The sequence below is a fragment of the Dama dama genome, chromosome X (assembly GCF_033118175.1).
Source record: "Dama dama isolate Ldn47 chromosome X, ASM3311817v1, whole genome shotgun sequence".
Taxonomy (NCBI): Eukaryota; Metazoa; Chordata; class Mammalia; order Artiodactyla; family Cervidae; genus Dama; species Dama dama.
The window spans coordinates 55,305,363-55,449,541 of NC_083714.1; the positions used below are offsets into that span (position 1 = coordinate 55,305,363).

Below are 144,179 nucleotides of genomic sequence, written 5' to 3' on the forward strand. Positions count from 1 at the left end.
CTCTGGTGTTCTCAGGATTTGGACTTAAGCCTCCTGCCTCTGGTTTTCAGTCTTATTCTTACAGTAGCCTCAAGCCTTCTTCATCTATATAGCACTGATGATAAAACATCTAGGTTAATGATGAAGTTTCTCCACAGTGAGGGACACCCGGAGAGGTACACAGAATTACATGGAGAAGAGAAGAGGGAGGAGGGAGATCGAGATGACCAGGAGGAGAAGAGGGGGAAGCAAAAGGGGAGAGAACAAGCTAGCCAGTAATCACTTCTCTATGTGCTCTCCATAGTCTGGATCCCTCAGTGATGTTCATGGAGTTACACAGAGAAGAGGGTGGAAGGAGACAGAGGTGGCCAGGAGGATAAAAGGGGGAATCAAAAGGAGAGAGACAGATCTAGCCAGTAATCAGTTCCCTAAGTATTCTCCACAGCCTGAAACACACAGAGATTCACAGAGTTGGATAGAGTAGAGAAAGGGGAGGGAGGAGATAGAGGCAACCTGGTGGAGAAAAAGGAGAGTCCAAAGGAGGAGAGAGCAGTCAAGCCAGTAATCTCGGTCCCAAGTAAAAATAGGTACTGAAATTTGGGTTCTTAAAGTTACAAAATTGATAACGAATACCAAAAAGCAAAGATTAAAAGTCTATAGTAGAGGTTGGATTCTCAAAAATACAATATTAAAGAAAAAACAAAGTCACAAAAATTATAAAATACATATATATATGAAGTTTGCTTTAAAAATAGGGTCTTTTTGGGAGAAGGCGAGGGTGGGATGTTTCGAGAGAACAGAATGTGTATTATCTATGATGAAACAGACCACCGGCCCAGGTGGGATGCATGAGACAGGTGCTCGGGCCAGGTGCACTGGGAGGACCCAGGGGAATCGGGTGGGGGGGGGAGGTGGGAGGGGAGATTGGGATGGGGAATACATGTAACTCCATGGCTGATTCATGTCAATGTATGACAAAACCCACTGCAATGTTGTGAAGTAATTAGCCTCCAACTAATAAAAATAATTGGAAAAAAATAAAAAAAATAAAAAAATAAAAAAATAAAAATAGGGTCTTTTTTTCCTGCAAAGTAATAGTAGGTTATAAAAATGAAAATTAAAGGAATCATACAGGAGTTAAAATAAAAAAATTTAATTAAAAAAAGATAATAGTAAAAATATATCTAGGAATTTCTCTGGAGCTGTTGCAGACAGTGTGGGTCAGTTCATTTTCAGATAGTTCCTTGGTCTGGCTTGTACTTCTCAAGGTCCATAGGCCCCTTCCTATGTAGTTGGTGCTAACTACAGGGTTTTAATCTATTGCACCTGTCACTTCGAAAGCAGTTCCCTCTGTTTATTTTAGCTTCTGTTTGCTGGTCTCTTCAGTGTCTAATTTCCGCCCCGACATGAGGGGTGCAGTGGTGGTCACTTTTTTTTTTTTTTTTTAAGGCTCACTTGTTTAGTCGTGCTGTGGGGAGGCAGGAACACTGAACACTGCAAACAAATCTCACTGGCGTGTGTGGGGAGTGCTCGCAGTGATTCAGCCACACTGGGTTTGCCCCCCCCGCCCCGCTCACGGCATGTGTGCTTTCCCAGTCTACACTGCTCAGACTCTAGGTTGCTCTGCCGGGACCTGTCTGAGGCAGGCCCTGGGTTGCGTGCACTTCCGAGGTCTAAGCCGCTCAGGTTCAGGTTCTCGGGTACTCAACAAAGGCGCAGACTTGGTTGGGCCTGCGTTTTGTGCCCTTCCCAGGTCCCAGCAGCTCAGGTGACCAGGTGCTTGGTGCGCATAGTCACCCCTAGTTGGAGGCTGCGGCTTACCCCCTCTCCTGTCCAAGCCTCTAGGTTTTCTGGGTGTACAATGGGCGCGCCTTCTCAGATGTGCCGTGTATCTCTGGGGAGCTGATCTCTGGCTGCGACCCTCCCGGTGGATGTCGACCATCCAGAATCCCAAGAAGTCTTGGTTAGCAGAGAAGCCTGCTTGCAGTTTGGTATTGGATGCCTCTCTGTGGCTGTGATTGCCCCCTCCCGGCTCTGGCTGCCCTCGCCCGCCTGTCTCTGGCAGGGGATGGGCCAGTCCGCAGCCGGCTAGTTCTGCTCAGTCCTTGGTTCTGTGAGCAGGCCTGGCGGTGTCTTAGGTTAGGGCTTTTCGCAGGATCGCTATCCCACAGTCTGGGTCGCTGTTTCAAGTTAGTTCCTTCAGATTGCCCTCCGGGCATTCAGCAATGCAGCCCATGCCTCCCTGTCCAGCCCCTGCTTGCTAGTGGTGGATGGGAGCGTCTGGGCTGGTTCTCCACTGGGAGTTGCCTTTAGGCACGTAATCTGTGGCTTTTAATTATTTATTTATTTTTCTTCCTCTTTATGTTGCCTCTGAGCTTCCAAGGCTCACCACAGACTCGCCAGTGAGAGTGTTTCCTGGTGTTTGGAAACTTCTCTCTTTTTAAAGACTCCTTTCCTGGGACGAATCTCCGTCCTTACCTCTTTTGTCTCTCTTTTTATCTTATATATTTTTTCCTACCTCCTTTCGAAGACAATGGGCTGCCTTTCTGGGTGCCTGATGTTCTCTGCCAGCATTCAGAAGTTGTTTTGTGGAATTTACTCAGAGTTCAAATGTTCTTTCGATGAATTTGTGGGGGAGAAAGTGGTCTTCCCGTCCTATTCCTCCGCAATTTTAGGACCGCCTCCAGATCATAAATCTTAAGATGTAACAATCATTCTCATCCATTTCTTCCAAAGACGGAATTTTCCCAAGTATGCAACTGGTCAGTTCCATAAATATATTTACAAAATTTGCATGGGACTTTGATGTCTCTCATGCCAGGTTTCTCATTTTCTAAAAATATCTCAATAGATACACAAAGTCGTTCTTGTGCATCTTTGAAATTCCATACTGGGAATATTTCCTTAGTATAGGAATTCCAGTGTGGTGATACACCTGTTGAATAGATTTTGCCTTGTTTCTTACTTCTAAGTTATTTAGATATCAGACATTGAGGTCATATTAATTTATGGTTCATAGTATTTGCAAAAAGGAGAACCTTATATTACATAGATAATTCTGAGAGAGAAACATGTCATGCACAATCATTGCAATTGCTTTTTGTCATGTTGGAAGAAAGTATTTTTTTAAAAAAATTCAGCTTTATTTAAGCATAATCAACATGTAAAATATATGGAATGCTTCACAAATTTGCACATCGTCCTTGCAAAAGATAGCATTAAGTCATGTCCAACTCTTGTGATCCCATGAACTGTAGCCCACTAGGCTCCTCTGTCATGGGATCATCCAGGCGAGAATACTGGAGTGGGTTGCTGTTTCCTTCTCCGGGGGAACTTCCTGACCCAAGAATTGAACCGAGGTCTGCCACATTGTAGGCAGATGCTTTCCCAACTGAGCTAAATGTGCTAATCTTCTCTGTATCATTCCGATTTTAGAATATGTGCTGGCAAAGCAAATGCTCCTTGCGATGGTTATTCAAAAGAGAAGGTTAGGTGGGAGTCCTTTATCTATAGTACAGGCTGTGCTGTGCACCTTTTTGGGAACACCTGGGACTGAAATCAGTAAACTACTTAAAAGTGACTTATGTTGTTACCACATTCGACTTTCCCTGGACCCTTTTACAAAGTTTGAGGTGGGGGTGGGGAGGCGCTCCCAGACTGGTATTTTTATCCCAGAGCTCATTCAGTATTTATTGTTAGATTTTCAGATTTTCCTTTTGGTCATTCCTAAGTTAGAATGCCTTTGATTATCGAAGGGGATTGAGGATGGGAGATAAATCAAAACAAAGACACTTTCCCAGTGATCCTATACCTATGAAATGTTTTGTATACCCTATACCCTGAGATGTTTTGTAATCAAGAAATCTGCTTCACTATATTTAACTCAGCCTTTTCCAAATGTACCCAACCAAGGAATATTTGACTTTGAATTTTGCTGCAAACCTATTAACACCCTTTGGTGCTAGTGCTCTGTGGGAATAATGGACTCTAGGAAAGCCTGGGTGACTTGCACTGGGCTCTTTCACATATGTGGATGATGGCATTTGCCCTTGGTATTCCGGAACTCCTGATGAATAAGATTTGTCAGCCGTTTCTGAGCAAGAAGGATACCCGCAGCGAATTGCAACTCTTGGGACAACAGCCTATGAATGTTTGCATTGATTTAGGCTCTGGCAGGTTTGGAGGAAGCAGGAACTGCTGGGGTATCTCCAGTGGGTTCTGGAAACTGCTCTATTAGGCTTAGCACTTTCTCTGCTGCTGAGATGAGGGTGGAAAGCAACTCCAGCTCCCCAAACTGAGAATGAGATTTATTGACAGGGTCCCCCCTGCTTTTAGATACTGCTACTTAGGGATCTCTCCCCTCCCCCTCTCCACTCAGTGGTTTCCAGAGGATGGACTTTGGTAACTGGGTCCATGTCTTTGGACAGGAGAGGGCCAGCATCACACCTGTGGCAAGCAAAGAGACCTCCTCCTCTTCCAATGAAGCTGGGAAGGCGTGTTGCTTCAGAGAAGAGCTAAAGAAAAGAGTTTCAGAATACCAAGAGTTACTTGCTATTTTTTTTAAAAAAGAATCATTTGCTGAGCCACAGACCAAATCCCAATCCATGTTTCTGAGAACCTATCTTTTTCCACTGTAGAAAAGTGAGTTTGCCTATGGTTTGACAAATTAACTTTCTTTAAAAGGAAACAGTAAAAAATAATTTTCCATACTGCAGAATTTTGAAATGCTTGGCTTTAAGTTTCAGTGATTTTTCTTTTCAATGAATATGATTGGAATTCTATTTAATACAGAATTTTTAAAAGTCAGCATCTGTTTACATTGCATATAAAGTAGACATGACATGGACAGTTTCATACCACATGTTTATCTTATGAGCCAGTAAAACCTCGTAAATAAAAAACTTGAAAGTTAAACATAAGTCTTTATTTAGTTGTGGTATATCTCAGTCATTTTATGGATTCTTTGAATTAGGTGAGTGATTAATATAATCTTTAGTTTCTATAAATTTTAATATAATATTCAATAAACTTGCATCCCTACCCAAGTAACAATGGAAGCGTTTTAAAGTGTTACACAGATTTGTAATATCCAAGTCAAAGGATAAGTGATTACTCAACTTTGTAAGGGTCAGAGGAATGATTATGTAGAAAATCTAAAAGACCTGGACATTTTAGGGAAGGAGGCACACAGAAATTGACATGAAAGTAACATGGGGATAATCTTGATTCAACTAATTACTTATATAATCATTTGCAAATTTGTCCTTTAACCAATATTGAAGCATGATTACTTAATTTGTTCATTTATTCACTCATCCAAAACAATTTGGGGCAAAAGTGAGGAGGGGAGGTCAAAGGGAAGTGGGCAGTGAGAAAGAGCTTCTTTATTAGCAACTCACTTTAGGAGCAAGGTGGACCGTGGCAGCCTTGAGTCAGCCCCAGAAGTCCCTACCCGAGCCCGAGCCTATCCCTACAGGCTCCAGACCCCGGTGACCAATTCCCGGGAGCCTGAAAGTTGAGTCACACAGTGTACACCCACGTGGTTCAGACCCCTGCACACCAGTCTTCAGGCATTATGGACCTGTAAACCTGTCTGGACAGGGGTTGCTCATGGCCAGCAAGCCATCTTCTTGGGGCCAGGGGACCCCTACACAGAGAAAAAAAAAAAAAGAACTGCTCTTTTCCTGGAATTTTGGAGGCTGTACTTTCTGTCAGTTCACTTCAGTCACTCAGTCGTGTCTGAGCCTTTGTGACGCTATGGACTGCAGCACTCCTATGGACAGGCCTCCCTGTCCATCACCAACTCCTGGAGCTTACTCAAACTCATGTCCATTAAGTTGGTGATGCCTTCCAAACATCTCATCTGTTGTCCCCTTCTCTAACCTTCAATCTTCCCCAGCATAAGGGTCTTTTCAAATGAGTCAGTTCTTTGCATGAAGTGGCCAAAGTACTGGAGTTTCAGCCTCAACATTAGTCCTTCAAATGAAAATTCAGGACTAATTTCCTTTAGGATGGACTGGTTGGATATCCTTGCAGTCCAAGGGACTCTCAAGGGTCTTCTCCAACACCATAGTTCAAAAGCATCAATTCTTCGGCGCTCAGCTTTCGTTATAGTCCAACTCTCACATCCATACATGACTACTGGAAAAACCATAGCCTTGACTAGACGGACCTTTGCTGGCAAAGTAATGTCTCTGCTTTTTAATATGCTGTCTAGGTCAATCAGAACTTTTCTTCCAAGGAGTAAGCATCTTTTAATTTCATGGCTGCAGTCACCATCTGCAGTGATTTTGGAGCCCCAAAAATAAAGTCAGCCACTGTTTCCACTGTTTCCCCATCTATTTGCCATGAAGTGATGGGACCGGATGCCATGATCTTAGTTTTCTGAATGTTGAGCTTTAAGCCAACTTTTTCACTCTCCTTCTTCATCTTCATCAAGAGGCTCTTTAGTTCTTCAATTTCTGCCATAAGGGTGGTGTCATCTGCATATCTGAGGTTACTGATATTTCTCCTGGCAATCTTGATACCAGCTTGTGCTTCATCCAGCCCTGCGTTTCTCATGATGTGCTCTGCATAAAAGTTAAATAAACAGGGTGACAGTACACAGCCTTGATGTACTCCTTTTCCTATTTGGAACCAGTCTGTTGTTCCATGTCCAGTTCTAACTGTTGCTTCCTGACCTGCATACAGATTTCTTAAGGGGCAGATCAGGTGGTCTGAGATTCCCATTTCGTGAATAACTTTCCACAGTTTGTGGTGATCCACACAGTCAAAGGCTTTGGCATAGTCAAAAAAGCAGAAGTAAACGTTTTCTGGAACTCTCTTGCTTTTTTGATGATCCAGCAGATGTTGGCAATTTGATCTCTGGTTCCTCTGCTTTTCCCAAAACCAGCTTGAACATCTGGAAGTTCACGATTCATGTATTGCTGAAGCCTGGCTTGAAGAATTTTGAGCATTATTTTACTAGCGTGTGAGATGAGTGCCATTGTACGGTAGTCTGAGCATTCTTTGGCATTGCCTTTTTTGGGACTGCATTGAAAACTGACCTTTTCGAGTCCTTTGGCCACTGCTGAGTTTTCCAAATTTGCTGGCATATTGAGTGCAGCACTTTCACAGCATCATCTTTCAGGACTTGAAATAGCTCAACTGGAATTCCATTACCTCCACTAGCTTTGTTTGTAGTGATGCTTTCTAAGGCCCACTTGACTTCACATTCCAGGATGTCTGGCTCTAGGTGAGGGATCACACCATTGTGATTTTCTGGGTTGTGAAGATCTTTTTTGTATAGTTCTTCTGTGTATTCTTGCCCTTCTTCTTAATATCTTCTGCTTCTGTTAGGTCCCTATCATTTCTCTCCTTTATTGTGCCCATCTTTGCATGAAATGTTCCGTTGGTATCTCTAATTTTCTTGAAGAGATCTCTAGTCTTTCCCATTCTATTGTTTTCCTCTATTTCTTTGCATTGATCACTGAGGAAGGCTTTCTTATCTCTCCTGGCTATTCTTTGGAACTCTGCATTCAAATATTTCCTTTTCTCCTTTGCTTTTCACTTCTCCTCATTTCACAGCTATTTGTAAGGCCTCCTCAGACAACCATTTTGCCTTTTTGCATTTCTTTTTCTTGGGGATGGTCTTGATCCTGGTCTCTTGTACAATGTCATGAATCTCCGTCCATAGTTCATCAGGCACTCTATCTATCAGATCATGTCCCTTAAATCTATTTGTCACTTCCACTGTATATTCATAAGGGATTTGATTTAGGTCATGCCTGAATGGTCTAGTGCTTTTCCCTACTTTCTTCAATTTAAGTCTGATTTTGGCAATAAGGAGTTCATGATCTGAGCCATAGTCAGCTGCTGGTCTTGTTTTTGCTGATTGTATAGAGCTTCTCCCACTTTGGCTACAAAGCATATAATCAGTCTGATTTTGGTGTTGACCATCTGGTGATGTCCATGTGTAGAGTCTTCTCATGTTGTTGGAAGAGGGTGTTTGCTATGACCAGTGTGTTCTCTTGGTAAAACTCTGTTAGCCTTTGCCCTGCTTCATTCTGTACTCCAAGGCCAAATTTGCCTGTTACTCCATGTGTTTCCTGATTTCCTACTTTTGCATTCCAGTCCCCTATAATGAAAAGGACATCCTTTTTGGGTGTTAGTTCTAGAAGGTCTTGTAGGTCTTCATAGAACTGTTCAGCTTCAGCTTCTTCAGCATTACTCGTCAGGGCATAGACTTGGATTGCCGTGGTATTTAATGGTTTGCCTTGGAAACGAACAGAGATCATTCTGTCACTTTTGAGATTGCATCCAAGTACTGCATTTCAGACGCTTTTTGTTGACTATGATGGCTACTCCATTTCTCCTAAGGGATTCTTGCCCACAGTAGTAGATACAATGGTCATCTGAGTTAAATTCACCCATTCCAGTCCATTTTAGTTCACTGATTCCTAAAGTGTTGACGTTCACTCTTGCCATCTCCTGTTTGACCACTTCCAATTTGCCTTGATTCATGGACCTAACATTCCAGGTTTCTATGCAATATTGCTCTTTATAGCATTGGACCTTACTTCCATCACCAGTCACATCCACAACTGGGTGTTGTTTTTGCTTTGGCTCCGTCTCTTCGTTCTTTCTGTAGTTTTTTCTCCACTGATCTCCAGTAGCATATTGGGCACCTACCGACCAGGGGAGTTCATCGTTCAGTGTCCTATGTTTTTGCCTTTTCATACTCTTCATGAACAGTATGAAACGGCTATACTTTAATGTTTAACAATATTGTTTTGGTTAGACAACATTATGCATATTGGTTTTCCTCAGTGGACTGAGGTTGAAGTTCTATTGAAATACCACAGATCAAAATGGCTTTTCTTTGTTCATGATTTGCTCTCCTCTCCTCTGTCATAGTTTCAAGTCTGCTTTCTCTGTGGTTCTAAGAGTGGCAATCTGAGCTTTCCAATAGTCAGGGAATGCTAAGCTTCACAGTGGCAGAGTTCAGGGGGTTGCATTTAAGAAAATGAATAGTTACTTTCACCCAGGTGCTCCCTTGCCATTTGTGACATTCTATTCCAGTTTCTGTGTCTCTGTTTAGTCCTGTGTTCCCTTTGTATGCCTTGTCTCTACTCCCTCCTTTCAACTCCCAGAGCACTTTGTATGAATTTAAATTGCACGCTTTTGACCTTGTAGTTAGTCATCTATTTACAGTCAGATCTCTCAAGAGGTCATCCACATCAACTTCATCTCTTTATCCCCCAGTGTCTTCCATAGAGTCCACACTTAGAAACCATCTATCAAATGTCAAATGAATAAATGGGATTTGACTTATACACAACTCCTCAGGAAAGATGTGTTATCTGATGAGGGAACACTTACCTTTGCTTCCAAAATTGTGTCTACTTTTTTACATAAGAGTTATTAAAGAGAGCCAGAATATTAGGAAGTTGAATTTTCTCTTGTTGAGCTTTTTCATTTAACATGTTGTCTTTACACTGTTTCTTACGGATGCACTATCTATTACACTTTTTGCATTTCTCATTCTTAATTTTTGGTATGACAAACCAATATTGGAACATGGGGACTAAATGATGAAAAAAGGGAGTGGAAAATAATAGGGTAGAGAGGAAAAGTGTCCATTGATTAAACCTGAAAAGAGAGGCCAGCCAGCTCTGTTAGCTCAGTTTTGCACAGCATTAGTGAGCAGCTTAAATGGGCCAGAGCTGTGATGTGTCAAGGGTAGTGTGTGTGTTAGTCACTCAGTTGTGTCCAACTCTTTGTGACCCCATGGACCGTACCCTCCAGGCTCCTCTGTCCATGGGATTTCCAAGGCAAGATTACTGGAGTGGGTTTCCATTCCCTTCTCCAGGGAATCTTCTCGACCAGGGATCAAATCCGGGTCTCCTGCATTGCAGGAAGATTCTTTACCATCTGAGTCACTAGGACATTTTTCTGTTTAAATATCTGACTCTAGGAGACCTCAGAAACTGTTCTCAACAATGTGTCCTTGGACCTTGAATGAGTCTTAGAGGTTTAGAGACTTGGTTTGATGCCGTGGTCCACTTGGATAATGACAGCAGCAAACAGCCAGGATGGGCTCTAGGAGGTCTCTTGGGTAGAAGAGAGGTGTAGCAGGGGCTTGGGACCCATCATCTCCAACCACTGGAAGAAGGAGAGGTGGGAAGGAATGAATGAAGCACACTTCAATATTCTTACCACCTACAAAGCTCGGGTGCTGCTGTGCTTCATCCTTGATGCTGTCTAGAGTCTTGAAATACACTGGACTGTCAGTCTTTGCTATAGACCAGAGGTTCTCAAATACTCCAATCTTGTGTCTCACAAATCACTGTCAAAGGACTGGGCACTCACTAGGATAAAAACCAAACTCCTTTGTTTTTCAGCAAAGGACATTGATATGTTTAGACAGTCCGTCAGCATATTTATAATTTTTGATGAGTTTCGAGGACATGATCAATTGCAGAAATGTTATTGGACATAAATGTGTGATTGCTACAGAACTTCAAAGTAATTTGTTGTTGGGCAAGGGCACCAGGTTTGGGAGAAACATGAGATGTTCAGGCTTATTCCTAGTGAGTTGGAGGGTCACAGATAGAGAATGGAGGGGAGGCTGTGAGGAGGGTAGTTGGGAAATGACTGATGCATGACACTTGCATATGAGTGAAGTGTTGAAAGAGGGCTAGTGTTAAGTCATGGAGAGGCTGCCTGCCAGAGAGGGAATGCTCAGACACAGCCATGGACTCTCAGGGTGACCCTGGGCAAGTTAGCTAGCCTCTCTGGACCCCATTTTCCTCGTATATAAAATGGGAAAGATATTGTAATAATAGAGCCTGGGATGTAGTAAGTGCTTAATAAATGGCACCTAATGTTATGGAAGGGAGGCCTGGCGTGGTGCGATTCATGGGGTCGCAAAGAATCGGACACGACTGAGCGACTGAACTGAACTGAATGTTATTCTTATGTTTAACTTTTCTGAAAAAGTCTCCTATCTTCCTACAATTATAAAGCTTAATTCAGTAAATGTGGTTGAATCTGGGCCCAATCCCAGAGAAGGTTTACTGCTTAAGGAGAAGAATAAGATAATGAAGATGTTTTCATCTCCATGCAGGCAAGGGGCCTGAAGACAGATTCTTACCCTAGTTTCTTTGTGATTTCAAAGAGGAAGGACAGCGATATACTCTCGGTAGTTGAATTGAAAAGTTTGTAGTATTTTTCAGTTCTGTACTTTAAAAAATATTCTCAGGCAATTGTAACTTGATGAAATCCTTTTTTAATAGAGGGGTTATAATTAGTGTTTTAAATACCTCTCCTTATTGACTATGAACTTTTCTGGAGCAGAGACTATGTACGTCATCCTCATCTCTGGAGTCCCAAGTCTGGGGTGTGATGTCAGCAGTCTGTGAATGCATGTTGAATAAATGCAGTCCTTTAGCTTTTTAAGTTACGGTGCTTTCATATGTCTGAGTCCTAAAGGAATTTAGATGAAGTCTGGGGGAAATCAGAAGAAAATCTAAACGAGATACTACAAAAATCTTTGTATTTTTGCTTTATATTCGTTCTCAGCTAGATTTACATTCGTTCTAAACTAGATTTATATTCATTCTCAGCTAGATTTTTTAAATGTCAGTCAGAAGATTACAAATTTCATGGACTAATAGAAAACCAAGGTTGATATTCAGTGCCATGGTTTGAAGAATAGGGACCACAAAACATAGTTTTAAGAGTACAAACTTTCCAGAATAAGTTCTGGAGATCTAATAATGTACAGCAATGTGACGTTAGTTAATAATGCCATACTCGAAGTTTGCTACGAGAGTAGAGCTTCCGTTCTCACTACACAGACACACACATACACATACACCCAAGACAATTATGTGAAGTGATGAATGTGTTAATTAACTTGATGTGGTTATCATTTTATAGCTTATACATATATAAAATGTATACAATTTTATTTGTCAAATATACCACAATAAAGAAAAAAAAGAAATTTTTTTCAGGAAAAAAAACAGAACTCCCATCTGAACCCCACAGTAGATGACTCTCATTACAAAGTGAAGTCTAGCCTTAATAATAGAGGTTGAAGAATGGGTCTGACGGGCCATCCAGAAGGAAAACAGTAGTATTGTCCCCATGAATCTTCCATCATTAGAGCTCCTTTTCTGCCTCTCAGGGGTTAAGGCTTCTAAGTATTGATATCTAGGTTTAATTCTAGGACATGCTTTGGGAATAATGAAAAACATTAAGTTCTACAGGCTGAATGAACTCTAGTTAAAATCTTAAAAACCTAGTCTGCCACCTGGATACCTACAAGGCTCATTAGCTAGTTTTTTCGTTGTCCAGCTACAGCGACTAGCAAACAAATCGGGCACATCAGAGCAGCAGAGACTGTGGATCAGTTCTGCTTTTCCAAGAAATGAAGTCCTAGGAGATGTTTTGTCTTTTTAGTGGAAATCAAACTGAGGCTGCAGTTATTTTTGCCTGTCATGGAGTGGAAGTAGCCCTGGACAGTACAGTTATTGTGAACCAGCACTTTAAAAATGCCAGACACTTGGAATTCATTTATTTTGTAAGTGCTTTCATAGGCCATTACCCATTCTTTACCCCCTTGAAACCATTTAAGTTATGCTAGGATTGGTAAGCCTCACACAAAATTCACTTTGGACATTGAATAGGTTGGATTTTTTGAGCAGTATTTATTCTCTAAAATCCTAGGACTCCTGGGGACCACATCCCTTTGATTTTTGACACTCAGAATTTCCATTTCTTCCATTCTGTCATCTGGGTGTATGAGACTGTGAACCTTGCAAAGAAAAGGGAGAGTTGTTAACATTGTTTGTGCCAGCACTCCTACAATATACCTAAGTTCTCTATATTGTATTTTGTACTTTTGTACATTTAATTGAATTAAACAAGCTCCCAGTGCTTTGTGTGTCTGGAGAAGAGTTCTAGGTACTTTAACATACAGAAAGCAGGGTAAGAGTCCTATGGCCCAAGAAAGCTTACATTCTAATACACACAAGGCACAGTGTCTATCATGGTCTCGAAAGGAAAGACTTTGGGGAGATCTGGGAAGACTTCTTAGAAAGGATGACATAAGACTGGAAGGCAGTTGGGTGTAGTTTTTAACTCTAATACTAGTCTCTTTGGATTCAAATTGCTGGTGTAACACTTAATAGTTGGATGATCTCGGGCTACTTTCTTGCACCTGTTTCCTGAGGAACTCAGATGATAACATCAGATCAGACCTCATAGCAATGTTGTGAGAAGCAAATAAGTTGCTTACTGTAGAGATCAGGGCCTCTCCATTGGTCTGGGATAGCAGAGGACCCAGGGGGAGGGCTTAGGGGGAGGGACAGGATTGGGTTGGTGGATTGGATCATGCTGTCTGAGAGGTGAGGATGGAGTGGAGGGGGGCAAGAGTGTAGACAGATGAGGGGGATGTGGTTGCAGGGTTTGAGATAAAAAGGCCTGAACTTGAGGTCTGGCATGGATGATCAACAGAAGCAGGCAGGCATGAGCCCCAGTGCAGAGGCAGATGCTGATCATACTGGCCCAAATGGGAGCAGAGAAACAAGAGAGTTATGGAGGGTAGCTTGGCAACCTTTGTTTGCAGGACTAGACTGATGATGGTTATGCTTAGGAGTTTGGTCATACAACTGGGATTTTTCTCTGCTAATATCTTACAACCAAGGGAAGCAAATGTTTGGTTTGTTGATGAATGAGGACGGGGCAGGAACAAACCTTAGGTCACCTCCTTGCTGTTGATCAGCCAGATTGCTAGGTAACCTTGGGATTCAGGAGGACACGGTTGTGGAAGGAACACTCAGTTTGACCATAGACAAGGATGGAGATTACTTAGAGACTTCATGTACAATCCAGGCAAAGGCTGGGTGATAGGATGTAAAGAGCTGTGTCCGAGTGGTGGGTGGCCAGAAAACTCAGAAGTGTCCCATTTATTCAGATGCTGTCTTCTCCAACAGTTGGGCCTCCAAAATAGTTTAGAGAGCTTTCAGAGTAATCATCTCAGGATTTAATGAAAGAGAAATAAAGTGGGTGGTGTAGCAAGACATCTTCGCTGAGGTTTGAAAAGCAATGTAGAGGAGACGAAGCACATGTGCAAAGACTCATTTGAATCCCACTTCTGTCAGGTACTTACCTGTGTCCTGTGCCCTGTGTTGATATGCTCAGTCATGTCTGACTCTTTGTGGCCCCATGGACTGTAGCCCGCCAGGCTCCTCTGTCCATGAGATTTTCCAGGCAAGTATACTGGAGTGGGTTGCTATTTCCTTCTACAGGGTATCTTCCCAACCCAGTGATTGAACCTGCGTCTCTTGTGTCTCCTGTACTGGCAAGCGGATTCTTTACCACTAGCACCTCAGACAAATTATGTCAGTTGCAATCTTAAAACTTCTTTCCAGTTTTATTGAGATGTAATTGGCATATAACATTGTGTAAGTTTAGGGGGTACAATATATATACCTCACATAGTTAAAATTTTTCCCCTTGTGACGAGAACTTTTAAGATATACTCTCTGAGTAGCTTTCAAATATACAATGCAGTATCGTTGACTATAGTCACCATGCTGTAAGTCACCTCCCCAAAACTTATTTACTAAAATGGGAAGTTTGTATCTTTTGACCACTGTCATTAATTTCCCCCTACATCTCCCCTCCATGCCCCACCTCTGGCAGTGCCTAATCTTGTTTCTATGAGGTTTGTTTGCTTGTTTGTTTTTAGATTCCACATATGAGTGGCATCATGCAGTATGTCTTTTTCTCCGTCTGATGTATTTCACTTAGTGTAATGCCTCAAGATCCATCCTTGTCAAAAATGTCAGGGTTGCCTTTTGTGTTATGGCTGAATGATATTCCACGTGGTAAGTGAGAGTAATAGTATGTTACGCACTGGGCTGTTGTGAGGAATAAAGAGTGGTTCATGAAATACTGACACCGAGCTATGTGTGAGTAAACTCCATAAAACTGTGGCTCCACTCAGCTGGAGCCCTCAGCCTCTCCCAGCCCAACTCCTTGGGCTAGCCCAGTGCTTCCGCAAAGTCATTGTGCATAGGCACCACTTGGAGATCCAGCACCACAATTTATTTAGCAGGTCTGGTGCAGCCTGAGACTATGATTTCAGGTAGGACCCATTTTGCCAAGCTGGGAACCACATTTAATTTTAAAAAAAATTGTTTTTAGATTTTTTTGATGTGGACCATTTTTAAAGTCTTTATTGAACTTGTTACAGTATTGCTTCTGTTTTATGTTTTGGGTTTTTTTGGCTGCAAGGCATGTGGGATCTTAGCTCCCTGACCAGGGATTGAATTTGTACCCCTTGCATTGGAAAGTCTGGGCTTTGCAATTAATGGGACCTGGGTTTAAATTCCAGTTCTACCTCTTTATAATTGTGTGAGCTTTGTTGAGTTCCTTAACCTTTATAAGTCTTGAGTATCCCAACTGTAAAATCTGGATTATAATACTGACATGTCAAGGTTTTTTTGAGAATTAACATATAGAAAGTGGCACAGAGTAGCCACTCAATAAGTGGTAGCTTTCATTAGAGATATATTAACAAGAGTGTAAAGTCAAAAGGACTGTGAGGAAGGTACAATCTTCTCAAAGAGCGAAGCAATGGCAAAAAAAAGAACAACTGGCACTACAGAGCGGTTTCTTGATACCACTTGTTGGGGCAAGAAGGAGAGAACCCTGAGATCAAGCCCCATGCAGTCAGCCAGCCGTGGAAATCTAACATGCCAGGGACAAGTGGTATCTCAGGTCTGGATGTAGGGTTGGGCCGTGAGGATACCTAATGGATGTCCCCATCATCAGCAATGCCAGGGGAAAGAGCCTGGCTCTGTAGTGGTACTGAGCTACACAGAAGCCTCATCTTCTCTAGCAGAGCGTAGCTGCCCGTCTGTAGCAATGGAGGAGGGGGGTGATCAGATGATTTTTGGGCACCTTTCTGAGCACCAAGACAAGGATATTGGCCAGAAAACGTACTTAAAGTCTGGGACCATAATGTAAAGATGAACTAGTAAAGACGCTGTGGGACTGGATGGAGGCGGGGAGGTTGACAGAGAGGAAAGAATAGCAGTCAAGGGACTGGAATGAACTGGAGAAAGGCGAAGAGGAGGGTTCCTAAATATGTCACAGAAAGGGCAACGGTAGAGACTGGTCAGGGGGCATCGCTGGGGAGGAGGTGGAGGAAAACGTCCCCCGTGGTTTCCAGTAATACCAAATATGCCATCACAAAAAATACTCTGTTTCAGAGAGAGAGAGAGGGAGGGAGAGAGAGAGAGAGCGTGCACAGCTCTTCACTCTTCCACACCCCTGAAGGTCCTGAAGTTAACTAGTAAGCACTCAATCACCAAGGAAAAACTGCCTTCTCTGTGGGGCTGCCTGAATCCCAGACAGTTCCTGGGAGGCCTCATGAGCTGGTCAAGCGGATTTAGTCCTGTGTCAGCAGCAAGCCGAACTGCGCTGGGCTTTCCCCCACCTTCCTCCTGCCAGTCGGTCAGTTCAGCTCAACCAGGCTGACAGAGACAAGGAAGCCCCTGTGACCTCCACTGTGCAATAATGGCCAGAAAGTGTTTGGCTTGTGTAAACATCTTTTCAAATGTTTATGTGAAATTGGAAAGAAAACCAGAGAGTCTGAAGAAAAGCAGGATGTAGAGGTGAATGCATCTTTGGCTCTAACTGTGGTTTCCATACATTTGTTTCTTTTTCAAGTAAAAAGCTCCAAGTATTTAAAATGACATTCACGACATCATTGTGGAAGACAATCACTACGTGTATTTGAAGTTATAAAATTTGCTGCGCATCATCAGGGATCAACTCTGTCTTTCTACAGAGACACACACACATTTTTCTATAAACAATTGCTCAAAAAAGTGGTCTTTCAAATTTCAATAGAATGCTGTTTTTTTTTAAGTTTATAGGAAGAAATGCATGATGGCATGCTTCATCAATTTGAAGTCATCTTCTCTCATTCGTATAATGTTTATTAAATATATTTAATCAGTGAGGAAGAATGAAATTTTTACAATTCTCATGCAGACAATAATGTCATTAAATGTTTGGCATAAATATATCAGCCCAGTCAGTGGGATTTTCCAATTTATTTTCAATCAAAACTTTCTTCAAAAATTATAACTCACAAGATTATATGTCATCACTTGTTCATCCATCTGAAGGGAACATAATTTTCTAATAGTTAAAGTCAAGAATGGAAATTAACCTACAGTGGATTATGCAGTATGTGTACCACATACCATGCCAAGTAAGCCTGGAAGGGCAAGTGGCAAAGCCATGCTGCAAATGAGACCCAGAAACAGAATCAGGCTTCCTGATTCCTTTGGGGTGTCGCTAAACAGTGGCTTTTCTTTTCTTGAACATGAGTTCCTCCACAGGCTCTCCCTGTATCAACCTGAGTGCTTGCCTGGGTGAGGTGGTGGGCAAGCCAGGCAATGGAGATGATGAGCCCCATGGCACAGGTGCATACACAGCAACAGGTCAAAGGTCCACTCCTTCTGACAGCAAAGCTGAGGTCTATTCTCAGCATATCTTGTGTTGCCTTCTGAGGACAGTGTCAGGTCAACTGTGTCCATTGTTGTATTCCCAGCATCCCACACTGTTCTGGACAGAAAATGCATGCTGAATAAATGTTTGGTGAATCAAAAAAGTGAATGGAAAAAACACCAAGTCCTGTCTGCCAAAATGCTGGTGAACAATTCTCACCCAGTTAATCATGTTCCTAAAAGACAGACTGGCTAAAAAAAAAAAAAAAAAAGAAAAAAAAAGGCAAACTCAGATCTGCAGAGAAATCTAAAAGTCTCAAAGTGTATCTCTTACTGGTTTTGCACTTTAGGGGAATGCTCTCTCCAGGTCTCTTACCCTGAGGCAGTGAGGAATACTAAAAGGCAAAAGGTTCTTCCATCCTTCGCCATTCTGACAGAATAGTTCAAGTTTCTGTACGGTACAGTAAAAACTGGTGCTGAAAGAGATCTGCAATCCATTAAATTCCTAATCTTAGTCTTACTTCAATTGCGTCTGTGGATTGTCTATATACCCCTCTGAAATTTTGCAATTCATTTAATCCCTGTCCGCACTATTCCTTAGAAACACACAGATTTATGGCTGATATCTACATAAATCCACTGATTCAAGGCCAAGGAATAAGCACTGCAGGACTAGAAGCTTCACAGAAGGCAGTACCAAAGATTGTTGCATAATGGGCACAGACACCTTCAACCAGTGGGTGGAAAGAACATCACAGGCAGAAAACAGAGCCTGAGTAAGGGCACCAAGGTGAAAGGTCATGGTTACATCAAATGGTCCTTACTGCTTCCTAGTGTGTGATCTTGGGCGAGTTACTTGATCGTTTTGAGCCTCTGTGTCCTCATCTGTAAAATAAGAATAAAACTAGCACCATTTCACAGGGCTGTTGTGAAGATATCAAAGTGCCTACCCGAGTGCCAGATACAGAGTAAGACCACAGTAAATGCCTATAAACAAAGTGTGATAAGAGACAGAAAGCAGAATAGTGGTTAATAGGGACAGGGTTTTAGTTTGGGATGATGAAAAACTTCTGGACATGTAGAGTGGTAATAGTTGCATAGCAGTGTGAATGTATTTAATGCCACTCAACTGTGGGCTGACAAATGTTAACTGTTTAACACTGTTAAACACTGCTTAACACACTGTTTAACACTGGCTCTCATATTATTTTTTTTAGTTTTATTTATTTATTGGCTGCACTGGGTTTTCATTGCCACATGGGCTTTTCTCTAGTTGCACAGAGTGGGGGTTACTCTCTAGTTGCAGTGCTCAGGCTTCTCATTGCAGCAGCCTCTCTTGTTGCAGAGCACAGGCGCTAAAGCACAGATTCAATAGTTTCAGTGCACAGGCTCAGTTGCTCCATGGCATGTGGGGTCTTCTTGGACCAGGGGTTGAACCTGTGTCTCCTCCATTGGCAGGCAGATTCTTTACCACTGAACTACCAGGGAAGCCCTCTTGTATTATTTTTGAGAGGTGTTTCTTAATTTTTAATGCCACACATACTAATTAGAGCAAACTTTAAACATGCAAGAAAAAAAAATTTAACCTCCCAAAGTTTCATCATCTAAAGATACCTCTGAATGTTTCTTGCCCCCTATTCCTGTTTTCTGCACAATATTTTATTTGTTCATCTGTATATCATACATTTAAACCATATCATGGTTTAAATGATTGGACTGATATATATTATACAACACTGTTACCTTTTCCAGCTAGTTTAATAATAATAATAATTTTTTTTCATAATACAGATTCTTCACAAACATACTTTCCAGTGGCCTCTGCACTGGTTAAAAACCATATGAAAAAGTCACTGGAGAGTGTCACAAATGCTGAGACTTTCCATGAAATAAGAAACGCAGTCTTGGGAGGATGGATAAAGGGAGTTTGAGCTCCTAGTCCCAGGCAAATATTACCCTATTTCAAATTGAAGAATGCAACCAGTGTAGACATTCCACATGGAACTTTATTAAAATTCAACTGTATAACTCCTCAGGCAGAACAGGCCGAGGTGGCTGAGTCCTTGAATCTATCTGAATCGGTGGAGAGTTTATTTGAAAGGTCATCAACCCTGAGATGTATAAGTAAATTCCTTAGTGTTGTAGTCTTTATGCACAGGTTTTCTTCTCCCTTAGATGTGCATCCAGGAAAAGTCCTGCTCTCGCTGCTCTGTTGCTCATCAGCCCATTTTCTCTGCTTCCTCGATTGCAGAGTGTTAAAACGCTGAGACTCTTTAAAGATGTCCAGGGATGATGGGAGACTGAACACAGTGGGCCTAGCTGAGTTGTCCAGTAGTTCTCAGGATATGTTCACTTTGTCATTCAAGATTAAGACTTTAGTGTCGTTTAGTCCTAAACTGTTTGTGCACAGGTTATGTGTGTCACGTGGGCCCCAGACATGGCCCCTGCAACGAGCTGCAAGAGCATTAGCAGCAGAAGCCTAGACTGACATCCAGAGACTGGTGCTTCCCTGGAGCCTGAACTGTGACTGTGTTGACTTATTTGCTTTTGGCAGTTATGAGACTGCGAAACTGAGTGAAGATTCCTTTGACTGTGAATCTTATCCCAACTGAACATGAATAACCTATGCCATCCTAATCATTGCACTAGAAAGTATCTGCATCAGTGATTCTCAACCACAGAGAGTAATCATAATCCATCTACTCACTGTATTCTCTTGTGAACTAAAACAAAATGTGTGTGTATCTGTGTACACACACCAGAAAATTGGAAGTGGCTTTGCCTCCCCAAAAGAGGAAATCTTTGCAAGCATGACTCACTTGACTTTTTTGATCTTTGCTTCCTTGGTGGTTCAGATGGTAAAGAATCTGCCTGCCAATGCAGGAGACTCGAGTTCTATCCCTGGGTCGAAAAGATCCCCTGGAGAAGGGAATGGCAACCCACTCCAGTATTGTTGCCTGGAGAATCACATGGGCAGAGGAGCCTGCCGGGCTACAGTCCATGGGGTCACAAAGAGTCAGACATGACTGAGCAACTTTTACAAAATTTGATGAGGTTTTTCTAGGTGATTTCCCATTGATTTTGGAAAAAGCCACTCAACACACAACTCTGCTATTCTGAAAGAAAATAATTATTACATTGCATAGGAAAATACTTTGCTGGCTACTTTTGGCCTTCTTTTTTTTCACTCTCTGTGTATTCTTTTCCCTGTGTCAGTTTCTAAGTCTTTGTTTTAGAATGAATTACTGAGTGGAACAGATCAGTAATTAACAGGTGCCTGGAAGGCCCTTGTCCAGTGATTAAAGGAAGTCATTGGATATTTAGTGGTGTGGGTTTTTTAAAAAATAATAATTAACATTTATTTAGCATTCAGCATTTACCACAATGCCAAAGAGACATATTCATGTAACATGTAACAAGTTACATGTTCATTCAATCTTTACAACAAGCCTATGAAATGGTGGGTACTATTATTATCCCCCTTTTCCAGGCAAGGAAATTGAAACTTAGTTTAACTTGCCTAATCAATAGTGGAGACAGTATGAATTACTGCCCCTTATATTTATATAATCTGAGAATATATTTGGAGATTCTGCCAGGAAATTTTTTTTAATTTATTTTTTTATTGAAGGATAATTGCTTTACAGAATTTTGTTGTTTTCTGTCAAACCTCAAAATGAATCAGCCATAGGTATACATACATCCCTCGCTTTTGAAATTCCTTCCCATCTCCCTCCCTATCCCACCCCTCTAGGTTGATACAGAGTCCCTGTTTGATTTTCCTGAGCCATACACCAAATTCCCATTGGCTATCCATTTTGCATATGGTAATATAAGTTTCCATGTTACTCTTTCCATACATATCACCCTCTCCTTCCTTATCCCCATGTCCATAAGTCTGTTCTCTATGTCTGTTTCTCCATTGCTGCACTGTAAATAAATTCTTCAGTACCATTTTTCTAGATTCTGTATATATGAATTAGAATATGATATTCATCTTTCTCTTTCTGAAACATTTCACTCTGTATAATAGGTTCTAGGTTCATCCACCTCATCACAACGGACTCAAATGTATTCCTTTATATGGCTGAGTAATATTCCATTGTGTATATGTACCGCTACTTCTTTATCCATTCAAAAAATATGGAACACTTCACGAATTTGCATGTCATCCTTGCACAGGAGCCATGCCAATCTCTGTATCTTTCCAATTTTAGTATATGTGCTGCCGAAGAGAGCACTGGCAGGAAAATTTAATGGTGTGTTTTGAGTGTCTTCTCTGTGTGAAGCTGGGTGCTGTTGGAAATAACAAAGACATATAAAACATGACTGTTCTATGTATGTATTTATTTATTTTGGCAGAGCCTTAACCACTGGACTGCCAGCAAGTCACCCAACTCTTCTGTTATTGAAGTATTTTTATTTATTTATTTTATTTTTTTAGACTCATATATTTAAATAGGGAAATAGATTTAAGGGACTAGATCTGATAGACAGAGAGCCTGATGAACTATGGATGGAGGTTCGTGACACTGTACAGGAGACAGGGATCAAGACCATACCCATGGAAAAGAAATGCAAAAAGGCAAAATGGTTGTCTGAGGAGGCCTTACAAATAGCTGTGAAAAGAAGAGAAGCAAAAAGCAAAGGAGAAAAGGAAAGATATTCCCATTTGAATGCAGAGTTCCAAAGAATAGCAAGGAGAGATAAGAAAGCCTTCCTCAGCGATCAATGCAAAGAAATAGAGGAAAACATCAGAATGGAAAAGACTAGAGATCTCTTCAAGAAAATTAGAGTTATCAAGGGAACATTTCAGGCAAAGATGGGTTTGATAAAGGACAGAAATGGTAGGGACCTAACAGGAGCAGAAGATATTAAGAAGAGGTGGCAAGAATACACAGAAGAACTGTACAAAAAAGATCTTCACGAGCCAGATAATCACGATGGTGTGATCACTCACCTAGAGCCAGACATCCTGGAATGTGAAGTCAAGTGGGCCTTAGAAATCATCACTACAAACAAAGCTAGTGGATGTGATGGAATTCCAGTTGAGCTATTTCAAATCCTGAAAGAGGATGCTCTGAAAGTGCTGCACTCAATATGCCAGCAAATTTGGAAAACTCAGCAGTGGCCACAGGACTGGAAAAGGTCAATTTTCATTCCAATCCCTAAGAAAGGCAATCCCAAAGAATGCTCAAACTACCACACAATTGCACTCATCTCACACGCTAGTAAAGTAATGCTCAAAATTCTCCAAGCCAGGCTTCAGCAATACGTGAACCATGAACTTCCAGATGTTCAAGCTGGTTTTAGAAAAGGCAGAGGAACCAGAGATAAAATTGCCAATATCCGCTAGATCATTGAAAAAGCAAGAGAGTTCCAGAAAAACATCTATTTCTGCTTTATTGACTACGCCAAAGCCTTTGACTGTGTGGATCACAATAAACTGTGGAAAATTCTGAAAGAGATGGGAATCCCAGACCACCTGACCTGCCTCTTGAGAAACCTGTATTCAGGTCAGGAAGCAACAGTTAGAACTGGACATGGAAAAACAGACGGGTTCCAAATAGGAAAAGGAGTATGTCAAGGCTGTATATTGTCACCCTGCTTATTTAACTTATACACAGAGTACATCATGAGAAACGCTGGGCTGGAAGAAGCACAAGCTGGAATCAAGATTGCTGGGAGAAATACCAGTAACATCAGATATGCAGATGACAACACCCTTATGGCAGAGAGTGAAGAGGAACTGAAAAGCCTCTTGATGAAAGTGAAAGAGGAGAGTGAAAAAGTTGGCCTAAAGCTCAACATTCAGAAAACTAAGATCATGGCATCTGATCCCATCACCTCATGGGAAATAGATGGGGAGACAGTAGAAACAGTGTCAGACTTTATTTCTGGGAGCTCCAAAATCACTGCGGATGGTGCAGTCATGAAATTAAAAGATGCTTACTCCTTGGAAGGAAAATTATGACCAACCTAGATAGCATATTTAAAAGCAGAGACATTACTTTGCCAACAAAGGTCCATCCGTTCAAGGCTATGGTTTTTCCAGTGGTCATGTATGGATGTGAGAGTTGGACTGTGAAGAAAGCTGAGCACCGAAAAATTTATGCTTTTGAACTGTGGTGTTGGAGAAGACTGGTGAGAGTCCCTTGGAGTGCAAGGAGATCCATCCAGTCGATCCTAAAGGAGATCAGTCGATTCAGTCGATTCATGGGGTTGCAAAGAGTTGGACACAAGTGAGCGACTCAACTGAACGGAACTGATTTAAATAGCTTGCAAACAAATTTTGTTGCCCCAATATAGAAAGGGGTACATAAAAACACACATACACACATACTCTATGGTTCAATTCAGTTCAGTTCAGTTGCTCAGTCTTGTCCAACTCTTTGCGACCCCATGGACTGCAGCATGCCAGGCCTCCCTGTCCAGCACCAACTCCCGGAGTTTACTCAAACTCATGTCCATTAAGTCAGTGATGCCATCCAACTGTCTCATCCTCTGTCGTACCCTTCTCCTCCTGCCCCCAATCTTTGCCAGCATCAGGGTCTTTTCAGATGAGTCAGTTATTCACATCAGGTGGCCAAAGTACTGGAGTTTCAGCTTCAGCATCAGTCCTTCCAATGAATATTCAGGACTGATCTCCTTTAGGATCAACTGGTTGGATCTCCTTGCAGTCCAAGGGACTCTCAAGAGTCTTCTCCAACACCACAGTTCAAAGCATCAACTCTTCAGCACTCAGCTTTCTTTAGAATTCAACTGTCACATCCATATACATGACTACTGGAAAAACCATCACTTTGACTAGATGGACCTTTATTGGCAAAGTAATGTCTCTGCTTTTTAATATGCTGTCTAGGTTGATCATAACTTTTCTTCCAAGGAGCAGAGGTCTTTTAATTTCATGGCTCCAGTCACCATCTGCAGTGATTTTGGAGCCCCAAAAATAAAGTCTGTCATTGTTTCCACTGTTTTCCCATCTATTTGCCATGAAGTGATGGGACCAGATGCCATGATCTTAGTTTTCTGAGTGTTGAGTTTCAAGCAAAATTTTTCACTCTCCTCTTTCACTTTCATGAAGAGATTCTTTAGTTCTTCTTCGCTTTCTGCCATAAGGGTGATGTCATCTGCACATCTGAGGTTATTGATATTTCTCCCTGCAATCTTTATTCCAGCTTGTGCTTCATCCAGCCCAGCGTTTCTCATGATGTACTCTGCACATAATAAGTTAAATAAGCAGGGTGACAATATACAGCCTTGACATACTCTTTTCCCTATTTGGAACCAGTCTGTTGTTCATGTCCAGTTCTAACTGTTGCTTAATGACCTGCATACAGATTTCTCAAGTAAGGTGGTTTGGTATTCCCATCTCTTGAAGAACTTTCCACAGTTTGTGGTGATCCACACAGTCAAAGGCTTTGGCATAGTCAATAATGCAGAAGTAAATGTTTTTCTGGAACTCTCTTGCTTTTTTGATGATCCTTTGGATGTTGGCAGTTTGATCTCTGGTTCCTCCACCTTTTCTAAATCCAGCTTGAACATCTGGAAGTTCATGGTTCACGTATTGCTGAAGCCTGGCTTGGAGAATTTTGAGCATTACTTTACTAGCGTGTGAGATGAGTGCAATTGTGTGGTAGTTTGAGCATTCTTTGGGATTGCCTTTCTTAGGGATTGGAATGAAAACTGACCTTTTCCAGTCCTGTGGCCACTGCTGAGTTTTCCAAATTTGCTGGCATATTGAGTGCAGCACTTTCACAGCATTATCTTTCAGGATTTTCAATAGCTCAACTGGAATTCCATCACATCCACTAGCTTTGTTTGTAGTGATGATTTCTAAGGCCCACTTGACTTTGCATTCCAGGATGTCTGGCTCTAGGTGAATGATCACACCATTGTAACTATCTGGCTCGTGAAGATCTTTTTTGTACAGTTCTTCTGTGTATTCTTGCCACCTCTTCTTAATATCTTCTGCTCCTGTTAGGTCCCAACCATTTCTGTCCTTTATTGATCCCATCTTTGCCTGAAATGTTCCCTTGATAGCTCTAATTTTCTTGAAGAGATCTCTGGTCTTTCCCATTCTGATGTTTTCCTCTATTTCTTTGCACTGATCACTGAGGAAGGCTTTCTTATCTCTCCTTGCTATTCTTTGGAACTCTGCATTCAAATGGGTGTATCTTTCATTTTCTCCTTTGCCTTTCACTTCTCTTCTTTTCACACCTATTTTAAGGCCTTCTCAGACAACCATTTTGCCTTTTGCATTTCTCTTTCTTGTGCATGGTTTTGATCCCTGCCTCCTGTACAATGTCACAAACCTCTGTCCATAGTTCTTCAGGTACTGTGTCAGACTAACCCTTTGTATCTGTTTCTCACTTTCACTGTATAATTCTAAAGGATTTAGTAGAAATTCCAAAATTATAATGATTTTTTGTCACAAATCAAATTTCTATTTATGTATGGAACTGTTCCTAATGGGTCTTTTCTGTCCTATGCTTTGTACCCTTATCTATTTACTTCAAAGAAGTCTTGATGTCTAGCAGAACACATCTTTGTACATTTTTATTCTTCAAAATTATTGTAGATATTTCTGACTTGTTGATCTTGATGGGAATTCTGTAATTATAGAAGTTATATAGAAAACCAAACCCAAACAAAAATATACTGAGTTTTGATCAAAGTTAATTTGTAGATTAGTTGGGGAGATCTGATAAAACTATGAAAATTCCTGTCCAGGGATATGACGTTTTTTTTATTTATTCAGATATTTTTATATTAATCAATAAAGACATTATTTTCTGTGTAATAATTTTGCACATTTTGTTAAATTAGCTCCTAACACTGTATAATTTCTTTTACTGTTTATACAAAGAATCATGTGTTAAGAACACAAAAAAGTGATTTGAGTAATTATTGAGATTTGGCTTTTTTTGATGGGACTATATAACACCATAAATACATATAATGCAATTTTAATAAATTACAATTAGATTATTGAATATTTTGGAATTTATCATTAATATTAATTATAATTAATTAATATTAATATAATTATTATATATGTTATAAATAATAAAATCAATATAATTAATTATAACATTATATTTAATATTATTATAATTATATAATATAATTATAATTAATTATAAAATATTAATTATAATAAAATTATAATATAATGTCTGATTTTCTGTGTTTAAACCTTTTCCAAAGGTTTATTCTTTAATTCAGAAATGATTTACAGGGATGTTATTTAATTTCCAAATGTTTGGGGGTTTTCCAGGGATTTATCTGTTTATTATTGATTTCTAATTTAATTCTGTTTTCATCAGAGAACATGGTCTGTATGCCTTTAATGATTTAAATTCACTGAAACTGGTGTCATGGACCAGTACATTTTGAATCATCATGACAGTTGGAATGTTACGCCTGTGTTCTACTGTTGCTTAGCGCAGCCTCTCATCAAACCAGGCCAAGTCTGTTGGCAGGCTAGTAAGTCTCCAGTATCCTCACTTCTTTTCTCTTTATTTGGTCCATTAATTACTGATAGAGGAGAGTTTAAACTCATCAGATGTAATTGTGGGTTTGTTTATTCCTCCTTTTAGTTCTTACTTCATTTTCAAACTTTATAATTAGGAGTATACCTGTTTAGGATTGTTTTACCTTCTTGATTGACTCCTTTATCATAATGAAATGTCCCTCTTTTACTCTAAGACTATTCCTTAGCTAGAATCTTTAATATTAATTAGCCACTTAAGCTTTACATCATTAAGGTTATATAGTATATATATTTCTGTTATTTTACTTATAAGCTGTGACTTTATAATTCAAGTGAGTATCCTGTAGACAAGATAGTTTGGTCTTACTTTTGTCCCCAGTTTTGACACTCCTTGGCTTTGTATTTGTGCCTTTAGTCCACTGACAGTTAACATAATTATTAATACAGTGATGTTTAAGTCTACCATCTTTCTATATATTTTCTGTTTGTCCCATTTGATCTTTGTTTTCTTTGCCTTCCTTTTCTGCTTCTGGATGAAATGACTAATTAATATTCCATTTTATCTCTTTTGATTTGTAATCTGTAAGAATCCTGCGGCAAGACAAACAGAGTGCCAGAGTATTAAGAGGCTTTATTGGGCAATTGCTCCCGGGCAGAGTTCCCAGACCTGAGCAGGGGGAAAGTGGGTGTCTGCAACCTGCGGGAAGGGGGGTGACAGTTATATACCCTGGTGGATGCGGAAGTGGCGGGACCTTTCCATATATGGTTAGAATCGGGCTCTAGGGTGCTGATTGGACTTTTCAGTCTCGTGTCGTTTTTGATTGGCTGGGATCTTGGCGCCTTCGTGTCCATCAGTCTGCCTGGCAACGGGCTGTTGATTGGTGGATGTCTGTCCTGGGACTTATCCGGGGCTTCTCTGTCAGCATTTTCTGGCTGGCTCTAGGGTGCTGATTGGACTTTTCGGACTCGTGTCAGTTTTTGATTGGCCGGAATCTTGGCGCCTTCATGTCCATCAGTCTGCCTGGCAACGGGCTGTTGATTGGTGGATGTCTGTCCCTGGGACTTATCCGGGGCTTCTCTGTCAGCATTTTCTGGCTGGCGCTTTCCCGCCTGCAGTCAGCGTGACCTTTCATAATCTATATCTTATGTGTGTTTTATTTGTTGCTCTAGGCAGTTTATAGTATACATCTTTAATTTATTACTGTCTGATGTGAATTAACATTGTGCCACTTCATGTATAATGTAAGAATCTCATAACAGTAGGTTTTCGCTTTCCACTCTTCTATCTTTTGTATTATTATTGTAATAGATTTGATATCAATATGTATTAAAAACTTTACAGTTCCTTGCTTTTATTTCAGTTATCTTTTAAAGAAATTGAAGATGCAAATATTATATTTACTCATGTACATATTATTTCCAGTTCTTTTCATTTCATTATGTAGATATAACTTTGCATCTGGCATTCTTTTCCTTCCATTTGAAGTCCTTCCTTTAACATTTCTGATAGTGCTAGTATGCTGGCCTTGACTTCTTCCATTTTTTGTTCATCTGAAGGTGTCTTTATTTTACCTTCAGTTTCTTTGAAGGGTTCAGTCTTAATAGATATAGAATTCTAGGTTGATTTGTTTGCCCAGAACTTTAAAGATGTTTCATTTTCTCTTGGCTTGGGTTATTCTGATGAGAAGTCAGACAGAGGACATTCTTCCCCACTCTGTATTAAATGTATCTTTTATTTCTGTTTGCTTTTAAGATTTTCTCTTTGCAATTGCTTTTCAATTTGCAATTGCTTTTGCTTTGCAATTGCTTTTCAAGCCTTGGTAAGCTTTTCATGGTGTTTAGTTCTTGGATTCACTGAGCTTCAAGAATATATGAATTTATGTTTTTCATCCAGTATGGGAACAATTAGCCATTATCCAAATATTACATTTCCTCTCCCTTCTAGGAATCTAGTTACCTATATTTTAGATTGCCTGATGATATCCCATCTGAAAGCTCTATTCATTTTTTCAATCTTTTCCCAGCACTCTGCTAGATATGAGGGATGTAAGTTATGCTTAATCATCTCCCCAGCAGCACAGGTTGGTGAACTAACCAGCTTGTTTTCAGTATCTGCCCGGGGTTTGACACCTGAGCTTTCTCTTATTTTCTTGAGAGCATTTAGAAGATGTTTGCTATATTTTAACAGTTCCCTCTTATTTAATGCACATGTATTTCAATGTCATTGACTTCTGTATTGAGGTTTCAACCTTGAGGTGATGTGTGAGTCTAATTACACAATTCAAAGCAGAGACTTCTGCTGTTGTCAAGGTCATTCTTCTGTGCTGAAGATTTCTGTGATATCAATGATAAGTGCAGGCTTTTGTCTATTGTGGCATGATATAGTGGCTAGGTATGAAGTTTTCAATCCACATCTCTCTTTCTTTCACTGTCTTTGTTTCATGAAATCAGTGGAAGTTAAAGGAATCTAAGGGTACAAAAGTAAACCAACAAGTACCTGACTTTGGGATTAAGTTGTGTAACTTCACAGTGTTTTTGCACCTTTTTCCAAATACATTCATTTGTAGTATTATTGTGACAAATGTTCATTGAGGATCACACAATAAAGCAAGTCTTTACCATCTACAGATGCTTAATGAGATTCTCTTTAAAAGAAGTAGGCATTCCTCAAGGGAAATTGAGAATTTTGATTAATCTTATTGTTTTATGTGATTCATCATAGACTGATTTCTTAGTAAAATGTGGCTCCACTTTGATTTCAGGATTCTTTATTATATCACTGAAAAATGGATGAAGGTGACGGAAGAAAACGGATGCGGTATGAATTCCTAATTGACTGATATTTTCCTCAAAGACTTCTCCCCTGTCCTCCCTTCCTATTTCACATCTTGCAAAATTCTCCTTCCTCTGGGAAACTTGACTAACTCAGAGAAATTTGACCTCTCTGGTGGGTACTTCATATCCCTCAACCTAATTGTATTATAACACTTTGTAGGCTTCCTATGGGCTTCCCAGGTGGTGCTGGTGGTAAAGAACCTGCCTGCTAATGCAGGAGACTAAGAGACTCAGGTTCAATCCCTGGGTCGGGAAGATCCCCTGGAGGAGGAAACAGCAACGCACTCCAGCATTCTTGCCTGGAGAATCCCATGGACAGAGGAGCCTGGCGGGCTACAGTCCATGGAGTTGCAAGAGTTAGACACAACTGAGTGACTGAGCATGCATGCTCACTCTCTATGTCCTAACAGCCTCCCTCATCAAACTGTGCCCTCCCTGCCTTGCACAGTGGTTGCTCAGAGCTGACACTGAATAAACGCTTTATACTCCCTGATCAGTTGAAAAGTCTGCTTGGGGGCCTTGGCTTGCCTAGAATTGAAATTCATATACATTTGGGAAGGTTAATAATGTCATTTTTCCAGTTCGAGAATCTAAAGTAAATTTCATCCTACTGGTCAAAAAATTTTTGTCAGAATTTTTCAGAATGGTCTGTGTTTTTTTTAAGTTAAAAATTGAAATCTAAATTAGCATTTCGTTGCTCAACTTTCTCTGTGAGAGGGAGCATTGGCTTCAAGAAAGTCTCTTCAGTAATTAGAGTTGATTTAGAAACAGTTTTCTTTAATCAGAAGTACTCTGAAAAAGCAGGTAAGATTATATGGTAGAACAAAGAGCCACCATTATATTCAAATTCATTTGGACTTATTTGATATAATTCATAAGCCACTGTGCAAGACACTTTGTGGACTTTGCTATTGGAAACATGGAGACAGATATGGTCCCAACCTACCCTCAACAGCCTCAGAGTCTGAGGGACATGAGATTGGCTTTCATATTCTTATTTTAATGTTGACAGTTGTGTTATATGAGTTATCAAAGGGCCAGATTTTTTCCCGGATGTTGACAATAACATCTCCCTTTCTCTCTCCTTATTTCTTCCCATCCATTGTTCCATCATTTGAATTCTCAGTCCTACCCTTATTATGGGCTTCCCAGGTGGTGCTAATAATAAAGAACCTGCCTGCTAATGCAGGAGACATGGGTTCGATCCCTGGGGGGTGGGGGTGGGGGTGGGGGGGGGGGAAGATCCCCTGGAGGAGAGCAGGGCAACCCACTTCAGTATTCTTGCCTGGAGAATCCCATGGACAGAGGAGCCTGACAGGCTACAGTCCACAGGGCTGCAAAGAGTCAGACACAACTGAAGTGACTTAGCATGCATGTACCCTTATGAATAACCTTCTTTGTCTTTTATCAATTAGATATAGAGATCTGTCTGAAGATCAGAAAAAGAATCACATCAATACTGTCCTCAGAGGACTACATGGTTTTTTGTACAGACGGGACAGTCCTGTGGGGGAAAACAAAGAAAAATCACAAGGTATTTCTGCTCTTTCACAAAAGACAGGTTTCAACTGAGCTTAGCTATATTGAAAATGAGCTGTAGGTGGGACAACTGGAACTCTTCTTTACCTCATACATCACTGTGTGGGATTAATGACGAGATGGGGCTTCCCTGGTGACTCAGCGGTAAAGAATCTGCCTGCCAATGCTGGAGATGCGGGTTCGATCCCTGGGTTGGGAAGATCCCCTGGAGGAGGAAATGGTAACCCACTCCAGTATTTTTGCCTGGGAAATCCAATGGACAGAGGAGCCTGGCAGGCTATAGTGCATGGGGTCACAAAGAGTTGGACACGACTGAGTGACTAAATAGTAATAGCAGCAGCAGCAGCAATGACAAGATGACCTCCTGAAGCAACTTCTATTATGTGGATATTTAGTTTCTCTCCATTTATAATTTTCTTATGCTTGATGCTAAAAGCATTACTGAAGTTCGTGCAAAAGTGGAATAAGGAAATGAGAATTAGAAGAAGTATTCTGGGCAACAGTAGTGCAGATTTCTGTACCTTAGGCACTTGAAGGCACATATAAATGTTGCTAAGGGAAACAGGGTCCCAAGGGTGTCAAATAGTACCTATAATATTTAAGTATATTTAACTCAAAACATCTGAGCAGGTTATGCTCATAAGCATGTAATCATGCTATAGAAGATCTCTCTTACCTTAAAAATGTTTTTTCTTGGCCCCATGATACCTTCAGCTGTTGCCCTATTTCTGTGTCCCCTTCACAACAAAACTTCTCGAAATGATTGTATCGACCCTGTGTTCACTTCCTTGTGCCCCATCCTTTCTCAACCCACTTCACTGAGCCTGGAGCTCCCCCCACTCCAGGACAACTACTTCTGTCAGGAATAGCAGTGGTTTCCACATTGCTGAGGAATTCGGTCCCTTAACTATCCTCATCTTTCATGATATTTCAAAAACATTGGACAGGTGACCACTCCCTCCTTCTTGAAGCATTTTTCTCTCAGCTTCCAGGATACCTGGGTAACTGGATTCTGGTTCCTCTCCTAACTCATTGGCCACTCCTTCTCTCTCTCTTTTTCCCATCCCCTCTTTCCCTTTTCAACTTTGAAGCATGGATATGCCCTAGGGCTCAGTCCTAGGACCTTTTGTCTTCTCTGTCTACAGTCATTCCCCACGTAATCTCATCCAATCCCTTAATTTGAAGGGCTACTTGGATGTCAGTGCCTCCCACTTTTAAAATCTATCTGCAGCCCAAACCTCCTTCCTTACCTCCATACCTGAGAATCATACTCATTATTAAATCAGCATGAGAGTTTCCTCTGTGACTTCTTTGCTTGGATGTCTAACAGGAAAGGTAACATCGCCATTCAGGACCTCTCAATTCCTCTCACACTCCCAGGCTTGATTTTCGCAGTTTCAGTATAAGTACCACCATTCTTCTAATAGCTCAAAATAAACTCCAGCTGTCATTCTTGTGTCCTCCACCAATCCATCAGCAAACTTCTAAAGTATATCTCAAATCCATTCACTCTGCCACTTTCATAGCCTTGGTGAACCAACCTAGTCCAGGCCACCACCATCTATTCCATTTGAACATGCTTTCCAGCGAGGCTCCCTTGCTTCACTCTTGGTCCCCAGTTTGACCTATTTTTCATAAACAGCCATAGTGATCTTTTAAAAATATATATCAAGGGACTTCCCTGATGGTTCAGTGGTTGGGACCCTGTGCTCTCGATGCAGGGGCCCCTGGTCGGGGAACTCCTTCATGTTTGCCTCAATGAAATACAGAAAAATATATTTTCTAATAAAAATATTAGGGAAAAAAAAAAAACCCCGTATGTCACTCTTCTGATTGAAAGTACATGCTGTTCCACTCAAAACAATGCTGGCTCCCTCACATACACTACGTAATCTGGTCCTACCTGTCTCTCAGACTTCATTTCCCACTGCTCTATCCCTTGGTCACCCCACAGTAGTCCCTTTGACCTCCTGTTAGTTAAATTGGCCAAAATCTTTCCTGTCTCCCTTTGTACTTACTGCTTCCTCTGCCTGAGATGCTCTTCTTGCTCCTGGATTTTCTCATAGCTCTCTTCCTGCCATTTTTCACTTTGTCAGCAAGGCTTTCCCTGGGCACCCAGTTGAAGTTATTGTACTTCAAGGTATATGCAATGACCAATTCCCTGGTTTATGTGTTGGTTATCTGTCTACCTTCCCCACCGGTCTGTAAGATTCAAAAGAATGGTCAATTTATTTGTCTTGTCCATGCTCTATCATTAGCCCCTAAAACAGAGTAGGATACGTAGTAGGAGCCCAGTAGGTGGTAGTTAAATAAATGAATGAATGAGGTTCAGCTTAACAAGAATTGCCGAGTTCCTATTGTGAGTCAAGTACTATGCTGAACACTGGGGTTTTAGTGAAGAATTGTATATGGTGCCTACCCTAGAAACAGAACAAGGACAAGTTCATGGGTAATATACTAATGTAGAAAAGCCCTTTATGGTTGTTTTATAAAATACATAGGTTTTATTTTCTGGAAATATATGGACTGTCTTTTGTATTTCTTTGTAGGGAGTATAGGAGATGAAAGTCACTAGGTGGAGCTGAAAGTCAGTGGGGAAATGACCTCAGAAATCAGCCATGGGAGAGGGGCATGGTTTGTTTTCTGAGTTGGAGAAGTTGTGACCAGAATTCAGTTTCCAGGCTGGTACAGGGGTCAGGAACACTGATTGTGAGGCGGTTGTGCAACCGGCATGGTTTATGTTTCATATTATTCCTCCTTCCCACGTAGTTACATGCCCTCTTCTCATCCCCTCTTAAGTGAGGGTTCAGGAGCTCTTCTGCTCATGCCTGGGTCCCTTCTTATCTACTCATAGAGAAGGATCTGAGACTCCTTCCCACCAAGAGAGCAGGTGCTGCTGTCAGATTTGTCTTTGTCAAGGGATTTAACATTTTGAATAGGCATTGCAGTTTTATGGGTCTCCTCACCATTTCTGTGAGGAGAAGAAACAAACATTTGTGGACATACATTCAAATAACTAGAGACTGGGGGGCTGTGTTAGTGAAGTCCCTGGGTTAGTGAAGTCAGTGGAACAGGTGGGATTGGGGGAGGCAAAGTGGGGTGGATGTTGATAGCAGAGGCTCTGAGTTAGTTCAGGAGCTGAAACTGTTCATTGGGAAAACCAGAAAATCTTGACGCATGGAGGAGGGGGTATAGGAGACAGAAGAGTGTCAGCATCTTTGGAGAATTACAAGATACAGCTCAAGGATTTTCTAGTTGAGGTCCTTTGCTAAAAGCTTAATTTGATGGAACAGTCATGGAATTCTGTATTTTAGCCAGGGACTGAGGACATATTCAGTGTCTTAATACACCTGGAGCATTCAACAGCCTGTACCTTATCTGGTATATTGTGAATATTGGGTTTGGATAGAATTTGGAAGACTTAAAGAAGTCAAGAAAGGGAAAGAACTGGGAGTTGAAGATCATAACGTTGTTAGAAAGATCATCCTGCATACAGTAGAAATTGAGATGGATGATCTTCAAGGTCTTTTTCAATTCTGAACACTTCTTTGTTGATGATAGGTTATAAGAAGTTAGTTAGTCTACCTCAGATTCTTCATTAGCACTCAGCATTTTCTCATGAGAGTCTTTTCTATAAAATTAATTATAACTTTGAAAAATCAATACCCATAAGCTAGTCATTTTAATGTGACCATTTTTTATCCTTTCTTCCTTATAGAAATGTCTACAGAGACACTGAATTGGATTCCATCATTTCGAAGCTATGAAGATTTTATCCAGAAGACACTACAAGTAAGAGGGAGTTTGTTCTCTGATTGCTTTATATGCAGAATGCATGCAGTAAAAGATACAGAATACTGTTTTTCAAAGTGTGACTAGGGGACTCTACCTTCAGAATTATCTAGGGAACTTGGTAAAAACACAGATTCCTGAGACCCACCTTAAACTGTTTGAATTGGAATCTCTATCTTGGTAGGGCCAGGAGCCTTCATGTCTAGCAGGCTGCCTGGATGTTTCTTTCTTTCTTTTTTTAACTCACTAGGTTCATTTATTTGCATCTTTAAAATCATTTTGGAGAGAAGATAATCTAATCCAAAGTTGCCTGGATGTTTCTTATGCCAACTGAACCCACCGAACTCCAGCAACAGCAAAAATGAACAAGTGTTTGCATAGTTTAGTGGCAAGTTAATTAATTATCTGGTAGATTCATTCAACACAGGTTGTTAGAGTCTATAGATTAAGCCTTTTCATTCCTTACTTTTTTTTCCTCAAGGACATGAGATGTTTATGGTTTCTACTTCCAAAGGAACTGGTAGGTTTCACTGAGTTCAAAGGCCACAGACTAAAGCCCAAATGACCACGATCCTTTGAGTCAAATAGATAGGGATATGAACTATTCCTTTATCACTTACTTGTTATGCATCCTTGAGAGAATTGCCATCTCTCAACTCTGACTTCTTCCTCTGTACAATATCTCTGTTTCACAGAGTGGTTGTGAGAGTAAAGTGAACATGTGTAAAATGTCTAGTGCACTTTCCCGCTCTTCTCTGTGTTATTTCATTTCTCTTATCTTCCATTCTTTTGTCTCCTTGTGTTGCTTCTGAGTCTTTTATTCAGCTTTGTCTTCCAGTTCAGAAATTATCTTTCCACGTATGCTCTAACTTGCTATTTGACCTACATATTGAGTTTTTATTTTGATGATATCATTTCTAGACAATTTGATTAATTTTCACATCTGCCTAGTCAGTTAGGAGTCTCCTGTTCCTTCATTATATTTTCAATACCCTTTTAAGATTTATTTAAGCATATTAAGCATGTTTTTGGCATATTTATTTATTTATTTTTATTAATTTTTATTGCAGTATAGTTGCTTTTAAGCATACTTATTTTACATTCTATCTCTGATATTTCTCATATCTGCAGTTTTAAATCTCATTATGCATTTTATTGTTTACACTGCCTCTTGTTCATGTTTCATGTTTTTCCTGTTTTTGTTAATCATTTACGACAAACTTATGTTATTTGGAAATTTATCTACATTCTTTGAGCCCTGGTTTTAAAATCATTCTCAAGAGGTGATTTCAATTTCTTTTTCCTGGATATTTGGGGTCAGGACCATTTGAAAGTAAATTATAGGCTTGGGGTGTTGAGGGCTACACAGGTAGTTAGTGTGAGTGTGGGCTTTTGTTTGCAATTCCCAGAGGAGACCAGTTCTTCTTTTCCTTTTCTAGCCCAAGCTGAGGCTGAGGCAAGATAGGCAGGTTGTAAGTTCCCTGGCTCTCTTTGTTGGATAAGATCTTTCTATTTTGTCTGCTGAGAGTTTCCTTTCCTGGCTTGATACGGGAGTCTTTGGTTTCAGCCTTCACTTTGTGTGTGTCCAAGCTTTGTTTTCTGTCCCCCTGGCTCTATGCCATCAATGTTGCATAGATGCTCCCAAGGCATATGCAAGCTTCGATATCCTCTGACTTCTCATGTTCTAGTCATTTCTATATCAGATTGTTTCCCGTACTTTACCATAAGCTTCTCCCTGTTTTATATATTTTATCCACCATTTTAGGTGTTCTTTACCAGGAGGCATTTGTCTGGATATCTATTCTATTATATAGCAGGAAAGTGAAGGCAATAGCCATATTTATAAATAGATGACTAACTACAAATGAAAATGCCCTCCAAAATATTCTTACTGTTTTTGGAATTAATTTTGAATTAAGTGTGAAATAACCAACACATGGAAATGAATCTTCCTAGCTTGTGTTGGAGAGTTTTGTGTTAATTGGGTGTACACTGAAATGTGTTTGTCTAAGTGAGATATCATTTGATAAACATCTCATGCTTAAGGTTAAGTAGATTCTGTGTAGGAGGGAGAATAATGGAATTTTAATTAATTCTGGGCTTGCTTTATTGATATTTAAGGGCCACAATACATTTTCAGTGTGTGATTACAATTATTTATGCATTTAGAAATAAAGCTATCATTTTATTATTGTTCCACTATTTAATTACATCATTATTCTCTTTTCATTAGTCATTGGATGGATTTATGATAATAGTGAGCACAGATGGAATTATAATTTCTGTGACCCATAACATCACTTCACTTCTTGGCCATTTACCTGTAAGTTCTCTCAGTTTTGGGGAAAGGATCATTCGCTTTGTTGTGTAGGGGTTCATTATTTGTTTTTAGCAGCATACAACTCATCAGAGAAGACATTGTTAATGTTGTCAAAATGTGCACCTATTTTATTGTCCTCCCCATTGGTTTCAGTTTTAAAGCTATAAAAAACAAACTCTGATATAAGGTAATGAAACACCGGGTGTGCACTGATGTGTGGTTTATAAACTTCCCTTGAAGTTGATGGTCCCCAAGGTGACTGCTTTGCCGGGCAGCCCTCAACCAGATGGATGTGTGTGATTTTGTACATTTGAGTCTACCACATACTGATTAAACAATGAATGTCATGATTTGGTCATGCTAGCTCGTGACATCCATTTCCAGGTCTGATTTGCTTTTTGTTTCTTTATGTTGAAGAACAAGCCATAATCTAATTTGGGAAAATAAATAAATGATTGCTTAATTTAGCAATGTTAATTTAGCAAAATTGCTAAATCTCCAGCAATTGCTGGAGAGACACTCACATATGTTATAGTCAGAGTATCAGATGTTCAAAATAGTCCGTCCTTCCTGAGTCCTTTGGTGTCACTATATCCCTCTCAGGAGAGCTTTCTACAATCTTCCCAGCACCATTGACTTAGAATATATGATTTCCTAAATTTTTTCTGGATCTTCAAGCTGTACACCCACTGTGTATATCACTTAAACATGAAAGGACTGCAAACCTTCATACTGCATGCGTGCCTGTGTGTGAAAAGGAGCTGTGTAGCGTACATCCGCAACCACCACCACTCCCAAATCTCTGTTACTTGACTGATTGTGCTAATCATATCTGGATTGTTGCTTTCATTGCACATTCCTCACTCCACAGAATTGTCTGAAGAACTTGGCACACTCTAACCCACCGATCTGTAGCACTCAAGTTTGAACCACACACATTAATAGAATTTTTGTTAAATTATTCTTTAGTTAAGTTCAGTGCTTATTCCACTAGTTATACTGTTCCAGCCAGCATGTTCTATGGCCCACTTAGAAACTCAGAGAGCTTTTCTCCTCTTTTCTCTTTATTTAAAGATACCTGTATCCATTTTTAAACTCCTCATTCTCTTCCTTTCGTTTAGAAAGCAATTTACATTTCCAAATTCAGCTTATATTTATAGGATACCAAAACAGCTGAATAAAATGCAAATATTAGAATATTCCTGGAGAAGGAGATGGCAACCCACTCCAGTATTCCTGCCTGGAGAATTCTGTGGACAGAGGAGCCTGGTGAGCTGCTGTCCATGGGATCGCAAAGAGTCGGACACGACTGAAGCAACTTAGCATGCATAACATTAGAGATATTCATTACCCTGGACTTTAGAGGAGTCTTATCATAGGAGGAGAATGGTCTTATTAAATGTACATTAAAAGAATATGAATGTAATACATCATTCATTAAAGTTTGTTATAGTGAAGACCAGAAAACTACCCAAATTCTTGGAATATTTAATATTACTTAAAGCAAATTGGCCATTGACTGAGACCAGTGACTTTTCCTGAGGATCCTCCTATGAAGATTTTTATACTGTTATCCTTGATTCTTTATGCATTTTGGTTCAGAGCTTTCATTCTTAAGAGACTCTTTCACCATTCAACATTTGAGGTAACAGACACACATGCACAGAGTCACCCTAAGGTAGAGATGTCTGAGACATGGGTTTGAACTGCTCATCTTAAACCAGGCACGTGGTAATCTGAGTTTGGTGTACTTAAAGCTATAACTACTACTCTGTACATAAACATTAAATGGAAATTAATTGATATATTCTTTTCAGTGAAAGCGAAAGTCACTCAGTCGTGTCCAACTCTTTGTGACCCCATGGACTATACAGTCCATGGAATTCTCTAGGCCAGAATACTAGAGTGGGTAGCCTTCCCCTTCTTCAGGGAATCTTCCCAACCCAGGGATCAAACCCAGATCTCCTGCCTCCTTTCAGAAGAATTCTTTACCAGCTGAACCACAAAGGACGCCCATATTATTTTAAAACATGGTTGAAAAAGACCATACCTGGGACACAGTTTCACACTTCTGTTTAAATCTTAACTCTTAGTTTTTAACAGCATGTAATTTTTTCCCAAGCTTTGACTTAAAATTTCATGTTATAAATCACCCATCTCATATAAATATGGAGACCAAACCATTTCTGGAGCATCTGCCCAGCTCCAGGAATCTAAAATTTTTCATTAAAAATCAAAGGTCCATCTAGTCAAAAGCTGTGGTTTTTCCAGTAGTCATGTATGGATGTGAGAGTTGAACCATAAAGCTGAGCACCGAGGAATTGATGCTTTTGAAATGTGGTTTTGGAGAAAACACTTGAGAGTTCCTTGAACTGCAAGAGGTCAAACCAGTCAATCCTAAAGGAAATCAGTCCAGAATATTCGTTGAAAGAACTGATGTTGAAGCTGAAGCTTCAATACTTTGGCCACCTGATGTGAAGAACTGACACATTGAAAAAGACCCTGATGCTGGGAAAGATTGAAGGCAGGAGGAGAAGGGGTGAAAGAAGATGAGATGACTGGATGGCACACTGACTGGATGGACATGAGTTTGAGCAAGCTCCAGGAGTTGGTGATGGACAGGGAAGCCTGGCATGTTGCAGTCCACGAGGTCGCAGAGTCGGACACAACTGAGCATCTGAACTGAACCTCTGTCTATTGGGCAACTCCAAGCCGATAGGATGGTGAGGTGGAAAGAACTTGGTCTTTGGAGTCAAATAATCTAGAGATTAAAATTTAACTCTCAGTCACTAACTACATGACCTTTCATTTCTCATCTGTCAGTAGGGGACAGTATTACCCAGAGAGTGACTGGAGGTGGGATATTACACATGGTGTGGTTAGTGAAGGCCTGTGTAATCAGGTGACATTTAGACAGGTACTAGAACAGGATGAATGAGTCATGCAGAAAGTGCGTCCCAAACAGAAGCAAATGCAAATGAAAAGACACTAAGGCAGGAGTATACTTGGTGTGAAAAGCTATCATAAAGAGGCCACTGGGACTGGAGTGCTGTGAGCAAGAGGAAAAGTTGTAGGCGGTGATGAGGTCAGAGCAGTAACAGAGGTCACCTGGTTTAGGGCCATTGTAATGGCCCTTTGCCTTTTCCTCAGAGATGGGAGGAAGCCATTTGGAGCTGATGCAGGAAATTATCTGAATCTAAGTTTTATCGGAATCACTCTGGATCTCGTATTAAGAATAGTCTATAAGGGTAGGGCAGAAATGGCAAGGACCTAACAGAAGCAGAAGAGATTAAGAAGAGGTGTCAAGAATACAGAGAACTTTATAAGAAATACCACTGTAGCACAAGAGACGACTCTACACATGGACATTGCCAGATGGCTAATACTAAAATGGGATCGATTATATTCTTTGGAGCCAAAAATGGAGAAGCTGTACACAATCAGCAAAAACAAGACATGGAGCTGACTGTGGCTCAGATCATGAACTTCATATTGCAAAATTCAGACAAATTGAAGACAGTGGGGAAAACCACTAGACCATTCAGGTATGACCTAAATCAAATCCCTTATGATTGTACAGTGGAAGTGACAAATAGATTCAAGGGATTAGATCTGATAGAGTGCCAGAAGAACTATGGATGGAGGTTTGTAACTTTGTACAGGAGGCAGTGATCAAAACCATCCCCAAGAAAAAGAAATGTGAAAAGGCAAAAATGGTTGTCTGAGGAGGCCTTACAAATAGCTGAGAAAAGAAGAGAAGCAAAAGGCAAAGGAGAAAAAAAAAAGATACACCTGTCTGAATGCAGAGTTCCAAAGAATAGCAAGGAGAGATAAGAAAGCCTTCTTAAGTGAACAATGCAAAAAAAAAAAAAAAAATAGAGGAAAACAGTAGAATGGGAAAGACTAGAGATCTCTTCAAGAAAATGAGAGATACCAAGGGAACATTTCATGCAAAGATGGGCACAATAAAGGATAGAAATGGTATTGACCTTACAGAAGCAGAAGATTTTAAGAAGAGGTGGCAAGAATACACAGAAGAACTATACAAAAAAAAGGTCTTCATGACCCAGATAACCATGATGGTGTGATCACTCACCTAGAGCCAAACATCCTAGAGTGTAAAGTTAAGTGGGCCTTAGGAAGCATCACTATGAACAAAGCTAGTGGAGATGATGGAATTCCAGCTGAGCTATTTCAAATCCTAAAAGATGATGCTGTGAAAGTGCTGTACTCAATATGCCAGTAAATTTGGAAAGCTGAAATGGCCACAGGACTGGAAAAGGTCAGTTTTCATTCCTATCCCAAAGAAGGACAATGCCAAAGAATGTTCAAACTACCATACAACTGTACTCATTTCACATGCTAGCAAGGTAATTCTCAAAATCCTCCAAGCTATGCTTCAACAGTATGTGAACCAAGAACTTCCAGATGTTCAAACGATTTAGAAAAAGCAGAGGAACCATAGATCAAATTGACACCATCTGTTGAATCATAGAAAAAGAAAGGGAATTGCAGAAAAACATCTACTTCTGCTTCATTGACTGTATGGATGAAACCTTTGACTGTGTGGATCACAACAAACTGGAAAATTCTTAAAGAGATGATAATACCAGACCGCCTTATCTGCTTCTTGAAAAACTTGTATACAGGTCAAGAAGCAACAGTTAGAACTGGACATGGAACAACAGATTGGTTCCAAATTGGGAAAGGAATACATTAAGACTGTATATTGTTACCCTGCTTATTTAACTTCTGTGCAGAGTACATCATGTGAAATTCCAGGCTGGATGAAGCACAAGTTGGAATCAAGATTGACAGGAGAAATATCAATAACCTCAGATATGCAGATGACGCCACCCTAGATTAGGCAGAAAGCAAAGAGGGACTAAAGAGCCTCTTGATGAAGGTGAAAGAGGAGCGTGAAAAAGCTGGCTTGAAACTCAACTTTCAACAAACGAAGATCATGGCCTCTGGTCCCATCACTTCATGGCAAATAGATGGGGAAAAAGTGGATGCAGTGACCGATTTCATTTTCTTGAGCTCCAAAATCACTGCAGATGGTGACTGCAGCCATGAACTGGCGCTTGCTCCTTGGAAGAAAAGCTACGACAAACTTTTTTTTGCTTTACCAAGTCGCTTCAGTCATGTCAGACTCTTTGCAACCCCATGGACTGTAGCCCGCCAGGCTCCTCTGACCATGGGATTTCCCAGGCAAGAATACTGGAGTGGGTTGACTCTGTCAACCCCTTTTCCAGGGGATCGAACCCGTGTCTCCTGCATTAGCAGGTGGGTTCTTCACCACTAGTGCCACTTGGGAAACCATGACAAACCTAGTCAGCATATTCAAAAGCAGAGACATCACTTTGCTGACAAAAGTCCATTTAGTCAAAGCTATGGATTTCCCAGTAGTCATGTATGGATATGAGAGTTGGATCATAAAGAAGGCTGAGTGCCAAAGAATTGACACTTTCAAACTGTGGTGCTGGAGAAGACTCTTGAGAGTCCCTTGGACAGCAAGGAGATCAAACCAGTCAATCCTGAAGGAAATCAACCCTGATATTCATTGGAGGATCTGATGCTGAAGCTGAAGCTCCAATCCTTTGGCCACCTGATTGATGCAAAGAACTGAGTCATTGGAAAAGACCCTAATGCTGGCAATAATAAAGACCCTAATGAAGGCAAAAGAAGAAGGGGATGACAGAGGATGAGATGGTTGGATGGCATCACCAACTCAATGGACATGAGTTTGAACAAGCTCCAGGAGACAGTGGAGGACAGAGGACTCATGTGCTGCAGTCCAGGGGGTTGCAAAGAGTTGGACACAGCGACTGAACATGCTCAAGCATGCATTGTCACTGTCACCTTCCTTAAAGAATGTAGTTAATTAATAAGTAACTTATGGCTGCTATTTCCATCCAAGAGAATGTGCATGATCAAAAAAACTGCTCACTTTTTTTCCATTTATTTTTATTAGTTGGAGGCTAATTACTTTACAATATTGTAGTGGTTTTTGCCATACATTGACATGAATCAGCCATGGATTTACATGTGTTCCCCATCCCGATCCCCCCTCCCACCTCCCTCTCCATCCCATCCCTCTGAGTCTTCCCAGTGCACCAGCCCTGAGCACTTGTCTCATGCATCCAACTGCTCACTTTTGATAGGATCCACAAGGGGTCTCACTCACCTGGGTGCCTCTGGAATTCAGCAGCATGTCTCTTTGGCATGCTGCTGCCCTGCCACCCTCAGGGGGCCACAGGTGGGAGCTGAGGGGAAATACAGCACCAAAAGCAAACAGCAGGAGTACATCAGCAACTGACACTTGGGGCATACACCCAATAACCTCACAGATCACATGCTTCCTCCCCAAACAATACGTAACGCCCTGCAGAGCGGAGGAAACCCCTCGATGATTCAGACACGTGTGCAAAGATCCTGTACACTGGGAACAAGGGGTACAAGCAGACAATGTTATGCCATCATGCCCTGCACAGTAAGAAGTTAGCACCTGAAAGCTGGAACCAAATCTCTACTTTGGCTCTTCCCTGCCTCTAAATGGTGTCATCCAACCTGTTTCCACCTGTTCTGGGCGTTAGTTCAGGATAAGATGGCAGAGAGGAAGGGGAGATTAGGAGAGGAGCTGACAACCTATAAAACAAGATAACAATACAAAAATGCACAAACCAGACTGAGCACTAAAATATTTTATAACACTTGATATAGGGAATGGTAGGGTAGATATAAGGGACTTTCTATCGGTAGTAATGTATCTTTTTGTTGGTGTTGAAAGGACTCCGAGATAGTTGACTCTAGGAAGAGAAAGCTGAACCTTGGTGGGAGATACTGGATTGCCTCTATCAGCTAGAAAATTAAGGAGTTATGTAGTGTGGTGTTGAGAGTGTGTAAGCCAAGGACTATAAAGGAAAAGATCATCCACATATTGGAGGACAGGGATTTCCTTTGCTCTGCAGGGCGTTGTGATTGTTTGGAGAGGAAGCATGTGATCTGTGAGGTTGTTGGGTGTATGCCCCAAGTGTCATTGCTGGCATACCCCTGCTGTTTGCTTTTGGTAATTTATTTCCCCTCACCTCCCACCTTTGCCCCCTGAGGGTGGTGGGGCAGCAGCACACCAAAGAGACATGCTGCTGAATTCCAGAGGTGCCCAGGTGAGTGAGACCCCATGTGGACCCTATCAACTTTGAATTCTTTTAGGTGACAATGCTATACTTTCTTCTACCAATGAAAGAACTGGTGAGCCTTATCACTTTGTACCTCTTGTTGGGGTATTATTGTACTATTTATTATTTCAGGGGCTGAAATGATATCAACCTATTATTTTATACTATGCACTGTAATTGTGCATGTGTTGTCTTCCCTACTGAACTTTGTGTTCATTGAAATTTAGAATAAACATGTCAGGTTCATCTTTTTAAACTATCAGAGGTTTCAGCAAAATAATAATAATAATAATAAGTTACTTCATGTAAAATATCCAAAACGCAGAAGCTGGCCCAGTAGTATATCAGCCGATTGGACTCAAGGTAGTTGTGGTGTAGTGGAAGGAACAATGAATTTGTAGTTGGGTGGAGCTGGGTGTGAATCTCATCTCTGAACTTCTTTCCTCTCCATAATTGTACAAGCCTCCATTTCCTCATGAATTCAATAGAGGAGAGTTCTTCCTCTCACAGGGAATCTAATTAGGTGAGCTAGTTAGTTTGAATGTACATAGTACAATGTTCTGGCATGGAGCAGTTGTTAATCAGGTGTTAGGTGAAGGAATGAATGAGTGGTCTCTACTGATCAGAGATAACTTGGTTTGGTACCTGAAGTGTATTTTATAACTAAATCAATAAAGTATTTTCATTGAAAAAGTTAAATTGAAAGAAAAATATCCTTTTGAGAAGTCAGTTTCTTACTATGTGACTTTCATTGTCAAAACCTGTTGCCTATTAATTCATGTTTTGTTTGCTAAACTAGGGTTATATTTCTGCCCTGCATTGAGCCAAGATTTTTCTTGATTGAGACAGGAGCCATCTTCTAATTTGAGCATTGGCCAGTTCGTAGGCTGGCTTCTACAAATGGACCATAAAAATATATTTCTGAGTTTTGACTGTAGATTATTAATATTAATCAGTTAAAATCATTTTAATTTGTAGTTCATCACCCAAAGCCATCATTAAACTACAAAGGAGTACTTTGCTAATTATTTTGTTTCTATCACATTAAAAACTCTTAATGTCTGATATTCAGTTAATTCATGTCACCACATTTCAACCAAACGGTACAGCATCATTCATTCATCCAACTAATATTTATTGGTGCTCACTCATGCCAGACTGTGTTTTAGGTGTTGAGGATGTAGCAGTAAATAAGACAGTCAAGGTCTGTCTTTTAATGCAAGTTATATTTTATTGAGGGACTCTATCCATTATTTTATTTTATATTGTATATTTTATACATGTGACTATGATGTCAGGTAGAGATAAGTGGTATACAAAAAGACAGGAAGAGAATGTCAGGGAATTGATGCTATTTAAAATACTTTTGAGGGACTTTCCTGGTGGTTCATTGGCTAAGACTTCGAGCTCCCAATGCAGGGGAGCTCATGGTGGAAGGAAGATCAAAGATCCCACATACCACAATTAAGACCCAGCACAGCTAAATAAACAAATACTTGCATGAACACACTGGGAAGGTAGGAGGTGATGGTCATAGAATGGGTCAATGTGAATTGAGACTTTAGAAGTTTAACAGGTCTGACTATAAGATGGGTGAGGTGGGGCAGGTGATAAGCTTAATGGCGGTAAGGAGATAGAGAAATTAAATGCCAGTAATGCATATAACAAAATTGATTCCCTCTTTCCTTCTTGAGAATGTCATCATGGGTAAAACCTTCTTAAGCCTTCTGCCTGATGATGAGAAAAGTGGAGTATTTTCAAAGATGGCTTTCAAAATTCCTGTATCAAGTTCAGGTACAGATTTTTATTTTTCAAATAGTAAATGCTTAGATTTTAAGACAGATAATAATCACTTAAAGGAATAATAAAAATAAAGACATTAGAGCCAATATAGCTGCCGATCATATATTAATTTAACTTGCTGTAATTTTGCAAATTTTATTTCTAATATTAAACTTTCTCCACTATTAAATCTTGTTCTTTATCATAAACTTTCAGTTTTTCAGCTTTTGTATAATTGTATTAGTATTATGTAAATTATGTTTTAGGTGATACCCCACTCTATAGGGGTAGAGGAAAGACTGAAGGCAGGAGGAGAAGGGGACGACAGAGGATAAGGTGGTTGGATGGCATCACTGACTCAGTGGACATGAGTTTGAGTAAACTCCAGGAGTTGGTGATGGACAGGGAGGCCTGGCATGCTGTGGTCCATGAGGTTGCAAAGCGTCAGACTGAGCAACTTAACTGAACTGAACCACTCTATAGATACAACATAGATAGCTATGCAAGTGCTAATATTCATGAAAAGAAAATAATATTTTTAAAATCTAGTCTAAGTAAGCCAATAGTCATATGAAATAATCCTTCAGAATATAGTTAAATACAAATGTTAAATTGTTTTGTGTCTGTTTTTTTTTTTTTAGTTGGAAAGCATATTGACTTTTGCTGTCATTTCAAAAGAGGAGATGCTGAATCCAGTAACACCTCTGCTTATGAATATGTTAAAGTCATCCTGACTCTAAAAGATGTTTCTAGTGGTAATCAATAGAGTTTTTAATCTTATTTATAAGAAATTCATGAGTTATGCAGCCCTTCATCAGTAATATAAATGCCCTTCTACTGTTGGCACTCTCTCTGCTACCCCTGTGACCACAGGTTTTGGTGGACCACAAGCATTAATTAGACTTTAAAAGTTATAGCAAAATTGACAAGGTGAGGTCATATGGTAACATGGTAGACTGAGCTGATAAGCATGGCTCTTTCCTTCTACAAAAAACAAGGAAATTATTGCTTAAACATAACCTAAGGAGTTTATTGCACAGACAACCTTAAAAGAAAGGATAAAATACAGGACACAGTGATAAGAAGTTGATTTGTGCTGGGCCTAATTGATTTTTAAATCATACATTGATTCCATTGACTGCAGTCTGGAGTAGTAACACTTGTTCAAGGACTAACACATAAATCTTAGAGACTTAAAATGATCAGTAAAATTCTGCCCGTTGGTTTAGATGAAGAGTAAGTGTGCTAACTCTCTCAGAGTTTGAATGCAAAAATATGTGTTATTTAGAGGAAATCAAAACCCAAATCTGTGTGTCTTAATGTGAATACAGGATCAGAATTTGAAATTCTCAAGGCTTCAGGAACCATACGCTGATAAATCAATATAAACACTGTCTTGGGATCATTAAAAGATCTAGGGCTTGAATCTGAGGTAAATAGCCCAACAAATATGTGAAAAGATGCTCAAACTCACTAGTAAGTAAAGAATGAAAAATTAAAAAACCAATGAGTAGCAATGCACACACATCAGAACAGCAGCAATTAAGAGTGTGAATAATACCAAACATTGGTGAGGATGTGAGAAATGAAAACACTCATACAGTGTTGAGAGGAATGGAAACTCATGAAGCCATCCTGGAAAACAGAGTGAACTTAAGTCAGTTAGCTTGTAACTCAGTAATCCTATCACTGGATGGAGATACCACAGAGGCGAAGCTGCAGAGATCTGTGTCTAAGGGGACTTGCACTATGTATGTCATAGTGTCGTTTGTAGTAGGAGGGAGTTGGAGACAGCCTAGGTGTAATCATTAGGGAAATGAACAAGTAAAATCTGGGGGAAATATACAATATAGAAAACTTTATGTAGTTAAAATAATGAACTCTAGATATACATAATACCACATGGTTAGATCTTAAAACCATGTTGTTCATTGAGAAACAAAGAGGTCTATAGCACAAGACAACCTTTGTAAATTGTGAAAGCATAATAGTGCATAGAACCAGGCTACATATTTGACTGGGGCTTCCCAGGTAGTGCTAGTGGTAAAGAACCCACCTGCCAATGCAGGAGACATAAGAGATGTGGGTTCTATCCCTGGGTTGGGAAGATCCCCTGGAGGAGGGCACAGCAACCCACTCCAGTATTCTTGCCTGGAAAATCCCATGGACAGAAGAGCCTGGTGGGCTACAGTCCATGGGGCTGCAAAGAGTCACACACCACTGAAGCAAGTTAGCACACATTTGACAGGGTGGTGTATTTGACCACATGTTAAAGGTGGTAGATAATAGTGGATCCCCATGGGTGGGAAAGGGACAGAGAGAAAAAATAAATAAAAATGAGAGTTGGAATTTTATCTGTGTTCATAATATGCCATGAACTAAGAATATAATTAAGTCAGTTCTTTGCCACTGAGGTCTAAAAATATAACAATTGAATGAATGGGTAAGTAAAGAATGAAAATTAGCTCACACAGTGGTTGCCAGGTATCTTTGTCACATACCTTGGAAACTAAAAGTCAAATACCTTAAAAAATACTTGATTCCATGTACACACAAATTACAAATATTTGATACCTACATGGTCTATGTAAAGAAGGGGAGCAAATTTCTTTTGGAGTTAAAACGTCCATTCACAAGGTAAGATTGGAAGACTGAAAAATCACCCTGAACTCACAATTATTTCCCAGTAATGACTCCTTGTTCTGGTGGAGACCAGGGTTGGGAGGGTTGGAATGTAAGGAAGACAGGAAAAATTGGTGGCTCAGAATTCTGAAAATTGTCAATGGGTTGATAAATGGCACACGGATGGGACAGGTGACTGTTCTTTTGTGTACCTGGCCTGCCTTTCTATTAGATTGTCACTTGTGTGTCTCTGTCTCCCTTAGAGCCTCCTGTGCTGTTCCGCAGTTTCTTTTCCAAACATGTCTTTGGGTCATCTGTCGTAAATCTTCCTTTGGAGGATCGCTTTTACCTGGTGGGGACCATTTGTGTTCTTAGGGCTCAGATTCTACGGGTAAGTATGTTGGGTTTGTGTCTCCCCCGTTGTGGCCATGCAGGCTTCCTTTAAAGGGACGTGCCCTCTTTGGTCTCTCAGCTACTGTACAGCACTGCTAAAGCACCTGATGTGTGCAGAGGGTTGTGTTAGGATATGTGAGTGAGAAAAGACCAGCTTCTGTGTTTCAGAAGATGAACACCCCAAAGAGACGCACACTCATTGACAAGTGGTTTTGATATACTATTAAACAAGTATACAGGATCTGGGGGCCGGGACATAGTAAGAGAAATCACCATTTTGGCAGGTGGATAAAAGAAGGCTATGTCACCAGGTGAGTTTTGAAGCAGCTCTTCTGTCTGCCCGTTGCTCACTTAGTATCTTTCTAATAGAGAATTCCCAGATTCTGTCTCAAAAAAACAGGAAAAAAAAGGAAACACCTTTCATCTTTAGATTCATCTGATTGGTTCAGACTAATGGGTTATTTACCAAGTGATGTACTTAGCAAGCACCTACTGTGTGCCAGGCACTGTGCTCAGTGCTAGAAAAAAAGACAGTAGACAAGTAACATTAACAGATGTCATGGAGATGATAAAACAGAATTGTGTGCTAATGACTGGTGGAAGTGGGAGTCCAGTAGAATGTCAGGGAAGGTCTCTCTCTGATGATGTGCCTTTTGAACAGAGACTATGAATGACGATAAGATGCCAACCCAGGAAAGAAAGGAAGGCAGTCCAAGTAGAGGGTTCAGCAGCTATAAAAGTCATGAGGTAGTAACTCACATGGAGAGTTCCAGGGAACAAAGACCATCATATGACTAGACAAAGTTGTTAATGTGATGATGCTGTAACATACAATACATGTACTTACATGAGAGGCCTCTGGATCCAGAGTTCACAACCTTTCTTACTAGCTACAAGACCTTACCCAAGTCACTTATATCTTTTAGCCTCAGGTTATTTTTCTATAAATGGCGAAAAGAGTACCTCTTTGAGGGTTATTGTGAAGTGCAAATAAGACAGCCCCTGGTGTATGGTTGCTGCTGCTGCTAAGGTATATGGTTAGCACTCAGTAAATATGAGTCCTTACAGTCATGATCATCATAGTCATTTTTATCATTATTATTAGTATCATTACAATCCAGAGGGGGCAAAAGATCTGCTTTATTTTTCCTCTCTGGTTTAAAATCTGGGCTTTAACTGACCACATTTCAGAAGATGTGAGGGCTTTCTTTACACTCAATTTAGAGTAGTGATTTATGTGATCTTTTTTTCCCCTAAAGTTAAGACAGTAAGAAAATTGGTCAAGAGAAAAGCATTTGAAGTAAGTTGCTGAGTCTGTTGGCCCCATTCAGTATCCCACTCCAGCAGTTCTCTGGGATTTGAGCTCTCATATTTGCCATGAGAAGGCAGACATCCCATTTAGAGGTGACTCAACAGTAGAGAATCTTCCTTCCAATGCAGAAGACATGGGTTGGGAAGATTCTTGGGTTGGGAAGAGCCCCTGGAGGAAAAAATGGCAACCCACTCCAATATTCTTGCCTGGGAAATCCCATGGACAGAGGAGCCTGGTGGACTACAGTCCATGGGGTCACAAAGAGTCAGACATGACTGAGCAACTAAAACATCAACAACCCCCAAATCTACTTCCTCATCTGAGAAAGAAAAATCTCATTTGAGACGGCGCCCTCACCCTGGGCTCCCTCTTGGCACAAGGATTTCTGTTTGTGACCTATGGCAGTTTTTCTCTGGGTTTCTGAGATATTTGTTTCATATTAGTGGTCATTTCAAAGAACAAATCTTGTGAGAAAAGAGGGCTTTTTGGAGGAAGACTTTGTTCAACAGAGTGGCTGTGTAGCAGTGGAAGGGTGGTGAGCTCAAGAGTTCAACTTTGAAGTAGACTTACCTTGATCCTGCATCTACTAGTTGTACGTCTTTGACCAAATCATCCTAGCTCTCAAATCCTCGATTTTCACATCTGTGAAATTGTGTGCCTTTCTCACAATGATATATAGATGAGTTGGATTTTCAAATTTACTACAACCTATACAAATACGTCAGATATTTTTACTATGTAAGTATCTAAAATGCCAATTTTTCTGCAGGACTTTTTCAACTTAAATGAGTCTCGTGAAGTTGGTCCATTGGTCTCAGATTCGGATGAGGATAGGCCATCTGAGGACTACAGGTGAGAGGCTAATGTTGTAAGTAATGGGGAACTAGGGTACACTTTTATTCAACAAAACTGAAACAAGAGAAATCACATCTATGACTATTTTTCCATCAAAATGGAAAAAAGAAAACAATTGAATCCAAATGAGCAATCTACTAGTTTGAATTTCCTTTCTCAGCTAGTATAATTTGTGTTTTTTCTAACTAAATATAAATATGAGTAATTGGCTTTCTATAAAAGAAATAAAGCAATAAACAGAGCAACCTTAACTGACACATTTAATTATTTTCAAATTAAGACAATACCTGTACACATAGACTTGATTGCTTCTTTTTCTTGAAACAATTTAAATGGTAGAAGAACAAATAAGCATTGTAGTAACAGCTATTATACAGGTGTTCCTCTTTTTTGTGAATCTAATCTATTCTTTAACATTTGTTTGTTAACAAATTTTCAGAGAACAAAGGGAGTAATTCCGTTATTTTGACTGGGAAAAATAAAAATGCACTCCTAACCTAAAGGAAAATGCCAACTTGCTAGGTGTCGCTAAAACTCCTTAATTTGCCTATTTAATAATCTGCCAAGAATTTTTACAAAATAGAAATTGTTTGCAATACTATCTAGTCACTTCATATTTGATAAACTCATTAGTAGATATTTTATATGTAGTAAGCCAGAATAGTAGACATTGCTCAGTGTAGGATATTGAGAAAGGATTACATATTCCTTCTACATTGCAGTGTATGTGGAGATGTAAATAAATAGCAAAATAATACATTAAAGATGAGCACTAGATGCCAGTAAAAGTTAGCAAAATAAACTAATCAAGATGATGCTTTGAGAGGGTTCTTCTGATGGAAGGCATGTTTGTGTGAGGTCTGGTGGTGGGAGGAGGGAGCTGGAGGCTATGGTCTCTGTTAGGCTCTGGTGGTGGAATGAGGTAAGGAAGAAAGAGCTGGTGAAGAAATGAGTTAAACAGGAAATGTCTGAGGTTCATCTGTGTCTGAATCTGAGGAACAGGAGAGAATCTTCCCTTTCTGGCAGCAGAGCTCAGAAGTGTCTGGTGAGGAACCATTGTCTAAAGCTACACACAGAGCCACAGGATGAAAAACAGAGCTTGTGGTGGCAGTCTGTTTGTATTCCCTTTGCTTGGCGCCCTACAACTCTCGCTAACACATGCCCCAGTTTGTAATTGTGTCGCAGGTCTGCTCATGCCACCATCACACTTACGTGCCCCAGCAAGATTTTTTTTTTTTTTGCAGAATCTCAAATTTCTTGTACATATTCATCACTATATTTATGGTTCATAGGAGTTAGGGACACAGTCATGGTCAAGTTTGAGACTAACAGCCATTCAAAATTCTTAATGTGCTTTATCAAACACTACAGTGTTTCTTGTAGTGCATGCGGTTCTTTGGGCCTCTTAGACTTACCCATCTCCTTCATTAGTTCCTCTACTTTATTAGAAGACCTTTTACTGCATGGGGTGGGAGAGAGGATATCTGTAAAGCATACAGTGTTTAAACAGGAGCTCTAGGTACTACTCTGTGAGAATACCTGAGCTACAACAGCAACCAACCATGTCCTTTTACCCGAGGGTACATGACTTCAACATATTCTTGCATGCAGCTTACAGCAGGTTTGTTTAGTAGGTTTGGGTAATGAATTTTGTGTCAATTAGTAGATCATTATGGCAAATCTTCAGAGAGGGAGGGTTCAGAGACTGAGGAGACCTGCATTTTATTTTTAAGTGGAACTTAATTGAATGAAAAATATTCTGATAAAGAAACAAGCCAGCTACTACATCTGTGCCACTTGGTCTCCACTCAATATAAGGAAAGGCTTAAAATCATGTCTTTTCTAATATAGTGAGAAATTATCATTATTGGGGGGATGCACCATAATGTTATATATTTTAATACTCTCATAAATATGCCTACAGTTTCTTCAAATATTAGGCAATAGATTGTTCATCATGTAGACAGTAAGATAAAAATATGACAGGAAATAACTGATGGATTTGATGAAGAAAATTCTGTTTAATTCCAGCTTGTCCTCACTTCCTTCTCATATCCCTCTCCTCTTTTCCAACACTATGGCTGCTTTTCCAGGTCCAACCACCTCAGGTATCACACGATGGGTTGTTGGCGGACCTGGCTCATCCACTAGTCTGAGGTCTATAAAGGAGGACCTGGCAGGCTTATCCCTGTTTAGCACAGAGCTTGACATTGAGGGGGCAGAAATGAACATCTGCTCAGGGACTCACTGATGGATCCTATCAAAATGATAATCCATTCTATGTCATGAGACTTCACAAATACAGTACAGTATTGTTACAGCTCAGCGTGAACCAGTATTGCCTTATTTTTTTCCATAGACTTATTCTTTGTCCTCTGGATATTTTCAGATAGCAACAAGAAGAGAGATACACATCAGGCATTAGTTTGTAGGCACCCTGAGCGGCAATCAATAATCTGTTCCCCTTTTGTGGTCTGAGGGATGGTTGAAAAAGTAATCAGGCACAAAGTTCATAGGGACCTAGAGCTCCCCAGATGCTTCTGGAACTTCCCTTGGTAATTTAATTTTCAGTGTTTTTTTGAAAGGCAAGGAGCATCCTGTTAAGAAGCTTGAAAGGTTTGTGCTTATGAAAGAAACACAGAGAGGGAAATTTAAAATGTTTAGAAGAAAGGCAAGACAGGACATCTTGCCTGGGAACAAGGCAAGATGTCCTGTCCTTGCATGTTTCAGATCTGAGGCTAAAGAACCTTTCATTTCATGAGAGGGACTCAGTGGTTGGGTTTTCCATTAGAGCTACAGATACACTGGAGGAGAAGGTCTTGCTTGAACATAGAAAAATAATGAATACTTCGGAACTGAGGAGTAGGCACAGAATTGAATACTGTGTGGTCCTTTCCCATCTTCCTACTGCTACAGTCAGAGGAAGCACTGAACTACTGCTAGTACTCTTAGTTTCTATGTATCAGTAAGGCCCAAAGTTATGTCATAACATCATCTTAATAGAAGTGCATCTTGTACTTTATTCCTCATGATGTGATCTCATGTTTATTAACTTACTCTCCACAAATTGTTAGCATAGATTTTAGACTCATTGTAAAGATGAGAAAGTGCAGTCACAGAGGATGCATGATTTGCCCAAAGCCATGCAGTTGGTTAAGCAGTAGAGCTGGGATGGGGACCCAGATTCTCCTGGGCTGGTTTCTGTTAGGATGTCACTTTCAGGCGCTGTGGCTGGTATGGGGTTTCAAGGAGAAAACTCCAGGAGTCTTTGGGAAGTACTTGATCAGGGACATTACTTTGAGAAAACATTTTTTCTTTTAATGTATGTCGTCTTAGAGAGAGAGAGAGAGAGAGATAGATAGAGAGAGAGAGAGAGAGAGAGAGAGAGGAGAGTTAGTATGGTAGGAGATCTCATCAATTAGTCCAAACATTTTCAACAAAGGTAGTATCTTTTCCCCCAAAGGTAGAGTAGGTAACACTGGAAAATCAGATGACAGTTATGCCCTAGAGTTCTAGTATCTCTTCCCTTTATCCGAAGTCTTCAAAAATTCTCCTGCAGATGGCGGTCCCCAGGGAGACTCCACCTATCAGCAACTGCACCAGAAAGAATGTCCCTGGTGAATTCCCCTTTCAGCTTGTTTCGGTGAAGTGTTATCTTGTACAGAGCTGTGAGGAGAATCTTGCAAGATGTTCAGTTCAGTTCATTTGCTCAGTTCTATCCGCCTCTTTGTGACCCCATGGACTGTAGCATGCCAGGCTTGCCTGTCCATCACCAACTCCTGGAGCTTGCTCAAACTCATGTCCATCCAGTCGGTGATGCCATCCAACCATCTTATCCTTTTTCACCCTCTTCTCCTGCCTTCAATCTTTCCCAGCATCAGGGTCTTTTCCAATGAGTCAGTTCTTTGCATCAGGTGGCCAAAGTATTAGATATTCAGCTTCAGCATCAGTCCTTCTGATGAATATTCAGGATTGACTTCCTTTAGGATTGACTGGTTTGATCTCCTTGCTTTCCAAGGAACTCTCAAGAGTCTTCTCCAACACCACAGTTCAAAAGCATCGATTCTTTGGCACTCGGCATTCTTTATAGTCCAACTCTCACATCCATACATGATTAGTGGAAAAACCATAGCTTTGACTAGATGGACCTTTGTCGGCAAAGTAATGTCTCTGCTTTTTAATATGCTGTCTAGGTTGGTCATAGCTTTTCTTCCAAGGAGGAAGTGTCTTTAATTTCATGGCTGCAGTCACCATCTGCAGTGATTTTGGAGCCCAAGAAAATAAAGTCTGTCACTGTTTCCATTGTTTCCCCATCTATTTGCCATGAAGTGATGGGACCAGATGCCATGATCTTAATTTTCTGAATGTTGAGCTTTAAGCCAGCTTTTCCAGTCTCCTATTTCACTTTCATCAAGAGGCTCTTCAGTTCCTCTTCACTTTCTGTCATAAGAGTGGTGTCATCTGCATATCTAAGGTTATTGATATTTCTCCCAACAGTCTTGATTCCAGCTTGTGCTTCATCCAGCCTGGTTTTTCACATAATGTACTCTGCATATAAGTTAAATAAACAGGGTGACAGTATACAGCTTGTACACGGTCCTAATTAGTGAGATTTTGTTGTATGGAGCCTTTGTACTGTTCTGTACTGACTTCATCCCTGTGTGTGCCTCATCTTGACCAGGGAAAGTGCCCTGTACCCCATTGTATCACATGCCATTTGCTTTGGTTTCTCTAGCACTTTATATCTAGCTTGCTTAGTCTCATCACTCCAACCCAATGGAACTTATTCATACAGCAAATATTTAGCACCTACTATGTGGGAGTTTCTGTTCTAGGCTCTGAGGATAGGACAGTGAACAAAAATCCTTATCTTCCTGGGGAGCTTATATTCTAGTAGAGAAGAAAGAAAATCAAACAATAGATCAGAATAGGTTAGATGGTGAGGAAGGCCAAGGGAAAATGATAAGCATTGAAGAGACATAGGGAAGCTTGTAAGGGAAAGAGAAATTGTTTTAGACTTTGCCACATGCAGTTGACATTCTATTTTTTAAGAGATGGTACAATATTGGCAATTTCCACTGGTTAACATAATAAATAGGGTGGCCACCTAAGGCCTCAACAAGAAGGTGACTTTTTAATTACCATCTGAAAGAATTGGATTTGGGAGGAAATATTCCAGAGAAGGAAGAGCAGATGCAAGGGCCCTGAGGCAGGAGCACATTAGGTGTGTTTGAGAAGCCAGTGTGTCTGGAGCAGGTTCAGCAGGGAAAGAGGGCAGAGATGATTGGAAGATTAGAACCCACAGTACTTGGGGAGGACTCCACCAAGAGGTGTGAGCAGCTGTGGGGGAGGAAGAGGGAGCACGCTAGCTGGTGGAGCAGCTGGAGGTGGCCATGCTATAGTCATCTACCGTTGTCTCCTCCTGCCTTCCACTGCCTCGTGAGGCCTCGGTTCGGGCTTTCTCCTCCTCCTCTGCAGGTCACTTGGCTAATTCTATTCCACACCACTTCCTGTCCCTTTTGACAAATACTATGGAGGTCTTGTGATATAGTTATTGCAAAACAGAAACCAAAACCAAAACGTGAGATTGGGATTTTTTAAGCTACAATATTTGTTTTTTTTTTTTTTTCTTAGCTTGGCCAATTACAGATTGTGTAATCTTAGAGAAGCCTCATTAAGTCTCATGCTCTTTATCTATAAATGGTGAGGCTAATTTACTGCAAGATGTGCATGACTATGAACTCAGGAAATGAGATCTATCTCCTTTGATAAGTAAATGAAATCTATATGATTTGTAAAATAGTATGCACAGTCAAGTTGTTATCAACTAAGAAGTACTTACAAATATAGAATAGTTACAGTTTAAAACTGTACTCAATCCTGGGAATTCCCTGGTGGTCCAGTGGTTAAGACTCTGGGCTTTCGCTGCCAAGGGCCTGGGTCCAATCCCTGGTCAGGGAACTAAGATCCCGCAAGCCACGTGGCAAAACAAAACAAAAAACAACTGTACTTAATCCTTACTGAGCTATAAACACATTATTAAGTGCAAAGGGCTACCTGTTAACCCGATTTATGGACAAGGTTTGAAATCTGTGTCTGGTGACTTCTTTTAATATTCTTATTAATGTTTTCTATTAAGTTAAGATTTTTCTCCTTTTCTCTTTCAAGCCAGCACCTTTTAAACATCTGTCTTTTTTAGAGTTCTAGAGTCATTAACACCCAAACTATTCCATGTAAAGTGTCCATGCCTCCTTGCTGGGTGGAGGAGGTGTGACCCAGTCTGACAGTGATGGAATTCTCAGCTTGCAGTCAGTTGATCCGGGGCCTCACACCCACCTTGGAGACACACACACACACACACACACACACACACACACACCTCCTGGCACAGGGCACTGACAGATAAGAGAAGGACTTGGGGCATTGCAGCAGCCTGACATTGAAGGAAATAGCCCCTGAGCTATTTAACTTCTCCTGTCCTATTGGTGTGAAAAGGGTCTTGTCCTTGAGAAGGTCAGACATTAAATCAAAGAAGAAAGGGTGCAGTCCCAGGATTCTGGGTTTTAGATTTCATAGTGTTTGTGTGACTACTAGGCAAGCCATCTTCCATCTTCAGCTATATGACTTAATTATTTTGATCATCTAAAAGCATAAAATCATTTGACTGTCTTATTAGATTTATGATTGATAAGAGCAATTTCCATGTTAATATTTTTTGAAAAGCTCTAAGTAAGTTTTGCACTCCAAACCCATGGAAGCAACCCCCGAAATCACTGAAGGTTTAGACATTAATGAAAAGAAGTTTAATAAATAGCAAAGTTTACAAAAATCTGGGATGAATTTTCTGAGTATCAGCCTCTATGCAAAGTAGTTCTGGAGAAATATGCTGGCAGCTGCTTGTTCTACTCAGACAATGAAGAATGTAGTATTTTTTTTTCCTGGTAGTCTGCATTTGTCATCCTGTAATGAAGATGTCAGGCTGTGTATTAGGCCTCTGAATAAGTGGGGCAGGATCCTGCTCTCTTTTGACTTAATACTTTTTGCTTTACATTCTTTTTAAGATTCATATTGAGTAGAGTTCCCTGTGCTCTACAGTAGGACCTTGTTGATTATCTATTTTATTTATTTATTTGCCATGCTGCACTGCATGCAGGATCTTAGTTCCCCAATCAGGGATCAAACCAGTGTCCCTGGCAGTGGAAGTGTGGAGACTTAACCATTAGACTGCCGGGGAAGTCCTGGTTATCTATCTTCTATATAGTAGTGTGTGTGTGTTACTCCCAAACCCCTAATGCCTTACTTAAAAAAAATTCCAGGATATTCTTTTGCGTTAGCTCCATTAAACATTTTTTTTTTTAACTTTTAAACTTTTTATTTGTGTCTTGGCATCCTCCATTACTCACAACTGTTCACATTTTACCCCATTTGCTTTATCATCGTCTCCTTCTCTTCCCCCTCCATCCAACTGCTGCTCTTCCTTTCCTCTGTCTGGTCTCCTCTCCTCCCCTCTCCTCCTGTTTTCTCCCTTTTCTTCCCCTTTTCTTCTTTCTCTCTCTCCCCACCCCTCTGCTTCATTCATTCATTCATTATTTATTTATTTTTCCATCCAGCGGATTTTAATCTTCTGCTAATATTATTTATTTCAATGCTCTGATTGTCCTTGCATCAACCAGTGACAGCCCCTTTGATCTGGCTCCTGTGTCTTTTTGATGCTTCCCAGCATCTTGCAGCATTCCTTCCTTTCGGGCACTGTATGGTGTTCCAGGTTCATTTTGTACTTTCTCTGCCTCAGCCACAAAATCAGCTGGTTTTCTAAGACTTAGTCAAAGGGGAGCCCTGTTTTCCTTAAGCACAGCTATTTAGAAACCGGGATCTGGGTGCTACTTGTACTCATTGTTACTGACGTATAGGTATCTTCTGAACTGGGAAGCAAATACACACACATATACATAGGCATAAAGATCTATATCTGTATTTATTTCTGTATCTGCCCATCTATATGCATGTGTACTTTTGTTCATGGGTGTAGGTTCCAAGAATCCAAACCAAGACTTCATACCAATACCTCCATCTTAATCCAGCACCAGAAGGTTCACTCCAGTCCCCCCACTTTCCAGTTTTGCAACACTCTTCTTACTAGTTAGAGAGGCCTGGGCCCATTATCCTCCATATATTTACTTATTGCTCAAGTCTGGAATGCACATAAAGTAACTGTAGGGTTGCCAAGTCATGTCATTGTGAAAAGCAAACCTCCTCAAATGAGTTAATATTTACATTTTAAGGTGAAATGTACACATAATGAAAGGCACAGATCTTAAGTATATTTGACAAATGCATAGACCCATGGGACCCACATTCCTGTCAAGACATAGAATATTTTCAAAACACTGGATAGGTGTTTTGTACCCTTTCCTGTTATCCCTGCACCTAGAGGCAACCCCTGTTGTGATGTTTTTCACTGTAGATTCAAGTTTCCTTTACTATAACTTCATAAAAGTGGAACTGTATGATCTATATAGTCTGTTGAGTCTGTCCTCTTAAACTCAGAAAAATGTCCCTGAGATGTGTCATGTCACAGGTTCAGTAGTTCATTCCCTTTTGTTGCTGTGGAGTATTCTCTTCTATGAATAGACCACAATTCATTAGGCATTTTCCTTTCGATGAACCTTCATTTCTAGTTTGCAGTTACTATAAATAAAGCTGCAATGAACATTCTTTTACAAGTATGTTTGTGGACACATTTTCATTGTTAAATTATTAAGCACATTTATTTGTTCAATTAAACATCAAAATTGATTTGTTTTCACTTGGTATTCAGTTCTATGGTTTTTAACACATTCAATGATTTGTGTAACCATGGCCATGGTCAAGATAATGACCAGTTCCATCACACCCCCCTAGAAGTTCCTTGTGCATCCCTTTATAGTCTGTCCTATCTCACCTCACCCCAACCTCTGTCAACCACTGATTTATTCTGCATCTCTATCGTTTCATCTTCCTGAGAATGTCATATAAACAGAGTCACACAGTAAATAATCTTTTAAGACTGGTTTCTTTCCCTCAGTGTAGTTCCTTTGAGATTCATCTGAGTTGTTGCATCAATAACTATGTACTATTGGGTTGCATTTTGTTGTATGCATGTCTCACAGTTTATTCATTCACCTATTGAGGGACATCAGGGTTATTGATGAGTTTTGCCAATCATTAATAAAGCTACTATAAACATTCCTGAACAAGTTTTTGGTGTAGACATAAGTTTTTATTTCACTTCTCTAGGGAATTGAATTATGCTTTTAACTTGCATCCCAGGACTTCCCTGGCAGTCTAGTGGTTAAGACTCTGCACGTCCACTGCAGAGGGCATGGGTTTGATCCCTGGTCAGGGAATTAATATCCCATATGCTGCACAGTGCAGCCCAGGAAAAAAAAAAACACACACACACACACAAAAAAAAACTTGCATTCCACTAATGACTAAAGATGTTGACTATCTTTTCATCATTTGAATATTAAAATGTTTTGCCTATTTTTAAAATTATGTTGTTTAATCTCTTATTATTGAGCTTTGAGAATTCTTTGTATATTCTGGATACAAGTCTTTTGTCAGATATGTGATGTGCCTGTATTTCTCTAGCCTGTAGCTTCTTTTTTCATTCCAGTAACAGTGTTCTTTTGCACAACAAAAGTTTTTAGTTTTGAAGGAAGACGATTTTACCATTTTTTTTTTCCTTTGATGGATCCTGCCGTGTCATGGTGCCATATCTAAGAATTCATTGCCAAAGCAAAGCTCACATAGATTTTCTTTTTTTCCCAAAAGTTTTATAGTTTTGTATTTGGGTCTGTGATCCATTTTGTGTCCATATTTTATAAAGTGTGAGTTTTAGGTTGAAGTTCGTACTTTTTACCATATGGATTTCCAGTTGTTCCAAAACTACTTGTTGAAATATGATCAATATGATCTCCTGCTCGAAAGCTTTCAGTGATTTCCCCTGCTCTTAGAGGAAAATCCACAGTCCTTTTGTATGATCTGTAAGGCATTCTGCTCTTGTGCCTGTCTAGTCCTCACATCTCATTTTGTGCCACATGCCTTCCTATCTGTTCTGCTCCAGCCTCATTGGCCTCCTGGCCTCTGTGAATTCCCCAAGCTCTTTTCCAATGCAGTGCTTGTGTGCACACTTATGTCCTCAACCTGAAACACTCTTCAACTGTGTTGTCACATGCTTGGCATGGTGCTCTCCCAGGTCCATTTTGACTTCTCTTTCCATGGCACCCTGCCCTTTTACTTTGTCATGCTTTTTGCAGTTTGCAAAAAATACAGTTATCTTTGGACTCTTTGTTCATTGTGTGGATTCCCCATGAAACTATACACTCCTAGAGGCTGCATTCTCCATGTCCAGCACTGTGCCTTCCCTCATAAAACTTACTGCCTAGTGTGGATGGAGATGAACAAGTAAACCAGAAACCATCGTGAAGTCCCCATTCCATGGACGTGCCGTCGGACTCTTTTCACTGTACCCCGTTCCTGTTTTCTGCACAGATAACATGTCTTTTCCCTCCGTGCTTGGTTTGCTCACATCTTTTTCACCATTTAGGATCCAGGTCATTCCTTCTCTCAAAAGTCCTTCCAGGTTGCCCCATCTTGCTCTCTACTTTCCTGCTGACACTCTCCACTGTGCCTTGCCATCATGGGGACTGACTTAGTTCTTCTTCAGAGAATTAAAAGCTCTAAGACAGAAGTATCCAAAGTGCATTCAGCTTGTGTCTCCTTAAGTTCAGAGAAGAGCTAGTCTCATCCCATCACTCACTTTCTGATTTCTAGGAAACAAGCGTGTGATAAACCATCTGTCCACTTGGCTACTAAGAGCTAAGGGGTCTGATTTACAGGATAAAAAAGGAAAAGAAGGCCCAATTTAAAGTCAGATTTCATATCTATGCAACCAATACTTAGACTGCAGCCTAAGTATTTGATAAGCAACAAAGACATAAAAAGGTTTTTTTTTTTTCTTTTAACATATACTGGGACTTGATGGTTTCTGTTTCTTTATTTCCACAACTGGTTCAATACTAGGCTTATAAAAGTGACAGAAGAAACACACAGGATGTCACCTTCAAAAAATGACTGAGGGAGTAGATTTTAAAGTAGGAAGATTGAAATACCATATAAAACATGGGCTATTAGGCAAAACCTTACCATTAACATATGTATCCAGGCCAGGCCCTCTGGAGCCACTGGCTGTATTGAAAAAAAATTGGTTCTGCTCTGAGATGTAGAAATGTTGCATGTGTTTCCTTCCTTTGAAGTGCTACATCAAGGGAGTCATTTTGACTGAAGAGTGATGAACCTCAATTTATAAAATAATTTTTAGATTATTTCAAGCTAGAAGAAATGTTTGATAGTAGATCAAAATTTTTGATCATCACATATTTGATAATATGAAAGTAGTGATGTCTGAAAGTAAGTATGGTAACAGATGAACTATAAAAACACATCTGAACTGTCAGTTCTAGTCTTTCAAATATTGTGTTCTCTTGAGGAATGGATGCACCCCTGTAGAACCCTCTATCCTCTGCTGGAAGGCTTGGCCTAAAGGGTTTATTAGTGGGGAACAGAGCAAATTCTATATCTTACTACACAGTGCTGGTCTTAGGATAGTCTCTAGTCTGATTTATGAATTTCTTCTGGAATGAATTTTCCACAAATATATGATGGAGAACTGTGTACCCTTGACATTCATTCTGCCTATGAATGTCTTTAGTGTTAGCAGCTGCCATCCAGGCTGGGTTCCAGACATGTCCCAGTGACTCACCAACCAACACTATATGTCGCCTTCTCTACATCTGAAAGAGGGGCAGACCACAAAACACTAATCAGATTCTAAAGGTGCCTTCTTATTTGCTTAGTTTTCCTGCACTGTTCAGAAGAGGCCAATATCAGCAATGTTCTTTTCAAGATGATAAAAACCTTGCAAAGAAAATTTTTGGTGATTGATGGTCTACCATATTTTCATAGCAATAGGGTTCTTGTTTCATTGACTTTTGTCTGTTTTCTTTTTAATCTTTGACATCACAGCATTTCTCATCATAGATTACTTACCATTTAAGGTACAGGGGGCATCAGACTAGGATGTTTACCATGTTGATGGTTTGTATGTACTTTAAAAGTGTTATGAATATTGTGCATTTCTTGTTTTTCCATTCTGGTGAGGAAATACCAAGTGCCATTAGATGTTTTTCCTCTTTTGATGTGTTTGTGGAAAACTGGCGTAGTCAAAAAAACACATTAGAGAAGTTCAGACTGGCCCTTGAGAGAGTGATGTTTTCTATGAAATGGATGGAGTAAGCCTTTGCTGGAAACCTGCCCATTTGGACTCCATCCTTTGTAAAACATCAAAATATAGGAGGGTTGGAGCGTTGGAGTTTTGCTCCTTTTTAGTTGTGTGTGAGTGGTGTTTGGAAGCAAGCCTATTAACATACAACTAAAACAGGGATTGAGTTTTCTTAGCTATGTGATAAAAGTAATTACCTACCAGAAAATTTTAAAAGGACCCATATTTTAAATAGTTGAAACTCAAAATTTTGTTTTGTGTCTTCATATTATAATATGTAAAATCAGCTGGACTATTCTATATAAGTTCAGTTACATAGACTGAATTTTAGTTCAGTTCAGTTGCTTAGTCATGCCCGACTCTTTGCAACCTTATGGACTGCAGCACACCAGGCTTCCCTGTCCATCACCAACTCGCAGAGCTTGCTCAAACTCATGTCCATTGAGTCGGTGATGCCACTCAACCATCTCATCCTCTGTTGTCCCCTTCTCCTCCCGCCTTCAGCCTTTCCCAGCATCAGGGTCTTTTCTAATGAGTCAGTTCTTTGCATCAGGTGGCCAAAGTATTGGAGCTTCAGCTTCAGCATCAGTCCTTCCAATGAATATTCAAGACTGATTTCCTTTAGGATGGACTGGTTGGATCTCCTTGCAGTCCAAGAGACTCTCAAGAGTTTTCTCCAACACCACAGTCCAAAAGCATCAATTCTTCAGTGTTCAACTTTCTTAATGGTCCAACTCTCACATCCATACATGACTACTGGAGAAACCATAGTGTTGACTACACAGACCTTTGTTGGTAAAGTAATGTCTCTGCTTTTTAATATGCTGTCTAGGTTGGTCACAGCTTTTCTTCCAAGACTGAACTTACTTATTCTATAATATATAAGAAGTTATATATTCTATATAAATTCAATTATAATATCAGCTTAGATATGTTAGCCTCAGGTCATATAATATATATATATATATATATATATATATATATATATATATATATAAGCCCACACAAACAATACAATTCTTAAAGCCCTTAGAATCCATGTCCATGTCTTGAGAAGGAAGAATGGAAGGTGTTATTTGACTTGCAGACCCTATGTCATCCTCTAATGGGCACCAATCCTCTTTGCACTTTGGCCAGGGAGCAGTGAGGGATGTGGTGCTCAGAGTAGAGAATCTGAGAGAAGAGTCAGTTATTTTTCAAGCCATCTTATTTCATTTTCTGCCTACCTCCCAATGCCCCCACAACACACACACAAATACATAGTCCAAACATTTTCCCTGCTCTACTCTTCTTGATCCTGTAGTAATGGGTCAGAAAATGCATATCCTTTTTTTGCCAGAGCTTGAACCTAAAATCTGCGAGGGCCTTTAACATAGTATAGTCAGTGGCATGAATTTGTCTCCTGGAGAAGTCTCGTAGATTCAGATAATATGCTTCTTCCCTTCAGAATATCTAAATAAAATATCTTATTTTGCCCTTCCCATCAAAAAAAGAAAGAAAAATTTTCTGACACTGAAAATGATCATTTAATCCAAAGATATTTCTGGAAGTAGCCACTCAGAAAGTGTTTCTATATTCAAATGCTAAAATTGTTTAAAGGGAGGGTGAATTTGTTGTCTCTTTGTTCTCAGGAAACTATAATCCTTTAACAATTTTAGATCCATCAAGATCTTTCCCAGGTGAGACTAGACAGGACTTCTTTGATGGGACTCTGTTTTCCACTGGCTTCCATAGTCATTGGGGGGAAAGAAATCTTTCACTTACTTGTGTTTTTCTCAAATTGTGATATGTCTGTTTATTCACACTCTTTCATTTGTGAGAAGTCATGACCAGCCCCAGGTGAATTCATCAAAAACAAATTCTTAAAAAAATTTTTGGCTACATGGTTAATTTGTCTAGTGGTCAAATTGCCAAAAATTAGTTCATCCAAAAATAATCCATAGAATGACCAATGTAAAAAATTTACCCAAACTCATTGATTCACCAAAATCATGTCTTAAGAAATACTTTTCTTGAATATATTACAAAGGTTGAAAAACATTTTTCTGAAAGGGACCCAATAATAAATATTTTAGGCTTTACAAACTACATAAAGTCTCTAAAGTATATTCTGTTTGTTTTACAACTTTTTTAAAAAGTAAAAATCATTCTTACCTCATATGAAAACAGGCTGCTGCCAATTTTGGCTCACAGACTATAGTTTGGGCCCTTATGTATTCAAGTAATTTGTATTTTTCCACATAAATATGTTGGTTTTAATTATATGCAATGGCTATATTCTTGAATATATTCAATGACTACATCCTTCTGTTGACCTAAAACAAATAGACTGCCAGATGTTTCTCCAGCAAAGATGGGTTTATTTGGGATCAGCAGTGAATTGCCCTCAAACTGCTTAGATAACTGGGACCCATTTCCTAGAGGTTTTTCCTCTAGAGTAAAGAACATGTTTCAAACAGCTTAAACAGCTTATAGTACAAATGGCTCAATTCAAACAGCTTGCGAGCCAATTGCAGCCAATCTTAAGGAAATATCTTGTGTTGGAGGACCTGGGCTGAAGGTGTTTTTATTTTTGTTTTTTTTTCTTTTTATTTTAATTGGAGGCTAATTACTTTACAATATTGTGGCGGTTTTGCTGTATAGTCACATGAATCAGCCATGGGTGTACATGTGTTCCCCAGGGTGTTTTTAAAAGTCACTCTCTGAAAGACAGCCCTTTCAAAGGAGTAGGCTGAAGACTGAACCTGCACAGTTTTATTTGAAGCAACTTCTTCTGGAATTGGGCCAGAAGCATTTTCACCCAGCTTTGGTTAAAGTAATCTGATCTCCAGATCAGACCTAAGTGCCAGATGAATACTTGCATGCAGAACAAGGCCTTTACCTGAAAAATGAAACCTTCAAATAGATCCTGAATAATTCCTAGAGAGCATCAAATGTAAAGAGGATGTGAGCCCAGATCCAGGAGAAAGACACACCTTCAAACTCCATGGTTGAGTAAAGCAATGAACAACCATGCACTCTATGGGTACCACAGCCATTTGCTCACCAGTCCTGGAGCTGTTGGGCATCTTCTCTGGTCCCTTCAAGGGCAAGCAAAGTGTTGACCTGAAACAAATAGACTGCCAGATGTTTCTTCAGCAAAGATTCATTTCTTTGGGATCAATAGAGAATTGCAATTCAGAATCTGAAACCATGATAAGCCACTTAGAAGTCCCTGCACAGCAAGGGAAGAATGCTTTTACAGAGGGGAAAAGGAAGTGGGGAAGGCTATGGCAGGTAAACAGAGTCCATGGCTTATTGTTGATTGATTGAGTCCTTGCCAGGAAAGAAGAGAACTCTCTTCTTCCCGTTGGGCTCTGCTATTGTCACAGGCCATGAGAGCACTCCCTCCTGGTCTCCTGACTATGTAATTGACATTTCTGTTGATTAATTTTACAAACCTTATACATCATTCACTTTATGGAGCTTTATTTTCCTCATCTGTAAAGTGAAAATGATAAAAACACGTAAAATAAGAAAATAAAGGGAACACGTGGAAATTGGGGCTCAGGGAAGTTAAGAGACTTGCTGCTCTAGGCCCCACAGCTAGGAAGTGGCAGAGCTAAAGTTTGAAAGCCCAAGTGTGTGTGATCCCCAAATCCTGTCCATCTTCCTTGGCAGCTCTGATGTGCTAGGCACAATGATGGGGACCGGGGAAAGTAGGAATAAAACAGCAATGAAGTTTGTCATGTGGATTGACAAATGATTTCTTTGTAGCATGCAATGCTATTTGATACCATTTTATCCACAGTAGAACTTCTTTAAAAATTGGGGTCAACTCTCTCAAACCCTGCTGCTGCTGCTTTATCAGTTGATGTAGTATTCTAAATCCTTTGTTGTCACTTCAACAATCTTCACAGCATCTCTATGAGGTGTAGATTCCACCTCAAAAGAAACCACTTTCTTTGTGTATGCATAAGAAGCAACTCGTCATCCATTAAAGTTTTATCATGGAATTGCAGAAGTTTAGTTACATCTTCAGGCTCCACTTCTAATTCTAGTTCTCTTGCTATTTCCACCACATCTGTAGTTCCTTCCTCCACTGAGGTCTTGAACCCTCAAAGTCATCCACGAAGGTTGAAATCAACTACTACCAAACTCCTGTTAACTTTCCCATGAATCACAAATGTTTTTAATGACATCTAGAATAGTGAATTCTTTCTAAAGACTTCTGGATTTACTTTGTCCAAATCCATCAGTAGAATCACTATCTATGGCAATTATATAGCCTTATGAAATGTATTTCTTTAAAAATAAGACTTCAAAGGTGAAATGACACTTTGATTCATGGGCTGCAGAATGGGTGATGCGTTAACTGGCATGAAAACAGCATTAATTTCCTGTCCATACTCCATCAGAGCTTTTGGGTGACCAGGTGTTTTGTTGCTGAGTAGTCATATTCTGAAAGGAATCTTTTCTTTTTTTTCTGAGCAGTAAGTCTCTATAGTGGGCTTAAAATATTCTGTAAACCATATAAATGGATGTGCTGTCATCCAGGTTTTGTTGTCCCATTTATAGCGCAAAGGCAGAGTAGATTTAGCATGGTTCTTAAGGGCTTTAGGATTTTAACAATCATAAGTGAGCATTGGCTTCAACTGGAAGTCACCAACTGCATTAGCTCCTAACAAGAGAGTCAGCCTGTCCTTTGAAGCTTTGAAGCCAGGCGCTAACTTCTCCTCTGTAGCTGTGGAAGTCCTAGATGACATCTTCTTCCAATAAAAGGCCGTTTCATTTGCACTGGATATCTGTTGTTCAGTGTAGCCACCTTCATGAATGATCTTAGCTACATCTTCTGGATAATTTGCTGCAGCTTCTACGTCAACCCTTGCTGCTTCACCTTGCATTTTGATGTTATGGGGAGAGCTTTTTTCCTTAAGCTTTATGGACCACCCTCTGCCAGCTTCAGACTTTGCTTCTTCTGCAGCTTCCTCACCTCCCTCAGCCTTCATAGAATTGAAGAGCTACAGCCTTGCTCTGGATTCAGTTCAGTTCAGTTCAGTTTCTCAATTGTGTGACTCTTTGCCACCCCATGGACTGCAGCACACCAGACTTCCCTGTCCATCACCAACTCCTGGAGCTTGCTCACACTCATGTCCATCGAGTGGGTGATGCCATCCAATTATATAATCCTCTGTCATCCACTTCTCCTCCTGCTTTCAATCTTTCCCAGATTTTCCCTGATAGCTCAATTGGTAAAGAATCCGCCTGCAATGCAGGAGACTCCAGTTCGATCCCTGGGTCAGGAAGATCCACAGGGGAAGGGATAGATTACCCACTCCACCATTCTTGGGCTTCCCTTGTGGCTCAGCTGATAAAGAATCTGCCTGCAATGCAGGAGACCTTGGTTGGGAAGATCCCCTGGAGAAGGCAAAGGCTATCCACTCCAGTATTTGGCCTGGAGAATTCCATGGACTGTATAGACCATGGGGTCGCAAAGAGTCAGACATGGCTGAGCAACTTTCACTTTCAATCTTTCCCAGCATCGGGGTCTTTTCCAGTGAGTCAGTTCTTTGCATCAGGTGACCAAATCATTGGAGTTCCATCTTCAGCATCCATTCTTCCAATGAATATTCAGGACTGATTTCCTTAGGATGGACTGGTTGGTCTCCTTGCAGTCCAAGGGACTCTCAAGAGTCTTTTCCAACACCAAAGTTCAAAAGCATCAATTCTTCAGCATGCGGCTTTCTTTATGGTTTAACTGTCGCATCTATACATGACTACTGGAAAAACCGTAGCTTTGACTAGATGGACCTTTGTTGGCAAAGTAATGTCTCTGCTTTTTAATATACTGTCTAGGTTGGTCATAGCTTTTCTTCCAAGGAGAAAGCATCTTTTAATTTCATGGCTGCAGTCACCATCTGCAGTGATTTTTGGAGCCCAAGAAAATAAAGTCTGCCAGTGTTTCCATTGTTTCCCCATCTATTTGCCATGAAGTGATGGGATAGGATGCCATGATCTTCAATTTTTGAATGTTGAGTTTTAAGCCAGCTTTTTCACTCTCCTCTTTGACTTTCATCAAAAGGCGCAAGTTCTGCCATAAGGGTGGTGTCATCTGCATATCTGAGATTATTGATATTTCTCCCATTAATCTTGATTCTAGTTTGTGCTTCATCCATCCCCGCATTTCGCATGATGTACTCTGCATGTAAATGAAAATAAACAGGTTTTTTAAACTCTGGATTAGGCTCTGGCTTAAGGGAATGTTGTGGCTGGTTTGATCATCTCTCTAGACCACTCAAACTTTCTCCATATCCTCAATAATGCTGTTTTGCTTTCTTATCAATTGTGTGTTCACTGGAGTAGCACTTTTAATTTCCTTCAAGAACTTTTTTTCTTTTTTTTTTGCATTCACAACTTGGTAGCAGTTTGGTGCAAGAAGTCTAGCTTTCAGCTTATCTCAGCTTTTGATATGCCTTTCTCACTAGGATTAATCATTTCTAGCTTTTGATTTAAAGTGAGAGACGTGATTCTTCTTTCTCTCTGTCTCTCCCACTTTCTTTTTCTCTCTCATCTTCCACTTACTTGGTGAAAAGTAAGCTGGTATTTAGATTTGAGTGTACCATTAAGCTTCATTCTCTCCCTGGGCATCAAAATTCTAATTTTGATAGAAATTAATTGTTAATTATTAAAGAATGGAGAGTTTCTCTAATTATAAGAAACAAAATGAATTTGGCCTGAAGACGTTTTTTCATAATGTCTTAAATTTAAGAACATTTGTTCATACACATTGGCTTTTTTTGTTTTTCTTTTTTTAAGCTTGCTTTGCTTACCATTGTCAAAAAGAGGCATTGAGACCTACAGCAAACTTCATTCTAATGCTGGTCCAGATGACTTACTTTATTATAAATATGGTGCAGAACTACTTTCTCTGTAGGAAAAGTGACACCTCAAAGACTGACAATGTTATGTATTAAGAAAAATAAGAGAGTTAATATTAGCATATCATATGTTAATTTCCTTTTTTATGAATAGTATTTCTTTATATTCTCAGGTCTAATTGTTATGGCTTCTTAGATACACCCATCATTTAAAAGTGGACATTTAATTTCCAAATACATGGGGTTTTTATAGTATCTTTGATGCTAATTTCTCATTTAAATGCTTTCTTCTCTGCAGTCACCCTCTGTGTTTTTTTCAGTCTTTTAACTTTATTGATGCTTTCAATGGCTAAGTCAAAGATCTCTCTTGGTAAATGTCACATTGCACTTGAAAATATATGGGTTATTTTCAAATATCTTTTGATATTGATTTCTAACATAATTCCAGAGTGATAAGAGAACAGACTATGATTTCAATACCTTTAGACCACCTAGTTTTACACCCCTGGATATGTTCCAGTGTCTCCTAGTTTATAGTCTATGGGAATTTAAAAGAATTTGTATCTTACTCTTGTGTGAAAATAGTATAAACCTTAACTGTGTTTAATTAATTGGTTTACAGTGCTTTTCAGGTCTACTATATCCTTCTACTTTTCTATATATCCATTTTATTAATTTCTGAGAGTTTGATATTGAAACTCCAACTAAAAATCTTAATTTACCTACTTCAAAATAATTGTAATATATGGGAGAACTATATGTAACTTTGTTCTGTATTTTCCAACTCACCTATAAATGTATTATCGTACTTTCAAAATTTTTTAAAAAAGAGAAAAAAGCTTTGGCCAAAGAACTAAACAGACATTTCTCCAAAGAAGACATACAGATGGCTAACAAACACATGAAAAGATGCTCAACATCACTCATTATTAGAGAAATGCAAATCAAAACCACAATGAGGTACCATTACACGCCAGTCAGGATGGCTGCTATCCAAAAGTCTACAAGCAATAAATGCTGGAGAGGGTGTGGAGAAAAGGGAACCCTCTTACACTGTTGGTGGGAATGCAAACTAGTACAGCCCCTATGGAAAACAGTGTGGAGATTTCTTAAAAAACTGGAAATAGAACTGCCATATGACCCAGCAATCCCACTTCTGGGCATACACACTGAGGAAACCAGATCTGAAAGAGACATGTGCACCCCAATGTTCATCGCAGCACTGTTTATAATAGCCAGGACATGGAAGCAACCTAGATGCCCATCAGCAGATGAATGGATAAGGAAGCTGTGGTACATATACACCATGGAATATTACTCAGCCATTAAAAAGAATTCATTTGAACCAGTCCTAATGAGATGGATGAAGCTGGAGCCCCTTATACAGAGTGAAGTAAGCCAGAAAGATAAAGAACATTACAGCATACTAACACATATATATGGAATTTAGAAAGATGGTAACGATAACCCTATATGCAAAACAGAAAAAGAGACACAGGAATACAGAACAGACTTTTGAACTCTGTGGGAGAATGTGAGGGTGGGATATTTCAAAAGAACAGCGTGTATACTATCTATGGTGAAACAGATCACCAGCCCAGGTGGGATGCATGAGACAAGTGCTCCGGCCTGGTGCACTGGGAGGACCCAGAGGAATCGGGTGGAGAGGGAGGTGGGAGGGGGGATCGGGATGGGGAATACGTGTAAATCCATGGCTGATTCATATCAATGTATGACAAAACCCACTGAAATGATGTGAAGTAATTAGCCTCCAACTAATAAAAAAAAAAAATAAAAAAAGAGAAAAAAGAAAAATAAAAGAAAAAATTTTTTCTTGTTTGAACTGTTGAAAAACAAAATTTAACTGAGTAAATGTGAAGATCTAGTTGACTTTATGAGGCGATTCATGAATTGGGCAGCATCCCAAGAGTTATATAGAATGGAAGTTTTTTTATAGGAAGAGGATTGGGGCCAGGGAATTACTAGCAAAAGAAAAGAAAGGATTATTTTGGGGCCAGGACATTCTTCTTCCTTTGGGGGATAGAAAGGACCATGTGACAGATTACCTAATTGGTACTGACTAGGAAGTTCCAAACTGGTGGGTTAAGATTCCACTGCTGGTAAAGGCTGAGACTGCAGTTAGGTTAGGCATTAAATCTGGGTTTGGTAACATGGGTTTTAGCACAAGTGATACCATTTGGAGTGCTTGGTTTTTTTCTTAACAGAACCTCATTTTTACTGTATTACAGAGAATTAGTGACAAGTGAGATGTATTTACCGTCTCTCTTTTCACCTATTTATAGGCGCATTCAAGAGGAAAGAAGATGTTCTGGAATGGAATCCTCAGAATATGAAAATGCTGATGCAGAAGTATGTACATTGAGTACATAGAGTCATGCCTTATTTCCATAATGTTGACTGTTTAGTTAATGTGTGTGGCCAAGGTGGGGGAAGAAAATAATTTTCCTGCTACCCTTCTAGGTTCTCAGATGAGATGCCCCTGTAATTAACACAGGATTAACAGGAGAAAGACAAATGGAAGCTTAGTAATGGGTATTAATACATCTCTTACATACATGGGAGAGACCCAAGAATATTGAATAACTCTCTGAAATAACTCAAACCACCACCTTAAATACCATTTTTAGCTAAGATAAAAGAAGGTGTTGGGAGTGGGGAGTCAGTAGTGGGGACACAGTAAACAAGGGTAAAGTTTTTCTGCAGATTTAAGTCCTGGCCTTCTGCGTTAATAAGTTTCTAGAAACTGAGAGTCATCCTTTTCTACCTGGTGCAGAAAGGGAGACACACTTATAAATGGAGATTTCCCTTATAAATATAAATTTATCTTACAAAATGGTAATTTCTATTGGTTTTCAGAGCTCCTCCTCTGCCTGCTGTTTCTTAGAAATAACCAGCTCAAATAACCCTTATGCCAACAAGTCATATTTTGGGGTGGCAATTTCAGCCTCCCTCAACCTATATATAAAGGTTTTAATTTCAAGAAGTATTCCATATGGACATGAACATAAGTGGTATTCCACAGGTGCCACTTTATAGTTATTTCTTATTGGGAGCAGTAACAGCCATGCTTGTAATGGTCCCTGTAGTAGCTTTAAAAAGAATTAAGCTAGCCTCTGTGCCAGACATTGTTCAAAGTCTTTTTGACTTGTGAGTGCATTTTGAAATCAGAGGTTATATAGCCTATAGCCTGCTCCTATAGGCTATGTGAGTAGACTCATGAGATGGCAGAGTCCTCTGCCCATTATGTGTAGAACGAATCCCTAATTAATGTGAATTGTCCTCCATCCTTTCCGTAAGCCATTAAATGTATTATCCAATTACTCATTCACCAGACGTTCCTCTAGAGAACCCTACAGGGATACACCTGAATAGAAATATGAAACTTGGGTCTGCCCTCAATGATCTAAATTCTAGCCTGGGAGATAAGATCAAAGTGCAAGAAAAACAGATATAGAACAAGAAATAACCATCCCAGGAAGCCTTCCCAAAGACTTGGGAAGACTTCCCAAGTCTTTCACCTTGTCACTCCATGGGTGCATATAACATAGCTACTAGGCTGATTCACTGTGGTGGTGAATCAGCTATATAGAGAGAAAAGCTACTATAGAGAGAAAAGATGGCTTGGGTATCAGAAGATATGAGCTCAATTCCTGATTCTGCCATTTACCAATTAATTATGTGACCTGGGGAATGTTATTTTACCATGGGAAGTCTCAGTTTCATTATGTGTAAAATGGGAGTGGTAATAATCTCTGCCAGGCTACCTCATAAGGATTTGATAACACTCAAAGGAACTGCATGTATTGAATTGGCCAAAAAGTTTACTTGGGTTTTTCCATATGATGTTACAAAAAACCTGAATGAACTTTTTAGTCAAACCCATCATAGGATAGTCTGTATTCCTGCAATAGAATGAATCTTCTATGAGAGCAGGGATAGTCTTGTTCATCAGCATGTCACCAAACACCTTGAACAGTACTGGCCACACATAGTAGGTATTCATAAATATTAAATACACAAAAGAATATTGTATGTTAAAACAGTCAATTTTTATAGCACTCTTCAAATGTCTGGTAAAGGGGTTTAAAGAGCAGTATTGACAGGTTGGATGTGTAGACTGTCACTTTGGCTTTCAGCCTTCCATGTGATTTTGCTTAAAAGTATTCACATTCATGAGATTGTGCAGACAGCAGGTGTTTTTAGTATTTAAGTTCTTCTGTAACATGGAAATACTATGAACATGTATTTTCAATATGAAGTGCTGGTTTTTCTATTATATTTTCTAACTTTTGCTCATTTAACAAGCTACTTCTATGTAGATAAAACTTCTCCCTTCTGAAGAGGTACCTCTGCTTAACCCAGCTTTCTGTTCAAGATGGTATGAAACAGCGAGGAAATTAGGTAGAAGAAAGTTAATTTATGTGGAACAATGCTCTGTTTATACACAAACTAATTTCAGTTATGCTAGGAAAAGAGGCCAAGACATCCATATAGCTCTGGCCATCAGTCTGACATCTACATAGCTGACAGCCTGACTTCATCAGTCTGTCAACAAATACCCAGGATCTGTTGTATGCTATGTGTGAAGAATCCAGTCCTTCAACTTAGTGTTTTGAGGAAAGTTGGATTAAAAAAAGTCCCTCACTTTATAAACTTTATAAAACCTAAGTAATTTTAGCATTTAAAGGTAAGTTTTTTTTTTAAAGAATCTCATAATCTTATCACAGTGGCACAATTGCTATTTAATTTTGCTATTTCCATTCAGTTTCGGTCTACCATCACTTCTGTTTTTGACTTTGTTATAATGATAATTTGCTTGCTACTCCATTTCTTTTGGTTATCACATATTGCTAAAGTTTGTCTTTGGACAGTCTCAAATTTAGTCATTTCAGTAACTGGACAATATACTATGGTACTGGGGGACATGTGTTTCCAATCAAGATGGAGCGACAGGGACCAGATTGACTTTCCTGCCCAAAACAGCCAAAAATAAAAGACAAAAAATACAGCATAACAGTTTTCAAGATAACGGATAGAAGGCAACAAAAGACAGGGACTCTTAAGAGATAGGAAATGTCTATTTCTTCCAAGTTGTCCATTTTATTGGCATAGAGCTGCTGGTAGTAATCTCTTATGATCCTTTGTATTTCAGTGTTGTCTGTCGTTATCTCTCCATTTTCACTTCTAATTTTGTTAATTTGGTTCTTCTCCCTTTGTTTCTTAATGAGTCTTGCTAACGGTTTGTCAATTTTGTTTATTTTTTCAAAAAACCAGCTTTTAGCTTTGTTGATTTTTGCTATGGTCTCTTTTGTTTCTTTTGCATTTATTTCTGCCCTAATTTTTAAGCTTTCTTTCCTTTTATTAACCCTGGGGTTCTTCATTTCTTCCTTCTCTAGTTGCTTTAGGTGTAGAGTTAGGTGATTTATTTGACTTTTTTCTTGTTTCTTGAGGTAAGCCTGTAATGCTATGAACCTTCCCCTTAGCACTGCTCTTACAGTGTCCCATAGGTTTTGGGTTGTTGTGTTTTCATTTTCATTTGTTTCTATGCATATTTTGATTTCTTTTTTGATTTCTTGTATGATTTGTTGGTTATTCAGAAGCGTGTTATTTAGCCTCCATATGTTTGAATTTTTAATAATTTTTTTCCTGTAATTGAGATCTAATCTTACTGCACTGTGGTCAGAAAAGATGACTGGAATGATTTCAATTTTTTTGAATTTACCAAGGCTAGATTTATGGCCAAGGATGTGATCTATTCTGGAGAAGGTTCCGTGTGCACTTGAGAAAAAGGTGAAGTTGATTGTTTTGGGGTGAAATGTCCTATAGACATCAGTTAGGTCTAGCTGGTCCATTGTGTCATTTAAAGTTTGTGTTTCCTTGTTAATTTTCTGTTTAGTTGATCTATCCATAGTTGTGAGTGGGGTATTAAAGTCTCCCACTATTATTGTGTTACTATTAATTTCCTCTTTCATACTCGTTAGTGTTTGCCTTACATATTGTGGTGCTCCTATGTTGAATGGATATATATATATCCATCCAGCCTGGCATTTTGCATGTTGTACTCTGCATGTAAGTTAAATAAGCAGGGTGACAATATACAGCCTTGACGTACTCCTTTTCGCAATTTGGAACCAGTCTGTTGTTCCATGTAAAGTTCTATATATATATATATATATATATATATATATATATATATATATATATATAATTGTTATATCTTCTTCTTGAATTGATCCTTTGATCATTATTGATCATTCATTGACTTTATTTTAAAGTCTATTTTATCTGATATGAGTATTGCGACTCCTGCTTTCTTCCTAATTGACTCAGTCCCAAAGTCTTTAACGATGAGTTTAGATGAGTTTTTGCCAGCTACTGACATTCTGTCACCCATCCATAGAGATCTGTTGTTCCTGGACTGTGTTGCACTACACAGGCATTTTGGCAAAATTGGAGCTTGTACATTTTCAGAATGCTTTTCCACTCAAATCCATTGTGCCTGGAGGTGGCAGGCAATTCTTCAGAAGATGCTGGCTTTGAGCCTGTAGCAGGGGCTGGGTAAGGCAGGAGAACCATAGTGTACATGTGACTTGGAAGCACTTTGCCCAAGCTATGTGTTAATGAGGAGGACAAGACAAACCTGACTCAGGGAACAATCATGAAAGCTTCTTCCACTGATTTTATAGCTACAGTGTTCAGTTCATTCGCTCAGTCATGTCTGACTCTTTGTGACCCCATGGACTGCAGCACACCAGGCTTCCCTGTCCATCACCAACTCGCAGAGCTTGCTCAAACTCATGTCCATTGAGTTGGTGATGCCATCCAACCATCTCATCCTCTGTCACCCGCTTCTCCTCCTGCCTTCAATCTTTCCCAGCATCAGGGTCTTTTCCAACGAGTCAGTTCTTCCCATCAGGTGGCCAAAGGATTGGAGCTTCAGCTTCAGCTTCAGTATCAGTCCTTCCAATGAATATTCAGGACTGATTTCCTTTAGTACAGACTGGTTTGATCTCCTTGTAGTCCAAGGGACTCTCAAGAGTCTTCTCCAAAGCACAGTTCAAAAGCATCAATTCTTTGGCACTCAGCTTTCTTTATGGTCCAACTCTCACATCCATACATGACTACTGGAAAAACCATAGCTTTGATTAGATGGACCTTTGTCAAGAAAGTTATGTCTCTGCTTTTTAATATACTGTCTAGGTTTGTCATAGCTTTTCTTCCAAGGAGCAAGTGTCTTTTAAATTCATGGCTGCAGCCACCATCTGTAGTGATTTTTGGAGCCCAAGAAAATAAAGTCTGTCAGTGTTTCCACTGTTTCCCCATCTATTTGCCATGAATTGATGGGACTGGATGACATGATCTTTGTTTTTTGAATTTTGAATTTTAAGCCAGCTTTTTCACTTTCCTCCTTCACTTTCATCAAGAGGCTCTTCATTTTCTCTTCACTTTCTGCCATAAGGGTGGTATCATCTGTGTATCTGAGGTTATTGATATTTCTCTTGGCAATCTTGATTCCAGCTTGTGCTTCATCCAGCCTGGCATTTTGCATGTTGTACTCTGCATGTAAGTTAAATAAGCAGGGTGACAATATACAGCCTTGACGTACTCCTTTTCGCAATTTGGAACCAGTCTGTTGTTCCATGTAAAGTTCTAACTGTTGCTTCTTGACCTGCATACAGATTTCTCAGGAGGCAGGTAAGGTGGTCTGGTATTCCCATCTCTTGAAGAATTTTCCAGTTTGTTGTGATCCACACAGTCAAAGTCTTTGGTGTAATCAGTAAAGCATAAGTAGATGTTTTTTCTGTAATTCTCTTGCTTTTTCTATGATCCAACAGATGTTGGCAATTTGATCTCTTGTTCCTCTGCCTTTTCTAAATCCAGTTTGAACATCTGGAATTTCACGGTTCACATACAGCTACAGTGTGATAGGCACTTAATCATGTGTTAATTTAACAGATGCTTATTGTGCCCAGAAAAGTAGCCTAAGAAATTCAGCCCTAACTCACTCTAGCAGTTCAGGGAGTGGGAGGAGGACATGGTACTTATGATTAAAGATTATTGAGGACTTCTTATGTGTCAAGCTTTGGGATAGGTGCTTGACCTCCACAACAACTCTATGAGTCATTATTGTTCCAGTTTTACAGATGGTGAATCTTGAATTACTGCTGTTGAAAAGCTTGCCCAAAGTCACATAATAAGTGGCAGAGCCCAGATTCAAACTAAGGCCCATCTGGTTCCAATATCTATATTTCTTACTACACAATGAAGCATCTACCTTCAAAGCAAAGCTCCTTGATTTCCCACATTGTCCTGTTTTTTGTTTTATGGGTTTGTTTCTTTATATTTTTGAACTCCTTAAATGTACTTAGTTTTAAAGGCCATTTTAGATTCATTTATTGATTCATTGACCAAATGTTTAGTCACCACCTACTTTGTAACAGATGCTGTTTTATGTGAGGGCAATAGATACATCAGTTAATAAAACTGAAAAATTCCTGTTCTGGAGGAACATGCCAACAGGAGATAGATTTAAATAAACAAGATAAGTATAGTTCATAAACAAATCATATATTAGAAGGTGTAAAGAGCTATTGAAAAAAGTAGAGCAGGAGACAAAGGATTAGAAATGTAAAAGATGGTGAAGTTCAGTTCTAAGTATGAGCAAAGACTGAAGGAGACGAGAAAGCTAGCCATGAAGATATCTGGTGGGAGATTCAAGAGGGAAAACCAATGCAAGGCCATGAGGTAGAAGTGTGCCTGGTACTTAGAGGAGTAGCTGGAGCAGAGTGAGCAAAGGTGAGAGTAAGTATGGATGAACTCAGAGATGCCATGGCAGTCAGGTCAAGTAGGGCCTTGGAAGCCATTGTATGGATTTTGCATTTTACTCTAAATGAAATGGGAAGCCACTGGAGAATTGTGAGTGAAAAAATGACATGATACATTTGGTTTGTTGAAAAGAGTCACTTTGTTGAGAATAGGCTATGGGGAGCAGAGATGACAGTGAAGCTGGGAGCCTAGTTAGAAAGTTATGTCAGCAATTTGAGTGAGAGATGATGATTACGACTTCGACCAGCGTAGTAACAGTGGAAATTGTGAGGAGCTTTCTCATTCTAGATATATTTTGAATATAGAGTTATTGGATTTGTTGACATTAGATGAAATGTGTGAGAAAGAGAGAAGAGTTAGGGATGACTTTAAGGTACTTGATCTGAGCAACTGAAATGCTGGTATTGCATTAACTGAGATGGAGAAAACGGTGGGGAAAATTTGCAGGCTTAAGAGTATTTGTTGGGAGGTATAAGAACAGGGTCTCAGTGTTGAAAATGTTTGAGATGCCTATCATGTAGTCAGTTGGAAATGCAGAGCTGGACTAGAGGTAAGAATATGGGAGTCATCTTAATGGATAATCTTAAAGCTAAAAGCTTCAATGAGGTGACCAAGGGAGGAAGTAAAGATAGAGAGAAGGACAAAGGACTATGACTGGAGCAGCCCCAACATGAAGAGACTAGAGAGAAGAGAAGAATTCAGCAATAGAGATTTGAGAGAAAGAGACCAGTGAAGTAAGAGGTAAACCAATTGAAGAAATATTTCTAGGAGGAGGGGATGATGACAGTGCCAAACACTGCTCATAGATTAGGTAGGTTGTCGACTCAGTAGTGACCATTAGCTTTCGGGCCTGGAAGCCACCTCTGACCTTGAAAGTTTTGGTGGAGTGTAGATGTGGGCAGGGAGATAACATCTGAATGAGTAAGTTTAAGAGAGGATAGTGAAACTGGAGATGTTCAGGATTTCCCTTTGAGAAGGTTTGCTCCCAAAGGAATCACATAAATACAGTGGCAGGTAGAGGAGAGGTGGGAACCAGAGAAATTTTATAAAATTTTATTTTTATCTAGTTTTGGCTTAGTTTTATTAATTTTTTGGCCACATTGCGCAGCTTGGGGGGCTCCAAGTTCCATGACCTGGGATCGAACCTGGGCCCTCGGCAGTGAAAATGTGGAATCCTAACCACTAGTTAACCACTAACCTAATCCTAACCAGGGAATATTCGAGAGAGAATTTTTTAGCCTTTTTAAAAAAAATTTACTTTATTGCTGTTGAGAATCATAGCATGAGATCTGCCCTCTTGTTGACTATAAGTACAAGGTTGTGCTGCTGCTGCTGCTAAGTCACTTCAGTCGTGTCCGACTCTGTGCGACCCCATAGACGGCAGCCCACCAGGCTTCCCCATCCCTGGGATTCTCCAGGCAAGAACACTGGAATGGGTTGCCATTTCCTTCTCCAATGCATGAAAGTGAAAAGTGAAAGTGAAGTCACTCAGGCGCATCCAACTCTTAGCGATCCCATGGACTGCAGCCTACCAGGCTCCTCCGTCCATGGGATTTTCCAGGCAAGAGTACTGGAGTGGGTTGCCATTGCCTTCTCCGCATTTCAGTGGAGGGAATTGAAAACTCTGCTTCATGCTTTTGCTCTGCACTGCCCCATAGCTTTTAAAAACAGTCACTATACTTAATGTTCCATGTAGTCAGGAGTTTTCTGGTGTTCTCAGGTTTTGGGCTTAAGTCTCCTGCCTCTGGATTTCGGTTTTATTCTTCCAGTAGTCTCAAGACTTCTCCAACTATACAGCACTGATAATAAAACTTCTAGGTTAATGGTGAAAAGATTCTCCCCCGTGAGGGACACCCAGGGAGGTTCACAGAGTTACATGAAAAAGAGGAGAGGGAGGAGGGAGATAGAGATGAGCAGGAGGAGAAAAAGGGGGACTCAAGAGGAGAGAGACAGATCTACGCAGTTGTCTGTTTCTAGAGTGTTCTCCATAGCCCAGACACCCACAAAGATTCACAGAATTGGATTGGGAAGAGAAGGGGAAAGGAGGAAATAGAGGTGTTCTGAGGTAGAAAACGGAGAGTCAAGATTGGGAGAGAATAATCAACACACTCCTGAATAAAAATGGGAACTGAATATTGGATTCTTAAATGTCCACAATTTATATCATATACTGAAAAACAAAGATTAAAAATCTAGAGTAGAGGTTAGACTCTTAAAAATACAATATTAAAAACAAAAACCAAAACACAAAAAATTTTAGAAATATATATGAAGTTCGGTTTAAAAATAGGGCTTCTCTCTTTTTTTTTGCAAGGTTATAGTGTAATGAAAATGAAAATTAAGGAGTAGTAGAGGAGTAATAGAGGACTTTAAAAGGAAATAAGAGAAAAAGAAAAATAGAAAAAAGAAGAGAAAAAGGAAATAAAAACAAGAAAAAAAATTTTTCCTAATTAAAAAAATCATAAAAATCTATGAAAATGAAAGTTAAGGAGTAATGGGGGAGTAATAGGGAATTTTAAAAGAAAATAGAAGAGAAAAATAAAAAGGAAAAAAGAAAAAAAATTTTTTTTTAATTAAAAAAAAAGTAAAAATATATCTAGGAATTTCTCTGGAGCTGTTGTGGTCAGTGTGGGTTCGGTTCAGTTTCAGATAGCTCCTTGTTCTAGCTTGCACCTCTCGATATCTACAGGCCCCTTCTGGTGTAGTCGCTGTTATCTATGGGGATTTTAATCTGTTGCACCGGTCCCTTCTGAAGCGGTTCCCTTTGTTTATTTGGCTTCTGTTTGCCGGTCTCTTCAGTGCCTAATTTCCGCCCTGACACAGGCGGGTGGAGGTGGTCTCTTATTATCTATAGTGAAACAGATCACCAGCCCAGGTGGGATGCATGAGACAAGTGCTCGGGCCTGGTGCACTGGGAAGACCCAGAGGAATCGGGTGGAGAGGGAGGTGGGAGGGGGGATCGGGATGGGGAATACATGTAACTCCATGGCTGATTCATGTCAATGTATGACAAAACCTCTGCAATGTTGTGAAGTAATTAGCCTCCAACTAATAAAAATAAATGGAAAACAAACAAACAAACAAAAATAAAAACAGTCACTATAAACATGGCAGTAGTGCAGAGTTAGGTCAGGTTTGACTGCAATATTATGAAGTGCACACTGTGAAAGTGACTATCAGCAGAATCAGGCTTTGAAGGCAAATGTGATCCGATTAGCACCCTCTTCTCACCAAGAATCAAGGTAAGGATCACTTTTGAGAAATACATAGAAGCGTCATTTAAAAAACCATCTATAGTCTCATTAGCAGAAATAATCATGAGGAGAAGAGTTGAGGAATGGGCAACATGGGTGAAGAGGATCAAGAGATACAAACTGCCAGTCATAAAACAAATAAGTCATGGGGATGTAATGTATAGCATGGGGGCTAAAGTTAGTAACATTGCATTGCAAATTTGAAAGTTGTTAAGAAAGTAACTCTTAAAAGTTCTTATCACTTGAAAAAAAATTGCAACTTTGTATGGTGACAGGTGGTAAATAGACTTATTGAGATGATCATTTTGTAATGCACACAAATGTTGAATCATTATGTTGTTCACCTGAAACTAATGTAATGTATGTCTATTATACAATAATTTAAAAGAAAGAATCCTTACCAATATTTTAGCATACTTCTTTAACAGTTTTTTTTCCTGGTATTTTGTCCTTATATATTTGAGATAATACTGTGCTGAATGCTTTTTTCTGAGGTGTAAATAATAAAGCTACATTTAGGCGTATTACTTTTTACCCCTTTGTGCTGCGCTTAGTCTAAGCTCAGTCGTGTTTGACTCTTTACGACCTCATGGATGTAGCCCACCAGGCTCCTCTGTCCATGGAATTCTCCAGGCAAGCCACATCCTCCTCCAGGGTATCGTTCCAACCCAGGGATTGTAGAACTCTAATCTCTAGAGCTTATTCATAGTGCTTTTGATCATTCCTATGACTTTTATTTCTCTGTCCCTTTTTTAAAAACGGTATATTTGTAAAATTCTATTTTGCCTAGTTTTTCCCATGACTGGATGCCCTATGGCACTTTGTTTCTCCCAAAAAGTAAAATGCAAGGATCTCTTAAAATTTAGGCAGAGCACTTTTGACATTAACCTCAGTTCAATTCAGTTGCTCAGTCATGTCCGACTCTTTGCCACCCCATGGACTGCAGCATGCCAGGTTTCCCTGTCCATCACCAACTCCCAGAGCTTGCTCAAACACATATCCATCCAGTCGGTCATGCCATCTAACCATCTCATCCTCTGTTGTCCCCTTCTCCTGCCTTCAATATTTCCTAGCATCAGGGTGTTTTCCAATGTCTGTTCTTTGCATCAGGTGGCCAAAGTATTGGAGCTTCAGCTTCAGTATCCCTCTTCCACTGAATATTCAGGACTGATTTACATTAGGATTGACTGGTTTGATCTGCTTGCAGTCCAAGGGACTCTCAAGACTTCTCCAAGATCACAGTTCAAAAGCATCAGTTCTTCGGTGCTCAGCTTTCTTTATGGTTCACATCCATACATGACTACTGGAAAAACCATAGCTTTGAGTAGACAGACCTTTGTCGGCAAAGTAATGTCTCTGGTTTTTAATATGCTGTCTAGGTTTGTCTTAGCTTTTCTTCCAAGGAGCAAACGTGTTTTAATTTCATGGCTGCAGTCACCGTCTGCAGTGATTTTGGAGCCCAAGAAAATAGTCTGTCAGTATTTCCACTGTTTCCCCATCTATTTGCCATGAAATGATGGGACTGGATGCCATGATCTTCGTTCTTTGAATGTTGAGTTTTAAGCCAGCTTACGGGGAAAATGTGAAAACTGGGGGAGAAACTTCGGGAGTCCCGCCCTTGCGATATACACTCATTTCTAGTTCACAGTTGCATCAAGTCTTGGAGGCTGCATTGATAGAATGCTCCATGTCTAGCCTCAAAGGCCATGCTTCTCTGTTAAATCCTTTAGTGCATTACTCATGGAAACAATTATGGAATAAAAATGAATCTGAAAGTCCTCTTGAATTTGTGTGAGTTTACTGTTTGCTTTTCTGCCCTCATGTACCCATGTTCATTTCATCTTTCCTTATAGCTTCTAGCTGCCTCTTCAGGCCTTCATCCTAACAGTATTTTAAACTAGAATCTTTTTGCTCCCAAAAAGATTCTTTGCTTTGTTTCTTTGCTTCATTTTTTCCCAAGCCATTTACTATTACTGTACATGATTCCATCAGTTAAGATCACTTAAACTCACTGCATTTCTGTTGATGGGCTAAAAATTATGAATGTACAAAAAGTGGACATCTTAACATCCAAGTATGTATATTTCCCTTGAAAATCACCCAGGAAGCAAGAAGCTAGTGATTAAATTGATATATAGCTATGATAAAGAGCCGAAGCAAGAGGGCAGAGAAAGAGAGGTCATATCATATCTTAATGAATATCTCCCCAGCAAAATGTCTTTGTCAGTGTAATGAAAAGATTGCCACATCCTCAGAAACATATTGCTCATTTTGAAGAGTACAAAACACAGTGTACTTGAACAGTGAAATTGCACAGTTTCCTGAAGTTGAAATGCTGGGAACTGATCTGGACGGACGTGCTCCAACAAATAGCTTCCTTAAGAAAAAATGAGCATGAGTCTATGTGTTAATCTAGTCGAGAACAAACACACAAACACATACACAATCTTTTGGCAGAGATTTCCAAGATTTCACTGATAAACTAGGTACTTGAAATTTCATATGAACAGTGAGCCCCAGACTATTCAGAAAGGTTCCAGTTGTTACACAAGTGGAAGTGGATTGCTAAGTGTGAATGTAATGTATATTGTTTAAAGCAACAGATAGCTTAGACTGAGCTTGAAATCACTGGAGGATATCACTCATTCTGCTCCTCACTTGTTGTATGACCTTCTCCTTTTTGACACTATCAAATTTGGGGAGGTTGCACTAGAAGCTCCCCAGGGTCATTGCTATCTCTCTGCTACTGTATAGTAAAGGTACTTTTGTTAATAATACTTTCAACTTTAGTTTGTATGAAAAAGAGAGAAGTGGTTAAACAGCTCCCAATTGTCCTTTCCTTTCTCTAAACCTAGTCTGCATGTGGAAGATCTCTAGAAAAGTGGCCCCATCAGTGGAGGGTAGTTCTCTTACAGTCTTCTCACTTTTCTGAACCAGCATGCTACCAACACCTCTGAAATGCACACACACACACATATGTATGTGTGTGCATATATATATATATATATATATATATATATATATATATATATATATATATATATATATATGGCAACAGCCTTCGATTGGTACACATTTTTCTTATGCATGTGCTTTTACCACATCTATACCATATTTCTCTTCTGAGTTTTGATGTTGGATAGCATATGACACCCATAATCTTTGCTTGTTGTTACCTTCCAGCAATTTTTTTTAAGTACATGTTTCATGATAATTTTCTGTCAGGTATTCAGTTTATTGAAACAATGTTAGAAATGATGTAAAATATATCAAAGTTTGTGTTCTACCTGTGTTTCCTGTCATTTTGTATATCTCTTTGTCACCAAACTGAGATGTCATGTTCTCCTTCCCTTTTGGAAATTCCTAGGAACCAGTAAATACTATAGAGATTGAACTTTCTGAATCATCAGATTCTACTGACGCCTTTAATGTAAATCCTGTTATGTCTGATGCCTCCAACTCAATGTCCTTGCCAAGCGTATCTTCATCACCTGGTGGGTACATTTTGACATTTAGATGGGGGCTATCAAAAGAAAAATAGTGACCTACAGAGTAGTTACAGTTTTTCAAATGAAGATAGTGTTCTGTTTATAATGGTGTGAAATCGCAGAAGTGAATTGTAACTTTCTTCATCGTCTGTAAGTTGTTGTGAATGATGATTTGAGAGCAGTGCAAATGAATATCTCAGCAATGGTTCAAGTGTTTGGGAATGGTATTATTATCTCCAACTTAATTTTTTTAAGTTTTTATTGAAATATGTGGAATCTGGATAAAAATGGACTCACAGACATAGAAAACAAAATTATGGTTACCAAAGGGGAAGCATGGGGAAGCATGAGATTGGGACTGAGATATACACACAACTATTCATAAAATAGATAACTAATAAGAACCTACTGTATAGAACAGAGGACTCTACTCAATACTCTGCAATAACCTATATGGAGAAAGAATATATATATATATATATATATTTATATATGTTAATATATATTTATCTATATTAATATATATACATACACACACACATAAAACTGAATCATGTTGCTTTACACCAAAAACTAACCAACATTGTAAATCTCCCATTTAATTTTTCTTTCATTTATTTTTATTAGTTGGAGGCTAATTACTTTACAATATTGTAGTGGTTTTTGCCATACATTGACATGAATCAGCCATGGATTTACATGTGTTCCCCATCCTGAACCCCCCTCCCACCTCCCTCCCCACCCCATCCCTCTGGGTCTTCCCAGTGCACCAGCCCTGAGCACTTGTCTCATGCATCCAACCTGGGCTGGCAATCTGTTTCACATTTGATAGTATACTTGTTTCAATGCTATTCTCTCAGAACATCCCACCCTCACCTTCTTCTTGATCTAAAGATTGGTGCTAAATCTCAGTCCGTGGAGGAGTAGCACCTTATCTTTTCATACTTATGCAGCCTTTTTTGCTATGGTATGTTAATTGCAGTCCAAAGAAACCTCTTTTTTTAAAAAAAAAACTGTACTATAAGAATTGTTACTAAAGAGTGAAGTGATAGTCTCTCAAAAATAGTGATATTTATTACAGAAGTTTAAATATTAAAGACATTTCATAAATTGTATAAAAAATAGAAGACAAAGCAGCAGTGGAGGCAAAATGCAAACCATGTCCTCCAATTAGCTGATCTTATCACTGATAACCTGTAGAATCCCCATATATAGAAGTAATGCCTGTATTTTTGAGATATTCTAGTTAAAAATTCTTCCAGTATTGCTGTCAATCCCAAAGCTTTGTTTAAAAAATCCTTTTAAGAGAAAGACAAGTACCATATATTAACACATATATGTGAAATCTAAGAAGATAGTACTGACGATCCTATTTGCAGAGCAACAGAGGAGACACGGGCATAAAGAATGGACTTTTGGACACAGTATGGGAAGGAGAGTGTGGGATGATTTGAGAGAATACCATTGAAACGTATATATACATATACATACAGTATACGTACACTAGATAGTGGGAATTTGCTGTATGATGCAGGGAACCCCAAGTCTCTGTGGTGCTCTGTGACAACCTAGAGAGGTGGGATGGGGATGGAGGTGGGAAGGGCATTTAAGAGGAAGGGGGATATATGTATACTTATAGCCTATTCATGTTGATGTATGGCAAAAGCCATCACAATATTGTTAAGTAATTATCTTCTAATCAAATTTTTTTAAAAAAGAAGAAAAAAATCTTTTCTAACCAGTTGTTTTTGGTGGAGCATGGGCAAGCTCCATGAACCCATGATTGTAATTTTGAAAATGTGTAAGACCGATTTAGTTTACACACAGTAAAATCCGTTCTTTGAGGTGTACAGTTCTTGACAAAAGCAAAGAGTCATACATCTACCACCACAGTACAAACAGAACAGCTCTGCCACCTCCCAAATTCCTTTGTGCTCAAACTCTGTCCCCCCCACCCCAATCCTCTGGCAACCATTGATCTCTACTCCATCTCTGGTTTCCTTTTATCAGAATTTCATATAAATGGAATCATACAATGTCTAGCCATTTTGACCTGTCTCTGTTAACAAAATGCATTTAGGATTCAAACATGTGAATCAATGGCTCATTCCTTTTTTCTTGCTGAGTAGTACTTCATCTTATGAATGCACCATTGTGGTTTTTTTAAATTTTTTAAAATTCATTCATCTGAAGAAGAATATTTGGAATTGTTCCAAGTTTTTGGTGATTATAAATAGAACTACTATGAATATTTGCATAGAGGTTTTTGGTGTGCCTATACACTTTTAAAGCATTTGGGTAAATTCTTGGGAGTGGGACTACTGGGTCCTATGGGAAGTGTGTGTGAAGAGAACTGCCAAACTCTGTACTGAAATGATTCTATCATTTTACATTATTCAAATAATGTCCTGGGGGCTGCTGAAAGAAAGTCGTGTCATACCACCTCCAAGAGCACTTCAGGCAGACCCAAGATCCTGTCTGCTTGGGAACCTAGTTTTTCAGAAGTGCTTTATGACTAGGTTTGATTTGGTTTTATTAGTTGAAAAGTACCAAATTCAAGTAGCAGAGCCAAAAGAACTTTTATAATGAAAAGACACAATGTGAATGGGTTGAGTGCCTGCTTATGTATGGAATATGTATGGTGTATGGAGATAAAGTGAGACATTCCCTCCTTTTACTTCATTTTCAAATGTGAACAGATTTTTAAATAATGTTCTGAATTACTCCTGGTACCTGATGCATCTAATCCGTAACATGGAATAAAAGTGTACCTTCCTGTTTCTGTAATATATAACAAGAAATAAACAGAGAAATCTGTGTAATCCGTTTGGGGATGTTTGTAATTTAGCCTTTTTCGTTATGAATTCCAGTCTCTTCTTCCTCAGAAACATACTCCTTGCAGAGCTTTGAATCAGAACCTCAGATGGGACATGTGAATTATGTATGTGAGTTGAATCGTGTACACAAGGTGGGTGATCTGGCTGAGTCAGAAGAGTCAGACAAGCAAGTCCAGGAGAACCAGGAAGACGAAGAGGACCAGGAAGAAGATCAAGAGAACCAGGAGGATCAAGAGGACCTGGAAGACGAAGAGAAGCAGGAGGACCAAGAAGACAAGAAGAACCCAGAAGACGAAGAGGACCCGGAAGACGAAGAAGACCCGGAAGACGAAGAAGACCCGGAAGACGAAGAAGACCAGGAGGACCAGAAAGAGCAAGAGTACCGGGTAGGCTGGGTGGGCCAGGTGGACCTGAAGGGCCTGGGGGACCAGTAGTACCAGCAGTATGAGCAGTACCAGCACACCCAGGAAGACCAGGCGAATCGGGTGGAGCAAGAGACTGGTCCTCCAGTTTGGCTGCTGATAGCAGAGATCAGGTGCTCTGGGAGTCTTGCTCCACATATCTGTCTGTACCACTATCCCTGAAAAGCCCCAAATTTCCACTCTTGTGCTCAATTTCACTTTGCAGAAAACACACACTTTTTTTTTGTTTTTGTTTTTTTGTTTTTTTAAACTGTATCACCATTTCTGTTGTACTGGATTTTCTGATGCTGCTGAGAATCCAATGGGCCCTAGCCAACAGGGAGATTGAAGGTTCTTTAAGCAAGACAAAGTACTGTTCTCCTCTTAACATGAAATATCCAAAGACACAGCTTGAGAGAAAGTTTGAGCCAAATAGGGAGTTTAACTACTAACAAAAGGCACTGTTTTTAAGCGCTCTGCTCATTATCTGTGAGGAGATAACTGGCCCATGGGAGGACGGTTTTCCTGCCTACCCATACCAACACTTCCCCACCACAAGCTAGGTTTCCCCAAGGGATTGTCAGAATGTACTTTCAACTGTCAGCACCAATGTATGGTTGAAGGCCAAATCAAGACAGCTGGATTCATGACTCTGTTGTTGTTCTACCCCAAATTTATCTACATAATCGCAGGTTTGGATGATTATATTAGACAGGATTATTGTCATCAGGATTGGCAGCCAAGATAATGAGTTTATGGTCTGTTATGTGGAATTGTATGCAATAACTACCAAACGTTAGGTGAGTCACTTCATTAGATGGCATCCTCTTCTAATGAGAAGAAGCAAGGGCTAGAAAACAACTGTTTTTTGGCCCCAGCACTGTGACCTTGGCACATCCCTGAGTCTCAGTTTCTCCACCTGAAGTGGTCTGCTTGCTTTGCAGGGAATTTTAGAGTGCTCTGAAAATTCTTTGAGCTATTTAAAAGAAAATTTATAAAGAAATACATTTGTCTTTGTTTATGTCTGTATCATGCTAGAAAGTTGTGCTTCCCTTTTCACTGATGATAGCTTTCTCTTCTCCTTCGAGTTAATTTCTTTTTAAGCTTTAAATATACCTTTTGTTTAAAATGGTCAAAATAATCAGCAATGTGTGTAGCCTGGCTCTGCCTGTGATAGTGTAATAGACTTGTTTCTGGGTGCCATGGACTGACAGACGAGTATACCCATAAGACTGAGAGAAAAGCTGGAGAAGGGAAATTTTAAAAGATTTTTGCCTTGTGATGAGAACGCTTAGGATTTGAGCTCTTAACAGCTTTCATGTATAACATATAATAGTGTTAGTTATAGTTTTATCATGTTGTATGTTACATCCCTGTAACTTATTTATCTTTAACTTGGAGTTTGTATCTTTTGACTGCCTTCATCCATTTCCCCACCACCCCCACTCACCTGTGCTAACCACAAAGCTGATCTCTTTGTCTATGAGTTTGTTTTTGCAGTGTAATAGACCTAGAACACTATGTTAGTTCCTGGTATACAACACAGTGGTCTGATATTTTTATACCTTTTTAAATGATCACCACAATAAATCTAGTTACCATCTGTCACCATACAGATATATAAGTATTGACTATGTTCCCCACACTGTAATTTTCACATCTGTGACTCATTTAATTTGCAGCTGAAAGTTTGTACTTCTTAATCCCTTCATCTTTTCCTCTAATACCTCACTCTTGTCCCCTCTGGCAACCACCTGTTTGTTCTCTGTATCTATGACTCTGATTCTGATTTGTCTCACTTGTTCATTTGCTTTGCTTTTTACTTTCCATATTTAAGTGAAATCGATGTGTTTCTCTCTTTCTGACTTAACTTAGCATTATACACTATTGGTTGACCCATGTTGCTGCAAATGACAAGGAGTCATTCCTTTTAATGGCTGAGCATATATATTCCATATAACATATAATATTCCAATTCTATGTTTGTGCTGTGCCCAGTTGCTCAGTCATGTCTGACTCTTTGTGACCCCAAGGACTGTAGCCCACCAGGCTCCTCGGTCCATGGAGTTTTCCAGGCAAGAATACTGGAGTGGATTGCCATTTCCTTTTCCAGGAGATCTTCCCGACCCAGGAATTGAACCTGCATCTCTTGTATCTCCTGCATTGGCGCGCGGGTCCTTTACCATTGTGCTACCTTGGAATCTCAATTGTATCTATGCTCCATCTTTATTCATTTATCTTTTGATGGGCATTTACGTTGCTTCCATATCTTGGCTATTATAAATAGTGCTGCAGTGAACATAGGGTTACATATATCTTCTCTAACTAGTGCATTTCTTTTCTTCAGATAAATACCCAAGAGTGGAATTTCTGGATCTTATGCTAGTTTCATTTTTAATTTTTTGAGGAATCTCCATACTGTTTTCCCATAGGGACTGTACCAATTTACATTCCCACCAACAAGGCAGGAGAGTTCCCTTTTCTCCATATATTCACTGACCCTTTGATTATTTGTTGTCTTTTTGATAATAGCCATTCTCACAGGTGTGAGATGACATCTCGTTGCGGTTTTGATATATGTTTCCCTGATAATTAGTGATGTTGACCATCTTTTCATGTGCCTGTTGGTAATCTATATATCTTCTTTGGAAAAAAAAATATCTGTTCAGATACCTTGCCCATTTGGGGACTGTTTATTTATTTGAATATGTTGAATTGTATCAGTTCTCTGTGTATTTTGGATATTAACCACTTACCAGATATTTCTTTTGCAAATATAGTCTCCCATTTTGTAGGCAGCCTTTTCATTTTGTTGATAGTTTCCTTTGCTGCCCAAAGGCTTTTTAGTTTGACATAGTCCCATTTGTTTAGTTTTGCTTTTGTTTCCCTTGCCTGGGGAGACATATCAAAAAATATTACTAAGACTGATATCAAAGAGCATACTGCCTATGTTTTCTTCTAGAAGTTTTATGGCTTCAGGGCTTAACGTTTAACTCTTTAATCCATTTTGAATTTATTTTTATGTATGTTGTGAGATTCTTTGGCATGTAGCTGTATGGTTTTCCCAACAACACTTACTGAAGAGACTGTTTTCTCTCTATTGTATATTCTTGCCACCTTTGTTGTAAATTAATTACACATATAAGTGTGGTTCTCTTATATGTTATAAGAAGAGTTCTTTCTTCTGTTCCATTGATCTATATGTCTGTTTTTGTGCCAGTACCATTCTGTTTTGATTACAGTAGCTTTGTACTATAGTCTGAAGTCAGCAAGCATGATACCTCCAGCTTTGTTCTCCCTTCTCAAGATTGTCTTGGTTATTCAGTGTCTTTTGTGTTTCCATACACAATTTTAGAATTATTTGTTCTACTTCTGTGAAAAATGCCATTGGTATTTTGATAGGGATTGCTTTGAATCTGTACATTGCCTCAGGTAGTATGGTCATTTTGACAACATTATTTCTTTCTATCTATAAGTACAGTATAACTTTCCATCTGTTCATGTCATCTTTAGTTTCTTTCACCAGTGTCTTACAGTTTTCAGAGTACAGGTCTTTAAACTCCTTAGGTAGGTTTATTCCTAAGGATTTTATTGTTTTTGATGTAATTATAAATGGGATTATTTTATTAATTTATCTTTCTGATAGTTTGTCAATAATGTATACAAATGCAACAGATTTCCATATTTTAATGTTGTATCCTCAACTTTACCAAATTCATTTATAAATTTTCATAGTTTTTTGGTGATGTCTTTAGACGAGGTCCTGACAGGGGCCATCTTGGGGACAGTGCCAGCTCCTGGTGAATGGAGCTGGGACCTGATATCTCTGGCTGCAGAGCTCTCAGGCTCCCAGAGCTGATGTTGCCCAACTAGTGAGCAGGGTGGGGACCCAGGAGGTCCCAGGAGTAGTGCCAGTTCACTGGTGGGCAAGTCCATGTCCTGAACCTGCTGATGGATTGGGTCAAGTCCGGAGGTGGCTGAAAGCTCAGGTGGTCCTGAGGCAGCCAGCCTGTTGGTGGGTGGGCCTGTATCCTTGCATGGCTATTTGCTTGGCCAGAGGCATCTCAGAACTGGCACCTATAGACTGTTGGGTCAGGGTGGGGCTGGGTCCCAGGGCTAGTAAGCTTGAGAGAGGATCCCACAATGGCCCTTGCCAACACCAGTGTCCACATAGGAGGATGAACTCCAAAAATGGCTACTGTCAGTGTCCGTGTCCCTGGGGGAAGCCTCAGTTGCCTTTTGCCTCTTGGGAGGCTGTCCACGATCAGCAGGTGAGTCTGACCCAGCCTCCTATCCAGTTACTGCTTCTGCCCTAGATCCAGGATCATGTGAGACTTTGTGTGCGTCCTGTAAGAGTGAAATCTCTATTTCCTATACCCCTTGGCTCTCCTGAAAGTAAGTCCCACTGGCCTTCAAAGCCAAATGATCTGGGAACTTAGCTTCCCAGGCAGGACCCTCAGCCTGGCAAGTCTGATGTGGGGCTCAGACCTCTCACACCCTGGGGAGAACCTCTGCAATTGTAATTGTCCTCATGTCTGTGGGTCACCTACCATAGGGTATGTGTCTGAACTGTCGTGCAACTCCACTCTTGCTACCCGTCTCTTCATGGTTCCTTCTCTATAGAGAAGATCTGTAGTTGTAGAAGATCTTTTGTGCTGGTCTTCAGATCTTTCTCATCAATAGTTGGTCGGTAGATAGAATTTTGGTGTGCCCATGGGAGCAGATGAGTTCAGGGTCTTCCTGCTCTTCCATCTTGGGCACTCCCCTGACTCTTCCTATCTGTTTCCTGTCTCTGATCAGTTTCAGGTCCCAGTTATCTCGATCTTAAGTTAATTCTACTGCCTCTTCACTAGGTTTTTTTCTGACTCCAGATTTACTTTGTCCTGTCAGTTCATCTTCCACACTGCTACCCGAAGGCATGCAACACTGATCTGAGCATGTCACTTCCCCAATCAAATCTGTGCTTTAGAACATGCCTCCTGGCAGCAGCATTTAAGTTCCCTGGCCACCTAAATGTGTATAGTCTGCACAAGGCTCTTTTCCCAGCTTCCCTTTCAAGTGCGACTTGCCTCATCCCTTCTTTCCTGCCAATGCAAAGCATTAGTTTGTCCTGCAACATGGTTTCTAATTTTATTAACCTATACATTTGTTTGGGCTTCCCTGGTAGCTCAGTTGGTAAAGAATCCACCTGTAATGCAGGTTCAATTCCTGGGTTGGGAAAAGCTCCTGAAGAAGGGATAGGCTGCCCATTACAGTATTCTTGGGTTTCCCTGGTAGCTCAGGCAGTAAAGAATCCACCTGCAATGTGGGAGACCTGGGTTTGATCCCTGGCTTGGAAAGATCCTTTGGAGGAGGGCATGGCAACCCACTCCAGTATTCTTGCCTGCAGAATCCCCATGGACAGAAGAATCTGGCAGGCTACAGTCCATGGGGTCAGACACAGAGTCAGACACAACTGAGTGACTAAGCACACACATACATTTGTTTATCGGCAGATCTGAGACTGATACTCAAGTTAAAATTAGATTTCCAGGGCTAAGGGGAGAGTGTTCCTCCAAGTAATATAGTTGTGTGGACACCACGGTTGTGGGAAAGTTAGATTTGTGGATTCTGATGGTGCTGACATGAGTGCCTGGATGAAAGGAAGTGCCAATTGAGCCTCCTTCTTTCTGCGTCACTAGCAGGAGCTTTGATGGATGTTTCTACATGTCTTATTTGTGATCTGACCTGCTACACTCTGACTCTTTCACTAAGGACTGTGGGAAGGTTATTTCATGTCTCTGAGTCAATGTTTGGGGAAAAATTAGACTAAACATTCCTCATAATCTTTTCTGATTATTGGATTTTTGGATTCCCTAACATTTCTTCACACTTTCTAGTAGTGAATGAAATCAGGGTTGGGGTGTTGTTGTTCACATTCTCAGTATGTCAAAGCTTGGGAATGAAACAATGTGGTAGAATTTGGAGAAGCTGGTGGCCCCATATATAACCCATAGTGATGTCTCCCCACCGCCCCTACAGCTGTCATCGCACATCACATCATACATCAAGAGACAAGAGGAGGAAATGATGAAGAAATTCCAGAAGCAGCTGGACAAGAAGACACAGATACTGCAAGCTGAAATAAAAAACCAGAGGAGCTCCCTGGAAACTTTGAAGGAGCAGCTCCACATGATGCACGATTCCAAGTTACAGGTCAGAGACCAGTTCTATGCCAGTGGCAAAAGGGAGACGAGTAAGGGACCTGGACAGCCTTCAAGGGGTTAGTTGATAGAGCCTGCTAGTAGTGAGGGCAACTGCCTCCAGGGCAGCATGGCACATCTGGAATGATCTTCAGCAGGGACTTAGGGCTTTGCTCCTTTTCTTTTAGTTGTAGGAGCTGAGGTGGGCCAAGGCTTTCTGTGAGCTGGCCTGTAGGCAGTCATGCTCCATGACCAGCATGTCTTCTGCCCTAAGGAAAGCTGTGGCCCCTGAGTAAGACTTTTGTGATACTGTGTCCTTACAGGAGCTGCCATCCATCACAGGCCATGTTCACAGTCCCGATTTACTGGAGCCAGCGCCCAAGAAACCACGCTATGAGGCAATGAAGAGTCCCTTCTCTGATATTTCGGAGGCCACATCTGTCAGTGGTTCATGTGTGTCATATTCTTCACAGTTCCCCAGGGAGCTTCAGCAGACTTTTGACACCTCTGCCCAGGTATGGCAGGCTGCTTTCATCGCTGTAGCCAAAGGCAGAGTTCATTCTCATGAAAGCATGGGCTCCACTGTTTCTCTGGTGGGAGTGGTGGTTTCCCAGTTGGGTGCAGTTCACTTGCCTGAGATAAAACGTCCAGACCTGCTGGACCTGGGCACACATGCACGCATGCATGTGTGTGGGTTCTGGACCACAGCTTCTCACAGCTGGGAGTGGAGAGTCACCAGACTGCTGGGGCGCCCAGAGAGGAAATGTTCCTGTTGTCTTCTGCCGCAGAGGATGGATAGTTTGTTCCATATATGAGGCTCTGGCAGACACTGAGTTGCTCTTCTGTCTTTCCTGTGGATGCAGGTGCCAGTTCAGGAGGAGGTGAAGCACCAGCAGCAGCAGGAGCAGGAGGAGCAGAAGCAAGAAGAGCAGCAGCAGCAGCAGGAGCAGCAGCAACAACAGCAGCAGCAGCAGCAGGAGCAGCAGCAGCAGCAGGAGCAGCAGCTGCTGCAGATGCAGCAGCTGCAGCTGCTGCAGCAACAGCAACAGCAGCAGCAGCTACAGCTGCTGCTGCCCGAGCAGCCACAACAATATAATACCACCGGGGAGAACCAAGTGCTGCAAGTATACCAGCCAAACCAACCTAGCTTCGCTATGTTGCACTACAATGATGGCTTCATGCCCCTGGCCCTATCCCTACCACCACCACAACCCATCTTTTTTCCTATCAAAATGTTAGCTGAACAGCAGCCCTCTGGCTACTATCGTGCTGAAAACATCAATGCCTCTGGATACTATCGTGCTGAAACCTTCCATGGCCTGGAACCTGGTAGATTCAGGTAAGAAGGCCGCAAGATGGTCATAAGGGCTGAGGTCAGTGCTTTCCGGTGGTGGCTGGACATCACGCCCGAAACTATGGGTGATGTGCCCATGGGCACCCAAAGTACCCTCATCCCAAGCAACCTGCTCCCATTCATCCTGCTCTGTGGCCCTGCTGCCTCTGCTGGCATGATCCATAGCCAAGCATGCCTCGATGGAACAGAGGTGTCTCTATGAAAATAAGAAGGCTAGATCAGAAAGCCTCCAAGCTAGGGAAGTAGCATTCCAGTCTTGAAATTGCTTGACTTCTAGCCAAGCCATCTCATGGCACAGGGTGTCTATCGGGAAGTCTCGAGCATCCCCAGCTGAGGGACTCCTGGCTCCTAACTCCCTGCTTCCATTTTCCTGGGATCCTGTGGTCATAGTAGAGCAGCTGAAGGGGTCTCCATGGCACTGACAATCCATATGGCATTGGATACCTAAAGAGCCAAGAACACAGAAAGACCAAGTCCTGGGAGGCAGTATGAGGATAGGAACACAGTTTCAGCTCAGGGATAAAATCTTTGGTCTCAATGCCAGAAAAAGAAGGTTCTGCTCAACAGTGAAAGGTGGTGTAAGCACAGTCTTGGTGCCCAATATTTATTTCTGAATGAATGCCAGTCTCTGACCGGGTCTCCTAAAGCTCTCCTGAGTTCCTTCTGAGTCTTCCTTTAGGAACAGTGACCCTGGCATGTGGGATGGGTTAGTGCCATGTTTCTCACTGGCCTGATTATCAGAATCAACCTGAGGAGGTTATTGAAAGTGCATATTCAGAGTCTGGGATGATGCTCAGACATCTCTGTTTATCACACAGCTCTCAAGGTTAGGGTGATAGAGGGAGCCCTGGACTTAGAGGAGAAAGCGGACTTGCAGCCCCTCTGGGTCTCAGGTTCCTTCAGTGATGAAGGGCAAGTCCCTGACTTCGGAGTCGGTGAAGTGACTTACACAGAGATCACCATCTTGAAAGAAGCAGGACCGTCCAAGTAATAGCAACAATATCACTTGATACAAATCACTACATTTTTTCAGTGTTTCCATTTGCTTTACTTTGGAGAATTGAGTCTTATTCAGGCCAAAGTGAGAGTCCAAGCAAGTGACTCCTGATCTGGCCACCCAAATCAAAGGTTCTTTGAGCACCTCTTAATGAGCAAGACTATGTCTCTTGGGCCTTATTGCTAGACCCGTGTCTCTGTAACATGTTTCTTCTATTACAGATTTTTTCCTGAAAACCAGTATCAGCCCCACATGAATCTATTCCCTATGACCCATGGCTCAGGGTCCCAAAGCATTTATTCTACCAACCTTCCTCAGACTACTACCATCACCCACAACCCACAGCTTGTTAACCTGGAGACTCCACAAGACTACGTCTGCCTCTGGCAACAGTCGCAAGACCCACAGAATCATCTTTACCAAGTAGTCCAACTGAGTAATTGGGCTCCCAATGAGCAGGCCACCATGGGCCAAGCCACCTTTGCTCAGGTATAGCACTCCCTTCTTCTCTGCCCCCAACCCAGGTTGGAGGTTCTGCACAGGGATACACCCCTTCTGCATAGGCTCCGTGTGTGAAATCCACACTTTAAAGCACAAGAAAATTTGAGGATGGGTACCCACATGGGGGTAGCAGTCACAGCTGAGCAAAAAGACTCTCTAGGCTTCTATGAAAAAGTGAGCTGTTCTCATAGATATTAATTGCAGTCCTACTTGGAAACGTCTCAAAAATGTGTTCCCAGGGCAGAGTGAGTCTTGCCATATGCTGAACTCAATGCCCTAGATGGGAGACCTTTCTGAACTTCTGTATCTTTCAGTTCAGTTCAGTTCAGTCTCTCAGTCGTGTCCGACTCTTTGCGACCCCATGAATCGCAGCACGCCAGGCCTCCCTGTCCATCACAAACCCCCAGAGTCTACTCGAACTCATGCCCATTGAGTCGGTGATGCCATCCAGCCAGGCCTGGTGTGGGATCATTTCCTCGTATTGAAAATAAACCAGGAGTCCTTCTGATGAGTGTTTGGCATCCAACCATGGAGTGCCCCGTATTTGGCAGGGCAAACCCCACCTTGGGGACCATCTGCAGTGGCCATGTTGCTAGGGCAGGGATGGGAGCTGGTCGAGACCACAGTCACATAGCAGGTTTGGCTCCCAGATACACTCCCAGCAGTCCCCTTGGGGACCACAAACTCTGTCTGACTAATACCACTTACAAAGGATGTTTGGGTTCTGGCTTTAGAAATCTTAAAAGAGCTTAACCCCTTAAAAAAAAAAAAACTAACCACAACAAAACTCCAGTAAACTAAGGCAGAATGAAGGAATTTGTGTATTTTAAATGGTATGATTCATTTCACAAACACCCCTTGACCAGCTGGGTCACCAGCCCTCCAGAAAGGTGGTCCATTAGAGGGACAGCCTACATGATGCCATCAGATGGTCAGTGGACACTGTGGTTCATTTACGAAGCCAGACTCTACTGAGACCCTCATGCATGTTCTTAAGGCACTTACTCTGAGAGGCAGATGCCCAGTTAGTGGAGAAAGGAGGACCCGGGGCTGTGACACAGGTGGGAGAAGAACCAGGGGAGCAGCCAAGGGCAGGACCATGTCGGATGCTCCCTGTCCACAAGACTGCGGGGGCTCACACACCCTTCCCTGGCTACTCTTCTCCACACTCTGGAGCCTTGCTCTCCCTAGGTCCTCCAGCACATTCAGCCTCTGCCCATAGCCCAGCCCTGCTCCTTCTGGTTCCCCAACCTTGTCCTCCACCCCCTTGAGTTCAACTCATTGAAATCTATCACCTTCAGAAACCAGTCCAAGGGGGTCCCTCTTTCTCCAGCACAAAATGCCCCACAGTCCACTCTTGGTGACACCATCAGGGTGTCTGTCCCTCCTCCCCTGTCCGCAGGCCAGAATGGGTTGTTACCTCTCCGTGTCACATTGAATGAGCCAGGTAGCTGCCAGGGAGGCTCTGCATGGAAGTCATCTATTCTGTGTAGAATGGTGAGACCTAAAGTTAGAGGCAGGGATAGGCTGGAGAGACCTTCTAATGCCTTGACTGGCCATGGCTGGTCGGGAGCTGGGTCGGGGGCAGCCAGATATGGAATCCAGTAGCCTTAGGCCTTCAGACAAGTTTTTGGAGAGCCCAGGCCTACTTCTGCTGCTCTTTAAGCTACTATGCTGTTGGGAGAGAGAAGCTGGGGGTATACCATTTCCCCAGCTCCAACATCTACTGGCACCTTGCAGGCTTGTGTTTTCCAAAGACATCCTTCTCAGCAGCTTACTGGCTCAGACCAAAGGGATCCTCACACCACTGCAAAATGGGCCCAGGAACTCTAGCAAAGGACTCCATCTTGTTCCCTTTCTCTCAGCAGGTGGCACCCATTGAACAAGGCCAGCATTCTTCAGGACTGGAGACTGTCCAAGCCTCTGGGAATAATGGGCCAAACCAGCTAAATCCCTGTATGTCATCACAGCAGTCCTACTTGAATCAGTAGAACCGCATTAGCTCTACTTTTCTCTCAGGCCTTGAGAGAAGGGGGGAAAGACTGGCCAATGAAGCCTGCATAGCCAGGGGACCTCCAGGTCCCCTGGACTGGGGGGTGGGGGGTGGGGGGTGAAAACTCGTTTTTTTTTCCTAATATGTCTGTTCTCATTGTTAGTTCTTCACAACCTGTGTCTTGGAAATTTTGCTGCCCAGTGTTGCACTTACCTATTCTACCATGGGCAGGCAGGCTGCAGTTTGCTTGGCTTAGAATACCCTTTTTCTGTCAAGAAATATTTTCCAGCATGGTTTTCAATCTAGTAAGCAGCTGTTCCATCTCAAGCTGTGAGAATTTCGAGGCCTTGGCTTCAACCATCAAGGCCTGCACCTCCTCCACAGTTGTGCTGGGGAAACCCACGGGAAATAGCAATCCAACTGTGGGAAGCTGAAATAGGTCAACAAATTGTGCTAAAATCATCACAGTTTGCTGCTTAATAAAAACTATCTTTGACTACAATTTTCTGTGAACTTAGAATTGACTTTGGGAACCTAGAAATGGCACCTGCCTTCCCAAGTGGCCATGTGCCCAAGACCTCTGGATAGCCAAGTCCCGACACAGTTGGCCTGGTGCTACCCTCTCTTTGTAGACTGTGGCTGTGCCCGGTATAGCCCATCAGAGGTGAGCCTGGTTGCTCAAGGGCACAGTGCCCATCTGCTCTGCACCCAGGTTCCTTAGTGTTCTCCCTGGAGGAAGAGTGATTTGCTCTCAGTCAAGCACCAAGGAGAGCATCTTCCCAGGTGTGTGCACTGGGGAGGGGAAGAGGGGGTAGGGGGTGCTTGGATAACCCAACCTGAAGTCATCATGTGCTGTGAACATCAGTCTTCATCCCCAGTGGTAAGTTAAAGGGGCAGTGAGGCCACAGACCCACAGGAGAAGCTTGACATTTGCCAGGCAGCCAGATCTCTACCACGGTGCTATGGACTGAATGCCTGCCCCCCTTTGACTCATATGTTAAAGCTCTCTCACTAATGGGATGGTATTTGGAGGTGGGGCCTTTGGGAGGTGATTAGCTGTAGACGAGGTCATAAGGGTGGGGTCCTTATAGTGGAATTAGTGCACTTAGAAGAAGAGACACAAAGGGCTTGATCCCCCTCTTTTGTGCACAAAGAGGCACTCACATCAGCTCACAACAAGATGGTGGCTACCTACAAGCCAATTGAAGAGGTCTCAGAATAAAACCTATGTTGCTGTCACTTTGATCTTGATCTCCTTGACAGCCTTTAGATCTGTGAGAAATAAAAATCCATTGAAGCAACCACCCTCCCCAACTATAGTTCAGTTCAATTCAGTTGCTCAGTCATGTCCGACTCTGCAACCCCATGGACTGCAGCACGCCAGGCCTCCCTGTCCATCACCAACTCCTGGAGTATAGTATTTTCTCCTTTACACAGAAAGGAGAGGTGGTCAGGCAGGTCCTAGAGCATCACACTCCCCAAGATAACGCAGCTGGGGCCTCATTCTGCTGTACAAGTCACTGAAGCCCTCTGGGCCTCTGTTTATCCATCAGAAAAAAAAAAAGGAAGGAGAAAGAGATGGTGCCTTTTCTACGTAGCTCCAAGAGCAGATGATGCTTGATGGTATTATAGAGCCTTCAAGAGGGGCACTACAAAAGTTGACTCGACCAGAGGCATCCACTTGGGGTTATTATTTGAATTTGATGTTTACGGTGTTTCTGGGCCAGGATTTGTCCCATTTGATGCAGATGACTCTGGCTTCACCACCCTCTGGATTTCAGACAAGGATCCTGAGCTGAGGTAGTCTGTGGTTCCCTCAGGCTCTACCTTGATCAACAGTTCGGCTCCCAGCTCAGCCCCCAACCCAGGTGGCCAGAGGGTCAGAGGGGCCAGCTGCCTGGGCCTGCTTTTGTCCAGGGATCCCCACAGCAGTAGCTGCAGTTTCACCCCATCCTAGGATGGGGAAAGTGGAGGGCATGGGGCTAAAGGCCCAGAACCAGTGCTCATGTGCCGGCTGGTTCAGCATGAGTTTGGTTTGGATGTGACTAAAGGCAAAATACAGTGAGCAAGGTCTCTTAGACAGTTGTAGGCCCAGTTACTTCTCCAACACATTCTTGACACTCTTGGCTGAGACCTTAGACTTGGCTGCCTGGGCAGACTGATGGGTTTAGCTGGGATCAGTTGGTACTTTCTTTTCCCTTCTTTTCCAGGGCATGAGCTCTTATTCTCCCAGCTTCAGAGGGTCTCCTGATGATTGTAGCCCAGGAGAAAGCTGTCTGATTCTAGGTGCAGGGAAAGACAGGGTGACCAGGCCAAGAGATGACAGTGTCCACACGAGGGTCAGGGGTGGCTTTAGCACCAAAGGAATGAGACCTGCATGCACTCTTCATCATGAACTGAGGGGGCAGTTCTGTCCCAGCCTTACCCAGGGAAGCAGACTTGTGTCAAGAAGACTGATCATGGACCAAGCTTCCAAGGCCACAACTCCACTTGGAAATAGCTATGGCTGTCCCCACAGTCTGTGCTAAACTGCCCCAGGAGGTGCTGGGGGCTCTGCAGCCCGTGCCACAAATGGAAGCTACACCTGGAACGACACAAGGCAAAGCTTTTCTGTCTTATCATCCTCCCTCCGGGCCCCACAGGCCACACACGCACAGTGCACAACACACTCAATCAACTTGTCTTTCCTCCCAGACTCCTCTCTGAGGGAGACGAGAGGTTCTTCCAACAGCCCAAGGGCAGGTGCGTGTCAGGGAAGGGCCTGGGCGGGAGACTCCATCCAAAGGCCAAGCGAGCTTTGCTCCCCAGATGCCCATGCCCAGCATGACAGCCTCAGCCACGTGGCTTTCCTTACTGGGTGGTGTCCTGAGCCCCGGGACCCACACACAACTAGTGGCTGGGCACATGGCTTGGGACATGGGGGCAGCTTACCCCAAGTTTCCTGGCCTTGGTGCTTCTGTTGGACAGTGTTGACCTCACCACAGCTGCCCGGCTCCCACCAGCTTCGATGTTGGGGTGGGGGTGGGGTAGAGGCACCGTAATCTTGTGGGTGCAGGGCTCCTACAGCTGAAGGGGGCCCAGACACAGTTGATCCAGGACCTCAGACCCCGGCCTGCCTTCCCTCAACAGTACCACCAGCAGCCCCAAGATGTAAAGTGTGCACCCCTAGTAAGGAGGTCAGACCACTGTTGCCTAACCACCCCAGAAGACCTCCTGGTGGCTGGGCAAGGATTTATTTACCCCTCCTTTGATTTATTTACAAAGCCAAATTGGCAGCTTCTGTCCGGAAAAGCACTGGAGTTGCAGTTCTCTGTGGGTGGAGAGGGCAGAGGAAGTTGGAGGAACACGACACAGCAGCCCCTGCATGGCAGACCCTTCCCAACACAGACACCACAGTGCCCGCCCCTGTCAGCTCAGCCCCAGGTGGGCGGCACAGCCTCCTCACTGACCAAGCCTCAGTCTGGATATAATAGGATATTCCAAGTGCAGACTTCACGGGCTGAACATTCATGTAATTTGTAGGTCAGCAAAACTTGGTAACTGTTCCTATTCCCAAATGACTTTGATAATAAAGAAGGATGTGATGTGATGTGAAAGTCACTCAGTCGTGTCTGACTCTTTGTGACCCTATGGACTACACAGTCCATGGAATTCTCCAGGCCAGAATACTGGAGTGGGTTGCCTTTCCCTTCTCTGGGGGATCTTCCCAACCCAGGGATTGAACCCAGGTCTCCCACATTGCAGGCAGATTCTTTACCAGCTGAGCCACAAGGGAAGCAATAAAGAAGGAAGAACATTATTAAAATGCCATCCATGCTCCATGATCTTCCTCATCTGCATCGGTGGGACACCACCCGGCCAAGGCCCTGCATGGCATCTCAAGGGTTCCAGCTGAAGGCAGTGAAAGTGAAGGCAGCCTCGGAATGTTCTGGGATGTGAGTGTTGTTCACTTCTGCCAAAATCCCTGGGAGAAATGTTGGAAGGGAGAGAAGGGCCCAGGGTGGGCCTAGGGGGCTTAGGGCTGCCGCAAATTTCATCCCCAACTATCAAAACAGGCCCCAACGACCATAACAAAGACTCCAGTTTATTGCCATGACTCAATTAAATGTTCCACAGGGCATAGAAAAGCATTGCACTGTTTTTCTATTTTCATGGCTAAGCAAGATGATGTGGAATGGCTTCCACTGCTTATCAAATAAAACCAAGATCTTAGTCTGGCCTGGTGGCCTGGCCTCACCCTTTCTCCCCAACTGCATGGCCCTCCACCTTTCATACACTCTGCCCCAGCCTTGTGGAACCATTGGGTTGGGCACAAGTCCTGGTTCTTCTGCCCTCATGGATTTGTCCCTCTTCTCCATGCCTTGAAGAACATCCTTCCATCTCACCTCTGGATTTCTGATCCTCGCCCATGAAGCAGAGCCCAGCCCGAAGACTCTCTGCTCCCCTTTCTTCCGCCTCACCTGGGCCTCACCGAAGCCCATGTGTCTCTGCTCAGCCCCTGCTGCACACATGCCATTGCCTCCTCTAGGCTGAGATTCAGGGGCAGGCCAGAATCTTCTTTTTACAAATGTCCCCAAGAACATCCTCCACCAAGGGCCATCCAGCTACCTGAAGAACATTTCACAAAGAAAACCAGCTGCTTGATGCAGGATCTTCAAGTGACAAGTCAAGCTGGTGAGGCCCTCGAGCCTTCTAGGGCTAACTCCTGGGAGGCCATCCCTAGGGCACAAGGCAGCCCACTTTCTCAGCTTTGGGCCCCAGGAAGGCAGCTTCCCCTGTGCACCTAACACTTAGCTCAGGTGTTGGTGTTCTTAAGCCACTGAACCTCATCCAGTCATCTTGCCACCCTGCATCAGGCTTCGTCCTCAGCAAGGGACTCAGAGAAGAGGATGGGCCGTAGCTACCACGGGGCAAAAGTCCTGGCCTTTGGTGAGACTTGGAGGAGGGCTTGGTGGATGAGAGAGACAGGCGGGAACACTGCAGGGAGGTGAGGTGGTGGTGGGGGGAGCATGGGAGCTGTTGGCAGGGACAACTAAATGCCAAGAAACTCCTGGAGCTCTGGATGTTTCCTGCCCAGATGGAGGCCCTGACCCCGAAGGTCAAAGGGTAATTAACCACATGGTCACCTTGTTGATGAAACAAAACCCACAACCCTGGAGAATCAAAACATGTCAAAGGCATGGAGGCAAAGGTCAACATACAGAACAGACAAATTGCAGTATTTAGAATTGTGCATTCTAATGTTTGTGTAATCTATTTAGAAGTTAGCCCACCAGCCCTGAGGGAAGAGGGTTTGGAAGTTTGGCTGAAGTGGGGTGAGATTTCAACCGAGAATGCAGGTCTCCGGAAAAGAGCTTGGCTCATGGGGAGATTCACACCCAGAACCTTGGAGCATGTGGTCCACTGGAAAAGCAAGCTTCGTGCAAAGAGGGGCCTGTAGACAGCAGGGCACGTGGGAAGGAGCCAGGGCCATGCAGTTTGGTACTAAGCCTCACCCACACACAACAATTCCCACCACTTCCTGACCTGGACATGGGGCTGAGGAAGGCAGGACATTAAACTTTTATATTAGGCTTCACTTGCTACCCACTTGCTCTGAGACTGTGAGCAAGTTGTTTTACCTCTGTGTGCCTGGTGAGGCTCTCTAGAATGCAGGGGAAGAATAAGAGGCCTGTTCCAGAGTGGGGTCAGAATGAAGAGCCCTCCTGGATTGAGGGACCAATGGATGAAGAAGTAAACACAAGTCTGATCCTTGCCGATCTGGCCCTTGTGCCGCCCCCTTCCTTAGTTCTCATGAAGATTCAGAGAGAGTGCCTGGTCTCTGAGAAGATGAACAAAACTTCAGAAGCTGTCCCCTCCTTGTTGTGAGGACCTCCCCCCAAGTCCCACTGAGTCCTTTCTGCTCAGCTTACAAGCATGTTCAGGACAGCAGGCCCCAGGCAGTCACCCTTCAGACCCACCGCCATCTTTGATGCCTGTGCTAACCCCTCTGCAGGCCATAGCCCCTACCTGGGAAATGACGTGACTCCCAAACCCCAATACCCCACCCTTCTTTACCCATTGGCTTCCAGGCCCTTAGATCCAACTATGTACTAGATGTCTCCCCATGGGTGTCCCCTGGAGAAAGAAATGGCAACCCACTCCAATATTCTTCCCTGGAGAATCCCATGAACAGAGGAGCCTGGAGGGCTTCAGTCCATGGGGTCACAAGAGTTGGACATGACTTAACAACTAAACCACCACCCATTGGTGTCCTCTGAGCATGTCAAGATAGATACAGCCAAAAACAGGTTCTTCAACATCTCAAGAAACCAGGTCTCCACTCAGGGAGAGGCACCTTCCTCCTCTCAGTTACCCCTGCCAGTAGTCAGACATTGGCCCTGACACCTCCCTTTCTGTGGTCTATCCTACTGGGCATAATTGTCTGTTACCTTCATTAACACATAGTAGGGGCAGGGAAAGCTTGAGGAAATGAGGGAGCACGTAGGTGAACAGATGACTGGAGAGTCGACCTTGTCTTGTGCTCTCAACATGGGATGGGTGCCCAGGAGGCATATGGAAGGTGTGTTGAGCAATGGGTCTTTCCTCTCCTCCAGAAGCTCCCCAGGCCCCTGCTTCAGCAAAACACCTTTCTGGATTTGGGCCACGTAGCTCTAGGGCCGCTCTAGGTCAAGTCAGCATGTGAGGCTATATCCCATGGGACAAGCCTCAGGGGAAGTGGGATGGCTCCTCAGGACCAACACAGATTGAACTTCTTGGTACCAGTTTTCTGTACGTGAGGGTGCACAAGAACACTTCGAGTCTGCTTCCTGTGGTTGCTCAGGGCTGGGGCATTGTCCAGAGCCCAGACATGGACCAAGAGCCCAGGACAGGCACGCATGAAGGACATCCCCTTTATCTCTGTCATACGGTTCATGGTTTCTTCTGTTCCTGCCCCACACGCTCCACCACCAGCCAGCTGGTGGTACCTTCAGTAGACTCCAGCTTGGATACCCTGTATAATTTGTTCCCACTGCCCGGGGAAACTGAGAGCAGGCAGGAGGGGGCCTGGAGCTCTGGCCACACAGTCCCCAGACTTTGGGCAGGGCTTGATTAGACTCATTTCTTGTCGTCTCTTGCCCCCTGGTGTATGAGTGCAGCATTGCAGCTCTCCGGTGTCCTCCCTTGTGACCAAGTCAATTAATATTTTCTGAGCACCTACATAAGGCCAGGCTCTACATGTGGGACAGAACCTTATTCTCAAGATTTCAGTCCATCCCTTGATCAGATCTCTTTATATCTCCCGTCTCTATTCTCCAAGTGCCCTTAGAGTCATGAACCGTCATATCACCACTCCCTGTCCCTTCTTGCCTCCTTTCACAATTGACTGGCAAATCCCCAACATTGGATGAACCCAACCATTTATGCTTTGTGCACCTGCACTTAAGCATCTCTGTGTTGCTAGAAAGAATCACACAAGCTGGCACATTGCACAGCCTTAGAGATTTATGGTCTGCAACTCACCTGGGCACACCTCGCTGTGCGGGAGGACCTCTGTCTTGTGTTTTCCAGTCCATTCTTACAATGGCGATTTGCTCTCTCCTCAAAGTCCCCATGTCTTCCCACTTTCCTCCTGCTCGCCTTGTCCATATTTGATTTAGAAATTAGACTACATGGAATGGAAACTCCCTCATCAGACCGTCGTCAAGCATATTCACCTGCCTTCCTCTATAACCAACCTTTCCTCCTTGCCGCAAGCTAAAACAGCAGATGCCTCCCTTCTGTTTTCTAAGGCTGATGCCTTCTCTGCACCCTAGATCCATCCTTTCCACTTGCCCCTCTGTCCAGCATCACTGAATTCCCCCTCTCTACTTGACCATCCCCATACCATGCAAACCTGCTGTCTATGTTAGCAGCTGAAAAAAAAAAAATTCATCTCTTGACTCCTATCTTCTTTCCCCACATTTTCCTGCTTCCTTTCAAAGCACTTGTCTGTAGGTATTGTCTTCAATTCCTCTCTCTTCCCATTGTAGGCATCAATGCTCTTGAATCCAGCCTCAGCTGCCACCAGTCCACTAAAATAACTCTTATCACTGGTCACCTATGAACTCTGTGTTGTCAGGTTCACCCTTTACCTATATGCCCTAGTGTTACTGTAGCTCTCAGCACTGTTGAGTCACTGGACAGCCTTTCCTGTAAACACTCCCTTCTCTAAGATTCTAGGACACCTCACTCCTGTTTCCCCATCTGCTACCTCACTGGCTACTCCTTCTCACTCTCCTTTGCTGGTTCTTCCTCCCAACTCCTAAAGTTGGGTCTTGGATTTTTCTGCACCTCTTTCATACCCTAGGTGATCACATTCAGTCCCCTAACTATAAAACACACACACACACACACACCTCACAATTCTTTTTTTAAAAAAATTTCCTATTGGAGTATAGCCGATTAACAATGCTGTGATAGTTTCAGGTGGACAGCGAAGGGACTAAGCCATACATCTACAGGTATCCATTCTCCCCCAAGCTTCCCTCCCATCCAGGCTGGCATACAACATTGAAGAGAGTTCCCTGTTCTATATAGTAGGTCCTTGTTAGTTATCCATTTTAAATATACCAGCCACACCACATTTCTTTACTGAGCCAGAGTCATAATACACAACTGCCAATGTTACACCCCAGAACTTAGATACCCACTTGGCATTTCAAATATACTATGTTCAAAACAAAACTTTTGATACCCCTACAAGCCTGTTTGCCCCATAGTTTTCCCTCTATCGGTGGAGGTCCTTGTTCACCTAGTTCTCTAAGGCAGAGACCTCCTGTTACGGGCTGAGTTGTGTCCTCCAAACATTCATATAGTGGCATCCCAACCCCCAGGACCTCCAAATGGGACCTTCTTTGAAAATAGGGTCACGCAGATGTAATGAGTGAACATGAGACGTCATACTGGAGCAGGGTGGTCCCTCATCCACCATGACTGGTGTCCTTATACAAAAAGGGAAACGTGGACACACACACACACACAGAGAATCGCATGGGAAGATGAAGACAGATGGGGTGATCCTTCTACAAGCCAAGGAACACACAAGGTGGCCAGTAAATCACCGGAAGCTAGCACAGAGGCCTGGGACATGTTCTCCCTCTCAGCCTTTGAAGGAACCAATCCTGCCCACACCTTGATCTTGGACTTCTAGCCTGCAGAGCTGTGAGACAATGAATTTCTTACTTAAACTGGTGTTGTAGACTGAATTATACCCACCCTCCAAATTCATATGATGCAACCATAACCCCAAATGGGACTGTATTTGAAGACGAGATCTTTAGGGAAGTAATTAAGGTTAAATGAGGTTGAAAGGGTGGGGAACTAATCCAATACGACTGGTATCCTTAGAGGAAGAGGAAAGAGCACTAGAGATTCCTCTCTCACTGCACGCACACAGAGGAAAGGCCATGTGAGGACACCGCGAAATGGTTTCCATCTGCAAGTAAGGAAGAGTGCCCTCACCAAGAACCATATTTGCCAGCACTCTGACCTTGGAGTTCCCAACCTCCAGAACTGTGAGAAAATTGCTGTCTATTGTTTAAGCCCACCCAGCCTGTGGTATTTTGTTATGGTAGCCCCAGGTGACGAAGACAGCCACCCAAATTGTGGTCTTAATGCTCTTGGGACCAACCCTAACATCTTCCTTTTCTTTAACTCTCCATATCCACTCAACAGCAATATCTTGTTGGCTTAAGATCTCCTCTAAAATCTATCTGGAATCCATCTGCTGCTCTTCACCTGCAAGTTCCCAGCAATGTCTCTCCCTTGCCTTCTTCACTGGTCTCCTTGCTTACATTCTTTCTCCTTACCATCCATTCCCTATACAACTTCCAGAGTGGTCTTTATAGAATATCAAACTGAGCATGTCACTTGCTTGTTTCAAACCCTCCAACACCTTCCATTGTACTTAGAGAAATTGTGAGCCCCTTGCAAAGTCCTCTAGAGCCCTGCCATCTCTTTGAACTCACCTCCTGTGTCTGCCCCCAACCCTCGTTCACCATATGCCCCAACCATGCCAGCCTCCCTTGTGGCTGTTGAACATAAAGCACTTTTGTGCCTTGGGCTTTTGTACTTGCTATTGCTTCTGCCAGAAAGGCTTCTATCTTAAAAGTCCCTTACATGGCTGACTTCATCTTTTGCTTTAGGTCTCTGTTTAAATATATCTTCCTCATAGTGGAAGTTGCAACTGTGAGTAGTATTTTTCTTCATTCTATTTGGTGGCTGATTAATAAAAAGGTTAAGATTTTTGGATAAAATAGTCTTGTATCCATCTGCCTTCCTAAAAAGATTTCTTAATCATCTTTTGCTTTCTAAGCAAGCAATCATAGAATTTGCTATTAATGATACACTTTTACAATGTATTATTTTCAGTATGTGTGTCTCTTGTTTCTTATTCTAATGTTACTATATTATTTTAACTAAAACCTCTCCCTTCCCCTAAATGCTCATAACAGCACAATTTATCTCCATGTGTACTTATATTATATATTATTTTGCTGAATAAATAAGTTATTTAATAGATTAAGCACATTGAATAAATAACTGTTTACCTTCTGTCCTTACTTCTGAACTATTAGTGTCATAGAGTGGGGTCAAACTGATTCCCCACTCTCTCCCGAGCCCAGAAAACAGGATGGACAAGCATTAGATATATATTGGGGGAAAAAAAGTGAAAGAAATGGAGATGCTCTAATGGAAGCATGTTTGTTGAGTGGAGGTAAAAATGATGACAAGACCCTTTTTAGCTGTAAGAGAAGTCTTGGGGCAGGGCAGGCTTATCCTGGGTCTCAGCTCCCAATGAATGTTACAAGTTGGAGAAGGGGGCTGGTGGACATTAAAGGGAGAGGAAACCTCCATAGCAAAGGCCTGGGAGATTTATTTTTTTCCTCCAGCTTTGAAGTCATGACTTAAAACTCACGGACTATAAACTTATGGACATGAGTTTGAGGAAACACTGGGAGATGGTGAAAGACAGGGAAGCCTGGTGTGCTGCAGTCCATGGGGTCGCAAAGAGTCAGACATGACTGAGTGATTGAAAAAAATAAAGCCGTAAAAAAACTAAGAAAAAATGTACAAAATATCTTTCTGACCTTGGGATAGGTGAGATTTTCTATGTTTAAAAGAAATGGAAAGAATCACAAAGGATAAACAAGAAGATAAGCATTAATAAAAGGCAAGTGAGAGTGTAAATATGTACAAAGGAGTCAGACATGACTTTGCGACTAAACCACTATGACCACAAAGCAATGGAATATTTTAATAAGCTTTGTAAAGAAAATTAAACTACCATACTTATTGCTAGCAAAAGTGAGGTGAATACTTTTGCACACTGGGATTTAGACCAACCTTGTTGTATAGCATCTCAGTTCTCAGAATCAGACCCTATAAAGGTTCAAATTTTTTAACCAAATTATTTTCTAGCTCTGCGTGCATGTTAAGTCATTTCAGTTGTGTCTGACTCTTTGTGATCCTATGAACTATTGCCTACCAGGCTCCTCTGTCCATGGGGCTTCTCCAGGGAAGAATACTGGAGTGGGTTGCCATGCCCTCCTCCAGGGGATATCCCGACCCAGGGATTGAACTCACGTCTCCTGCAGCTCCTGCATTGCAGGTGAATCCCTTACCACTGAGCTACCAGGGAAGCTAATTTTACAGCTAGGGACCCATGATTTGCCTTTTTTTTTGGGGGGGGGCATGCCTCAAGGCTTGTGGGAATCTCAGTTCCCAACCAGGGACTGAACCTGAGTCATGGCAGTGAAAGTCCAGAATCCTAACTAGGAGGCCACCAGGTACTTCTCCATGATTCTACTTTTAAGAAACAGATCCGTATTCTCATTTACATGAGGATGTGCTGACTAAGGGACCCTTAAAGGCAGAGACTGAGTAGAGTCTGCCTTAAATCCACACCATCTCTGATTCATAAGAAGCACTCAGGGGTTATGTATTGAGCTGGATTAAGCTGAAAAAAAAAATAGAAGTCTAAAAAAATAATTAGACTCCTCTGTCTGTGTTAGCTGTCTCCTACTCATTCGCATGTTCATCAAAATTTAGCTGCTAGAAGTGTCCCCCAACTATTTCAAACATGGGTGAACCAGAAAGACCAGCAGATTTGAAAGACCAACCCCAGTACTAGAACCAGAGGAGATGCTCGACAATCTTGGTCACTTGCTTTTCTTCCTGCTCATGTAAAAAAAAAAAGATGCATATTTATTTTTTATAAAGATAATCACTTGCAGCATCATTTACAGTAATGAAAGTTTGAAAAAAAATCTAAGCCTCCAATTCCCTGAGGAATGGTTGGGTACATTTTGAAACCTCCATACAATGAAATTGATTGTATTCATTAAAAAATACAGCAAATCAACACAAGTTATTTAATAAAATTCAACTTCCATTTCTGATTAAAATAACAAATACAAGTGAACCAGGAATAAAAGGATTCTCCATCAACATGATATATTAAATATATCTGAACCATTGGTAAATGAAACATCAGTGTGCCTAGTGAATCCCTAGCAGTGTTGCCATGACAGCCAAGGGCAGGACATTGTGGTGGGATCAGAACAAGAAACAAATGGGAAGAATCTGGAAAAAAGAGACACATACATTCTCATTTGCAAATTCTATGTCACCTACTTGGAAGACTCCACAATTAAGAAGCATTTTTAGCCAGACAGATGGGTACAAGATAATTTTATAAAAATCATCGCCTTTCTCATAAACCAACGATAGTTAGCCAGAAAAAAGATTCCATTCACAACTGCAATAAATATATATGCTTTATACATTATGTAATTAATGTTAATAATAACATGTCATGCATAATATATGTTATATTCTACATATAACATTGTATAACATATGTTAACATATTTGATGTTGTTCAGTCCCTAAGTCATGTCCGACTCCTTGCAACCCCATGGACTGGATGTAGCACAACAGGCTTCCCTGGCCTTCACTTATCTCCTGGAGTTTGCTCAAATTCATGCCCATTGAGCCGATGATGCTGTCTAACCATTTCATCCTCTGTCACCCCATTCTCCTCCTGCCCTCAATCTTTCTCAGCATCAGGGTCTTTTCCAATGAGTCAGCCCTTTGCATCAGGTGGCCCAAGTATTGGAGCTTCAGCTTCAGCATCAGTTCTTCCAATGAATATTCAGGGTTGATTTCGTTTATGATTGACTAGTTTGATCTTGTTGTCCAAAGGACTCTCAAGAGTCTTCTCTAGCACCACAATTTGAAAACATCAATTCTTTGATGCTCAGCCTTCTTTACAGCCAAACTGTCACATCCATACATGACTACTGGAAAAACCATAGCTTTGACTATATGGACCTTTGTCAGCAAAGTGATGTCTCTGCTTTTTATTATGCTATCTAGGTTTGTCATAGCTTTGTCATATTAACATATATGCTATATATTTATATACACACTCTATACATAAAATATTAAAACATCTGCAGGACTTATAAGAACAAAACTCAAAAAACTTGCTGGGAAAAATCACATAAGATTTAGGAAAATAAAAAGAAGTATCAGGACTTTCCTGGTGGTCCAGTGGTTAAGAATCTGCCTGCCAATGCAGGAGTCATGGGTTCAATCCATGGTCTGGGACGATCCCACATGCTGCGGGACATTAGGCCCATGTGCCACAACTACTGAACCCGTGCACCTAGAGCCCACGAACTGCAACTACTGAAGCCCATGGGCCTAGAGCCTGTGCTTGGCAATAAGAGAAGCCACCACAATGAGAAGCTACTCAACACAACTAGAGAGTAACCCCCACTTTCTGCAACTAAACAAAGTCCAAGTGCAGCAATGAAGACCCAGGGCAGCTGAAAATAAATCAACAAATAAATAAAATGAAAAATATACATGTATAAAGAAACACCATTATCTTGAGAGAAAAGATTTATGTTTTAAGATACCAGTTTTCTCCAAATTTAATGCAATTATAACTGTGATATCAATGCTGTTATTTTTCTTTTATAACTTTATGAAACTATTCCAGAGTTTTGATAGAAGAGTAAATCACTAATAATGAAACTATTTGGGGAGAGAAGTAGATATGATTGGGGGCAAAGGGTGAGAGGGTACTTGCCCTAGCCTATATTCCAGGTGTGTTAGAGTTACACTGGTCTTAGCAGTGTGTGGCTGGCATGAGGAGACAGGCTACACTAGAAACAGAGGCAAGGATATATGATATAGACACGGCAGGACCGACACCTCAACCAGTGTGGTGTAACTGTGACTTCAGACTTGCTTTAGAGACGAATCTTCAGGATGGCTCTCTAGTCAGTAGGAGTAGGTGGTGATTCTTGAAGGCTGAGGGAATCTTAATTGTCCACATCAAATATATATCGGGGGGGGGATGTTGATAGATACTGTAGGGGCTCAAGTCCCCTTGTTGTTGTTCAGTTGCTAAGTTGTATCCAACTCTGCAACCCCATAGACTGCATGCCAGGCTCCTCTGTCCTCCATCATCCCCCAGAGTTTGCTCAAATTCATGTCCATTAGCTACTCTTTCTCGTCAACTCAGGTGGAGAAATGATGATATTTCACAAACAGATTAAACAATTAGAAAAATAAAGCTAATCCTGAGCTTAAGTATTAAACCAAATTCAATTCTGGACAGATTAAAAATTTACATGTTCACTAACAAAAACACAAAAATGGTGACAAGTCATTTATTTTGAAATGTTGAGAAATGGAGAAAGCCTTTGCAAGGATGAAAGCAAAACGAGAACACAGTCACATGCCAAGGACATGTGTACCAATGGGGCCACAACAGTGTTGTTGACAATGGAAAGAAAGCAATATAAATTGGAATCAGAAGTAGGAAATAAGGATGTATTGGTTCAGTCATACTCCATCTCGTGCTGACAAAGAAAGATGCCCACTGGTTCATGAGATTTTGTTAAGGGGGAAAAAATAGTGGAAAAAAGCATACAGAAGAATAAATCCGAACTACTAAAATGATTCTCACCAGGCAATGAAATTATGGGTAATTTTTAACTTTCTGGTTTATACGTGTTTTTCCTCAATGTTTTTATAATGTGCATACTATGACTTTTATAATCAAATAAAAATGTTCTTTAAATTAACAAAAATCTTTGCATCACATAAACTAAATGATGTAAAACTGGATTTATAGAGTGAAAAACAGGCGGGCAATAAATGCAAATTTTAATAGTGGCTTTCTCTATCTGGTGGGACTGTGACTAGTTCTTTCTGAAATTGCCCAATGGGAACATATTATTTTCATAATCAGAACTGAGAAAAATATGTACAATTCTTGGGCTAGATGGTAGGAAACGAGATGAGAAAGGCAGGAAGGAGCTGAGGCTACAGAGAGGATCTGGTTGGGGAGGCAGACAAACCACCAGGAAACATGAATGAATCAGCAAAAGGGCACATCGGCAAATGCTCTGAAGGCAAGAAACCAGGGATTGGGAAGGAACCCAGAGTGGGGAGAGGTGGCCTCATCCAAACTCATTTTCTCCCACTCCTCCACACTGAGGTCCTGTCACCCCCTCGTGGCCCTAGTTCTGTGAGGATCAGGCAGCCAGCACAGAAATGGAATGCTCTGTTTGGAGAAGCCAGTTCCATACCACAGCCAAGCAGTTGTATAGCTTGAAGCTGGGCCCTAAAGTGGAGAGGGGAGGTAGGTGGGGAGTGGGACAGTGGAAGATTCTAATCCTTCACCAGAACCAGGAAAGTAGATGACAGACTCCTTTAACTTCTAGGAACCAATGGCGATGGGGACCAGGTGGGGAGATGGTGCCCAGGCAGTAAATCAAATATGATCAGTGGCATGAACTACATTCCCTGAGCAGCAGTCCAAACTGGCCAACCTCTGGGAGTTGCAAAGCCTGCTTTAGGGTCTGCAGGCCTTAGAAAAAATTTTATTGGAGTTTAGTTGCTTTACACTTTTGTATCAGCTTCTGCCATACAGAAACGTAAGTCAGCGATAAGTACACATGTGCGTGTGTGCTAAATCACTTCAGTTGTGTCCAACTCTTTGTGGTCCCATGGACTGGAGCCTGCCAGGCTCCTCTGTCTATGGGATTTCCCCCCAACAATACTGGAGTGGGTTGCCTTGCCCTCCTCCAGGAGATCTTCCCTACCCAAGGATCGAATCCATGTCTCTTGTATCTCCTGCATTAGCAGGGAGATTCTTTACCACTAGTGCCACCTGGGAAGCTGTATACACATACATCTATCCCCCCTTTTTTGAATTTCCTTCCCATTCAGGTCACTACTACACTGAGTAGAGTTCCTTGTGCTACAGAGTTGGTTCTTATAGTCACCTATTTTATACATAGTAGTGTATCTGTGTCTATCCCAAATTCCCAATGCATCCCACTTTCCCCCCTCTGGAACCAGTGCATTTGTTCTCTACATCTGTGTCTCTATTTCTGCTTTGCAAATAAGATCATCTAAACTTTTTTTTCCTAAATTCCACATGTATAAGTCTATATATGATATTTCTTTTTTTCTTTCCAACTTCACTCTCCATGACAGTCTCTAGGTCTATCCACATCTCTGCAAATGACACAATTTTGTTCATTTTTATGGGTGAGGAATATTCTATTGTGAGTATGCGTTACATGTTTGGACTTCCCTGGTAGCTCACTTGGTTAAGAATCTGCCTGCAATGCAAGAGACCAAAGGTTGATCCCGGGGTGGGGGAAGATCCCCTGCAGAAGGAAATGGCAGCCCACTCCAGTGTTCTTGCCTGGAGAATCCCATGGACCGAGGAGCCTGGCAGGCTACAGTCCATGGGGTCACCAAGTGTCGGCCACGACTTAGTGACTAAACCACCACCACCACATCTTTATCCATTCCTGTGTTGATGAACACTTAGGTTATGTCCATGTCCTGGCTATTGCAAATAGTGCTTCAATGAGCATTGAGATGCATATATCTTTTTGAATTATGATTTTCTCTGAGAGTATTCCTAGGAGTGGGATTGCTGGGTCATATATTAGTTCTATTTTTATATTTTTAAGGAACATCTATACTGTTTTCTGTAGAGGTTGTATCAATTTACATTCCCACCAACAGTGTAAGAGGGTTCCCTTTTCTCCACATCCTCTCCAGCATTTAGTGCTTGTACATTTTTGTTTTTTTGATGATGGCCATTCCGACCAGTGTGAGGTGATACCCCATTGTAGTTTCGATTTGCATTTCTCTAATAATTAGTGATGTTGACCATCGTTTCATGTTGTTGGCCATCTGTATGTCTTCTTTGGACAAAATGTCTATTAGGTCCTCTGCCTATTTTTTAGGTGAGTTTTTTTTTTTTTAATATTGAGCTGCATGAGCTGTTTGTATATTTTGATTAATCCTTTGTCAGTTGCTTCATTTGCAAATATTTTCTCCCCTTCTGAGGGTTGTCTTTTTGTCTTGTTTATGGTTCCCTTTGCTGTGCAAAAGCTTTTGAGTTTCATTAGGTCCTATCTGTTTATTTTTGTTATTATTTTCATTACTCTAGGCAGTGGGTCAAAGAGGATCTTGCTGTGATTTATGTCTTAAGATAAATGTCTTCTGCCTATGTTTTCCTCTAAGAATTTATAGTGTCTAGCCTTACATTGAGGTCTCTAATCCATTTTGAGTTAATTTTTGTGTATGGTGTTAGGAAGAGTTCTAATTTCATTCTTTTACATGTAGCTGCCCAGTTTCACCGGAGAAGGCAATGGCACCCACTCCAGTACTCTTGCCTGGAAAATCCCATGGATGGAGGAGCCTGGTAGGCTGCAGTCCATGGAGTCGCTAAGAGTCAGACACGACTGAAGCGACTTAGCAGCAGCAGCAGCCCAGTTTCACCAGCACCACTTATTGAAGAGGTTTTCCCTTTTTTTCTTGCTGAGTCTGGCTAAAGGTTTATCAATTTAGTTTATCTTCTCAAAGAATCAGCTTTTAGTTTCATTGATCTTTGCTATTCTTTTCTTCATTTCTGTTTAATTTTTTCTGCTCTGATATTTATGATTTCTCTCAATCTACTAACTTTGGGGTTTTTTGTTCTTCTATCTCTAGTTACTGTAGGTGTAAGGTTATGTTCTTTATTTGAGATTTTTCTTGTTTCTTGAGGTATGATTGTATTGCTATAGACTTCCTTCTTAGAACTATTCCCTAGTGGCTCAGATGGTAAAGAGTCTGCCTGCAATGCAAGAGACCCAGGCTCGATCCCTGGGTTGGGAAGATCTCCTGGAGAAGGAAATGGCAACCACTCCAGTATTCTTGCCTGGAAAATCCCATAGGTGGAGGAGCATGAAGAGTCAGACATGACTGAAGCAACTTCATTTCATTTCATTTCCCTCTTAGAACTGCTTTTGCTGCATCCCATAGGTTTTGCGTTGTCAAGGTTTCGTTGCCATATTTTCATAGTATTTTGATTTCCTCAGTGATCTATTATTTTGTAGCATACTGTTTAGCCACCATGTGTTTGTGCTTTTTACAGTTATTTTCCTGTAGTTTATTTCTAATCTCATGGTGCTGTGGTTGGAAGAGATGCTTGAAATGATTTCAATTTTCTTAAATTTACTGAGGCTTGATTTGTGACCCAAGATATCCATGTGCACTTGAGAAGAAAGTGCCTTCTTCTGCTTTCAGATGGAATGTCCTACAAATATCAACTAAGTCTATTTGGTCTAATGTGTCATTTAAGGTTTGTGTTTCCTTATTAATTTTCTGTCTGGATGATCTGTCCATTGGTGTAAGTGGGGTGTTAAGGTCTCCCACTATTATTTTGTTACTGTCAATTTCCCCTTTTTATAACTATTAGCATTTGCCTTCTGTATTGAGGTGCTCCTATGTTTGGTGCAGAAATATTTACAATTGTTATATCATCTTCTTGGATTGATCCCTTGATCATTATGTAGTGTCTTTTCTTGTCTCTTGCAGTAGTCTTTAAAGTCTGTTTTGTCTAATAGGGGTATTGCTAGTCTAGCTTTCTTTTGATTTCAATTTTCATGGAATACACTTTTCTATTCCCTCACTTTCAGTCTGTATGTGTCGCTAGAGCTGAAGTGAGTGTCTTGGAGACAGCATATACATAGGTCTTATTTTTATATCCATTCCACCAGTTTGTGTTTTCTGGTGGAAGCATTTAATCCATTTTCATTTAAGGTAATTGTTAGTATGTATGTCCCTATTACCATTTTCTTAATTGTTTTGAGTTTGTGTTTGTAGATCTTTTCCTTCTCGTATGTTTTCCGCCTAAAGAAGTGCCTTTAGTATTTATTGTAAAGCTGGTTTGGTGGTGCTGAATTCTCTTACCTACTTGGTTGCAGGGGGATTGATCTTATCCTCTCAGGTGTCCAAAGTCTTCTGCTAGTGTTGAGCAGGTGCTCTGTGAAGACTGTTTCATTTGTAGATGTATTCTTAATGTACCTGTGAGGAGAGACGAATTCCACATCATCCTATTCCACCATCTTGACTCCTCCCTCCTTGCAGGTTTTTTTAAAAAATCATTATTTAAAGAAAGGCCCCATCCCCAACATGCTTGAAGCCTCAGATGCTGTGTGGGAAAACAGTGCCATCCACAAGTATCAGTCAAAAAGTCATTCAGGAGAGTTGACCTTGGAATCAAATTTACTTTAATTTTACTTATATTTTTCTTTTTCTATAAATGCCTGAAAGACCTATGAGAAAAATCATCATCTGATGAAGTCTAATAGAGCTTTTTCAATAAGTACAAAATAAAAATTGCATGTGCTAAGAAAGTATTATATATCATATATTAATTGGAGGTATGGCTTAATTTCTAGGTAATGCAATCGATGTCATCTTAGATTTAATATGTCTACTGAAGACCAGAGGCTGGTGGCAAGTGACACCTCTGATGCTTGGTGAGCATTCCTGTAAAGGTAGTGGCTCCAGGAGGCTCAATCCTTTCTGAAAGCATGATTCTAGTGCCTCACCTCCAATCATCAGAATCAGAGGCAACGAATGTATTTGGACTTGAATTTGGAGCCCTCAAGCATGGTTGTCACAACTTGAATGATCATGATATCCAGAAAGGAAAGAAGTGTGCTTTCCAAGGATCACAGTGACAGGTACCCTGACCACAATGTCCAGGAGAGGGAAGCAGGGAAAATGAAGGGCAATAGGGCTAAGGGCTCTGGGAGCTTACTGCTTCAGCACCTTCCTGGCTTAGGCTGTATGTGTGTTATTGTTGTTGTTGTTCAGTGTCTGACTCTTTGTGACTCCATGAACTGCAACACGCCAGGCTTCCCTGTTCTTCACTATCTCCTGGAGTTTGCTCAAACTCATGTCCATTGAGTCGATGATGCCATCCAACCATTTCATCCTCTGTCACCCTCTTCTCCAAAGTATTGGAGCTTCAGCTTCAGCATCAGTCCTTCCAATGAATATTCAGGGTTGATTTCCTTTAGGATTGACTGATTTGATCTCCTTCCTGTCCAAGGTTGGGACAAAAAGGATGTGTGGATATGATGAGTCATATAATGGCCATCCAACCTTGGCTTTGGTTCCTCAGCCCTGAACAACCTGGTCAACCCAGGTTAGCCTGTTCAGACCTCTCAGGACCCCTGGCCCAGGTCTTGAGATGCTTTTTCTGGCTCCTAGGGTTTCTGAAGGCTCCTAGGGTTTCACATGTGCTTGCTTATTTCACATGCCAAATCTGAGGTTAGGCTGCTTCCTCTTACAGTCCATCCTCTGGGAGTCATCTGCTGGGGGTGGGGGTGTGAAAGGGAGAGGCAGGGGGCACTTCTCAAATATAAAGGCAAGATCAGAGCTGTGTTTCTGAAAGTGTGGCTCACCCAGGGGCCCACATCCACATCATAGAGCAACCAACACACTGGATACTGGGTAAGCATGCAGACTTTGGGCTCACCATCAGGCCTACTGCTTCTGTATGGGATACAGAGCAAGACATGAGAACTTCCATGATCAAAAAGCATACTAGAGGATTCTTGTGCATCATAGTCTTTGAGAAATCCTGGTCTGGGGTTCTTCTACCCTTAGCTGGGAAAGAAGACCAAAGGGAAAATGACAGCTCAACGAAAGGGAGGGAATTCCACTTCCAGGGTAGGGGTGCTGGGGACCTTTCAGTCACTGAGGGATCTTTTTCTTCCTCTCACAAAAGGACCAATGTCTAATTCCAGGTAGTTCCTCAGCTGCCCTCAACCTCTCAGTACTCTGGACCATCAGACCCTGGATTCCCCAAGGACCACTCTGGGTCACATGGAGGAAGATTCTCAGAGGTAGCCAGAGAGGCACAAGCTGCTCTGACAGCCCTAGACCTGCAAGTTCAGGATCAATAGGCTCTCTTCTCGTTCCACTTCCCCTTCCAGAGTTTGTCAAAAGGACATCAGAGCTTGCCGGGAATGTTCCAAAGTCCAGGGTGAGGGCGGTGCTGGTAAGGGTAGAACTTTCCTTGTGATGGTTTGCATATTTCCAGGCTGGATGAAAGAAATCAACCCAGAAGCACCCCCTGTGCCACACCATTTGCCCCAGACTAGTGTAATTTTTTAGTTGGTGTTGATTGAGACCCTGTTGAACCTGGCTCTGTGCTAAGCTCTTGGCTTGCATTGTCTCAGTCAGTTTTGACAAGGATTTTTAAAACTGAGATTATCATTCCCATTATTTATATGAGAGACCTGAGGCCTGGAGAGGTAAAGTCACTTGCCCAAGGCACCCAGTTAGCAAGTAGAAAGGCTGACTTTGAACCTAGATGGTCTGACTCCAGAGCAGGATGAAGTGAGGAGCAGACAGAGATGCTGAGGAGGATGTAAGTGGTCAGGAATAGGAGCTAGAGGAGAAGCTTGGTGAGGAGGAGGGAGGAGACGGGAGATGGAGTGCAGTCTGAGCGAGGTGATGGGTGGTATTGGGGTGGGACTCAGGAATAGATCATGGACTAGCTGAGGGTTGAGGAATATGATGGATGTCATCAGAGGCTGTTCTGAGGTCAAGGCAAGGAAGAAGGTGAAGGCCAGAGCTGGGGTTGGAATGGGGAGAATCTGGGGGAGTGATTGGAGCTCTCTAGTGTCACCATGAGCTGGCCTGGAGTGAGAACCCCACCAGGCCGGGGTTAGAATCAGGATGAGGTAACAGTCAGCATTGCAGTCCCCCTTCCCAGCTTTGCACCTCTACCAACTGCCTTGTTAGGTCTTTTCCATGTTTGCTAGTTTATTGTCTCTCTCCTCCAACCAGAAGGGAATCAGGGCACAGACTTAGTCTGTTTGATTCACCTTTATGTCATCAGCATGAAGCAGAATTCATGGAACATAATAAGTGCTCAATAAATGCTCGAGGGCAAGGCTCAGGGGAGTGATGATGGATCAGAACATGGGGTGGGGCTCTCACTAGAGTGTAGGATCAGGTGGGGTGATCTCCAGAACAAATGAGTTTGAAGGAGGGGTGAGGCCCTGGGAAGAGCTGAAGGGCACAGTGGGGTGTCCCTCAGGTTCACAAAGAGTCCAAGGAATAGAGTGAGGTGTTGGGGAGGAGGTAAGGCTTCAAAGGCTATGGTACAAAAGCTCCTTAAATATGTGCCTTCTTGCTGATTTCAGTGTCCATGTAGATGATTCAACTCCTGGTCTCTCAGTCCATTGACTCTTTCTCTTCTCTCTACCTATCACAGCCACTTATTTCTCTGGTTATATCCTAATACCCTGCCTTATCTGTCACCATCACCCTTCCATAATTGCCATTATATCCTGCTGTCCCAAAGCCAGCTCATTCCTTTTAGTTCTACAAGAACTGCAATGATCTTCCAACTCCAGCCACCACCGGAGACCCTTCAGACAGCCATACTTTTTTTCCTACTGCCTTTTACCAGACCCTGACTCTATCCTTCCCTTCCCTTCTTACCCAGTCTACCATCCAAGATCAGTCATCAAAATCTCTCTTGAAGCCACTCGAAACTCCTATGTCCCACTGCCATTTCTTTGTACTCAACTAGCTAAACTCAGCCCTGATAAAATCCAACTTTCCACCTACTCTGTGAAGTTCAACATGACTGGATAAAACCATGCAGACATGCTGAGTAATTTCACTTTAAATGAATGGTCATTAAATCTCAAGTGAGCCCTTAACGCCGCCCAGCAATCATGTTATATTTCCATAGAACATCCAGCTCTCCATCAACTGCTGACACCCCTCTCCCACCCTTACTCCCAGCTGGTGGCCTGGTTTCCTGTTTCAATGAGAAAATAGGATGCATCATAAGAGAGCTGCTCTGAGCTCCAGCATCCCCTCTCCCACCTACGTGCATCTTGGCATGTCTCTCTGGCATCATCAATTGTTCTCTCTTTACTGGCTCATTAGCACACACACGTTGCTATGCTATAATTTCTCCCATATTAAAAAACAAACAAACAAACACTTTCTTGTGGTCCCCATGTACCCCTACAATTACCAGTTTCCCACTTCTCTGCTTTCCTTTAAAACACAACTCCTCAAAAGAACTGCCAGTTGCTACTCACTGACATTTCTCTTTTTCCACTGTAGATTGAAAGCATTCTCAGCTGCCTTGTTTCCCCATGTCTCTCTGGAAATTGCTCTTAAAGGTCACCACTGATCTCCATGTTGCTGCAATTCTTTGTCCTTCTCTTATTTGTACGGTCAATAGGACTTGAGGAATGTATGGGTCTCTCCTTCCTGATACACCTTCTGCAGTTGTCTCCACCTTCTCCTGGTTTCCCCCACTACCTCACTGATCACTCATTTATTTGCTGGTTTGTTCTCAGCTATTGCCCCTCTAGATGTTTGCCTGCCCAGGGCTTGGTTCTTGGGTTGCTTTTCTTTTTCTACACTCACTCTTTTGTTGATCTCATCCAGTCTCATGACTTTTAATATGGATTAGGTGCTGATTATTCTCCTATTATATCTCCAGCCTTGATGTCACCCTTGAACTCCGGGCTTCTCTATCTTAACACCATTGCTGTCTTCCTTAATTTAGTTCATGTACTTCCATCCTTGTTATTTCTCTGAATAAAATCCTGAGAGCCGTCCTTGATTTCTGTTTTTTTGTCATAGCCTAATACCAATCTGTCATCAAATTCTAGTATTCTATCATCAAAATGGACCCAGAGTCTGCTTACCTCCCACCACCTCCACTGCATCACCTAGTGGGAGCCACCGTGACCTCTCACCTGGATTATTTCACTTAATCTAGTATGCTCCTAAATAGTCTGCTTCTGCCCTTGTCTCTTTATATCACTCTAGCAGTCAAAGTCCTTACAGTGGCTTTCAAGGCCCTGCATGATTGCTTGCCACCCCCATCATGTCATGTTTGATGGCATCCCCTACCATCTTCCTCTCTCACTTGCTCTACTTCAGCACACCAACCTCTTGATTGACCCTAGGACATTTGAACACTGTGGCTTCAGGACAGAGGGTGTTTACGTACAGTGGTTGGAGAAGATCTCACTGAGAAGATGGCACTTGAACCAAGACTCTTCTCTGCTTCATTTTTCTCAACCCCCAATATCCTGTATATTTGACTTGTTTGGAGTTTTTTTTTTTTTTTTCTCAGTTCCATGAGGGTAGGAGTTAATGTTTATTTTGCTGGATCCTGTAATCCTGCATTCTAGAATAGTCTTTGGTACATATCAGCACCGAGTGAATACCTGACATCTTAGTGTGCAGAGTGCCACAGACTGGGTGGTGTAAACAAGAGATATTTGCTTTCTCACAGATTTGAAGGCCAGAGGTCTGAGATCAAGATGTCATCAGAGTTGATTTATTCAGTGGTCCCTCTTCTTGGTTTGTTAGCAGCTGCCTTCTTCCTGTGTTATCATATGGTCTCTCTCTGTGTGTGGCTGTGTCCTGATCATCTTTTTTATTAAAAAAAAAACTTTTGATTGATTGATTTATTTACTTATTTTTGACTGCACTGGATCTTCATTGCTTTGTTCAGGCTTTCTCTAGTTGTGCAGAGTGGGGGACTACTCTTCACTGCAGTGCTCTGGTTTCTCATTGGGGTGGCTTCTCTTGTTGCAGAGCACAGGCTCTAGGCCCATGGGCCCAGTAGTTGTGGTGCACAAGTTTAGTTGCTTCACAGCATGTGGGATCTTCCCAGACCAGGGATCAAACCCATGTCCCCTACATTGGCAGGCAGATTCTTACCCACTGAGCCATCTGGGAAGTCTGACCATCTCTTCTTATAAGGACAACAGTCAGATAGGAGTTGACTCCACACTAAAGACCTCACTTTACCTTAATTGCCTCTGCAAAGACCTTGTCTCCAAATATGGTCATATTCTGAGGGGATTCCCTTGTGGCTTAGTTGGTAAAGAATCCGCCTGCAATGCGGGAGACTTGGGTTCAATCCCTGGGTTGGAAAGATCCCCTGGAGAAGGGAAAGGCTACCCACTCCAGTATTCTGGCCTAGAGAATCCCATGGACTGTATAGTCCATGGGTTTTCAAAGAGTCAGACACGACTGAGTGACTTTCACTTCACTTCACTTCTGAGGGGATTAGAACTTCAACATATGAATTTGAGAGGGGGGGTAATTCAGTGCATAATACTAGATTAATTTATTGATCAGTGTACAGAGATGGATTGAAACACTGATGGAGTAAGGATAAGTGTTAGGCTCAGGAACACAGCAAGGCGTGGTGAGGACATAAGAGATTGGCAGGCAACAGAGCTCATAGGAGGGCTCAATTCTGGGCTGGATGACAATGGGGTAGAGAGTGATGTGCCAGGGTTGAATGAGACTGGAAGAGAGTACTTTTCTTAGTCAAAGGGAGAGGCCACAGCGAGGAAGATGATGGAGTCGATGAAGCTGATGGGTGAGGAAAGGAGAGACTGGCCAATGCGGGCAGAAGGGAGGAGGGAAAGAGTCAAAGACTGGTTGGGTGGTTGAGACCCTGGGATGGGACCCTCAGGGGTGTTGGGAATGTCCTTGATGAGCAGGGTCATCCATATTCTTTGATGGGCCCAGTGAAAAACTCAAATCTCTTACTCAAAAAGTATTAATAATTTTAAATGGTGACAGCAGAGTCTTGAACCAAACACAGGGAACCCTTCTAGACATTGAAACCTGTCCAACTCCATTGGTTCAACAGCCATGGACCTGGTCCTGTCACATGGGCTCTGGATCAGAAATGGAGACAGTTTAGAGGTTCGGATCAGGTTGGGGTGGAATATCTAGCCTCTTGCATTGTATTGGGCATTTTTATATGATCTACCTTTTGCCATCTTTGTGTCTTATTAGCAACTGTACCGTACACTTTTTTTGAAGCTGGGTCATCCCACAATGTACCCTACACATGTGATTTCCATGTGTGCCAAGGTGTGTGTGTTGAGATCACCAACCTACTAAGGGAGGCTGCTCATTGAATTCGATGGAGATGGAGGAGAAGTGAACGTGCACAAGAAGACCAGAGCAGGTCTAGAATTCAGACAATGAATATCTGAACTGTACAAGTAGTCTGGGGGAGGTTATAAAGGAATTGTGATTTGATTGGAAAAAGAAAACCCCTCGAAGTGCATCTAGCTGCCCAGTGCCTGGCCAAGGCAGAGAAACCAGTATCCAAGTCCTTGCCATCCTGGTGCAGAGGGGGCTGTTCAGACCATGATTTACAAATAGGGCCAGAGGGAAGATTGCAGCCCTCCCCAGCCAGTCCTTGGGAGAGCCTGGAACCATCCTGAGGGGTGTTGGAAAGCCTTCTGAGGGAGACAAAATCTGGAAGAAGCCAGGACACAGGCTCCCACGGGGAGGATGCAGGGTCTGGGGCTGCTGGTGCTCTTGGGGCAATATCTTGGTGGTAAGTTGAAGGCTGACCCCCACTCCAGGTCCTCACTGTACCCCAGCCTCTCCTGCCTCATCTCTGCAAGAATCTACTGAGCCTGCTGTGGATGTGGCTCTCTGTTGGATGCTAGGGACACATGAATAGTCAAGGTCCCTGGCCTCAAGATAGAAGAGGCAAGTGTGCGACACCAGTGAGCAGCCAAAGAACACAGCACAGCTGGATGTGGGCAAAAACTAGCATGTGTCCAACTCATACAACAGGCACACTTGATAGGATTATCCCAATTTGCCCTCTTCCCCACCATTGGAAGGCTCCCCAGGTAGCTCAAATGGTAAAGAATCTGCCTGCAATGTGGGAGACCTGGGTTCGTTTCCTGGGTCAGGAAGATTCCCTGGAGAAGGGCATGGCGACCCACTCCAGTATTCTTGCCTGGTGTAGTCCATGGGCTCGCAGAGTCGGACACGACCGAGCAACTAACACAACCACCATTTGAGGCAAGTACCATTATCATCAGTCTCATTTGACAGATGAGGAAACTGAGATGCAGACAGATTAAGACACTTGCTGAGAACTGATCTGTGGTACTGCCAAGAGATGACCCAAGCAGCATGCTGCAGACTCCCTGCTCTTATTCCTTCTTGCCCTTGGCACTCACAGAAGGCCCCACATTTATAGTTTCTGCAGACAGAGAGCTGGGAATGGAACAATCAACACAGGGCGGGGGTGGAGAATCCCTAAGACCTCAAGAGTAGAGATGTCATCTGAGCTCCTTAGGAAGAATGAATACAAGTGCACAGAGGCTGACGGTGGGAGGAAAGGAATTCTGGGCAGAGAGGGAATTAGAAGTAGTCTGGCTTTGCTGCATCCAGAAGCTTAGCTGGGGCTGCTGGAAGACGCTGAAAGCCACTGACTGTCACCTCATCCTGAAAGCTTGTAAAGTCATCTGTGAAGATCAGGATGGGGGACACAGTGGAGGACTAGGGGACACAGGAAGTGTGGTCCTGAAGAGCACTAGATCACTTCCCCACGAACTAGGGTCCAGGATCTCGAACTCAGGGTGCCTTGAAAACATACATAGCCCTCTGGGCCCTGAAGGAGCTCCATTCGCAATCCTAGGTGAACTTGATTTTTTCCGTGGAAGTCCACTCAACAGGCCAGGGAGCCGGCCTTGCTGCCTTCCTTGGGGAGGGTTCAGATGGTCTGTGCTGAGCAGAGAAGGCTCCTGCAGCCTTGGAAGAGCAAGTCAGCCAGGGGAGGACTCTGCAAACAGGAGGCAGGGATGGAAAGGAAAGCACCACTGGAGTGGGGGAAGGGGAGGAAGAGGGGACCGAGGCCCTGACCAAGGCTGCTTTCTGCCATTCCCCGCCCCCCGGGGCAGAACCGGAAGCAGCTGAGCGGTGGAAGCTTTCCAGCCAGGGCAGGTAGGTATTTCTCTGCCTGGAATGGGGGGCGAGGGTAGTTCCGGGGGCCGTCTTCCAGGCTTATTGTGCCCCCCAAACACCAAATTAGGAGGATGCGTCAACTCCCTTGTGGGGCTGGGCTCCATAGGTGCAGAGAACAAAGACAGCCCCCCAGAATCCAGCAGGCCTCATGGGCCTCTCCTGGGAGGCTTTGGCTGCCTGGGCCCCAGAACTGGCCTGCCGTCTGTCAGCCACCCACCTCTCCTGGGTTCTCCCCCACTTGTAACAACCCTCTGCCACCAGCGTCCAGTCGGTCGGTCGTACTGAACCTCCCACAGGGAGGCCTCCTGAGGGCCCCCACCCCCACCCAGCGCTCCCCTGGAAGACCCAGAAGATTCCATCCTCGCCCATTTCTGTGCCCCAAGAGTCCCCAAGCCCATCTCTTCCTTTATTTCGCGGCAGCCCCCAGAGAGGGCGGCGGGATTCTTCCCATTTCCCAGACTTGACCAGAAAGAAGGCTGCCATCCCGGGGCAGGGGTGGGGGGTGGGGGTAAGTGACGAAGCCTAGGTCACCCAGTCATGGGCGGCGGAACGTGGCCTCGACCCGGCCCTTCTTCTGCAGGCCGACTGGCACCCGGCCGAGGCAGGTCGGGGAGGCCGGCTCGCGCCTCGCTTGGCTCCGCGGGCAGTCGGGGCGGGCCGGCTGGAATGACAGGTGAGCCGGGACGGTGGGCACTTAGGGGGTTGGGCTGCGCGGGGTCACCTGGCGCGCCGGCTTTGGGTGCTGCCGCCCGAGCCTGAGGCGGCGCGGGGCTTCCGAAGGCCGGAGCCCGGGGGTAACGCCGGGGCCGGCGCCTCCGGCCGAGGGTCGAGGGGGCGCCCAGGGCCAGCCGACCAGGCCCCGCCCCCTGGCGGCTCGGGCGGGGGCAGGGGCGGCGCCGGAGGAGTGGGGCGCGGGCGCGCGGTGCTCGGTGCGCGCCGCCGCCCCTCCGGCCCAGCTCGCCCGCCCGCCCTACCCCCTCAGCCCGCTCGCGTTGCCCCCCACCCCTTCTCCTCTCCTCGGCCTGGCGGCCCCGCGCGCGGTGCGACGCGACGATCGCGGCCTGGCGTTCGGGGCGCGGGGTTCGTGGCGCTCGAGAGTGGCGCGCCAGGCGCGGGGCGCGAGGCCAGACCTGGCGCGGCAGGGAGTGGGGCGGGGGGGGGGGCGGGCAGCAGCGGAGCCCCCAGAGGAGAGCAGGGCCAGGGGGGTACAGAGGTAATGGGTAGGGCCTGGGAATCCGGCTGCGAGGGGCGGGGAGCTCCAGGCGCACTTCGGCCCTGGCCGGGCTGAGCCCCGCAGGGGCGCCCGGGGGTAGCGGGGCGGGGAGGGAGGGTGGGAGGAGACGGCGGGGCCGGGCCGGGGGGCTTGGCCGACGGGGAGCAGGTGGGCGGGGACAGGGGCCCTGCTGGAAGAGGCGCCGCAGCGAGGTGGCGGGCTGCGTGCACAAACAGGGCGGCCGCCTCCTGGGCCCGGAGAACGGTGAGGCCGCTGGGGTTGGGCGCCCCGGCCCCGAGGGCACAGTTCCGCGTCCAGGACCCCTGAGCCGGGCGCTGGGCACTGTGGGGGGAGGATCTGGAGGCCTGGCCGGGCCACGGTGCCAGGGATTCTGCAGCCGACCCAGCTGCTGGGCCAGAGGCTGGAGTTCTTGGGCAGCGCGCCGGTGGCGGGCACTGGTGGCGGGCAATGGTGGGCGAGGACAGGCACCTTCAGGGCTGGCATGAGTGGAAAGGGGCCGAGGAGGGCCCAGAGTTTGAGTTGGAGGGTCACTTGGGAGTTCCGTGTCACCGGGTGGGTTGATGAGTCATGAGATTTGGGGATCACAGAAGGCTTTCCTGGTGATCAGTTCTGAGTGAGGGCAATGAAGAGGGCTGGGATTTGGAGAAGCGTTTTTGAGGCCACCTTTGGGACACTGGGTGCTCTGGTGGCTGCCGGTCCCCATGCGAAGGACTTTAGAGCCGACGTCCCAGAGTGCTGGGACGGGGCAGCTGCGGTCCGGGGAGGGGTTAAGGAAGGTCTTTGTGGTGGCGGGTCCCAGCCTTCCTTCCTTTCCAGGCCTTCAGGATTCAGCTGAGTTCCTGTGGGGAGTGGGTTAAAAATTCCTCCGGCCTACAGTCAGCCTTAGAGTATCCACCAGGGGCAGGAGGGACATATACGTGCGTGACTGCCGCAGCATTCTCTGTCGTGGAGCCCTCGCGCTTCCTCACTGTTGCCATAGTAACGGCCTATTGATGGTGTATTTATAGGGAAGAAGCAGGCGCTAAATTTTGGGGAAGGAGGGGGAGGAGGCCTCAGGCAGCAGCAGTGAGGGCGGTCACGGAATTTTTAATGGAGTGGGCCATGCCCCGGAGCTGTTTGGGAGAGTTACTGGCTTGTCTGAAGCTTAAAAATGAACTAATGATTTATGCAGGTGTCAGGCTAACCTAGTTGGCCTGTGATACCTGTGGGTGTGTGTCCACCACGGTCGGGTATGTTTGGGACAAGGCATAGCTATCTAGAAGCTGTTACATAATTTCTGCACAGAAGAAAAATGTAAAAAACAACACTGCAGTTCTCATTGATAAGCAATGAGATGTATTTTTCTGTCGTCACTTATTAGTAAGGCTTTACTCATTCTTTTCAATTCCTGACACAACAGCTCCATTTTTCTTCAATCAAAAACCTTGCTGTTAGGCACGCCACACCCACACCCTAGACACATGACTGGCACTGGCCTTAGGGGAACCTCAGAGATCCAGAATGGAAGCAGGATTTTGAGATAATATTCCATCTTCTCTCTTCTAAACACCAAGGGTCAACTTTTCTCACCATGGCAGGCCTGTCTGTGGACAAATTCCCATGTTAAGAGTTTTGGGTGGGATTGTTGTGGGGTACACAAGAGAAAGGCTCCCTCAACATGGTGTTTCCATAGACGGATGTTAGCTTTGCTCTTTTTCCTTCAGTTTTCATTTCATTTATGATTCACATTCTACCTGTTTGCCAAAAGGATTAGAGGATATATTTTAAATATACATAAGATTGAAAACATAAGGAGAAAAATGAATACCATGTTACAGGGGAGAAAGCATATGTGTTTAATAGCTAGGCTTCCAGGGAGCCTGTGCTTTATGGTTAATGTTAACACTGAACTTCCTGGCAGCCTAGGCAAAAAGGGTAGCCCCATGGGTGACACCGTTGTGTCTAACATCCAGTTAGTCATAAAACCAGAGCATCTGCTTGGGGAGGGGAGCCATGGGGTGATTGCTCCCAGATGTGGACAGCTTGGCCAGTGCTCCAAAATATGTGCGTGAGTGGGAGTGTATGCTGTGGGTGGGGTGCTGCCATCATGGTTTACATACTGGCTGGATAATTCCTGAGCTTTCGGCTGATAGCTCCAATTAGAAGGAACGGTCTCATCTAGCCAGCGGCTCAGTTTTGAATGTGTCCATCCATGTCTAGGTCCTCTGCTGCTGTGTTGTTTAATGCACAGAGAGGAGAGATGACTCTGTTTCAGGAGATCCTTGCCAGCCTGTCTGGTGAAGAGGAACACAGCAGGTCCTCTGGGCTTGGGCTGTGACTTTGGAGATGGTTGTTGTGGCTGTGGGAAGCGTTTCCAGTGCCCACTTCTTAAACACGCGTTGCCTGGTTTCAGGGACCGTGCTTGTCTTTAGAGGTATGTGCAACTTGCCGTTGTGAGCAAGCTCTGTTCCCCAAACAGGTCCTGTCTCTGTCACTGTTGACTTGCTGGACCTTCCCTAAGTGCCCCTCTTTTCTCTGGGGTCTTTTCCAAGTCAGAAGTGCACACAATCGTCGAGTCAAGTGAGGAGGGCAGAACCTCAGACTGTAGGAGTTTTTCTTTTTATTTAAAAAAAAGAGAAAAGGTCAAGCCTTAGGTCTAGACTCTCAGACTGTGTTCTTGGGGGAAATAGCTGGAAGGTTTGCTGTGGGCTCTGCTGCGCCTCGGGGAGCTCCAGAGGAGAGCTTGGACAAGGATGAGAGTGACAGGGCTGGGAGAGGCTGCACAGAGGGTGTTGTGCACCATGAGGGGCTGCTGTGACCTTTGACCAGGCCAGTGTGGTTGGGGTCACATCCCAGGGCCAAGAGGGTGCCCTGTAGTTTTGGAGGTGTGATTTCACCATGACTCTGCTTTCCTCCTTTGCCAGGCGAGTGACATACTGGATCTGACAGAGAGCCATGGCAGGTGAGTTTGTCTGGGCCCTGGCCTAGTGGGGAAGGGCTGTGCCTAGGGCTCATAGAAAAGTGCTATCCTACCTTTCAAGGCCTTCCCAGCTTTCATTGTACTGAGGGTGTTCCCATGGCTCCTGTCCAATTGTCTGGATCTCATCTTTCCACTCTCAACTCTTCGGCACCCTTCTGGAGCACAGACTCCCCTGGAGAGGTGTGCCTACCTAGGCTACTCGGAGAGAAGCTAACATGGCCGGCCATGGGGGTTTAGGGAGGGGTGCCTGCCTGGGACCAAGAGGCCTGCCTGACATGAGGACTAAGAAACTCCAACTCTAGGGGCACACTAGGAGCAGATGTCACCTCTTCTTTCATCTTCCAAAGTCTCAGCTCAGGCTTCTGGGGGTGCCAGTCAGCTCAGCTGGAACTGGGGGTTCCACTTGGGAATAAGAGGATATGGCTCCCACTCTGTGACATTTTGGCTGAAGGCCATCTGTGCCCAGTTTCCAAAGGCCTAGACTCTCCATCTCGAGCCTGCTGCCCCTCTTCCCAGAGGTCCTCTCAGATTCACGTGTGTCCAGTGTCCCGATCTCCTGCACCAGGGTTTGTACTAGACTGTCTAGGGTAGGACTCTTGATACCAGGCCATCCGACAGCCCAGGTGGCCATTCAGGTGGGGGATGCCAACATCAGCCTCACAGGGAAATGCATCCTTATGATAAAGGCTCTGATTTTCTCTTTTGGAGGTGAGGTAGAAGATACTGGGGACGTATTCACTGGTGACTATAACATTCGAGATGTGTCATGTGCAAGGTTCTCATGCAAAACACACTTCCCTCTTACGAGGGCCCCATTGTCCTCCAGAGTCTTGTCGGCAGATACAGCATGGTATCAGAGAAAGTCAGCCCTCCCATCTGTTGTACATGTCCAGAAGGGTGTCCTGTCTGCTAGCTCTGCCTTGCTTCCTTCCATCCTTGAGCCTCTGTGCCCAGGCTGAGTCTGGTCGGCAGGTGCCTCTGGGCCCCTCCACCCTCCAGGCCTCAGCACAACTTTCTCCTCAGTGTTTCTGGAGGCCAAGAATGCCCATTCGGTTCTGAAACGCTTCCCTCGTGCCAATGAGTTCCTGGAGGAGCTGCGCCAGGGCACCATTGAGCGGGAGTGCATGGAAGAGGTCTGCAGCTACGAGGAGGTCAAGGAGGTTTTCGAGGACAAGGAGAAAACGGCACGTACCGCCCTGGGGCTGGGTGCTGGGAGGACAGCTAGCCTCGGGAATAAGTCACACCCGCCCTGAGATCTCAGATGGATCAGAAGCAATGAAGGGAAGCCATCTGAGTCCAGGGCAGGGCCACTGGGGCCCTATAAGAACAGCTCACCTGTCCTTAGAGCCCCGTCTGCCAGACTCATGGCCATGTTGTCCTCAGTCCTCAGGGCATTCCACGGCCTTGTCAGTAGCTCTCAGAGGCCAGTCAGGGTGGGGGCAGGCGCAGACCCTGCGGAACTTGATCCCTACCTGCTGAAGTCAGAAGTGCTTACATGTGAGTGTCAGCTGCCCTTTGTCCTTCTTTTGCAGATGGAGTTCTGGAAGGGGTACCCGAATGCGGTCTACTCAGTCCGAGATCCTGCACAGAGCTCAGATGCCATGTACGTGGTGGTGCCCCTTCTGGGGGTGGCGTTGCTGATCGTCATCGCCTTGTTCATCATCTGGAGGTGCCAGCTGCAGAAAGCCACCCGTCATCACCCCTCATATGCTCAGAACCGGTACCTAGCGAGTCGCGCAGGGCACAGCCTTCCCCGGGTCATGGTGTACCGGGGCACGGTGCACAGCCAGGGAGAGGCCTCTGGGCATCGGGAGACAGGGAGCCACCCACAGGTGGTGCTGGGGCCCAGTCGGGGGGGCAGAACCACCGTCCGGCTCGAGAGCACCCTCTACCTTCCCGAGCTGTCTCTCTCCAGACTGTCCAGCGCCACCCCTCCCCCGTCCTATGAGGAGGTGACAGCTCCCCAGGAGAGCAGCAGCGAGGAGGCAAGCGTGTCTTACAGTGACCCACCCCCGAAGTATGAGGAGATCGTGGCGGCCAACCCTGGCTCAGACAAGTAGTGGGACGCGTGTCCTGTCCCATGTAAACGCCTCATTCAGGGGCCTCCTTTTTGCTTTTTAACTTTTTAAAGACTGTGCCACCACAAAACAGCCTTAGCCTCCTCGTTGCCAAATAATTTCCTTACCGTGGATCTGTAGGAAGTCAGTTGTCAGAGACAGGTGGAGGCGGGTAGGGATCATGCATGCATGGAAACCCCCTGGTGAGAGCCGTGGGCCAGAGAGCCCAGCTCTTCCAGAAGCTCCCACACCCCTGCCATCTGGCCCTCCTGTCAGGGACTGGCTTCTCTTATGCCAAAGGAATCACCCCATGCAGTTGACTGTGGCCCCAGGCTCGAGCCCTGGGACCCCGCAGCTGGCCGGAGACCTGTTTGTCTGAAGCCTCACCGCAGAGTTGAGGGAGAGAAGCCAGCCCTCAGTGCCCTTTTCCCTCACTAGCCCTGTGCTCTCTGTCCTCACTCACATTGGACAAGGACAAAGACAGAACAAAAACAACAGTAATAACATAATGAACACAATACAACAAAATGATACCACCTGGGCCACTGATAGGGGTTCAAGGGAGATCATTCACACAGATGGGTGACACCCCCCCATACCCACCCCACACTCCCAACCAGGTTCAAAGGAATGTCTGGAGCCACCTGAGAGGAGGACAGGCCATGTGAAGGATGAGGGCCAGGAGCTGGCTGGCCACGCTACCCCCTCCATACTGGGGACGTGGTCATTTGGAGGGGAGCTCTGGTCCTACTGTGCTTGGCCTCCCTCAGACCTTGGCTCTCCAGGCTCTCTTTCAGCTGGGCTAAAAGCCACTACCCATTGGCCTGAGCCATATCATGGCCTCGGGAAAACAGATAAGGCTAACCCTGCCTGTGGAGCCCGTGGCCTTTGAACGGTTGGGCCACAGGCTGCTGTAGAAGGCTGAAGTTTTCTCCTTGTGAGGTTGGCCTGTAGGATGATTAAACCCATGAACTTGGTTTCCTCAGCATTGTGCTCTCTGACCTTCAACTTTTAGGCAACTGCCCTTTTTTGTGAGTAGGTGTGTTGAGATGACCTTGAATTTCAGACGGCTGATTTCTTCTTAATGATGGTGCCCACTTGGGGAGAAGACCTGAAAGTGTCCCTTTTTAGAAATTTCTTTGTGGGGGACCTGGGTTTGAGGGCCTGTCTGGGATATGCTCTGTCATTGCCAGGTGGTGGTCCGTTTTTAGCAACCCCTTTCTGTGGCCCAGGAACTGTCCACCTCTCCATTTCAGTGAGGCTTTGGACAGCAGTGGGGCAGAGGTGACCCGCCCTTTAAGTGTCAGTGACATGCAAAAGACACTGTCAGCACTGCCTCCCCACCCCTCCATCTTCATCCTCCTGGCCTCAGCACCAAACCGTTTTTCCTCTGTGGTGCTTTAAAAAATGTAGCAAATTTTTGTGGGGCCCAAAAGAGTGCACAGCCAGGGTCTATTGGCAACCACAGCAGTTTAAAACCCACTGAGAAGATAAGCTTCTCTCTGTCTAAACAGCTCTCCAAGGCAGGCCTTGTGCCTCATTCTTTGAATGTGGCCCTGCCTAGAGGCCACAGACAACTTCTGGAGGCCCCTCCGGTCCTGGGCACTCACCCAGAAACATGCTTCAAGCAAGGAGGCTTGTGTTCTTACCCCAGCGAGGCCGCCAGCTTGGCCAACTCAACCCTGTGGCCCGGGTTTTCCATCCTTCCCCTACCTCACAGGCCTGCTGGAGGGTGATTGAGCTAATGCCTGTGTAGTGCTTGAGACACCAGGAAGCCCAGTGCAGTTTGCCCTTAGGAAGATTCTTCTAGAAATATGTAGATCACGAGGCACCCGTTTTAGCAGAGGTCTTCGGAGGGCTGTGAAGTCAAGTCTCAACCTGAGGAGTCAGTCTCCTGCCAGTTGGACCATTCCTCCCTTCTCTCTCCCCACCCATTCCACCCCGAGAGCTCCCTGATGCCAGAGGTGCTGACCAGGTGGCATCCCACCTTTCCTTCCTCCCTCTTTTCCTCCTTCTGGGCCTCCAGCACCGCACCCCTGCCTTTCCTCCCAAAGGCATTTTGGGTGTCCACTGCCCCTGCTTTGTCCATGAGGGATGCTGGGACCCATCCTCTTCAGCCATGTTGGAGGACCCAGGGCACCCTGAGGATCCGGGGCCTGTCCCTGCCGTCCCCGCGTTTTCTCAGGGGCCATGCCTGTGTGTAAGCCAGAAGCATGGGAGAGGACACTTAGCCCTCTGTGTCTCCTCCCCACTGGGCAGAGAGCCAGGAGTGGGCCCCACAGACCCGAGCCAGAGGGAGGACGCTGGGGAGTGCCTGCTCCCATTGGCCCCTGTCAAGCCCTTTCCTGCCAAGCTGCTCACTGTTTGCAGCCAGTTTGAGGTGGGAGCCGGAGGGATGCCCGGGAGCCCAGCCTGGGGCGGAGACCAGCCTGTGTCCTGCGGGTGCCAGCTCTCCCGTTCTGGGGCTTCACAGCATTCTTCCACATGGGGTTCCGTGGTCCCCGGGACGTTTCTCACAGTTTATCTTAGACAAAAAGGCTGTACAGTACACCATGGTCATAACTCCCTTGCGGTGCACATTTGGCTTTAAGAACGCCCTGTACATATCTTTTCCAACTCTGTCTTTGTATGGATGTCGATTTGATACAATGTTCAATCTGCGATAGCCACATTTTTGTTGCTTTTGGACTTCGGGTGTGTGTGTGTGTGTGTGTGTGTGTGTGTGTGTGTGTGCACATGTGCATGTTGCCTTTTCTCACATGCTTATCTGAAACAATAGCCGGCGTGTGGCTATATTTGTACCAGGAGGGTTCCGGTCTGAGGGGAGAAATGTCACCTCCCAGGGCTAGGCAGCCTGAGGACAGGACCCTGAGTCAGGAAAGCTGAGATGAGCTGCTGGAGCAAGCCCTCCAGAGTTGCCACCTTCTGCCCTCCTTCACTAAAGCTTTTGGAAGAGGATGAAGCAGCTCTATCCTGTGGGCCTCCCTTCTATGGGACCCCCGACTCACACACTCTTTTGGAGCAGTGCCCCCAACCTCTGGCTCCTGTTCTGTGGGTGTCAACAATGGAAGGAAATCTGAGCACTCCTGGGCCTTTTAGGTTTTTCTTTTTCTTTTTGGTGGAAAGATGTGTGACTGTTGATTTTGGGGTATGGCGGGCTGGTTATTTAGATATTTTTCATTTAAAAACAAAAAGGCTTTAACAAATTCCATGGAATGTGACTTTCACGTGTTTTCAACCAAAATTTTTTTAAGACTTTTTGAAGCGAGCATCACTATCTTGTCCCTCCCCTGCTACTCCCCATCACCTGGGGTTTTTCAAAATGAAAGCACAAGCGGAAGTGTGTGCGGCCCCAGGACAGCTGCCTTGTGCCCTGGCTGACGGACATGCGACACTGTGCCGTCTTAGCCAGAGGCCAGGGGCCTCCTCTTCAACTTGCGAATCCCACTGCCGTTAGTGTGAATTCCTTTGGGTGCTTCGGAAAATAGGAACCTGCCCAATCTGTTGGACTGTGTCTTTCTGCTAGCCTGAAGATGACCAATCTGGGATACAAAAGCATCTTTCTGCTAAGGAGTTGGAGCCAGATGGCTCCTCTCTGGCTGGGGGTTGATCTTTTCACAACCAAATGGCATCACACAAGAACTAAGAACAACACTGCCTCTAGATTGTTCCTTTGTCCAAGAGAGGGAGAGAGAGATTACTAAGAGAAATTCTCTTACTCACCTATGCTCTGTCTTTCTAGGAGTGTGCATGTGTGTGTTATGTGTCATGTGTGTGCCCTCACATTCAAGGCCAAGATGGAGAGCTGGGTAGCCAAGCTGCTGTCTAGGCTGCTTGTCAGCATGACAAGGAATGCAGCTCCATCTCAGGATTGCACCAATTCAGAAACAAGCACATCCTCCCCACTGAACTCTAGTCATACTAATCAGTATAATTAGCTAATTTAAAAGTACTGTAATCAAACTGCCTGCAACTGTGGTAAAAGCCCATTAATTCAAAGCCCACTAGTTCAAAATGTAGGAAAAAAAAAACACTTTTTTTCCCACCAAACTCTAGATAATGCATGGTATCTGCGATTCTTCCTCTGTAGAAATATTCCCAATATTCTTCCCTTGAGTCAATTTTCAGGTTCATATGTGTAAGAGGGATCTAGTTTAAAACGAGTCCCTTTTCCCAATAAAAGGCTCATGATATGATGGATCCCTTCACTGTGCCTTCAGCAGTTCTCGTATGTCAGGCTCTTTGTGTACACGATGACCTCTGTTCTGTCTCTACTATGTGCGTGCTGGGTATGGCAGCGTTTCATTCTCCTCCCTTATTTGCTCTGTGAATAAAATAGTTTGTGAGCTAAATTGCAATTTAAAGTGATATAACTGTGCATCATGATAAATAGTCTGTAAAGCAGATATTTCACCATCAGTCCGGCCACCCCCATCATTCACCCTCAAATATTCAAACGTAGCAAGCTTTCCCTTTCCCAGGCTGTGGGTGGTGAGGCTCATCTGAGCAAGAATTTCCCTGACAAAGAGATCCAAACAGCCAGCCCACCCGCTCAGGCTCAGTGCCTCCACAGTTGTCCCACTGTCCTGAGCTCTGTGACCGGCGCCCAGTGCCTGACCCCCGCCCGCCCCCAGCCCGAGCATTAACACAGATATTCAAGATGGGGACAAGTCCCACAGCTTTTTATGCCTCCCCATCTGTCTCCCTGTATGGATGCCACTTTCCCAGGCTTGAACACACCTGTTCTTTCACTCTGTGATTGTGACTCTGTGACAGTGGAAACCCTGATATGTGCAACCGAGCTTCTAGACGTGATTACTATGAAATGGATTCATTTTGGTATCACTTTAAACTGTGCTCGTAATTCATGCGTTGACCCATGTCGGCTGGCAAATCTGTACATTCACTCATATGTCAGGATTTCACTGAAGCCTGGGGTAACAAACAATTGTACTTCTGCTTTCTCTCTCTCTCTGTAATTGTTGAGTTTAGCTGTTAAGTTTTGTCTCTTTCTGTACCAGAAGATAATGAATAATAATAAAGAGCAAATGGCATTCACTTGTGTTCTCTCCTCACCCATCTTGGATCGCTGCTGACTCTAACTTCCTTGGGATATGGAAGGTTGTGGGCCAAACTTGTTTTTCCAAGAGTCAGACTGTAGATAAGGAAACAGCCCGAACCAGTTTAGAAGCAGGAAGCAGAGAGGTCCTGGGTCCTAGAGCTTGTCCTGTATGTGTAAGATGATCTGCCGACCCATCCCCCTGGGAGGGGGTTAGTAAGGTCTGCCACAAATCATGTTAACAACTTCCCTGTTGCCTGATACCTGGTTACTCATCGAGATGGCCTTTACCAGAAAAGATGTCCTGCTTTGTTTCAGAGCTGGGGGAGGGGCGGGAGGGAGAAATTTTTTGGAACTCTACATAGGTGGGATATAATCCTCAGCTTTTGCCCTGGCTCAGCGTCCTGAATTCTGAAGGTGGCAGGAGTGTCAGACTATTCAGTGGGCGCTGACAGTTTAGTCTCCCCTTGGAGGAAGCATGGTCTTAGCCTGAAACACTGCCAGCTGTTTGTCTGGAGTGAGATGGGGCCAAGGGTTGTTATTGGTGAAAGTTGTGCCTGTCCCCCATAAGGAAAGTAATCCATCCTTTAATAGGAAAAGCCATGACAGTGATGAGACAATGGCAGGGACATTCACAGCCTCCTTCGAGGATTGAATGTGGAGGCTCAATGCCAAGAATGACAGCCAGAGGCCTTAGGTTCTTTTCTTATCCCAAGCTGGCTTACTGAGTGATGCCAACCTTCTGAAGATGCTGGGCAGTCAAATGAAGACTCCTCAGGCAGACTCCAGCACACAGATGGGGTCATGTTCTAGACATAGGTTTGGAACGTTAGGCTCTTTCTGTTAGAAACTAGCACTCTAGGCAGCCACTGAGGGTCCCAGCCTAGCCCACACAAGGGAACTAACACACGAGAGCTTCCCCCTTTCCCCAGCCCCCTCTTGTACCACGGCCACACCCTTAGAGCAGCTGGCTTGAGATCTCACAAAATGAAGGCACTGAAGGACAGTGGAGAGGGGCCACAAACTGGGCTTGGAAATGATCATAACCAGCCCTTATTGAACACTTAGTGTATGCCAGGCCCTGTAGAAGCATTAACTGAGATGATCCTCCCAACAAACCTGTGAAGTCTGAGAGGAGCAAGGACCAAGAGGATGCCATTAACCAAGGCCTCCAAGAGAAGTGCTGACCTCATCGTGGGAACCCAGGTCTGTCCAGATTGTCCCACCCCCAGCCAATTGTACTGCACTGCTGGTCTCCTCTGGTGATCACTTTGCTTTTGTGTTCTTGTTAACTGTTCATCCTCCCAGCACCCACCCCTCCACCTCTTTCTACCTAACTGCTAATTCCACAAGGGCAGGGACCATGTATAACTTTTGTTCTCGTCACTTCTTTGCCAGGACTCAGCTCAGTGCTTGGCCCACACTCAGTGTTCAATTTTAAAAAATGCCTTGAGTGATTTTATTCTGCGGTCATAACTCAGGCTCCTTGTACTAGTTTGCTCAGGATGCTGTAACAAAGTCCCATAGACTTGATAGCTTAAATAACAGAACTTTACTGTCTCCCAGTTCTAGAGGCTGGAAGTCTGAGATGAAAGGTTTGGCAAAGTCGGTTGCTCCTGAGGCCTCTTGCCTTGGCCTGTAGATGGCCATCTTCTTCCCATGTCTTCGCATGATCTTCCCTGTGTTCATGTCTGTATTTTAATCTCTTCTTCTTATAAGGTCACCAGTCATATTCAATCAGGGACCACCCTATTGACCTCATTTAACATTAATGTCTAAAGACCCTGCCTCTCAGTACAGTCACATTCTGAGGTACCAGAGGTCAGGATTTCAACATAGGAACTTGAAGAGGGGATATAGTTCATCCCATAATACTCTATTCATGGCAGACAGGAGTCTTTGTTGCCCCTTCTCCCAACCCTGAGCGCATCATACACACTCTGGAAAAGCTTGGGGGTGGACATCATGACTTCACTGAGATTCTGGCAAATACAGGGGCACCTTGCCATTCTCAAACCACACCCCAGAGCAGATGCTCCCCTGCCACAGATAGCTGTCAAAGGTCCCCACAGGGCAGGCGGACTTGGGAGAGGCGACATGGGCTTCAGAATGGTTTTCCCAGGGTCCCTCTGTGGAGAGTGATGGGCAGACCGAAAGCCTGAAGAATAGACAAAAATATTTGTGCCCTTTTAGATTTTTTTAAATAGACAAAAGCTGTTTTCATGAGTCACAAGCCTAGCAGCTCCAGTAACAGTGGCTTTCAACAATTTCTCTGAAGAGCTCAAACTGCGTGATGGATTCAGTTTCACTGGGCTTTATGTGCTGTAAAAATAGAGGCCCTAGAGGCTGGGTAACATTCGTATCATGATGGTTACACTTAATCACAGGAGCGCAGTGGGTGGGCTGGTGGATGCCAGCACCCCAGAGTCCTGGGACTCACTGGGCATAGAGGGAGGGGCGCTGGTGGAGTGCAATGTTTGCCAATCTGGGAGTGTCACTGCTTCCACTCTGGCCTTGGGACTCAAGAAGGGCCCTACCTGTTTGGAACTTTGGGCCTAGCTTGGTGGGGGAGGCATGAGACAAGAGATAGCAGCAGAGCATGCAGAACTTTCTGCTACAGGACAACCATGGGTCTGGAGGTGGAAGATGCCAGAGTAAACCTTCCTGAAGAAGCCACATCCAACCTCAAGCTTACAGGATGAGTATAAATCAGTAAGGCAAAGAGCATGAAAGACAACAAAACCAGGTAGAGGGACCTCACGTGAAGAGGCCTGAAGGCCAACAAGGCCATCATGTTTTTAAGGAAACAGGAAGCCAGGACAGCAGAAAGGGAAAGACTTGTGCAAGACTGGAAAGATAGAGGGAAGCCAGTCCACACAGGGCCCCTAGGCCATACTCGGCATTGTAGTCTTTACTCCCTGGATGACAGCCATAGCCTCCTACTTTATCTCTTTGACCCTGTTGAGCCTCATCTCCATACAGCAGGCAGAGAGATTGTTTCAAATAGGCTTGCTCATGGCCTCTTGCTCCCACTATTGCCAGAGTAAATCCCACATGGCCGTGGGCTTGGCTAGGTTGGTGAGACAGGAGACAGACAGAAGTAAACCACTCGGAAGATTTTTGCTCAAACACTGAATTATAAATTTAAGAAGTTGTATTAGGGCTCTCCAGATACAGAATGCATAGGAAATAAAGTTCTACAAATATAAATATATCTATCTATACATATAGAGATATAGAAAGATACTGATTTATCCTAAGGAATCACCTCATGCAATTGCAATTATGGAGTCTGGGAAGTCCCCCACAATATGCCTTCTGCTAGCTGGAGTCCTGGGAAAGCCAGTGGTGTGAGTTCTAGTTCAAAGGCAGGGGAAGACCAATGTACCAGCTCAAGTCCTCAGGCAGAGAGAGAGGGAAAGGGAAAGAGGGGTGTGTGTGTGTGTGTGTGTGTGTGTGTGTGTGTGTGTGTGTGTGTGTGTGTGTATGCCAAACAAGTTTCTCCTTCTTCTGCCTTTTGTTTCTATGTAGGCCCTTCATGGATTATATGATGTCCACTTACACTGGGGAGGGCCATGTGTGTTACTTGGTTCACCAATTCACATGTTGATCTCATCTGGACACAGTTTCACAGACACATCCAGAATTCATGTTTAGCTAAATATCTGGACACCCTGTAGTCCGGTCAAGTTGACACACAAAATTAACCATCATAGAGGGAACAGAACCATGTACAGTGACAGACTGGGTTGTGAGAAGGTTGGGAGGACCCTCACTTGTGAATTTGGGGGCTCAGACAGTAGGATAGATGGTGAGCCATTCTCCTAGAAGGTTGAATAGGTTCACTTCCACTGGAGAAAAGTAGGTTGTGGCACGTTGAGTGTGTGGTGTGGAGTGTCTTAGGGGAGTGAAAGAGGGAGGTCTAGGCTGAAACAGCAGATATTGGAGTCACTTGAGGTACCACGAAGATGCTAAATGAAGTATGGGTATGGGCTTGATGGGCCAGGCAGGCACCAGATAA

General features: G+C 42.8%; 2 protein-coding genes and 1 non-coding gene across 4 annotated transcripts; 2 read left to right on the plus strand and 1 right to left on the minus strand.

The window, feature by feature from the left end:
* Positions 1-21,632: 21,632 nt before the first annotated feature.
* On the minus strand, positions 21,633-21,736 carry LOC133053257 (U6 spliceosomal RNA). The gene has a single exon (XR_009692189.1). It is a non-coding gene; the product is annotated as a U6 spliceosomal RNA (small nuclear RNA).
* Positions 21,737-35,085: 13,349 nt separating this feature from the next.
* PASD1 (PAS domain containing repressor 1) lies at positions 35,086-100,653 on the plus strand. The gene is made up of 12 exons (XM_061137566.1): positions 35,086-35,157; positions 37,391-37,480; positions 46,350-46,449; positions 47,079-47,192; positions 49,323-49,450; positions 51,583-51,616; positions 89,276-89,613; positions 95,650-95,823; positions 96,134-96,325; positions 96,674-97,149; positions 98,383-98,650; positions 100,531-100,653. Exons 1-12 carry the CDS (start codon positions 35,086-35,088, stop codon positions 100,651-100,653), a joined length of 2,109 nt encoding a protein of 702 aa, XP_060993549.1.
* A 29,590-nt stretch (positions 100,654-130,243) lies between these two features.
* On the plus strand, positions 130,244-140,147 carry PRRG3 (proline rich and Gla domain 3). 2 transcript variants are annotated; one of them, XM_061136371.1, is made up of 4 exons: positions 130,244-130,326; positions 132,987-133,024; positions 134,066-134,226; positions 134,575-140,147. In XM_061136371.1, exons 2-4 carry the CDS (start codon positions 133,018-133,020, stop codon positions 135,100-135,102), a joined length of 696 nt encoding a protein of 231 aa, XP_060992354.1. In that variant the 5' UTR covers positions 130,244-130,326; positions 132,987-133,017; the 3' UTR covers positions 135,103-140,147. The 2 variants fall into 2 exon arrangements, with proteins under 2 accessions (XP_060992354.1, XP_060992355.1); XM_061136372.1 differs by lacking the exon at positions 130,244-130,326 and adding an exon at positions 131,852-132,496.
* Positions 140,148-144,179: the final 4,032 nt, after the last annotated feature.

What these genes read in the sequence shown, in the direction of transcription:
- PASD1 (XM_061137566.1), top strand. Translation starts at nt 35,086, where the DNA reads ATGTCTACAGAGACACTGAATTGGATTCCATCATTTCGAAGCTATGAA. An exon ending in CACTTCTTGGCCATTTACCT is followed by an intron (nt 37,481 to 46,349) that starts GTAAGTTCTCTC and finishes TTCCTTCTTGAG; the next exon opens with AATGTCATCATGGGTAAAAC. An exon ending in GCCAAGCCACCTTTGCTCAG is followed by an intron (nt 98,651 to 100,530) that starts GTATAGCACTCC and finishes TTCTCTCAGCAG; the next exon opens with GTGGCACCCATTGAACAAGG.
- PRRG3 (XM_061136371.1), top strand. An exon ending in TCGAGGACAAGGAGAAAACG is followed by an intron (nt 134,227 to 134,574) that starts GCACGTACCGCC and finishes CTTCTTTTGCAG; the next exon opens with ATGGAGTTCTGGAAGGGGTA.